Source organism: Sceloporus occidentalis, unplaced genomic scaffold (genome assembly GCF_023333645.1).
Source record: "Sceloporus occidentalis isolate IW3139 unplaced genomic scaffold, rSceOcc1.0.p SCAF_5, whole genome shotgun sequence".
Taxonomy (NCBI): Eukaryota; Metazoa; Chordata; class Lepidosauria; order Squamata; family Phrynosomatidae; genus Sceloporus; species Sceloporus occidentalis.
The window spans coordinates 84,047,310-84,191,488 of NW_028316985.1; the positions used below are offsets into that span (position 1 = coordinate 84,047,310).

Genomic DNA, 144,179 nt, shown 5'->3' on the forward strand with positions numbered 1-144,179 from the left:
GACTTACTGAATGCCTATGAAGCCATACAAACACCCCACACATAGCAAAGTGTCTACCTATGTCCCCAACAGAGTGCCAGCAGTAAGCTGGTATCCTATTAGTCAGAATGTTGTAAGGTAGACTTAGAAACTCTTAACTGTTAAATATTTACATTTATGATCATGGCATCATTGCCATAATTGCAAGTGCCCCTAAAATCTAGTTTAAGAATTAGGCAGCCATACCAAGCAGAGGAGGATATTGAAGGATGGAGAAGCTGAGGTGTGACGAGGAGCTGTGACAGGACCCCACAGGAGTCCCTGCTTCTGCTCATTACACCACAGCTTGTTGGTGGAAGGGGGTTGCATGCAGAGACAGCGTGTAGGTAATTTTTTCTATTTGAAATGATGAGTGTGTATGTGTCTTCAAGTTGCCTGTCGACTTTCGGCGACCCCATGAATTTCACAGTTTTCTTAGGCAAGGAATACTCAAGAGGTGGTTGGTCAGTTCCTGGCATTACTTGGCAGATTTCCATCCTAATACTAACCAGGCCTGACCCTGCTTAGCTTCCAAGATCATATGTGAGCTAGTGCATTCAGGGTATCTAAGCCAAGGGTATTTGAAATGACACTCTGGTTTAAAAAGGTCTTCATACATAGGCAGTGCTCAGTTATTAATTATGCCTCAGTTCTAATGAAGCAAGATACTTGCGTATGTGGCATCTAGGCTTCTTCCCCATTTTGTTTACTGCAAGTTACACACTTGGATCCTAGCTTTTGAAGTACAAGTAAAATTACATCAGTTTAATAGTATGCCAGCACACAGGAGGCTAAAAACATTCCTTGCTGGAGTCCAGCTTTTCTATTGTTACAGATCACAGCTAAGAAAACAAAATGGGGTAGTCTAGTGCTGCATAAACACAGGTGAGAAAAGAAGGCAAGACCTAGTTTGTAAGTAGTAACATATACTCACTTTTACACTTAAATTTACAACTAGAATTAGTAAGCACTTTTAATGTAAAGTGGATTGTAAATTGTGTTGATCTCAATGGAAGGAATTAAGGCAAACTGTTTCCTTCTCCCATCAATTGGATTTAATAGTGTTTTCACAGTCATTCCCACTGGAGGTTACAAGGCAGAATATTGAAATAAATATGACAAAACAGAACATTAGCTCCCTTTTGTAGCAGTTATATATATTTACAAAATACACACAAGAAATCTATTTTAAAGACCTGTCCTTCCAGGTATTATTTAGACTACAACTCCATCAGCCCAAGGCAGCACAGTCTATGGTGAAGGATGTCACAGGAGTCAGAGTCTAACCAAATGGAGAGGTCTACGTACATCCTACCTGTTTTACACAGATTTTAGATCCACTGTAACATTCATTTCCAAAACAATATATTTGTTTCTATCATTTATACAAATATACTTGACTTGTCAACTGCCCATTGTACAATAGCTGCCAGTTTCTTCTTACCCCATTAATGGAATTGTTCTTTTCATCCTTCACTCCATACTTTTGAGTTCATAATGGTAAGAATCAGAATTAAAAAACCAGTTAAAGGAGGCAAACTGATAATGATTTGGTAATGAATAATTTGGAAATTGCTGGTAGCTACCTGAGTATTACTCTTTTGGTGGCCCAAGAAAATCCACAATAGAGCCGATTAAATAATAGTCATTATGTAGAACTATCTTTAAAGAACAAGCAGACATTTTGGTATGTCTTCTGAAAGAGAAACATAGGAATCCTATATGACTATTGGATACTGTATATCACAATACCAGCATTGCTACCTAATGAATTCTGGCATGACTCCCCAAACCCCACTCACTGGTAAGTAGCCACTAATATCAACAGGGGCCCATTCCTGTCGATCAAGAAGCAGCTGCCTGAAGGACCCGTTGCAAATCCTCCTTGCACTGGAGATTGTTCACGCAATGTGGGGTGGGAATGTCACAGCTGCTTCTTGATGGACAAGAGATTTTCAGGGCCCCTATGTACACTAGGGGCCATATTTTGCTATTTTTACATAGAGAGCGTAAATATGTAGCAGTTGTGAATTTGTAACTGTAGCTTATGCATTCACAATTGCACAACAGAATTCCTGCCACAATCTTTACCGTTCCATACCATGGTAGTAAACACATGTATTCTCTTTAATTTTGACATTTACTTTTAGGCTTGTTGGATGGGAAAACTGATGTGGTGCCCATTTTATTTTCAGTAAATATTACTGAAGACCCAACAGCATTGTAGTGTGCTTCAGTGCCAACTCTTCAACAGATCTTGCATTCATGTTCTCTTGTTCCATAGATGCTGTCCATCCTAGGAAAAACCACATAGAACCTAAGGAGCTTTTGATAATGCATTGTATCTAAATTTGTTATGAATAAGTCATACTTGTAAAAAAACAATATGATTGTCTAAGGTGGCAGTAAATAGCTTCTCTGAACTAAGGAACAGTGAAAGGCCACTGCTTTCAAGCTAGCTTTCTAGCTTTTTACATGCATTTCATGCCCTTCCAAGGACAACATAAGAATGTATATTTACCTCCTACAGTGGCCACCCAGTAGTCTACTTAGGTAATTAAGGGCACCACAGCTACTGAACAACAATCTTCTGTAGTGTTGTTCAGCTTCCACCATACATGTTAAGCAGATGATACAGCTCATTCTCACAGCAGGAAACACAATTGAATTCTTATATTAATGAAGGAAACTTCATATGTGACCAATGTTGCATGGAATGAACTTTTAAATGGCTACCACATGTCATCTGTCAGGTTCAAAGTGAAGCAGATAAGGATGTATTTTAAAGCATTTTATAAGCATAAAACAAGTGTCAAAAAAAAAAAAATAACAGTCATTTGGCTATTCTTTCTTCCAGTCAAGCTCTCTATAACCTCAGGATGAGGTATCTTTCTAAACTAACAAAGAATGAAGCTAGAGACTGCAGAAATACCTTGGTGCTCTGCCTCTGCTAACATATTGATCAAATAGTTGAGTGGAAGAAACTCAATTCGAGCTGACAGTCCATCCATCACTAGCATTCTCTGCTGTAAAAGAAAATTACACTTTAGATTCAAGTATTGTTTTTTTTAATTCTGTTATGAACAGCAGAGTACTTGCAGTCTTCTTCTCCTATGCCACAGTAATTCTGAAAACTACTCTCCTATTATTGATACTTGTGATTTTGATGCTGCACTGCCATTCAAATAAAAGGATACTTAAAAGGTACCCACATGGCTAGGAATTACTAGGAAAGCAGCCTGTCCTTTATTGCCAATATGATATTTTACTCTTACCTGTTTGTTTCCACATTTCTCAAGCAAGAGCTTAACATAGTTCCTTGCAACAGCATTAGAGCAAACAGGATGGCTCCATGTGTGACATATTTTGTGACCAATTGCCTGTATGACAAAAAAAACAACAACCCCCAAACATATTAAAGCCTTGAAATATTAATAGAAAATATTGGTATTAGATCTGTTTCAGATATAGAATGCATGTGCAAGGGTAGATAGGGCTCTTTTAGCAAGTGGGCTCCTTTCTCCTGGCACAGCAAAAATCTAGCTTGTATAATGTAACAAATCTAAGGCATTCTTTATATTTGTGAATTTTTCAGTTAGTGTCCAAAATGTCAGATGCAGCACACCAGAGCATCTGGTACTGCTTTCTAAGCCCCGCTGAATTCACATAAACCTTTGCTAAGTTGATGTGCCTTTCTTGTTACTCTTTGCATGGCTTGTTTCCTTGCAATCCACCAATGAAAGCATCAGAACAATCTCTTGCTGGTTACATCAACATAAAAGTGTTTTAAAAATAGTAAAATTACTAAATCAACTAATCTAGCTGGTGGAAAAATAGCAAAATAACTAAAGAAAAAATGGCAAAGAATAAAAGTGAGAAATTTGTTTTCTGAATTAACAGTGAAAAGAGTAAAATAATACTGATTTCAGCTATAAGACCTAAATTAAAATTTAATTGAAGAATCCTAATCTTAAAGATCAGAAGATTTAAGATACAATACTATGGCTGTTGAAGAAAGATTATTTAGTTGACTCCCTCCAATGAAATGTAGCAAGACAGAGCCAGCTTTGTTTTTCAGTGCCACCAAATAAAGAACCCTTCTCTATAAGAAAGTTCAACTGGTCCTTGTTTCTTGAAATAGACACAGTAACCTATAAGGAAGAAGGCAAGATTCAGCACCAGGTTTCACAGGGTCATAATGAACAGTGCGTCTTATGCTCTCTGATGTGGGGGACCAGTAGGTCCCCCACGCCACATGCTAGGAACCAGCACAGTATTTATACCCATTGAATACAATACTTTCTTTCTTTCTTTCTTTCTTTCTTTCTTTCATGGAAACATGTTGTCAAACAGCAGCCCAAAGCATGTGGACTAGCATTGGTTCATGGACCACAACTTTGTATAGTGCTGATGTAGGGTACTCACCATTTCATCTGCCTGCGGTTTATATGAATGAATCATAATGTCCCAGAAAGAGATCTAATTGTTGGGCTGAGCCTTAGCAATAGCAGCATCATGTAGAAAGTCTTAAGAATCCCTCATTCATCTCTTTACCAAGGAGAGAGGAATGTGTAGGACCGTGAGCTCTACAACATCACCTTTTCTCCCTGACAGCACTGGTATAGCATAGCAACTGCTCCTGTCATTGTAGGGATAATTATGTAATAAATTTTTGCAACCCACTTTTGGCAATAAGCCGCTTACTCCAAGAAAGCTAAATTCTGCAACTTGCAGATGCATATTCATATTTACATGTATGCTTTCTCTGCTCTTGGGAAACATTTGCAAAGCACTGTGCAAATACTCCCCCTTTTTGATTACCGTGTATACTCGGCTATAAGTTGACCTCATGCATAAGTTGAGGTCAGCTTTTGGGGCCAAAATTATGGGTATTGGTATGACCTGTGGGTAAGTCGAGGGTCAGACTTCAGGAGGCAGCCCATCTGGGGAGAGGTTGCAGGGCAATCGGCCATTCTTCCCAGCCTGTCCCCAACTGGGCGATCAATTAGGAGAAAGTGAAGTGTTTCATTCTGTCTGTGAAAGTCCAGCTTCCTAGAAAATAAATGCTAAGCAACTTTAAAGAGCAGCTCTCCTTATTGCTAGTTCTCAGGAACCAATGTAATGGATGTTATTGTCTCCCGCACGGCCTCCTCAAAACATAAAACATTTTATGTTAAAAGGGATTCTTTAAAACACCACAACAATTTTTCATATGTTTATATTAATTCATGTTTTTATGATCTGCGTGACGCACAGAAAGGCAGGGTAGAAACGTTCAAACGAAACTGCATAGACCAAGTTGGGCAAAATGTGGCCCTACAGACGTTGCAGAAACTAGAACACCAAGCTTTCCTCACTACTGGCTCTGTTACACAGGGTTGATGTGAATTGCAGCTCTCTCTCTGCAGCTCCCCCTGACCTATGTCCCCAATCTCTAGCTAAATAACAGGCATCCTGAGGGCTTTATATCTGATCCCCAATCAGAACCAGATTGGCACCAAAGATTTTGCTCACTGACACACAGGACTAGACAGCACTCTTTCCTGGCAGAGCAGACCAGCAAATCAGGATGTTAATGTTACTTGGAGCAAAAAGTGTAGATGGAAGAGACTCCCCACTCCACCCTCAGGCAAGACAATATAGCCAGCTCCAGTTTCACTGTTTAAGGGAGTGTTGATTCATGGGCCAAATATCATTCCATTTTGTATCCCCCATAAGCCAATTTCCAGGGTTTGCCTGCATCAGAGGGAGTGAATGGCTTTGACTCACTGTATCTATAGCAGTAAAAATAAATTCCCTGCACAGAGATCCAAGACACATACGCACGCATTGGAGTTACCTCAGGAAGCCTTGTGAGGATACTCAGCTTGAGTTTTTCATTTTTTTCAGTGTTATCTAGCTCTATATAAAAGAAAAGAAAAAGAGATGGCACAAAGTTTGCTTAACATCCTTACTCAGCTTAATTTACTACAATCACCATTCACATTTCACACAATCTGTTTCCCTTATGCACACTCCTACCACTCATCCTGGGTTCCAAATTATTTTTTATTAACTCTTCATGTCAACAGGAAGGCAGTAATAATAGGCAGACACCATATGCATTGCCAGTTAATAATCTGAGGCCAAAATAAAAAGGGTGGTGGAGGAGGCATGAAGCCTTGAAATAAATGCAATTTCCTCTCTTATCCAACCATAACTAGGGCTTCCCTCGTTGTGTGTTAGAATTCCTTTTCATTAACAGCTACATGCTATGCAGGAGTTCAACAAGTAAAACTTTCTCCAGCACCAAAATGCACCATTAGGTGAAGTTGTACCTATTGAATTTCTCTCTCTCTCTCCCTCTCTCTCTCTCATACACACACAAAATCTTCTGTCAACCTTAGTTTCTCCCAACCCTGAACAACACTGTATAATAATATAGAATCACAGAATCATAGACTTGGAAGAGACCTCAATGGCCATCTAGTCCAACTCCCTGCCATGCAGGAACTCACAATCAAAGCACCCCCGACAGATGGCCATCCAGCCTCTGTTTAAAAACCTCCAAAGAAGGAGACTCCACCACACTTTGAGGGAGTGTGTTCCACTATCAAACAGCTCTTACTGTCAGGAAGTTTCTCCTAATGTTGAAGTGGAATCTCTTTTCCTGTATCTTGCATCCATTATTCCTTGTCCTATTCTCTGGAGCAGCAGAAAACAAGCTTTCTCCATCTTCAGTTATGACACCCCTTCAAATACTTAAACATATCACCTCTTAATCTTCTGTCATATCACCTCTTAACTATCTTTTTTCCAGGCTAAACATACCCAGCTCCCTAAGTCTCCCCACATAGGGCATGGTTTCCAGATCTTTCACCATTTTGGTCATCCTCCTTTGGACACGTTCTAGTTTATCAATATCCTTTCTGAATTGTGGTGCCCAGAACTGGATACAGCTGTGGTATTCAAAATTTTTACCCTTGGGATCTCCAGTTTACAGCTATATGCGGATGTTGCACCCCGCCCCCTCCCATGCATTATATGAATAAAAATATTTTGTTTATTTAGTGGGTTTATTTTCATTTGAACACTCATGTATCTTCATATTTTAACATTCTAATGGGAACAGTTTTATTTAAGTAAATTCAATGTTTAATTCAATACATGTGTAAATTTTCCACATTAAAAAGTATGAGAAGAAGAGGAGGAAGAGGGGATCAGAGTGTCCAAGTCTTGCATGCCCCCCCCCGAGCAACTCTCACCCCCTCCCCCTCAGTTTGAGAACCACTGGGATACAGTATTCCAAGTGAGGTCTAAATGAGACAGAATAGTATGATGCTATTGCTTCCCTGGATCTGTACTCCTACAGATGCAGACTAGAATTACATTGGCTTTTTTAGCTGTGACATCACACTGTAGACTCATATTCAGCTTGTGGTCCACTAAGACTCCTATATCCATTTTCCATGTACTACTGTTGTCAAGCCAGAAGTCACCCATCCTATATCTATGCATTTCAGTTTTCCTCCATAAGTGTAGCATTGTGCCTTACATTTTTCCTGGTTGAAATTCATTTTGTTAGTTTTGGCCCAGTTCTCTGATCAGTTAAGGTCATTTTGAATTCTGATCCTGTCCTTTGGGGTATTGGCTACCCCTCCTAATTTGGTGTCATCTTCACATTTAATAAGCATGCCCTCTATTCCATCATCCAAGTCATTTATAAAGATGTTGAATAGCACCGGGCTCAGAAGAAAATCCTATGGCACCCCACTAGTCACATCTCTCCACAATGAAGAGCCATTGGAGAGCACCCTTTGGGTTCAGTCAGTCAACCAATTACAAAACCACCTAACAGTAGCATTGTTTAGCCCACATTTTAGTAGCTTATTTGCAAGAAGATCATATCATGAGGGATCTTGCTGAAGGCCTTACTGAAATCAGGATAATTAGATCCACAGCATTCCCTTCATCTATCAAGCTTGTGACTCTATTTTTTAAAAAAGGTAAGATTAGTCTGGCATGATTTGTTTTTGAGAAACCCATATTGACTTTTAGTGATCTCGGCATTCTATTCCTAGTGCAGTCTGTCTGTTTCATGATCTGACTGGGCAGTAAGTATTTTTGGATCCTCTTCCCCGTCCCCCCTTTTTGAAGATGGGGACAACATTTATCCTCTTCCCATCTGCTGAGATTGCTCCTGTTCTCCAGGAATTCTCAAAGATCACTGCCAATAGTTATAAGATTATTTCTGCCTATTTTCCTTTCTCTCTTAGAAATAAGAGGTAAAACAGGTGTCATAGCAAGTATCGCCAGAAAGAATCTCCTAATTCATTTCATGAAAGTTTATATGCTGTTATTTAAGTTCTCAATAGTTTACAGCAGTGCTTCTCAGGGTCTCTGACATGGAAAACCTCCTCTCCTCCCTTCCGTAATGTGCCAGGAACTGATACCATATTTGTGCCCATTGGCTAAAATAGTTTCTTTCTTTCTTTCTTTCTTTCTTTAAAATTCCCCATGAACCAGTGGCTAATGGTTAGTGGACCACCACTGGGAGTAACACTTGTTTACAGCATAACACCATTAAATGAGATCTGATTATAAAATAAGACAATGATCCATTTTATCAGTTAAATTTTGTTGCAATTATGCCATTCATATACATTCTTCTCTTGTTATGCACATACATGTAACATTAACACATTAATGAATTGAACTTATGGCTAAAAAGACATCTGAAAATTACTTAAATGAACAAGAATTCTAGTAATTAATATACAGGTTCTGTTTATCTGGAATTTTTCCTTTTTGTCTTTCTTCATGAAATTTAACCAGCTGTTACTTTCCAGTCACAGAAACATGTTAAACAAAAATACTACTTTGGCATTTCTTGGTATATTTTGGCATTGCAGAAACATGCACAACTATTATACTGTATGATAATACCTGTGGATAAGTTGGAGGCAAAACTTAGGACCATGGAACAAGGGATGTAAAGGGCAACGGGAAGGAAAATATGATGCCAAAGTACTTATAAAATTCTGGCAGGCATAACTGTTTTTGCTCACCCTAAAGGCTGGATGGATGAGGAAATAGTGGCTGTATGATGTGTGGGAATGGTGACCAGGCTCAGGAAGAGCTAAGAAAGCACACACATCAGAAAGGATATAAAGGCAACTTTTACCAAAAAAGGCAAGACCTTACTTTCTCCCAGGAGAAACTAAAAGAAGCACACTCCACACTCTTGGTGCTCTTTTGAGGGGAAGTGCCAAGCTGCTACTGCCATGACCTTTCCACATCAAGTTTCATTCAGATCCTGACCAGGAATTTTAGTACAATCATGTTCTGTAGTTAGAAAACTGCTTTACACTATTTCCTACAACATTTTAAATTTAGACATGACTGGACAGAATGTGTGGTGTGTGTTTTTTTAATGAAACCTAGCACAACTACATATAAGAACCAAACGTTTTCCCCCCCAGCATATTTCTCAGTTTAGAAGCCTTCATTGCCTAGATCAATTAGAAATTAGTTCAGTGGATGTTTCATAGCGGTAAGAGACTGCCTTAATCCTTAATAAGTTAAGCAAAAACAGCTGAATAAAAGTAAAAGTATAAGAAAGAAGTGCAACATAAACCTATTGCCAAATAGTGTGGTCATGTTAATCACAAATGTGTAACACTGAGTGATGAGTGATGTTTTAGACATGATACAGTGGATCCTTGTTATACGCTGGGGTTTGGTTCCAAGATCCCCTGTGTATAACAAAATCCGTGTATGCTCAAGTCCCATTAAGTATAATGACATAGCAAAATGGTGTCCCTAATAAAAAATGGAACATCAAGGTAAATGTATACTTTTTTGGAACATTTTCAAACTGTGTATGCTTAAATCCGTGTATAAAAAATCCGTGTATAAGAAGGGCCGACTGTATTTCCTTTTGCCCAGATATGAATATCTGCAGTTATGCAGACATAGCAAGCAGAAGCAGAAAATTCAAAATGGTAAATGAAATAAAATGCTCTGAACACAATATGATGCAGGCACAAAGTTCATATTAACTGATTTCAAATCCAGATTTTATCACTGTTTACTGAAATATAGTATCCCCAACTTACCGTAATACAAAGTCTGCTGTGAATTAGATTGTTTGTATTAAAATAAATAAATAAATAAAATCCTTGCTAATTAGAGACCTGATTTAATGCTCTCTCATGTCAGCTCAAACTGCACAATGCCAGCGAATCAGAAGCTGAAATCTCAATAGGCACTCTCTGTCATCAGGAATGATGTTGGCAACCGACACAGGTTATGCATGCTTACTACTTAGCAAACCTGTACCTGGTCTTTCAGGCTCAAATCCATAGGCGTGGAGTCCCTTAGATATTGATTTCCAAAGAACATTTGCCACTTAGGTCCAAAACACACTGCACAAATAAACCGCTTTAACTGCCCTGACTCAATGCTAGGGAATTCTGGAAACTGTAGTTTTGTGAGACATTTAGCCTTCTCCATCAGAGAGCTCTGGTGCCACAATAAAATACAATTCCCAGGATTCCCTAGCACTGAGCCAGGGCAGTTAAAGCAGTCTCAAATTGGTTTATTTCTGTAGTGTGTTTTGGACCTTAGATACTATCTCATTCAGAGCTTCTGCTAGATAATAAGCAGTCTAATGTGCAAAATACATCTTACCTTTCAAAAGCTTTGTAGCACACATCTCAGTTAAATGTAGCACTCCATGGTCAATGTAATGCAAGAGTGTGTGCAGAGGAAGACATCGCACTCCCAGCTCCATAAGTAAAGTGTGAAATCCTGCATTGAGAGAGAGAAGAGATGGAAATCTAATGATGTGAAATGCAATGAAATGCAGCAAAAACTCTTACTAAGGACTAATGATAGCTGTAACTAAGCTGAATCATGAGCTTTTAGGCCAGTGAACAAATTCACAAGGAAATAGGAATCTTCATTAATGGATATTGCTAATAAGATACTCAATAATTATCTTCTTGAAATAGCTTACTGTATATACTCAACAATAAGTCAAGAAATTTTTGCCCCAAAATAGCCTCCAAAATCCTGGATAGACTTATCCATGGGGCAATAGGCCCTTTGACCAAGCCTCTCCCGAGCTGGACTGTCTCCACAAGGGGCAGCCCAGTTAGAGACAGGCTTGCAAGAGCAAGCACTTGCCCTGGAGTCTCTCCCCAGCTGGGCTTCCTCCACGGAGGCAACCCCAGTTGGGGACGGGCTTGAAAGGGCAAGCACTCATCCTGGAGTCTTTCCCTAGCTGGGCTTCCTCCATGAGGGAAAGCACAGTTGGGGACAGGCTAGCAAGGGCAAGCACTCGCCCTGGAGTCTCTCCCCAGCTGAGTTTCCTCCACGGAGGCAAGTCTAGTTGGGGAGAGCCTCGGAATGGTGAGCGATTGCCCTGCAGCCCCTCCCTAGCTGGGCTTCCTCTGCAGGGAAAAGCCCAGCCAGGGACAGGCTTGCAAGGAAGGAAGGGAAGAGGTATGCCCGGGAGGACAGAGGGAGCCATGGCTGGGGCAGAGACAGGCTACCAGGGCAGGTTCAAATCTGCCATGGGTTCCTACTGGGCTGAATCGATTTATTCTCAAATAAATCGATTCAGCCCAAAAAGAAGCAGAAAAACCCAGCTTCTTTTTGATGTGGGTTACATGGGGGGAAATCATGGCCTCTCTTGCCGAATCGGTTCCAAATCGATTCCCAAGTGAGAACCATGGTGGTTGAAACCAGATCGTGAATTGACATGATCCAGTTTAAACCATAGTGGGAATGGGCCCTTAATGTCTCACAAAACAACAGTTCCCAGAATTCCGTAGCATTGACCCATGGCAGTTACAATGATCTCAAACTAGATTATTTCTGCAGTGTGTTTTGGTCCAAGGAGCCAGAAGAACTCTGGATTGAAGCCAAGGACATTTTCAGAGACGAATATAAAAAGATGCTTTTCTGAAGCCCAAAAAGAAAGAGAAACCTCAGTGATGACAGATGAAACTCTTTCAGCAGAAGAAACAAGAAGCAGGAGAAAAAAGAAAAAGGAGACAGACATAGAATCAGAATAAATGTTTAACAGCCTGTGCACAGCAACAGAAAGAACTACTATAATAATGCAGAGAAACAGAAGAGGACAACAACAACAACAACAACAAAGAACAACAGACCTCATCATCAAGATATATGAAGTCAAAGGGAAATTTACACCAAAGGTAAGCATCATATAAGAAAACATACTACATGATCAAGAAGAAATAAAAAGATAATGGAAGCAATAAACTGAAGAACAATATTCAAGAGATAAAAGGATAAAAGATTCCTTCAAAGAAAAACCATTTGAAAACGAAGCCACAGTTTTAGAAAGTGAAGTGGAATGTGCACACACTTGGGAGAAATAAATCCCCAGGAACAGATGGCAGACCAATAGAGTTGTTTCAAGCTCCAAAGAGACAATCCACTCAAATTCCAACTAAAACCTGCCAACAAATATTAGAAAATAAAATAAATAAATCCAATCTACAGATTGGATATGTTCAAGATGCATTCTAATTCCCAAGGAAAAAGGAAACCAGAGATTGCAGTTACCATTGGACTGTTGGATTAATTTTCCATGCAAGCAAAGTGATGCTCAGATGTGCACCTGGTGTTAAATATGTTAGGTATATGCCATTGATTAGCCTTTCAACAAAAGAGTACCAAACAATGAACCATTCTAGTCAGTTAAGAGGTAGCAGTATGACGTTCTCTGTTATTAATGAGACAAAATACTATTCTTTCCATTAAGAGAACTTTTCTAAAAACACGATCACAGAACATATCTTGCACAGAAGGTAACGGCATATCCATCTATCACCAAACATCACCCAAAACAACAATAATTAGGGCCAAAAAGTATGGTTTTTTGGTCATAAAAAAGTGAGCCTAGCTCCCCCACATGTGGTTATGCAACCACTCATCATGGTCTCACAACTTATTAGGTGATTAGCCAAGTTCTTCGGTAAGAACATTCTTAATTGGATTATAAACCAAGCCAAATCCACTGGATCTGATTATAAGCCCCTTGCCGCTTTGGCAGGCAATGCAATAACATGAGATACAAGCTAGCGCTGAGACATTTCTTCAAGGTTTCTGCTTAGAACTGTATAACAACAGAGGTAACATCACAAGGACAATCATTCCTTGCATGGATGGGCCCCTCCAAATCTTCTTTTTGGACCATGTACCACACTTGTTCAGAATACAATTAGTATGTAGTCTAGTAGCTCAGAAAAAACAAAACAAAACAGGCTTTCATGAGTCAAGTATTTCTTCAAAAATGTATTTGGCTCTAAAATGTCAACACTGATTGAAATGATATACCATTCACCATTAGTAAAGATTATGAGAAGTAGTCAAAGATCTACATGTTTTTCATTTGAACAAAAGATGCAGCTAAGGTTTCATTTATACCATGAGTAGTGGAACTTGTGGCTTCAAGTTGCTGTTTGACTCCAATTTCCATCAATCCTGGGATGACAGGAGTTGCAATCCATCATTATCTGGGAAGAAGTCCCCACTGCTAGCACTAAACAAACAACTAATTTACCTTTCTGAGTTACTTATCGAGCATTCTTTCTGTGGAGTCTAGCTTCTTTTATTCTTTTTATTATCACATTTATTATTATTATTTATTATATTTCTGCTCTTCCACCAAATGGATTAGGGCAATGTACACCTCTAATTTTTTTTCACACATAAAATTGATAGTCATAACTCTGTGAGATAAGGTGTGGACTAAAAGAGAAAAAAAACTGGCTTAAGGCCACCCAGCGATCATCACAACTGAGCAGAAAACTGAGACCACATCTCCTTAACCCCAGTCCAACACTATTAACTACTACATAATACTGGCTCTCACTAAATTAATTGAGCCTACCAGGTGGCAAGGGCATACACATTCCATTTGCAGCCTGTAGAATCTGACACATGTTGCGGAACACAGCAATCTCTTCAGAATTTCCTTGTTTTCTGCATGCCAAACAAGAACAGTATATTAAAAAAGAACCTCACTCTTGTTCACAAACCAACATAAGTTCCCATCATGACTTACAGTCCAGTTTCATAAATGATAGCTCCTACAGCTATATACAGCCCCCTTACATTTTGGCTTCAGTGTGGAAAGCTCAATTTGTTTAGCCAGTATTTCCCTTCCCATCTCTAACTAGGATTATCCCAGCTCAATATCATGGTTACTAAACTTCCATTAAACTAGAGTCTTCTGTTTGTTATAAATTGTGGAACTCTGCTAGGACAAATTAGGATCTCCATGTTGGAACCAATCCACATGGAGATGAGGGGTATGGAAAGAATATATGGTCTTAACACTACTTTGTGCATTCATATACCATATCTTATGAAATTGGAAATATTACATCCAAACCAGTCCTTTGACTACTTAAGAATATGCATTACAAATAAAACTTTTGGTGTCCCCAACATATATCACCCTTTTAATAGTATGCCCCAGATCTCAAAAGCTGTATCAAACTGTTAGGTGTAACACAGCAGTACTACTTTAAGTAAGGCAGGGACAGATAAGCTTTCAGCTGGGGAGAGGGAGAGCTACTCAATATAAAGATTGCGTCTCACACAATTGCGTCTCACATGATTAAGAAGTATGGAAGAATCTGGACATGGAGGAAGAGATACAGGCCCAGTTCCTTCGGGCCTAGTCTGAGCTAAGAAGCAGAATCTTCTCTCTAGTCCATCTAGTGCCATCCGGCCACAGAGGGAGAAATGCAGGCCCAGCTCCATTGGGCCTGGTGTAGATTAAGAAGCAGAGCCCTCCCTCCAGTTCATCTGCTTTGGTCTAGGCTTCAGAATGAGATCTGCTGGATCTGATCCTCTTCCCCACCACCATTTCCTTCTCCTTTTATGTCATGTCTTTTTAATTGTAAACCTGAGGGCAAGGAACTGTCAAATTAAAAATAATAACAATTGTACAACCTGCTCTGAGAGCCTTTAGGGCTGAAGGGCGGGATATAAATACCATAAATAAATAAATAAATAAATAAATAAATAAATAAATAAATAAATATATATATATAAAAGAATGGTCTAAAACAGGAGGAAACTAAAAGGATTTTCAGTCCCTTGGAAGATTCACAGTTTAACAACCCTATACGTTTGTCTAATGCATTTTTCTAATGCATTTCATGAATATAGCATATATACCTGACTATTAGTTGACTTCATGTATAAGTCGAGGTCAGCGTTTGGGGCCAAAATTGTGGATTCGCATATGACCATGGATGTCAAGGGTCAGATTTAAGGAAGCAGCCCTGCTGAGAAGAGGCTACAAGGAGGATCCATCACGTTCCCTGCATCTTCCCAGCTGAGCTGCCCCCTGCGGAAGCAGTTCAGCTGGGAAGAGGCTGCATCCATTGCCTTCTCTGTGTTTTCCCACATGCGACTCCACATCTGCATATCCTCAGGAGGCCTGTCCCAAATGTTATTTCTGAATGTTTTGTTAGGCTTTTCAACAGCTACAGCCTGCTCACTCTCTCATCTATACCATGCAAACTATAAAGCAAATGCCTTGTTGCAAATGTTAGATGGCCACAAAGAGTCAACTAAGTGGAATCTGCAACAGTGTTTTGATATATTTTTTTTTTTACCCAGTGCACCTATTCATTAAGGGCAAGGAAAAACTTTAAAATTTATGGGGTATGACAGCTCTGGGCACAGGGCTGCCTTTTCATATCAAGCAGCTGTTATTGGCTTAGTATTAAGCTGCAGGTATTTTAAAGGCAACATTGTGCATTGGGAGCTTCACTGCCCCTCCCCCAAAAAACCCCACTATTTAAATGACTTTCTCATAAGTAGCCACAATGGAAGCCTAGCCTGCAACAGATCTATCTAGGCAGTGGGCATTAAAAATAAAAAATTCAAAAAATAAATTGAATCAGCAAATCCTAAGTAGTGACACCAGGGGGTCATGATACTTACCTTGTTGGAATTTTAAATATTTAGAGGAAAGGTGGGCAATTGTGGAAGGGTAAGGGACCACATTAGCCCACCCAGGAGAACCCAAAAAGCCCTACTACCTTGCAAAACACACACACACCACCACCACCCGCCAAAAAGGTGGGCATTTCACCATGGTTTTAGCCCTTCCAGGGCCATTTTAGTTCATTCCCTGTTTCAAAATAAGGCCCCATTGTGAGTCTAAATTAATTAAATTAAATTAGTCAAATTTTGTAAAACTGTTACAAAACTTGGGGCTCCCAAGGGATCTACAAATGTGGTGTAAATGTCCTCCATAGGGATATTTTGGAGCTAAAGAAGTTTTCAACCCCCTGAGGAGCTGTAAAGAGCCACATGTCCTATCGGCGGCATTTTGCCCACCCCTGATTAAGAGTAAGCATTGAACAGAAGTCACTTTTATTGACTTTTGGGTCTCAAGCAAATAAGATCAAATGTCATTATCTAGATGCCCAATTCATAGTATTACATTGTTTAAACAGCTTTCACGCTTATGCTTCTGTAAAATGAGATGATACAGAGAGATATATAAACATTTAAATAAATAAATAACCACATTGCATTTAGAATTGTATTTGGAAATATGACTCCTTTCAACACTAGCTAGGGAATAAGGAGACCGTAGCATATTTACTATAAAATGTATATATAGTGGGCCCTCGCCTTATGCGGGGATCTGTTCCGGATCCCTCCACGTAAGGTGAATTCCGCCTATGCTCAAGCCCCATTGTAAACAATGGGGGTCGTGCACGGTGGTGCGGCGGTGCGCGTGCGCCCATTCAATTGAATGGGACGCGCCGCCCCTTCCGCCCTGCGGCTTGAGCGCATATGCTCAAGCTGCGTAAGGCGCGCCCGCGTATGACGCGGGCACACTGTACATCATGAGATGAATTCCAGCTCCCTAGTGAATACATTTTTATTGACTATTACTAAAGTCTTTGTTATAATAATGCTTTGCTATGTATTTGGCCAAACCAGTTCTGAATATTCTTTGACTGAAATCCAAGAGGGTCACCAAAAGTCAATAGGCGACTTGAAGGCATAAACATACACAGAAACCCATGTATTCATGTTAGCTGTGTGAATAAACCCCCCCCCCCCAAAATAAAATAATAACATAATTAAACAACAGCATAGTTGAAGACATCTGCTGTTTCCACACTGTAGTGAACATCTTGGACATGGCTGGTGGGAAATGTTTACATTTTGTTGCTTTGACAAATCCTCTCAGTTTGAAAAGTGGGCTGCCATAAGGCATTAAGGAGGAAATGATGTTTAAGAAACGTAAGCTTAGCGCTTCCTTTGATATACAAAACTAGTTCCTCTGGTAATGGTCATTTTGATTTTAGAAATATGAGATAAACTAACATCTATGCAAGCAACAATAGTCCCCTCCCCACTAAAATTAAATTCACTATTAAATGTAACTGACTTTCAATAGCAGAGCGTGAATTGTTGGGGATGCTGAATGCACATAGCAATAGCTATATTGGCTACAATATAGGTGTGTGTTTTTTTAAAAAAAGCATCAAATATATTTATCACCCTTTTGTGCACCCTTTTGTGACTCTATTTTTGTCAGCTAAACTGATAATGACTTGATTTAAAAAATGCTTACAGTGAAAAGGTCCAGGAATGAAGATTATACTTCTGCCAAACATTCTCCATTATCTGACATATTAGTCCCAGCTAGAAATACAAAGAAAAAAGCATATGTGAATTCTTAGGTGGAAGGCTCTCCACTTTACTAACTCTTTCTCACAAGGAGTCACAGAAACACCAGCACTATCATAATAATCAAACAGACTGTAAAATTGTATCCTACAATTCACTTACTGGAGAATAATGCAATGGGGCATAATTCTGACCAAATATGCTCACAAGACAGCATGGTATAGTGGTTTGAGCTGGACTACAACTCTGGAGATCAGAGTTCGAATCACCACCCAACCATGGAAACCCACTGGGTGAACCTGAACAAGTCACACTCTCTCAGCCTCAGAGGAAGGCAAAAGGAAACCTCCTTTAAACAAATCTAGCCAAGAATACCATGATACATTTTCCTTAGGGTTTGCCATTAAGTCAGAAATGACCTGAAGGCACATAACAAAACAAGCTAAAAAATGCTGTGCATAGCAGCAATTCTAGGCATATTTCCACTGAATTCAGTAGAGCTTAGTCCAAAACTACCTGCTCTCAGCTGCTTTCAGGAAGGAGGACCTGAATGGACTGTGTGTCATAGTAAAAAGTCATAAATGAATTCCTGGAATTTTACTAAGGATACATCCTGACTGACAGAAAGCCCCAGATTTTGTTCCTGTTCTGATTTCCTGGAAAGCTGGTATAAAAAATCTGCAGTCATGCCAGGAGTTGATAGAAAATATTTTGGGGCAAACAAAATGAATATAGATCTCCAAATTAAACCAGTCTAGATGAACCCAGCCACTGCTATGTGAAACACCATTATGGGTAGAATTCAAATTCATAGCCATGTTAGTCTTCAAAATCAGTATGGAAAGTGATCCTGGAGCACCTTTGAAACTAACTGAAAGAGAGAAGCTGGTAGCATGAGCTTTTGAAGATTTAAATCTATGAAAATTTATGCTGTGAACTTCTTTCTCTCAAATAATCTCAAAGGTGCTACCAGATGCCATTATGGATAGAGACTCTCGGTCACCTAATTTGATTAAATGGAAAGGTGTCAGTGGAAAAAGCCATAAAAAGTGCCTCCAGTCATGAAAATGTAAGATGTATCAGTAGATGTTTTCACCAGGGAAGGTATTCAACTGTCCAGGGACAGAGAGGTGGGCTGATTATTTAATTTTATAGTTCTATTCTTAATTGAAGTATGAATATTCTCGAGTTTTTTGTGGGGTTTTCGGACTATGTGGCCATGTCCTGGAAGTGTTTATTCCTGACGTTTTGCCAGCAACTGTGGCTGAGATCCTCAGAGAATGGTGGCATGGGAGTGAGTGGGGTATACATATACTGTGTGGCCCCTTGTTGAGAGCAAGTGATTTACATGTTACTCTGTGTATTGTTCTGTTGTTGAATGGCAAGGCCTCAGGATGTCTATTTAATTAATGATCTATTGTCTGCCAGAAAATCCCCCTGACCTTGGGAGGTTTTCATTTGTGTGGGCTGGGTCTTGCTTTTGGTGTTTTTCAGGGATGGTAGCAAAACTTTGTTTACTTTAAGGATTTCTTCTTTCCTGTTGAAATTGCCCAGGTGTTTGTGGATTTCAATCACTCCCCTGTGCATTTTGACCTGATAGTTGTTGGCTACCAGTCCTGAAAAACACCAAAATCAAGACCCAGCCCATGCAAATGAAAATCACTCAGGGTCAGGGATATTTCCCAGCATAGCCCCAAAAGCCCATAAAAAACAATGGATTCTGGCCATGAAAGCCCTTGACTTCATAATATTCCCAAGGGTCAGAGATCCCAATGGATGGGTCCAAAAGGCTGTTTGCACAAGCAGAAGAAAGATACTCCTTCTTGTTTCCTCTAATTTCCTGCCTTCACCTGCATCCCCCTGTACTACATTTCATACATGCACAGTCCTTAGGAACTGCTTTTCAGAGAGCCAAACAGAATAGGGCAGCAGAAAAGATGGGGTACAAATAGTGAACCTGTGTTCCTCCTGATGTTGGACTTCAACTCTTATCATCCTCTGTCAATGTGCCAATTGTCAAAAATAATGTAGTTTGTAGGTGAACAAAGCCCATGTTCCCCACACCTGATCTAGACAGAAAATACACGCCAGACACCAAAAAATCACTGACAATTCTGGATGCTTTCTTATTATCTATTATCCCATTAAAGTAAAAAACATTAATTATGCACCAAAATACGTGTATCTAAAATCAAGTGCACAATCTACCCTTGAATTATCGTATGTAACATCTTGCCCCAGTAGGGATGAGCAAATCTGTCATTTTTTCTTCTGAATCTGATTTCTTTCAAACCCCTCATTCTGTCTCTCAAACATATGAACAAATTGTTGAGATATAGAGTCACAAGGAAAATGTGGATTTTAATGGTAACCAGGCATTAAAGGGTTACTGTGAGCCATAATGATTAGACATTTAAACAGGAAGTGGCATCAAAAAGATAGTCAACAAGTGCAGTAAACTACTGTAGTATGCCACCAGTCTGAAAAGTCACTCAGGAGGGTGGCTGGGTTCTTTGTGAGACCAGAGGGAGAGGCAAGGCTTAGTAGGCCTCACAACACGAAGCCTTTGCTAGAGTAGTGACAAGCATTTTACTCAGAGTGGGTTGCTACTAGTATGGATGGTGGATGGTGTCAATGTATATATTATTGTACACAGTGGAACTTCTTCTAAGAATAAAAGCCTCATCTGAGAGACGTTTACAATGTCTCTTTGCTCATTGAGAAAGGGAGAGGTGTTTCTCCCGCTCAGAAGCTGCTGACTACAGTCACAAAGGTGGAAAATCTGGTGCCAAACGTTGACATGTTGCCTCATGCGCTGTGCAACATCAAAAGCGTTTTAACACAAATTAGCAAATTAGTACATTTTTATATTTTAAAAAACCTGAGAAAAATGTTCATCCATCTGCGCTGGCTAAATTCAGGTATAGCTCTTCCTAGCATGTGAAGGCTTTATGAGCCCTGGTGGCGCAGTGGTTAAATGCCTGTACTGTATACTTTAAACTTGTGAGTTCAATACCAGCCAAGGTTCAGGCTCAACTCAGGCTTGCATCCTTCTGAGATTGCTAAAATGAGTACCCAGCTTGTTGGGGGCAATTGGCTTACATGTTGTAAATCACTTAGGGAGTGCTTACGTGCACTGATAAGTGGTATAGAAAGGTACTTGTTATTGCTATAAAGCTTTGTATCTGCCTGCCTTGTAGCTATTATAGAGAAGTAACATGCCAAAAAATTAAACAGAGGGGAGGGGAGTGGCAGCCTTAATTCACTGCCATAAATGTAGTTGAACACACAAGCATGTAGAGCCAGACATAAGAATAAAATAATCAAAGCTCCCCTGCCTGCAGGAGTAATTCTATCAGTTTCAATTTTTCCATCTTCAGGTATTTTTATTCCCAATTTTCTTTGATTTTATGAAGACATCTAAGAAATGTGGCAAGTTCTCAATCTAAAATAAACAAAACAAAATTCTCACCCATCTGCAATGTGCATTTTATACAAAACTGTCAAGGAATGGAGGGGAACTATGGCCTTTCAGATAGTTTTGGACTACAAATCTCCATAATCCCTCACCATTGGTGGTTCTGACTAGGGCAAATGAGAGCTGCAGTCCAATTACATTTGGAGAGCCACAGCTCCCTTCACCTGCTATACAGAAAACAGATCCCACCAAATGGGAGGTGCTAGTAGTGTGGGAATTCATTTTGTTAGCTTTGGCCCAGCTTTGTAATCTATTAAGGTCATTCTGAAGTTTGAGCTTGTAAGGAGAGGAGTTTGAGATTAGAGATACCCCTTTTTTAGAGTGCATTTTAAGAACTGATCCGCTGCAGGAAACAGAAATTAGTAAAATTTGCCAGAGATATCTTATGCTGTAATTCCTGCTGGATCAGATCATTATAAGAGGGGAAATTCTTGAATTACCATACGTTATAGCTGCTTGAATCTGTTTGAGAAACTCCTATTGACTCAGAACTGCAAGGACCTAAAAAAAGCTCATCTCCTGCCACCTGCTGGTTGAAATCTATATCGCAAAACACACATTTTGCTGCTGCTGCTGTGTGTTCATATGTCTTCAAGACACCTGTCGACTTATGGCGACCCTGTGGATTTCATAAGGTTTTCTTAGGCAAGGAATCCTCAGAGGTTGTTTTCTCAGTTCCTAACTCCAAAGTATTGCATACAGCACCTAGTATTATTTGATGGTCTCCTGTCCAAGTACTAACCAGGGCCAACTCTGCATAGCTTCCAAGATCAGACAATTAGCTATATTGCAAACCACTGAATTGTTCCTTGCTAGGACATGATATGCTTCAATGTTCAAATTTCTGCCTCTCTTGCATCATGCTAGGGAACCATACACTGTGGCTGCTTTATGGAGAATAACCCCAATTCCTGGCTTGAGTGCTGAGCCAGGAATTATAGTTAGACCTCAAATTTAACCACGAAGCCAAAGGATAGATTTCCACTGGCACATCTTTATGGTGGGAAGACATGAGTCATTTTAAAATTAGTAAAAACTACAAAAATATCCCTATTATTTATCTCTTCTTGGCATTCTCTTACTTCTCAATTTAAATAAAAATGCGGTTATAGGATCACATGTATGTGAGGTGCTAGAAAAGACTTATCATCAATTCAAACTGGGGGTGCAGGGTTTTTTAGATGCAGACTCAAGGCAGAACATATAAAAAAGGAGAATAACCCCAAGACATTGAATCGGGATTGAGTGCTGAGCCAAGAATTACATTTAGACCAAGGCCACTGGGTTGTACTGGATGACTTCCTAGAAAGCCAAGCTCATTTTGCTTTGAAAAGCAGAACCTTTTTAAAGTTAAGCACCAATGACAGAAATGGTATGGTCTATGTAAAGCCAAACATACACAGAACACTTGAGGGTTAAACCTTTCTTAAAGAACCACCAATATTTTTTTCTTTTAAAACAAACCTACCATTTTGGAAACATAATCAACTGCTATTTGTTCAATCTTCTTTGTGCCAATATACTGTAGGTGCCTCATGAGATGATCTTTCAATTGTGTAACCATCTGTTTAAAAAAACTCAATAATTATAATATTATAATATTAATAACAAGTGAGGAGGAGCACTTCATTTATATAATAATCTACTGCATATGCCTTTTTCCAAAGAATCTAATCCAGCAATTCCCAAATGGTAGGGCAGGACCCCCAGAGAGGCGTGAGAGTTGCTCAAGGGGAGTGCAAGGTTGGAGGCCTTCATCACTTCACCTCCTCCTCTCCCAAACTTTTTAATATGTACAATTTGTACATGCGTTGAATTAAATATTGTATTTACTTAAATAAAACTGTTGAATTTGAACTATCTTATTTCCTTATAAAATGTTAAAATATGAATATACATGAATGTGCGAGTGAAAATACATCCACAAATAAACAAAATATTTTAATGTATATACTACAAGTGGGAGGGGTGCGACATCTGCATGCAGATGTAAAGCGGGGGGGTCCCAAGGGTAAATGTTTGGGTATTATTGATTCAATCAATATTAAGACTATGGGTTATTATTACCAAATGCAAGCAATCCTGGGTATGTTTACTAAGAAGTAAGTCCACTGTATTCACTTGGTCTTACTCCTGGGCAAACATGCATGGAATTATAGCCTTGGCCTGGTTATCAGAAAACATAAATATAAGAGACAATAATTTGTTCAGCAGATTTATGTACATTATGCTGTTGCTATATTATTACGACTACAGCAGAAGTAGCTTTATATAGCACAGGGGTAGGCAACTGTTTTGAGCCGGGGGCCGGGTTGCTGTCCCTCAGACAACTGGGGGGCCGAAGCCAAAAAAATAAATAATTAAATAATTTTTAAAAAATTTAAATAAATAAATAAACCGGGACAAATGTAGGACAACATTTTCAAATGGTGGACACTTTTTTTAAAAAAAGTGGAGGACACGCAAAAAAAATTGCTGATTTTTTAAAAAATCTTAATATAAATGCATGTTTCTGAGGCGTCTATAGACAATTGCCCCCCTTGCCCCTGCGCACAAGAGGCCAAAGGCCCCGGCGGCAATCGGCGGCAGGACCGGGCTGGGGCCGGTCCCAAGGCCTCGCCGGGCCGCATCCGGCCCACGGGCCGCAGGTTGCCTACCCCTGATATAGCATAACATGGAAAAATAAAAAAATGCAAATTCAGTTAAATGCAACAACAAACATATTACTCTATATAGATACTTTAATAAAAAAAATCCTGAGTTCATTTTCTTCTCAGAAGGAGCACTAGAAATCTGGCAGACATTAACTAAGACAAGAATATATGTGATACATTCAGACTTAACATTTTGAGCTCAGATGACCTACAACAGCAGAACGTTCATGCTTGTGTTCCTTTTTAATACTGACAAAAAGAAAGAAAGGTTTTCCTTCCCAAATATAAACTGGGGCAAAAAGGCTTCCTGCAAGCTGATAACGATAAGTGAAGAAAGGGTTTTTCAGTGGCACTATAGGAGGGAAATTAATCATGCATTACCCACGTCTCAATTCCAGAGAACTTAAAAACAGGCCATACAACCCTCCATACTGTGCATCTCTCACAGATCTCCCAATAGGGAAGACCAGGGATATTTCAGAGCTGTCCTGAGACAGGTATTCAGAGTCATGATCAAATCCAGAAAGTTAGAAAATGATTTAACTGTTGCTAACAAATAATAAGAATGTTTGACTAATACCAAGCTAAGAACATTTCTTCATAGTCATTTTGTTGATGAAAGGAAGCAGAACTTCATGAAAAAGTTATATTTTCTGGTAATACAAGTTTGTGCCACCAGATACAGAAAGCAGCAGTGCCAACACGTACCAGTCCTGTTAGCAACTGTTGATGGTAATCCTCATCTTGGAAGAGAGGAACTAGCCTTTCCTCTGAAATCAAAGGAAACAAGATATTATTCAGGTTCTGGGCTACAGATCAGAATCCTTTTGAAAGCAAGGCTCAAGTCTTCTGGGATTAGAAAAGATTTCAGAAGTCTGACTGTAGTTTGATGATTCAGATCACAGATCAGAAATTAAAAATATATTTCAAATGCTATCTGCCCTGAGATTTATGATAAGTTGGAATAGGAAATGAAGACAACCTAAGGCCCTTTCAATTGTTTCCACAAAATAATAAAATGTACATTATAATACATTACTATATCTAACACAATTACAATGTTTAAATGTAAACTCAGAAAAATCTCAGCCAAGATCCTGAATTAGGATCATGTAGCTATATCTCTGCAGCTACTTCTCCTGATGGTTACACCCAAAACCCATATTGTCAGCAGCACAATTCCTTGTCAACATAGCAATTTCTTGTGTGGTCAGAAAACAGGGGGAACAGTGGGGACACACCCAGCCATTTTCCTGTAGCTGGACTTACTGCAAAAGGCATCCACAGGGATCACTCTGGGTCCTCAGGACATCTTTGCAGTTGATGTCCTTCTGATGTGTCCAGCTACAGAAAAACAACTGAATACCTCCTTGTTCATCCCTCTGTTCTCCCACAATACAGAAATGGCTGTGTTGTAGGGGTTGCACTACTTACAAGGTGAGCTTTTTTAGGAAGAGCTGGTGGTTGGACAGAATTTCAACCTCCACAAAAAAGTATACTATGATGGTGTAAGTCTGACTTACGCCATCATAAATCGCAAAACAGAATGCCAGCCTCTAGTGTTCCTACCATAACTACAAAAAAACAAAAAACAAAAATAAAAACAAAATACTATTTTTGGTTTTTTAGCCAGTTGACACATAGGCTGTTGCTTGGTTGTTCTACGCTGAATGTAGCTCATTGCCCTTGTTCACATGTTGTATTTGATGGAAATGACATTCAGGGACCACCTGATGTGTCCAGAGGGAAACCATACTCCCTTCCTTTCTCTAAGATGACAATGCATATCATGTCACCCACAGTTAATATGGAAGCAAACCGACATCCATTACTGGTTCTGATTCTCTGCAAGCAAATATGGTTAAAACAATAAATTGTGCATGCCTGTGGAAGAGAGGATTAGCAGTGGGCAGAGTAGGTTACACATGAGCAGGCATATAAAACTCTGATCATTACCACAAGCCCTTTAGAGCCAGTGGGTCCAAAAAACTCGTGGAAACAATACAAAGTGTCTTTTGTTCTGGACTTGACATTTATAAACCACAGCATGTAAAGACCCATGAAGAGGACAAGGGATTATGTATACAATAGCATCTGTTGTATCTGAAGTAAAACTTTATTTATGATTTACATTGCATACATAAGCACAAGGATAATATAGTCCATTTTATGCCAATGGGTTTAACTGGGATTAATTTATAGCTTCAAAGAGAGAGAGAGAGAGAGAGAGAGAAATAAACTTCCAATTGATAATTCCAGTTAGTACTACTGTGACTATTCATACTCTGAATAGACTAAACTGCAAGTTCCATCCTGAAATGTGTTTACTAGTTGATTATTCCTGTCATGGGCAAGATTCTTTTATATATTTGCTAATGAAAATAACATGTCTCTCAACAACATAATTCACAGATATTAATTTCTATCATCCCAGTGTCTCACACAAGAAATATGGGTTAGCATTCCTCTATTTTAAGTCACATTCACTATCTCTCTTTCCACAACACACTTTGCTTTTCAGTAATACTGTATTATTCATGCTCTGCCTGAAATGTTAGTCTACAGAGCAATAGCAAAGCATTTTCAATACCAAATTTAAATGTCACTATTTGGGGTTATCTAAGATATGTGGATGACACCATACTACTAGCAGAAAACATCAGAGACTTGGAACAATTACTAAGGAAAGTTAAAAAAGAAAGTACAAAGGCAGACTTGCTGCTGAACATAAAGAAAACAAAAATAATAACCATAGAGGATCTACATAAATTCAGCCTAGACAATGAAGAAATCGAAATAGTTAAAGATTTCCTGTACCTTGGATCAAATATTGATCAGAATGAGAAAAATCAGAAAAAGACTAGGAATGGGAAGGGCAGCTATGACAGAACTAAAGATCCTAAAGAGTAAAGGTATACAACTGAACACTAGCGTTAGAATCATCAAAGTCATTGTATTCCCCATCACCAAGTATGGATGTGAAAGCTGGACAGTGAAGAAAGCCAGTAAGAAGAAAATTAACTCATTAGAAATGAGGTGCTGGAGAAGAGTGCTGAGGAGACTGTGGTCAACTAAAAAGACAAATAAATGTGTCCTTGAACAGATCAGGCCTGAACTCTCCCTGGAAGCCAAGATGTTCAAATTGAGGCTGTTGTACTTTCCCCACATCAGGAGAATATGACCTAAGCAGAAAGGTAAAGGATAGTGGGGTTTTGAGATGTCTCATTCGTAGGATTGCCATGAGTCGAGGTCAACAGAAGGCAGCTAATAACATCTAAAGGAGATCAGTGGAGGACTGGGAGTCTTGGAGATCTCATCCATGGGTTCACTATGAGTCAGGGTCCACTCAAGAGCAGTTAACAACAACAACAACAACAACAACAACAATATTCTGGGCCATTCAGCATCAGTGAATCTTTGCCTTACCTGTGTTCCGTGTATTCAAGCAGGAAAACACCCTAAGAGAAAAAACAAATGTTTATGAAGCTCTTTAAAGAGATAGTTTCTTTTAAAAAAAAATTATGAAGAAAGCCCATCCACTCAACAGACGCCTATGCTACTCCAATTTATTTATATAATGAAAAAGCTGCAGACACTGGAATGCATAAAAATTAATGTAAAATGTACATCTGTGTCATTTTTATTCAACCTGTACCCATCACTGACTGGATTGCTGAAAGTTCACTGAAGCTAAACAGGGAAGGGTTTGGACTATGAGTTAAGAGAGGACCACTGGTGTAAGATCAGGATGTGTATCTAATACTTAAGAAACAGACTTACTGACTTATTCACAAAACATATAGAGGCCATCCACGTTACAGTAATGATCCAGTTTGACACCACTTTAGCAGCCATAGCTCCATGCTATGGAATCCTGGGAATTACGGTATACTTTGTTGTGGCACAAAGCTCTTTGTCAGAGAAGGCTAAATGTCTCAAAAAACTACAATTCCCAGAACTCCATAGCATTGAGCCAGGGCAGTTATAGTGGTATCAAACTGGAACATTTCTGCAGTGTGGATGAAGCCATAGTTGGTGGGAATTATTGTCACAATCTGTATTAATAGTTATTGGTATAGGAAGGGCTTTTAGAAAAAAGGTTTCAGTAGACTCATAGAACTTCCAAACTCAAAGGCGGTATGTTTGAGGTCGGTACAACAACAGGAAAGAGTGTCATCGCTTTCAAGTCCTCCTGTATTTCCCTGAAACTTCTAGTTAGCAACTGTATAGACAGAGGACACAACTAAATACAGTTGGCCTTCATGTTTCGTAGGGTTTAGGGGAAAAAGCATGAATACAGGCTCACTATATTTTCTTTGTTTTTTTACTCAAGAGAACACTTTTCTAGGCACCTGTATGGCCTCCAGCATGACTCTATGGTCAACTTCTACCAGACACTGATTACAGAATCATGCTGGAGGATCTACAGATACCTAGAGAACATATTATTTGAGTGGCAGGGGAAATACTGTTATCTGAAAATAATCAAATCAAATTCTTAATCCACAAATGTGGAGAGACAACTGTAGTCCCCTGATCTGATCCTGAGAACTTGTATATTGACCCTTCTGAAACCTCATCTTGCACTCACAGATAGTCCCTTTTTAAAAAGAACATGCAACTCAAAATCACACACCTCAAAAATAATGCAACTTATTGCTTGCCACGATTCCAATTAGGTTTTTCTCTAGTGTCTGAGAGAATTTAGATAGACCTCAGCCTCTTACACGAGATCAAGAGATAATACGCAATTGTAAAACATGGCACAATAGAAAAGTTTAGCATAGTTTGGCACAGAAAGTTGCAAATAATAAATGTTGTGTACATTAGAAAAATTGGAGTCTTTATGATTTCAAACACAGATGTATTTCTACATCTGTCCAAGAGAAACATAGCATTGCTTATCTCAAGATGGAAAGAGAACAAATAAACAAAGTACAAGTTGAATCAAGGAAAACAACAGACATTAAAATGTATGTTATCCAAAGAACAAACTACATGTCAGTGCAAACTCCATAAAAGTTCAAAAATGGATTTAACTTTGAATCCTTTCCTGCTTGTCAGCAGTGACAGCCTTAAGCTGAAAACACAGGACAAAATACAGTCTCTCTCTCACACACACATTTACTTTGACACTCTGTGGTGTGAAACAATTACTGTAGCAGAACAAGGCAAGGGACAGAGGTTTGCAAAAAGTCAGTCAATGCATTAATGTTGTCATTAATGATTCAGCTTGTTTGCTGAATTACACAAATGGTGCTCAAATTAAACAGATGCTACTTAAGACTAGTTATGAAAGTTCCCAAAATAAAGTTGTGGGCTTTCAAAAAATAAAATGTGTGATACTTACCAAACAAAATCTTAGTTAGTTGTTTAGTATATCAACAGTCAGTATTTGTCCATTGAAGCACTCAATACTACTCATGCAACCTTCAGTCAGAAAGACTCAACTAGCAAGAGTGATAATGCTATTAACAAAACAATGCCCCACTTTCCTTTTGTGGGACAATTCCTTTAAAGCAGCAGTGAGTAACTGCCCAAGCAGTTACTCACTACTCACTGAGATCCACTACAGGATCTCAGAGGCTTCCACTCCCCACTGTACAAACACCCCTGCTATATCTTCTTAGCTTCAATTAAAAAAAAAATTGTATTCACTAAAAGTGTCCCTCATATTCCCACTCAATTTCTGATTTACTTCTTGGTCTAAGAAAGGCCTCTCCTGGACCTAAAACAATACAAAGAAGGACCAGCGGTGTTAGAAAATTGCTCCCTACATCCCCTAGAATGTGTGGGAGGCATTTTAATAAAACTAATTTTTAAAACACTGGGCCTCCTGAGGGCCTGAAACATGGCCTTGAGGGTCAAATTCGTCTCATGTACCTTGCTTCCCCCACCCTCTTTTAAGGAAACTTTAAACATTCTTTCTGCAATATTCCAGTGCTATGAAACATGCTGTTTTACTTTATACATTACCAGAGCATGTTAAAACCACCATCTGATTGTAACTGGAAGCAATCTTCATATGTAAAGTGTTCAAAATACTTCCTCAGTCAGAATATCAGAATATATAGAACTAGCTAGCATGGCTGACAGAAATAAGGAGCAGAGATGTATGACAACTAAAGTTCAAAAACACATCTTTGGCTAAACCCAACTGCTAGTCCCAGCCAGAGCAGGTTTATCGAATCAATAGGATTTATTTAGGGGTGGACTTACTATTCAGCAACTGAATCAATGGGGTTACTATTACTTGTAAGAGCCACTAGATTTAAGTCTAGTGTTGAAACTGAGGAAGAAGTATCATTTGCCCCAAGTAAATGAGCCACTTTTGGGGGTATGTGCTACATGTTCTCTAGTCCTCATTTTGTGACTTATAGAGCTCCTCAGCAAACAAATGCTCATCAAACAATATTGCACTCACATTAGGAATATAAATCCAAAACACACTGCAGAAATAATCCAGTTTGAAACTACTTTAACTGCCCTGGCTCAGTGCTAGAGAAGCCTGGGAATTGTAGTTTTTTGTGGCACTAGAGCTCTGACAGAGAAGGCTAAATGTCTCACAAAACTGCATTTCCCAGAATTCACTAGTATTGAGCCAGGGCAGTTAAAGTGGTATCAAACTGGATTATTTCTGTAGTGTGTTTTGGACCATCATGTAGGAACTGTTTCCTGAGCTATAGATTACCAGGTGCTAGAGTCAAGATTTCTCTACATACTGATTCTACAGACTAACATGGCTATATTTGAATTATACCACTAGGCATTTACAGACATTGAATTTCACAGCCCACAAAGAGACATCAAGACTACAGAATTTCTTTTAATCAAAACCAGGAAGATGAGAATAATTTATTATTAGAAGTCAACCTACCTTTTTGCATTTCCAAATATGCTTTTCATATATGTTGTTCTCTCTTCACTTGTCTAAAAAGATAATAATTATTTGACTTGAAAGTGTTATATTATGCAGTTAGTTTTATATTATGCATAATGAGACATATAGACAGAGGAAAAAATAGGGTGTACATAAACTCATAATGTACTATCTAGACATAAGCTCCAGCTACTCCTGGGGACAGTGTTTTAGTAGACAAAAATACTGAAAATGCCCCAGGGAATGCGGATCCCCCACCCAGCAGAGCCGTTGGGGAATGAGGCGCAGTTTGATGATCTCGAGGGATCACGAGACAAGAGTTTAAATGTAAATAGCATCTCTGAGACGCTGTTGGCAAGTCAGGGGCAGAGCCAAGGTGCTTTACGGAGTTGTGGTCACACAGCAGAAGACCATGGTTTCCCTTACAGCTAAATAGTCCTGACTGGGAAGGCAGATGTCCAAAAGGCACATCCTGTGGTCTACATTAGTACTACCAGGTAAAATGACCTGACATTTCTGAACTGCAAATTAACCAGGAATTCGGAATTTCTAGATAACTTTTTGGAATGACCTGTTGACATGTCAGTCCAGACTACTACCTAGCCATACTACTTTGGTCTTTTACACACTGGGACATACAGATCCAGCACACCAAACAAAATGCTGTGACTATTTTCATGATGTTAAACTCTCCCTTTCAACTAGAGAGAAAGGAACAAGTGGGATACACATGTTATTGCTTTCTATAGAAACAATATATTGAGAGGATATTTCTACAGTTTAATCCTAAAAAAATAGCACTGCACATCATCAATGCATTTTTGATGAAGACTGCTCCTGCAGTTCCCCTGAGAGGGTGCAATGCCCTGACACAGACTCTTTATAATATAATCATATATGTCACATTGCAAACAGATAATAATATAAAATGGAGCTTAATTCCCGAGATTGCCCGCAATGGATTCACTTAATCAGTTATATATGTCCTAATCAATCAGAAAACATTTGATGAACAAATTTGACATACTGAAAAACACACCATTGCAGATTCATTTACCTCATTTGAAAGCAATTTATCCCACTCTCTCCTAAGCACCTTGTAGCTGAAATGCAAGTGGGGTTCAGCATACTTTACACATTCCAGGCTCATGCTTAGCTTTTCCCAAAAGCCTTTGCAATGTTGTACCTCAAATGAGTGAGAAAGAGAAGTAAATCTCCTATGTACTCATTGCTTCCTGTAACAAGGGTTAAGCAAAACAAGGTTATGGCAAATGTAGATAATATGTGAGGTGTTTTAAGCTGGTCTGAATGTGAAGAGAGGGATTTTCCCCACTTAGATATTACAGTAATATTTAATTCTACCTCAAATCTGACACATAGCCATGTTCTATTGCAGAACCCCTAGAACCCCTGAAAAAGGCTTCTTTAAACTTTACCAAAATGTCAGCTGACATAACTGCAGTAATTATTCAGTATGTCTACATGACATCTTAAAAAATTAGCACAAATTGAATTTTCACATTCGAATGTATGACCTCCAACTCCACTGGAAGATTCATTCTGTCTATTCAACCATTCTGTTGAATAAAACATCCACCTGGATTTTGCAATAAAAACCAATCCAAGGCCTAATCCCAGATTCCCACTTCCTTTTGCACAGCAATCACCCACACAAAATCTATGAGGCTGGATTTCTGGTTGAACAGGTATTCCTCTGTGGAAAATAACTGTAAATGGTGGAATCATTTATAAAATACAAATGCTCATGTAATTTCATGCTCGACAGAGAGCATGTATACTGGTTTGACCAGTGGACTACAACTCTGTAGAGCAGGGTCTGAATCCTTGCTGTCTATGAAAATTCACTGTGTGACCTTGGGCACAGAAGAAGGCAAAGGCAAACCCACTCTGAACAAATCTTCCAAGAAAACCCTATGATGAGTTCACCTTAGATTCACCAAATGTCAGAAATAACATGAAGGCACACAGCAAAAAATGCAGTTTCAAAATCTGAAAAGGTCTTAGAGCACATATTCAGAAAGCATATGGAACAGCTATGACCTCTAGTGGCTGCTTTACAGAACCTTATTATAGGTCTTTCCATGATTTTTTCCTTCTTTCTTCTTCTTCTTTTTTTGTAGGCAGGGAGAGCTGTGGTTTCATCACTTAGGGCCAAACTAGGCACTGTGGGGAAGCTCTATAAATGGGCTATCCTGAAATCTATAGTTTTGGGAGGCAACAGTGCTCTTTGGCAGAGAAGACTAAACACCTTGTAAAATTACCAACTATCAGGGGCCCTTCCCACAGCTTGACTGCTGCTAGGTGGTGGGAGGATACACAATTGCATATTCAGATTTCAGCCAATGTGTGGATGGGAGGGGAAGAAGCATTTTACTGTTAAAACAACTGCATATATATCATTTCACCTTCCCACTAGCAATTATTTCTTATCCACTTACTTTTAACACAGGTAATGAGATAATGTGAGTTCCGCATATAATTCCAGGGACATCCTAAAAAATATGAGTATTGAGTGAAAAAAGTTAATACAGAATAGGGATGTTGAATTGTTTTTGCCTCCTTAGACAATGGTTTGTTTTGATATGGATAGTAGGCTAGACAAAGACAGTAAATATTCACCTTTTCTTTTATAACCAGTTTCCAAAATGCAACTTTCAAGGTAAATTTGCTTTGCATTTAAATTATATCAGAAATACCCCCTTTTTCCAAGTCTGAATGCATCTTACCTCATTCCAGTACAGCAGTGGTGTATATGGTAAAAGTTTGTCCAGATTGATGGTCTCTAGGCACATTGTCCAATATAAAGAAGCTGAATGCATGAACAGATAGATGCCTAATTACTGACTAATAAAAGCTTTTGCCTATTATCAAGTCAAATAGTACACAGGTTGGAATAATCCAGAAGGCAAAAGAAATTATCAGAGATAGAGTGTCACAAGCATTAGTTACAGTACTTTTCCTAGGGAGTTACCTGTCTTCAGTTTATTGACTGAGTCATGAGCTTGCAGACGCTTTATAAGAATTTCAGGAACTTAAGGTAAATGAACAAAAATATATAAAAGCCTGAGGGCAGGGAACCATCCAATTAAAAAGATTGTATGTACAGCGCTGTGTAAATTTACAGCGCTTTATAAATAAAGGTTAATAATAATAACAATAAAATAAAAAGGCTTATTTGGTCTGGAACCATGAATATTTTAAAAAGTTGTAAGCTTATATCTGGAGCTTGGTAAAGTCACTTTTTTGGACAATAATTCCCCAAATCCGGTGGGCTTTACAATTGCCACTCCTGGTGGGGAGGGATGCTGTGACCTTAGAAAACAAGATATCAACTCTAACTTATTGCTCTTCATATGAAGAGAAAGTGAACAACTTTCAGTTTTCAACCACTTCATCATGTGAGTACAGCAGCGTATTGACAAAATCTTGAATTTATATACAAGAAACCAAGATATGTGTTGACACAACCACGAATTTACATACAAGAAATCCATGTGTATTACATCCCTTAATCCCCCTGCCTCCTTATTTCCAATCTGATATAGTCCTTAATACTTACCAATAATAAATTCTTGTATGGGATCAAATGTAAAACAAATTGATGTGTTGTCAGAAATCCACTGGATTACCTATTGAGATTAGAAAACAAAACAGTCTTTGAAGCTTTGAAGATGTATAATGAAAGAATCCGCAAAGTTGTGGAAGACTTGAAATCCTTGCGTATTAGTTTTGCAGGGAAAGGCTAAGCAAATGCTAACAGATTACACTACAACATTACTTCTTTGATATTCAGAATAAATCAGGATATGTTATTCTAGCAATAATTTGCTTAACAAAATAATCAGTGTTTTTATTTTACATGCAAGATGAAGCATATTCTGTGCTACATTTTAATTATTTTTTTTAAAAAAAGAGTATCTTCCCTACCTGGGTTTCAATCTCCCTTGTGCTCCCACTATGTAGAAGCAAACAGTGCAGTGCTGCCATTCTGTCACTATCCAATTTGCTGTTCCACAGGAATTGCAACAGGGCTTCCTTGTTTATTGTAATAGTAAACATCCTTCCTGTACTACGATCCAAGACCATTGACTTGAGAGGTGAAATGATGGTGCTAGTATGCAATCCGTTAATTTTAGCATCCCCACCTGAACAACGAATTGGAGAAAATTTGTTTGCATAAGGTGTGCCTAGTAAGCACTGAAATATATTAATTTCTGCTAATAATGTAGACAAGCAGTGAAGATAAGGATAAAAGAAGATAAAAGAAGAGGAAGATAAAAGAAGAAGGTGAGGGACATTTAAATAACTGAAATTGTGAATTTGTAACTGAAAGCTAATCTTTGTAGGTAAAGATATCTATTAAGTCCGTGCATGTTAAGTCAAAGGATTTCATGGCCGGCATGGGTTTTTCGGGCTATGTGGCCATGTTCTGGAAAATTTTCTAGAACATGGCCACATAGCCTGAAAAACCCACAAAAAACCATCCATGCATGTTACCAGTTTATAGTTATGGATTTGCCTATATAAATGAGAACAAATGTATGAATTTAAATAAGTGTATTTTGTACTATATAGATGTATATTGTACTAAATATTCTCCCAGCATATATAGGGCTCCAGGATCTGTGTTGCATAAGTGGCAGGGATGCCCCGATATATATCATGGTTTATACCAGTATATATAGTTGGCCCTTCTTATACAAGGATTTTTTATACAAGGATTCAAGCATCCACAATTTGAAAATGTAAAAAAAAGTATAAATTTCAAATATCAAACCTTGATTTTCCATTTTTTATAAGGAACACCATTTTGCTATGTCATTATACTTCATAGGACTTGAGCATCCACGGATTTTGTTATCCACGGGGGATCTTGGAACCAAACCCCAGCGTATAACAAGGGTCCACTGTACAGTTGTCCCTCAATATTTGTGGGGGTTAGGGCAACAAGATCCCCGCGAATATGGAAAATTGACAAATAGTTCAAGCCCTGCCCACCTCCTCCTCCTCCAATGCCTCGAACAGATGCAGCCAGCTGTCGCAAGCACAAGAAAAGGGGACAGGGTAGCGCATTCGTGGGCTCCAGCCACCTTCTCCCATGCCTGGGAGCGCTCTCAAGCTCTCTCAAGCACAAGAGAAGGGGACTGGGCATGGCATGTACAGTCCTCGCCCACCTTCTCCCACGCCTGGGATAGCTACAGCCAGCTGTCCCAAGCATGAGAGGTGAGACTCATGCTGAGATCGCAAATATTCAAATTTGCAAATCTCAAATCCGTAAATGGGAAGGGACGACTGTACATGTCTATAAATGAGATATCAGCCAGATCCAGCACAAATGCTTTATTCCTTTTATGATTCTAGGATGCACAAGTAAGAGCACTTTTTGTATACAGATGGGAAACTTGGTTCATCCGGGGGGGGAAATAACCAGCAAATTTTGCCAACATAGGGCACAATTATGCTCACCAACATAACTTTTACTATCATCACTTGAGTGCTGGAGCAAGAAAATGTGAAGAAACCCCTAACTGTATACTGGTTGAATGTCTTAATTTTTTAATGCTATAATTTTTAAAATCTCTTTTCCTTTTCCTTTTGCATTACCCAAGTATATTTTATTTCTGTGCAGGCTCTTGAATGACACTGAAATGAATTTCTAGTGAAAAAGCTGTTGCAGAACTTATTCGCTGTACCTGTTAGGAAGAAGCTATAGCACATCAAGTCAGGATGTCGAGTGTTCAGAAGATGCAGAAAATGTCCAGGTAAGTAGACAGCCACATAATAATCTGTTGTTTGGGTTGGGGTGTGTGTGTTAAACAATAAATAAATGAAAAATACAGACTTGTTAGTCTATCCTTAGATTTATCTGAGAGATGAATTATATCTGCTGTTTGAAATATTTATGTGGGGATAATCCCATTAAAACCAGAATACCTCTATCCTGACACCTATTCCAATTGCATGACTACAAATCTCATTACTTTCGCCGGGGAAAAAAAAACACTCCTGTATGTCAGAGGCACAAAACACAAAACAATAATAATGTCACAGGCTGTATTACAGGAAATAAGCAACTTGGCCATTCAAGTTTTCCCAAGCAGCACGCCATGGTCTCATGACTACAGGCAACTAAAGTTATTTGTTTCACCAATGGGGAAAAGGCCAACTTAAGAGAACTTTCCTTATTTAGCAATCCAGCAGACTGAAAAACATGACAAATCCATGTGACATACTGAAAGGAAAATATGTATGTTTTCTTTCCTTATCTAAGAAGGCAGAAAAGGAGAGAGATGAGGTTCAGTTATTAACTTACCAAGATTTAAAAAGGTCAGATTGTTTACTTCCAGGGAATCTACTTCATCTAAAGCTACCGTGTATGTTTTACTGTAACCTAAAAAAGGGTAAAAAAAGGTGATATCTTTAAACAAGTTTTAAACAAGTCTGTTTCAAACAACGATTTCTGAAAGATAACACACAATTTGGGAAATCTGGATCGCTTTCAACTTTTGTTTATTTCTCTAATTTATTGTGGTTCATTTGCTAGTTTAAAAAATAAAAAAGTAATTCAACAAGTTTAGTGTCTTGGCTCCTCATTCTATTTTTTTAAAATATGCAGTCTTAATATCTGAGTGTTTTGCAGTTGTTGCTGTTATCCATGCTTTGCAGAATGAGCAACTTCTGCATGCTTATTTGCCCCCAAAGTATTTTCATTTAGGAAAAAAAAAAAAAAGAATATAGGCTGATATGTTCTACATGCGCTTACAAGAGAAGCAGCAACACAGAACCACAAAAGTCTACCACTGTTCCAGTTTGTTACGGAAGAAATTCAACATCAGGCCCAGAATAAAATTTAAAATAACCAAGAGCGAAACAAATACAAACCAAATGGAAGTCTACAAAATAATTATTCTATTGTTATTATTCTTTTCCTTTATTCTATTGTTACTATTACTTAATATTACTATTACCTATTATTACATACATTATTGCTTAGATGTTTAATTATGGGCTGCATCCTGTACAGTAGTTACAAGATTGCAAGGTGGAGTTACAATCTTGTTACTGCTAGGGATTCATATTTATGTCGGAAATCTAAATATGACTCTCTCAAACCCACTTTTTTCAGCCTAGCCTATCCTCAACTGAAGGACTTCTGAAGTGCTGCCCCAAAATAAAGCGGCTCTCTAAAAATGCCCCAAACCAATTTTTTTAAGGGGCTGTTTTTACTCAGAAAACATCCAGGCTACTAATTAATAGAGTGGCTTGCCTGAACAACATGCACAAAAACTCTCACTTGTCACAAAAACCTTCAAAATCCTTGAATAATGGCCTCAAGCTAGCTGAACCCAGAAGTGACATGATGTCAATTTCACTCAGGAGCCAATGTGTCAAAATGATTTGTGGGAAGTTAGTAAAAACTGATCCCTGCCCACCTACTGTAGGGTAATTTAAGTTTCCTAAGCATTCTGTCTTTGGTAATGAAACAAAAAATATTTAAACAGTAAAAATACCAAAGCTAAGCCTGTTAGGGTCTAGCTTTAAATCGGCAGAGTAGCAGAAATGTGCTCTCGTCTAACTATGCTTCCCTAATACTGAGACTGACTCCAAAAACAAATACAAGTGACTTGAATTTAAAACAAAAATGTACTAATGGCTCTAATCTATATTTACATAGAGGCTATATCCTAATCCAGATAGTAAATAGTTCAAGTAAAGAAATATTTCACCATTTTTCCAAAGAAAGTTGAAAGAAGAAGAAGATGGAGGACCAACTGTTCAGTTTATAATGTTGAGAGAGAATGTCTGTTAGTCCCAAAGGGGGAGCGACCTAAGCCACATGCTTAGTTTGAGAGAGAGAGAGAGAGAGAGAGAGAGAGAGAGAGAGAGAGAGAGATTGCATGCAGGAAATCCCTAGCTATCTAAGGGAAAGTTAATGCCAAAATCTTCCAACACTTATCTGTTCACAAAAGCTCCAATCCTGTACACATTTATCCAGAATTAAGTCCCACTGAAATCCATTGTATTTTTGAGTAGACATTAGTGCTGCATTGTAAATATGATACCTTTATGTAAGAAGGACACAGAGTACGTAACTTCTTCAGGATTAACAGGAATGAGACTGTAACATATGCATAAACTTCCTATGAAGAAAAGAACATCATGTTAAGAAACTGGAGGATTGCCACTTTAATGTTATATTTTAAAACGTAAAGATTAAAGCAGCTATTTCCATTTCCATGAATAAAGCAGTAGCAACATATAATAATCTCTGTAGTGGTTTCATTAACATTATGAAAAGTTGTCTTTTTCAGACAAAAAATATTTGTCTGCAATATATTTTTGTTGTTAATATAGAACACATTTGTAAACATTCCTAAATTGCTCTGGGACCGTCTCATTGCTCTAGGTTTTCTCTACCTGTGAATTATTTTTCCTCCCTTTTGTATTTTTGTATGGAGTTTGTGTGCACCATTTCTTTCTGTGATAGAATCACAGAATCATAGAGTTGGTAGAGACCGCAAGGGCCATCCAGTCCAACCCCCTGCCATGCAGGAAATCCAAATTAAAGCATCCCCGACAGATGGCCATCCAGCCTCTGTTTAAAGACCTCCAAGGAAGGAGACTCCACTACACTCCGAGGGAGTGTGTTCCACTGTCGAACAGCCCTTACTGTCAGGAAGTTCTTCCTAATGTTGAGGTGGAATCTCTTTTCATCAAAAAATGGTATGAGACAAGATCAACTCAAAATGCATAGCACATGATGTTTTTATGGTATACATTCTACTCATCTTATATTCTTATGTTCTTGACATTTTATTGTATGTTTTTGAAATATGAAAACCTCATTGGTCTCACAATCCCATCAAACAGATTTCTCTCTATCTCTGTCTCTCCCCCCGCTATTGTATTACAGGTATAATAGCTAATTTCCAAAGCATACATCTAGTTCCCCCCTTACACATACACATAAATAATTACAGCTTTAAAAACAATGAAGCCAATTTGTTTTAAAAAGTGTCTCCATTTAAAGATGGAAACAATTTCAAAACCCAGCCTAGTAATTTACCTTGGCTCTACAATTTCACAGATGTGTATTACAACTAATAGATGCTCCATTGGTTTGTGCAGCAGTAAAAGTGTGTGTGTGTGTGTGTGTGAGACACAGAGAGAGAGAGAGAGAGAGAGAGGTTTTGAGTATTGGTATTGTGTTTTGGGAATTCTACCAAAATACACCTTCAGTGAGTGAAAAAGCACAAAATAAAAATCCATTCAAGAAAGAGGTGTCAGAATTTTCAGATCTTTGCAAAACGTTTGCTTTACCAGTCTCTGTCAAGGCAGAACATAGCAATCAAAACACCCTTTGTGTTTTGATTCAAAGGCATATCAGTAACAGAGACATATTCTATCACTGTGAAAGACAAGACTTGCCACTTATAATACTTAGGAATTCAGGAATATATAACTGGAATATATAATTCATGCGTCATAAGAATCTCAGCAAGATATATGAAAGGTATAAGAAAGAAGGGATATATCATAAAATATTGAAAGATCTGCAGTAATTGAAACACATTAGTCACAACTGACATGCATTGTATTATGCTGTGCTTTGTATTTGTCTCCAAATACCGAAATACCTACAGAGAACAAGTTCATCATGTGGTGATGAAAGAACAAATAAATTAAGCTGAAGACAAAAGTCAATGGTTCCAGTAAGTTGGATTCGTAAGGTATCATGTATGCACTACCTGTTTCACTGGTAACAACCTGGACATTCAAAGGTTTAGGTATAATCTCTTGGTCTTGATGACAACAATAATCCAAATTCATGGGCCTAGGAACAGAAGTCAGAAATCACTACGTTACTGCCAACAATGTTATATCTGAAGTCATATAAATAACCAATGTGCAGATTAAGAGCCTTATCACATTAAAAGGTAAGACGAGAGGCAGTGAAATGGAAGCGGCTTTCTGTTTACCTGCTTGTTGCATGATGTCGTAGTGCACCCATTCTCCCTCTAGAGGGAGACAGTCACAAAAACAAAGCTTTTGCCAAACAGTTTTTCCAGCACAACAAAAGGCACGTCTTTACAATCATCTCCACCAAAAATAAAATGGATGTACTGCAAAGGCTTGCGGAGAGGTAAATAGAAAGCTGTTTCTATCTCACTGCCTCTCATCTTACTTTTGTAATGCGATGAGACTCATAGTTAGACATAAGGTACAAAAACAAACTACGAGCACAAAGCCTCTGACAAAGAAGCTATTTTTTGCCAAGTCTTTCTACAATGGCATAGCTCCCCTTCTTCCTCATCCTCTGCCTAGCTTGAAAGTTTTTAGCAGCATCAGCATGGGGAAGATGGTGAAGGAAGGCTGGAGAAACAATCTTAGGTTTCAGCAATGTGTCTGCACTAAACAATACAATCCGACTGAGCTAAAAAAAAAAGGAGGACTCTACTCTAGCTGATACTATTATAGCTTTGTTTGCCTGCCTGCAAACGCAAGGTAAGCAGCAGGTAATTTCAGAATCCCTTACTGAACACAACAAAAAAGAGAGAAAGGAAGAGAGCAGATAAGCTCACCTCACAAGCTACTCATGGTATGCTAAAAAAACACCCCAGCAATATTTGGCCACAGAATTGAAATCATAAGAGTATTGAGGCTGGTGAAAGAAAAAGTCATCTCTAGATTTTGGAAGAAGCTTTGAAGTAATAAATTTACTAAATAATAAAATTAACTTTCTAAAGTTAATTTTATTTTATTTACTTCTGCAAGGGTACCTAACCTGATTGTTTCATTTCACATGTTAATAGTATTAGTTTTGAACTAAAAATTTGCTGAAACATATTAACTACTCTTTTTTTGGTACAGAAACCTAACCACATTCTTTCCTTGTATTTTCTGCTTCTGGTACCAAATTCTCTGTTAAACAAGTCTTGCTCAGGCACACATCTGCTTTGTTAGCTGAGGTATAACTGTATGTTTTTTCCCCTTATGATACTGAGCTGCAGGGATTTCTCATTCCCTTATTAATGATTTATTCTTCTAATTTTCAGCACATTTAATGTTAATATATTTTCACAATTCTGTCAAAAACTACAGTTTGTACAACTCATGGTTTATCATTACACTGCAATCCTCCAAAAACATTTTAATTAAAGTTTGGCAATCTAATAATCAAATGGAACAGGTATTTGAGTTACCAATTTGAGTCAATAATACATACTTCCATGCTTCCACTCCCCATAAAAATAATGTTGGCTCATATTCAAGGTACTATGCAAAACAGGATTAAATTAAGCTTTCAGCAAATGAGCAAAAACATTCTACCGATGATCTGGAACTAAGAGAGGTACACATAACAGAATATAAACCCCACACATTGTCCAATCAAATATTAAAACACCTTTAGACAAAAGCAGGTACAAAAACTTAGGTAGCACTCACTTTATTGCTATGTCAGTCAAAGATATATCCAAAGGTGCTTCAAGCTGTTGAAAAACAAAAAGGGACAGCACAGCTAAGAGTTAAAACCTTGTCATACCTTGACAGAGAGTGACTCTGGTTGTAATTCAGCTTTGGGCACATGCAGCTAATTTATGTAAGCGAAGGAAATAGAAGTTGCTTTCTTTATTAACACTTATTAAATAAGTAATTAAAATAGGTATGGACAATGTGTGCCCCCCATATTTTGCTGGACTGTATATTTCTTAACAGTCTAGGAATTTATATTACTTAGCAGCAACAAGCAAGTGCCAAAATTTGGTGTTAACTGATTGGTTAAGAACTGTATCACCTCAGACTCTGTTGTCGTGTACCATCAAGTCTTTTACAATTTAAAGCAACCCCAAGGTAAACCTATCATGAGGATTTCTGGGGTTGAGAGTGTGTGACTCGCCCAAGGTCACATCACATTTTACATATCACGTTTCTGAACACAAATTATTATCTGTCTACAGTTAAAATAACTTAACCTTAGGAAAAATATCACCTAGCCATTATTTAACCACTGATGATGTTAGATGTTTTCATATCCCTATCTTTACTACTAATAAACTTACTTACTTACTCAACTTCTTTGAAATGGTCTATTTTAGACAATTCAATATATAATCAAAGACCACACAAGACCTTGCAGAAATTTTGATCTATACCTTCCATAGTCAATTTCCAGTTATAATGTTGTCTGAGGTTTCTGGGAACTGAAGTCTAAAGCATCCAGGTTTCCCACTCTACTGTAGGTTTGTTGTTGTTGTTGTATGCCTTCAAATTGTTTCTGACTTATGGCAACCCTAAGGTAAACCTATCACAGGGTTTTCTTGGCAAGATAAGTTTGGAAGGAGTTTGCCTTTGCATTTACCCTCACTTTGAGGCTCAGAGACTGTGCCCAAGGTTACCCAGTGGGTTTCAATGGCTGAGGGGGATTCAAATGCTCATCTCCAGAGTCATAGTTCAGCATTCAAACAACTACATCACATTTACTCCTACTATAGGTACTCTTGCTAAAGGCCACACATTCAACTGCAACCCATCAGGTACTGAAGAAATAAAGTAGCACAAATGCTTGTCTGAACTAGACATTTAGAGACACATGGCTCTGTGCACCACTCTGTCTTAAATCTTCAAAAGTTGTATATTTTGATATCTTAAACTGGGGGGAAAAAAGACAAGCACAAAAGCTCTTCAGAAGACCTTACTATCAGTTTGAAGTTTGTATCAGGAAAAAACTGGATGCAATTTAAAGTGTCCTGTGATTCCTAAAAGAAAAATAAACACTAATCAGTATACCTTTATTGAATCTGGGAAAGTAGATTTAAGTCTACAAAAATGCAGCCAAAGTTTTATTTCTCTTAATTAATCTCAAAGGTGTTACAAGTCCCTTTGCAAACAGGAATGCCTGAAGACTTTCAAGGCTGTACCAGACACTACCTTGGCAAGTGGAAAGTTCCATACCCACATGGCTAAGGTAACAGGAATATGAGGCTGAGAAGATGGGAGACAATTTAACTGCTCTTGGGCTCAAAACAGCAAATGTATCCCCTCTCCCAATAGTTTTATCTTCAACCAAGCTAATTTGGAGTAAACAGCTATAAGAAGAGCTTGGGAGGATGGTCTTAAAAACTTTTCAGAAGCATTTACAGGGGAAAATCAGTAAGATGGGAAACAGTGAAGCATCTCCTACCTACTTACAATTTCTCCCTACAAGTGCCTCACCTCAGAACCTTGAGTGAGCATTATGAGAAAAATACAGAATAGGAATCTGTTGTTTCCCCTTGTAATTCACCAAAGACCACTCTTTGAACAGAGAGACCCTAAGACAAGGCAAGCGTAAAAACTCACCACAACATAACTTTATTACATGCTTCCTTCCTCCTCCACATTGTCTACCTTCTGTATATTAATGCTTGCGGTTTTGCTTACTCTAAAACATAGTTCACTGTTTCAGAAGATGAAACCTTTTTGTGGGTGTCAAAGCTGCTTCCCATTGCCTTTTTGCACAGGCATCTCAGATCAGTTGTGAACACTATCTTAGGCCACAAAACTCAGGGTAGATATTTAGTTTTAGCTTTACAACATTCAAGTCTTCTAGGTATTCTGTATTTGAGTGAGTGAAATAGTGATAACAACAAAATCCAAAGATCTGCCTATTTCATAACTTTTATAAGTCAAATGTGTAATGTGTAGTCAGATGTCATTTGACTACAATTCCTATCATCCTTCAGCAGTAGCTATGCTGGATGGAATTGATGGTGATTGGTGATCCAATAACATCTGGGAAGGCCCTGTTCACCATCCCTGTCATTCACCATTCTGAAACATGGCTACAATCAGCAGTAGAGGCTTCACATTTTAAGATAAACGCCAAGAGAATTTGAAACAAAAATACATTTATGGACTATAGCTCCCCAAATCCCCTAGCCATCATGGTCTCTCAGTAAGAAGACAAACAAGGGACACAGGCATGCTGGTTTGGGGAATTCTGGGAACTGCAGTCTACAAAAGAAACTTTTCCAAGCTTTAGAACAGCACTGGGTTACCTTTTCCCCCCATAATGAGAGGTCTTTTTTCTAAGTTTAAGTACACTAATTTTGCAGAAGTAACATTTTAATTTGCAATGGGGTTCAGCACTGGAATCTGTTTACAACACTAGAGTTCTCAATATGCAACTCAGCAATACAGAATTCCTTTCCCCTCATGAGGGAGTAGGCCCATCATTCCTGTACTTACCTAGGATTAAGTACAATGACATCAAAGGCAAAAATCATTAACAGCCTAGCTTTGTGTTTTAAAAACAAAACAAAGTATATTCCTCTGTCCTTTATCACAGAAAACACTGCAAACTATTTTACACTGAGCATTCTCACTATGTGTGTGTGTGTGTGTGTGTGTGTGTGTTGGTATGTAATCAAGGGAACAAAAGATTCACTGAGTTCTACCTTTGGGACAATGTAGAACAGTGTTTGTTCCATCATGTCCCACTGGGCCCAAATGAGATCATCCACAATTCTCTGTCTTGAAAGCTGGCTTGAATTTTCAATTACCTGGAAAGTAAGGACATGAGCACTAATTAGGGAGGGAGGAGTGTTATAAGAAGTGCCCAGCAGTAGCCAGGAATATGTTTGGAAAACACTGCTCCTGGAACTTCTATACATGCCATGCTAAAGATCAGAAGTCACAAGTTCACATGCTTTGTTTTCCAGAACAACATCTTAACTGGATTATTCTACAGCAAAGACACTGTCCTACTCATACCCTAAAACAGTTTTCCAGTAAGTTCTTCACTAGTCTATCTGCATCATGCCCAAACTGTCCCCAAGCTGTTTACTTGTAGCCTGCAGGGGACTTTTAGCACACTTGTTGCTGATCTAATCTACATTCCTCTATGTCTACATAGTTATCACTGTAAAATATCACTAAAAATTGCTTGGAGAAGATCACCACTGAATAAAGCAACATTTAAAAACTGTATCATGATTCCCCAGCCTAACCAGCTGCATTTGAGCAAAAATTTTAAACTTCTTACCACTCCATGTCCGTCTTCAACAACTTGGATGTCAATTTTTTCAATATCTTAAATTCAAAAACAATGTCATATTATGACTTTTTATATAATACATACAGAAGTTGTCAACCAATCCAAAGGTGTTTTTTGTTTATTTGTTTATTTCTAAGTGATTAGCACTTCAAGTTCTAACATTTGTGCGGAAATTGCTGCATGTGGGATTGTTACAAAGTGTATGATGAGGACTTAATATGGGCATTTTGTGAAACTGTACTCGTGCAGTTCAGATACACATTTTAAGTCAACGTGTGTTTAATGCAAAACATTCAGCCTATCCATACAGATCCTAGGCTACATCCGCACTGTTGAAATAATCCAGTTTGACACGACTTTAACTGTAATGGTTCAATGTTATGGAATTCTGGGGTTTGTAGTTTATTGTGGCACCAGAGCTCTCTGACAGAGAAGGCTAAATGTCTCACAAAACTACAATTCCCAGAATTCCATAGCATTGAGCCACAGAAGTTAAAGTGGTGTCAAATGGGTTTTTTCTGCAGTACAGATGAAGCTTCATTTTGAGAATACAGTAGACCCTTGTTATACGCTGGGGTTTGGTTCCAAGATCCCCCATGCATAACAAAATCAGTGTATGCTCAAGCCCCATTAAATATAATGACATCGCAAAATGGTGTCCCTTATAAAAAACGGAAAATCAACGTTTGATATTTGAAATTTATACTTTTTTTGAACATTTTCAAACCGCGGATGCTTGAATCCATGTATAAGAAGGGCCGACTGTAGTTAATAAAAACAAAGGTTTCGGTAAAAATAATGGACAAGATCCTGCAATGGGGGACATGTGTATATCACACAGCCACATGTTTGTAGATAAATCTGCCAATCCTGCTCCCAAAAAACTCATACTGAAAATAGCATAGTTCCCTTCAATACAGTCATTTCTGTGTTGTCGGACAGTGGGAGAAATAGGGGGGACACAATCAGTTACTTTGGCTGTCTCTGCAGATGATATACAGTACTTGCAGCATATCCAGCTACAACAGAATAGCTAGATCTTCTGCTCTCCAACAATTTGGAAAGGCCATGAACAGGAAGCTGTACTGCTTACAAAATAGAGGTATTTTGGTTGTTGCAGTCAGAACAAAATTCTAGGATGGGTGGGGGTGGGGGTAAAAGACTGAAATCAATATGTTGGTGCACAGTTTTGCTAGTTTTGTACCACTGGGGAATGAAAAATCATCCAATAAAAGTCCAAATTTTTAAAATAAATTTTGGGAGTTCAGAGGGTTTTAGGGGACCGGAAGAGCTTTTGGAGAACACAAAAGTGGGGCTCAGGGGACATATGTGACCCACTGGCAGCACTTTCCCAACCATGCTATAAAGAATGTATATTCATGCACATGTTTTACGTTATGTCTCATTACCATACACACAAAAGTCCAACTAGGCCATGATGCCCTAGATTTTAACTTGTCATGAAAAAGTTGCATACTCCTAAATGTAGCCAATTTGTTCCCACTCTGTTCCATTTCACTATAGCAGGGGTCGGCAACCTACGGCCCGCGGGCTGGATCCGGCCCACCGAGGCCTTTCTACCGGCCCCCGTGCAGTCCTGCCGCCGATTGCCACCGATTGCCCCTGTTTCCGCGCCGCTCCGGGCGCCATTTTGTTTTTCAAAATGGTGGCCGAAGTCTCGCGTGACCTTTCCCAGGACGGGAAAGGTTGCGTGAGACTTCGCCACCACTTTGAAAAACAAAATGGCGGTGGAGGAGGAAGAGGAGGGCCCTCCCCGCAGGGCTCCGCGGGGCTCAGCGCGGCCCTCCCCGTCTCCCCGCGGGGCCTTGCACTGCTCTCCCCGCCTCCCCACGGGGCTCCGCGTGGCCCTCCCCGCCTCCCTGCGGGGCTTCACGCCGCCCCGCGCCACCCACCTCCTCCTCTGTCTCCTCCGTCCTGCCCCCAGGCCACGCGGCGCATGGAGGAGGGGGAGGAGAAGAAAGAAGCGGAGGAGGAGGAGGGAGGAAGAGCAGGAGGAGGCAGCAGAAGGAGGAAGAGGAGGAAGAGGAGATGGGGCAGCAGGAGGAGGAAGAGGAGAGAGGAAGAGCAGGAGGAGGAAGAGGAGATGGGGCAGCAGGAGGAGGAAGAGGAGGGAGGAAGAGCAGGAGGAGGCAGCAGAAGGAGGAAGAGGAGGAAGAGGAGATGGGGAGGCAGAAGGAGGAAGAGGAGGGAGGAAGAGCAGGAGGGGGAAGAGGAGGAAGAAGAGATGGGGCAGCAGAAGGAGGGAGGAAGAGCAGGAGGAGGCAGCAGGAGGAAGAGGAGATGGGGGCAGCAGGAGGAGGAAGAGTAGGAGGAGGCAGCAGGAGGAGGAAGAGGAGATGGCAGCAGGAGGAGGAAGAGGAGGGAGGAAGAGCAGGAGGAGGCAGCAGGAGGATGAAGAGGAGATGGGGCAGCAGGAGGAGGAAGAGGATGGAGGAAGAGCAAGAGGAGGCAGCAGGAGGAGGAAGAGGAGATGGGGGCAGCAGGAGGAGGAAGAGGAGGGAAGAAGAGCAAGAGGAGGCAGCAGGAGGAGGAAGAGGAGATGGGGGCAGCAGGAGGAGGAAGAGGAGGGAGGAAGAGCAGGAGGAGGCAGCAGAAGGAGGAAGAGGAGGAAGAGGAGATGGGGGCAGCAGGAGGAGGAAGAGGAGATGGGGGCAGCAGGAGGAAGAAGAGGAGAAGGTGGTGAGTGGCCAGAGGCCAGATGGTTGGGGTTTTTTTTGTTGTTTTATTTTGCATTCTTTTTAATTGCTAACAAGTCTCCCTGCTTTGACAATGATAGTGTGGTGATGATGATGATGATGACGACGACGATGATATATAAGCCAGCTTGAGAAGCATGGAGGCACTGTTTCTGAAGCCAAGAGAGTGTCACCTTCCAAAGTGTGTTTTGTGTGCTTTTAATGTTAACAACTCTCCCTTGCTTTGACAATGATAGTGTGGTGATGGTGATGATGAGTCAGCTTGAGAAGCATGCAACTACTGTTTCAGAAGCTGAGACAGTGTCACCTTGCAAAGTGTGTTTTGTGTGCTTTTAATGCTAACAAGTCTCCCTTGCTTTGACAATGATAGTGTGGTGGTGGTGATGATGATGATGATAATGATATGAGTCAGCTTGAGAGGCATCCACGCACTGTTTCTGAAGCCAAGAGAGTGTGACTTTCCAAAGTGCCTTTTCTGTGTGTTTTGGTTCTTTAATTGTGATACTGATATCAGAAAGCCTCTGAGGCAAGGCCAATGTAAATTGCTGTGATTTTTACAAACCCATGCACACTGAAGAAAAACCAAAGTCCCTTGACCAAGTACACACTTCTGAGAAGTACACTTGGTCCAAGAACGGTGAAACCACCTTGACATGTTCAATATGCATAGCCATGTTAAACCATGCTAAGTGTTAAACCCAAGGGGTTTGGTTATGGAATAAGTCTCTGAAATATGCAAGAGGTCATGTTAAGTAAAGCCATGTGAAATGCACAACTGTGCTGTTGTGTGTGTTTTGGAATGCAGGTTGGAGGTGTTTGTCCAGAAAGGGACTGAGGAGGAGAGGGTGGGCACACGCCTCCTCCTCCTTGCAGGGCTTCAGTGGAGGCTCCGCCCCCGGAGGGTGGCTCCGCCCCAGAGGGTGGCTCCACCCCCGGAGAGTGGCTCCACCCCTGGAGGGTGGAAGCTCCACCCCCAGCATGCAGCCCCGCCCCGGAGGGTGGAAGCTCCACCCCCCGGCTTCGGCCCCGCCGACTTGTCTGAGGGACAGCAACCCGGCCCCCGGCTCCAAAAGGTTGCCTACCCCTGCACTATAGCTTCGTTAAACAAACCATGAGAAATTTACTCAGTGTATCATCTGAATGACAACTCTTGTCATGTCACTGACAAGTCAGAACTGCAAGCCAGGATTTGATGTGAGCTTAGAAATCCTGGCTAGTTTGAAAGCAGCAGTCCACCCTCCCCATATGCGGGGGATCTGTTCCGCCCCCCGCCCCCACGTATGGGGAAAAGAGCGTATGCTCAAGCCCCATAGAAAACAATGGGGTGTGTGCTCGCAGTGGCACATGGGGCATTTGGCACGAGTACACATCCCATTATTTCTGCCGGGGCTTGCCTTCTGTGTAAACTCAAAGTTGCGGAAGGCAATCCTTCATATAAGGAGGGCCAACTGTATCACTGGTGCAAATAATCAGTGGCTTGAAAAGTTACTTTTAGGACTTTTTTTTAGTGACCATATCAGCTAGGGTATTTGGGAAGTTTTAGTCCAAAAGAGTAACTTCTTCAAGCTCCACACATAAGTACCACAAAATATTTAATGTGATATTACCCTTTTTAAAAAACAGATTACACTACAGTCTATTAATTAATCTACAGTTAACATACAAACAGGGCACAACAAAAATATGTAGTACATATTGTTTTAGCTAAGCTGCTTTGGATCCCAAATTGCAAGAAAGATGGAATATTAAACAAATAAATATATATATTTTAAAAATGCTTACATTTATCTTCGGAAATCAGTAAGAGACAGCTTTCTGAAGAAGCATTTGTTTCTGCAACTGGATATAGAAACTGTAAAAGGAAATTATTCAAAGATAACAGACAAACTAAAGCATTGCCATTGAAACTAGATAGTTAGTTAATGGTGCACTATACAACTCTAGCTAATATAATGGTATCATTTTTTAAGTGACAAATTATATTAATGATAGAAAGTAAGCTTCCTGTCACTGTGACACTGACAACACATATCCTAACAGCTATTACTATACACCTAATTTCTTTTCTAGATGAAAAGATCAATGGGATCACTTACTTGTACTCTGATACAGCTGTCCACAGCCTTTAAAACTTTCACGTTATTAACCGGGTGAATTTCGATTAGCAAGGTCAGACATTTAGACACTGAGATAAAAAGCACAATTAAGGCAAATTAGTCTGTTGTTGGTGACTATGTCCCACACTCACAAACAGTTGTATCAGTGTTTCAAGTACCTGGCTGAAGTAACAGAAGATTTACTTTTTCTTCCCTTGTTGACTGAAGAAAGCTGACAGCTAATTGGGAATAATTGGGAAAAAGAAATCCACATCAAAATTATAATACTAAATATTAAGTAACGCTACCATACTTATGAGAGTACACAGAAATGTAAAATGGGCAGTTATTAGTTCTGAATACAGTAGACCTATTCAATCATTGGCATATACCCATGTGCTGACTCACTATTCAACAATTGATTGCATAGGTCTACTCTAGTTCGATTCAACCTACTAAGATGCCATTGGAGTTTTCCACTGAAAATGGTAACATTCAGATCAGGGTTCAGACATGTAATCCTCAACTCAATTCAATGTAATAATAATAATAATAATAATAATAATAATAGATTTATTTCTAGCCCGCCCAATCACGAAGAATCCGGGCGGGTTACAACAATAAAATACAACAAATTACAATAGAGTTAAAAAAAATCAAACCCTAGACCTACCACCACCCCCCATTCCCAGTACTAAAACAGAATTAAACAGTAATAATATTAAAACATTTAAAACATTAAAAACATTAAAAACACTGAACAACCAAAAAATAGGCGGAAACATTGGCGGGGGGAAATAGACAAATGAGGGGACAAATATCTCTATATCTGGGGAGGGTAACTAGGTTGGAAAGGCTTGCCGCAAGAGATCCGTCTTGAGTGCTTTCTTAAAAGCTACCAGAGTGGAAATGTGACGGATCTCCTCCGGCAGGTTGTTCCATAGTTTAGGAGCAGTAGTAGAAAAGGCCCTCTGGGAGACTGATGTTAGCCTAGATTTTTTTGGCTGTAGTAGATTTCTTCCAGAGGACCTTAGTGTGCGGGACGGACAATAGGGAAGAAGGCGTTCCCTCAAGTACTCTGGGCCCAAGCCATGTAGGGCTTTAAATGTGAATCTTAGATTAACTGCAAAAGCCCATTAAAAGTGCATTTCAGATTTCTAGCAGAAGAATCTGTCCCTTTGCCACCAGCATGCTGCACATGGAGGAAATGGAAGGTGGGAGTGAAAGAAGAGACAGAGATTTATGAAACAGAAGGAAAGTAAAAAATAGGTGGTGGCAGGCAGAGTGGGAGGGTATAAGAGAAAGGTCCAAAACACACTGCAGAAATAATCCAGTTTGATACAGCTTTAACTGGCTCAATGCTAGGAAACTCTGGGCACTGTAGTTTTATGAGACATTTAGCCTTCTCTGCCAGAGAGCTCTAGTGCCACAATAAACTAATAATAAATAAATAAAAATTATTTATATCCCGCCTCTTTACAAAAAGCAATCGGGGCGGCTTACAAAGTTAAAATATACAGTCCAAACCCTCAACCCACCCACCCCTTAAAATACAATTAAACAGTGTGGAATTAAAAGCATAAAACATACTTTAAAAACAATACAATAACTGTGGTGAAGTCGGAGGTCAGCAGTTAGATTTTCCTTCCGATGGCCGGAGAACTATTCAGGAAAGGCCTGCCAGAAGAGATCCGTCTTTATAGCTTTTTAAAAGCTGTTTAGAGTGGTAATATGACGGATCTCTTCTGGCAGGCCATTCCACAATCTGGGAGCAACAGCTGAGAAGGTCCTCTGGGAGGTCGTTGACGGCCTTGTTTTACAAGGCTGTAACAAATTTTTCCCCAAGGATCTAAGTGTGCATGGAGGATTATATGGAAGCAGGCGGTCCCGAAGATAGGTTGGACCCAAGTCATTGAGGGCTTTAAAGGTGATCACCAACACCTTGTACTGGGCCCGGAAACTGATGGGCAGCCAGTGGAATGATCTTAATTCCCAGGATTCCCTAGCACCAAGCCAAGGCAATTAAACCTCTCTCAAACTGCATTATTTCTGCAGTGTGTTTTGGACCAAAGTTTCTCTCTTGCTCCACCCACTTTCAACTTTGCCCATCACTGGCCTGCAACCCTGCCAATTTTCAGGAGGAAGTTTGGTAATTTGTCAAGATTCAGTGATTCTTCAAAATTATACAAGAGAACTTTAACATGGTTGGGGAACATACCTAAAAGTGTCTTTTCATTGTTGACTGAGCAACTGATCACATGCAGATCTTTTTCAAAGGTATACAAGTGCTGCAGGAAAAAAATATACTTAGTTAAATTACAAATGATATTGGACAGCAGGTATTACTTCAGCACTGAGAAAAACTATCCTTACACCTTCCAAATTGGCTTTCTTCAAAGCACACACCCTCAGAATCAGCAATTTTTATATTTTTCTGTAGCCCAATATATGCCTCCACAATTATCTACTTGCTATATTGCATTTAGATTATTTATTCTGGGGCTCTCTAGAACATAGAACTGTACATTATTTATGTGCATTTCACCCCATTTTCCAACACCTCTGCTCCTCTTGTCTACTCTCAGCTGTCCCTATCTCGTCTGTCCATCAGTGTATTCACATGCAGCAGTGAATGACCAAATGGAGGTAAGACTTACTGTTCTGATGGTGGTGACTGGGAAAGTGAGCAGACCACTTAAGTATGTGAGATGAAAAGCTTAGTCCTAAGTTAGTGTAGAGCCATTAAAATGAATGGGATTCACTAGTCACAACTAACTTATATATCAGTGATTTGAATGGGTTTGCTCTAGACAGGAATAACATTAGATTTAGCCATAATTTCCCAACATTACACAGATTCACATTCTCCAATGGGACCAGTGTGTGGCCTGGTGGTGGTCCTGGATGCGAAGCTGGCAATAATTTCTAGGATGGCCTTCTTCAATTATATCTGGGCTGTCAAAGAATTTTGTCTTGGAGAATTAGTGTTCCATAACCCAGGCAATCACTGGTCCCTGGTTTATACTATGTGAACCTTGGAAGAAGTAGGTGGTGCAGAATGCAACCATTCATAGTGATGGAAGATGGAGAACATGCAATGTCACTACTTCTGCAAGTTTTCATTTGCTAGTAAATGTGATTCAAATGGCCTGACTCAAGTTGAATATCAGAAGCAGGCCAAATCCCAAGGAAGTTCATGCTATGAGTGCTGAGAGCAAGAGGGTTTTCTTCTATACTTGCAACACATATTTGAAATACTATCTTACTCCAAGGAAAAGAGCCAAGCCTCTTAAATTTTATGATGCTGCTCAATCCTATCCCCTAGAAGGCATTTGAAGCAATCAAAATGCTATTTTATCAGGTTTTGTTGATATTTTTACAAATATACAATTATGAATTATCATTTTCACCATGGATTTCATGATGGTTGGTTTTGTTGAAGAGACTGTGAAGTTTCCACTTTGCCTTGTGTATTTAAGCTGAATGAAAATGTGATGAATAGAAATTTTACCTTATATGAAAAAGTTTTAATTTTTTTTAGAAAAAAAACTTTATTTTAGAGAGGATCAAACCGTTTTCACTCTCTAATTAATCCATGGATTGTGAATTACATCTTACCTGGTTTTTTTCAGTATGGCGATCATATAATCCTATATGTGTGTGTCCCTGATTCCCCTGCAGAGAAAGTGAATTAGCCATGATTATACAAAGTTTTTAAACATTCAGTGCTTGCCATTGATAAGGGAACCCTCTAACATTGTCAACTTTGCACTATGTTTCTGTGTTTTTTACACCTTTCACATAGAAATATAGCAGGTTATTTTCTTTTCCTATTGCTGGTAAAAGGAAAAGATTCATTTACTTCATTTAAAAAAACAAAGAGCTGCTGTTAACCACTAAAAAATAATGGGTCCTACTTCTGGCATGGCTTATTTCAAATATTGTCCTCTCTGACAAGATGTCTCCTTCTTTTCTATATTTATAACAGAAAAGTCCTCAAAGTCCAGATAATCTTCAAGCTATGTTCTAAATTCTAGCATATTGTTAAAAAAAAGCCCTGCGTGGTTTTATTGATTTATCATGGATTTTTTGTTTCTTTCTATCCTCTGACAGTCTTACCAAAAGCAACAAGCAAGCTATGAGAAAAACATGGGAAATCTGCACGAGACATTCACTAGTGAGAACCAGTTCCAAATAGATTTCCTTAACTGGTATTTCTCATGTCAAGATTCAGCAGAGGGCAGTTGTGCTTGTTTCTCTGGACCTCTTGTGGCACATGATACCATATAGACTAGAATGTAATGCTCTCCAGATGTATTTCATTTTGTTGCTTAAACCTGAGTCTTTTGGGGCTTTGGGGCTTTTAGAGTTCTTTGTAGTTCACTGTTTTATGGTACACTAAATCCAGTCCTAATCTATTAAGACTTAAAAAAATACATTTTATACATCTTTAAATAAACAGAACTATATTTTAGGCAGGGCTACAGATAATCCATTATGGATATGTATAGTGGTGCTCTTCTCAAAGCTGTTTGATGCCAAAATAACCAGGGTAGAAACCCAATATAACATTAGCAGTGCAACTTTATTCGCACTAGTAGAATTATACTGTTGGATACTATATCCAACACTGGGTTGTATACATAAATGCAAACAGTACTTATGCGCTTACTTCCACACGCAGAGGAATGGAATAGAAAACATGCTACCTATAAGCGTTTGGTTGATTATGGGAAGTCCAACTAAAGTCCAAAATGCACTGCAGAAATAATCCAGTTTGAGACTGCTTTAATTGCCCTGGCTCAATGTTAGGTGCTGCAAGATTCCTTTGCACACTAGGTTTTTCAAAAAGGCTACAAAGTTGGCTTTAGCTGCACCTGCACTGCCAAAATAATGCAGTTTGACACCCTTTAATTGTCATGGCTCCATGGCAATGGAAAGTTTTCTGAGATATTTAGCCTTCTTTGTCTGACAGCTCTGGTACCTTACCAAACTACAAATCCCTGAATTCCATAGCACTGAGCCATGTCAAACTGCATTAATTCTGCAATGCAGATGCAACCTTTGTGAACTAAACTAAGGGCCCAAACAGACAGGCCAAAATAAAGCTGATTCAGGTCACTTTGGAGGCATGCTGTTTAAATGACACACACATCTTAAGAGGTCAGAAGTTGCTCCAAAGCTGTGCTCCAGTCCTTAGGACTGAAGCTTGGTTTTGGCACAACTTCCAGCCACTTAGGAAACCATGCGTCAGTTGCCAGGTTGTTTTTAATGTTTTATAAACCACTCTGGAAACCTTTAAAGTATATATATGTATATATATCTAAAGTGTGTGTGTGTGTGTATTGCAAACAAAATGATAAACTGTCTTATTTGTAGTTAATGAACTCTCCAATTTCAAGCACAAAAACCTAGGACTGAGAGTTACTTTCGTAAGATTGTGCAGCCACTCTCAGTCTCTCTCCCAAACAAAACAAAACAAAAATTAAAAAATATGGCTTACCTTCCAGGTATAAAGAATGTTTCCATTTCTTTCAACATTTACTATGTGTATTGTTTCCAAATAATTCTCCAAAGCATCTGAAATAAAAAAGTGTTACTATAGTGTGAACTGCCTCTGACCTTGAAATGCACGCATACATTTGAAAAGCATCTGCAAAGAAACCTATTTCATTATACAAATAACAAATAACGTGACAGGAAGGTATTTTGAACTGTAGTCCATAGATTGTATTAGATGTACAATTTTCTCTGCATGAATAGGAAAATTGTTCAGAATTCCAGCCTTATAACATGATAAACCACGACATCACATGGATATTGTTAATTCCAGGGACAAGACAGCACAACATTGAATTTCATCCACCGAAAGGAAATTTTAAATCACATGAAGTTATTTTAGCAGTCCTCGGCATCAATAACCCTGTGTCTCTGCTATTCTTGGAGCAAAAAAAACTTCTGGTTAATCTGGAACCTGGTCACAGTGTCACGAAAGATAAAAACAAAACAAAAAATCTTTAAAACTTTGCATCTCAGAATTCAAAGATATTGGACAGGAAGCACCTTTCATACCTCCAGCAGTTGAAGGAGGTACAGTGGTTTTTTAAATCAATAAATGTCACTATATTGTCACTATATGTTGTTGACTAACTACAACTGAATGTCAAAGGCAATAGCAGCACCAAATCTGTCAGGGATTCTACAAGGGGGAAACAAGGATGAATCTCTTACCAAACCTACAGCAGCATTAGCTGATCATGCATGCCAAGAGATTTCTCCCTAGCCATAGTTCCCTGAGGGGGAGAGCAGCGGCAATTTCCTCTTTGCTCATCATATTTCATTTAATGCCACCACATCTTGTAGGTCTGTAATGCTGGGTCATTTTAGCCAGCTAAAAAGGTGCCCCAATCAGTTTAGCAGATTTTCAAAATGACAGTATACTTATTAAAAAATATCTGGAGGTAACCATCGTTTAACCAGAGGCAACTTCATTGCTTTCATCTGCAGGAATCCTGTCCAAGGAACATTATAAGAGAAAATATTGTTAAACATACAGCAGGGCCATACAGGGAGAGTGAGCACGTTCTTGAAAAATGCCTGCCTCCCTACCTTTTAAAGAGTTATTTGAGAGTGTCAATGAGTACATGGCTAGAAGGTATCTGGCAGACACTATTTACTTGGACTTTCAAAGTCTTTTGACAAAATCCCCCACCAGACTCTTGAGCAGATTTAGCAATCATGGGTTATGAGGAAATGTCCTCTTATGGATCAGTAAGTGGTTAACAAATAGTAAACAGAGATGAGGAATAAGTGAACACCTCTTGCAATAGAGGAATAAAAACAATGGGGTCCCCTAAGGATCTGTATTGGGACTGCTGACTTTTAACTTGTTTAAAGTCCAAAGGAAGACTGGAGACAAAGGCTCCATACAGACAGGACAAAATAAAGCTGCTTTGGGTCACTTTGGAGGTATGCAGTTTAAATGATGCATGCATACTAAGAGTCTGGAAGCTGCACCAAAGCCATGATCCAGCCCTAGGGACTGGAGCGCAGCTTTGGTGCAACTTCCAGACTCATAGGAAGCATGCATCATTGAAACACCATACCTCCAAAGTGACTCAAAGCAGCTTTATTTTGGCCTGTCTATATGGGGCCATTGATAAGAAGAAAGGCAGCCAGGTTTGCTGGTGACATTGAGTTATTGATGTCACTAGCATATGATGAAGTGAACTGCAGTCCACGAAAGCTTATGCTATAAATTTCTTCTTCCCAAATAGTGATAGCTACCAACCAAAAATGGCAATGAAAAATATGAAAGGGTGGAGCAAATTCTCTGTGAGGAAACATTAACTTTAGTCCAAAACATAATGCAGAAATAATACAGTTGGAGACCACTTTAACTGCCCTGGCTCAATGCTAGGGAATCCTGGGAACTGTAGTCTATTGTGGCACCAGAGCTCTCTGACTGAGGCAGCTAAATGTCTCACAAAACTACAGTTCCCAGAATTCCCTGGCATTCAGCCAGGGCAGTTAAAGCAGTGTGTTTTGGACCTTCAAGGGGCTTTTAGCTTAGCAACAAAGAGAAGGGGGAGGAATTGTGAATGATGTGAAGAAAGGTTTTTCTACTTTTATCCTGAAACTCCAGTGTCATTCACTGAAGCACTATGGTGAAAGATCTGAGACAGATAATAAAGAAGTATTTTGTCACACTGTGCATAGTTGTGCATATCTGTGTATACAACCCATAGTTGTGAGTTGGGTTCCACAAACATATAGGAGTAACCACCAACCTGGACATATTTAATGAGGATTAAGGACCAGACAATGCAAGGAGAACAGAGCTATGGCAAAAAAATTCCTCCCCTAGCAGGGCCAGTATTTTATTTATTAATTTTATATATAGCCTTCCTTTTGCCCAAAACTGGGGACTTTAAGTGCCTCACAATGAACAAATGAAATTAAAACAACTTCACAAAAAATTAACAAAACAATTTTAAATATCTCTATATGAGGAAATACCTAACTGGTTAAACTCCCTTTTGTTCCAGCAGTTAAGTTCTATTGACAAAATCCTATATAAATAAAATGTATTAGTCCACCTGGGGAAGGAGAACAAAGGAGAACACCCTTTCATGCTGCACAATTATAGCATTTTGATACCACTTTTACATCCATGGCTGATCCTATGGAATTCTGAGATGTGTTATTTGATAAGGCACTAGGGCACTCTGGCACAGAAAGCTGCTGTTGTTATAGTTGTGTGCCTTCAAGTTGTTTCCCACTTATGGTGACCCTAAGGCTAACCTATCAAGAGGCTTACTTGACAAGATTTGTTCAGCAGGGGTTTGCCTTTCTCTGAGGTTGAAAGAGTATGACTTGTCCAAAGTCACTCAGTGGGTTTCCATGGCTGAGTGGGGATTCACATGCTCATCTCCAGAGTACTAATCCAATGCTTAAATCACTACACCATGCTGGCTCTTGCTATACAAAACTACAAATTCCAGGATTTCATAGGGTGAAGCTATGACAGCTGAAGTGATATGAAAGTGCTACAACTGTTTAGTGTAAAAGCAACTAGAGAGGGTCCACCTAGCCTCCCAGAGCTTGAGAGTGGCCACCACATGGCCACCAGAAAGATGTGATGGGAAAAGGTACCTCCTCTGAAGATCTCAAAAGACAAGCAGGCACATATGAGATGATGTATGGTCTTCCAAATATGCTGGAACCAAGCTGGATAAGGATTTCTAAGCCACAGCCAACACTTTGAACTGTGCCCAGAAACAGATGGGTAGCCAGTGAAACTGTTATAACAAGAAATTCACTTGTGCCCTGTAGCCAACCATGTTCAATAGTTGCCGTGAAACATTCTTGATCATATTTAGTATGTTTTCCAATACCAGCAACAAAAGAACACGAGCAAGACTCAAATAACTGTACTCACGTCCTTCTTCCAGCCTTTCCATAGTTTGTGATTGGCCATCACAGAAACTGTACACCTTTGATCTGATCCAGAATAGATATTGCTACCTTCTTATGACAACCCTGATCTATTGTTTTGTCTAGATATGTTTACAGCAGTGGTCCTCAAACTATCCCCTTTAAGAGATTTTAGACTTCAGCTCCCAGAAGCCTCAGCCTTGTTGGCCAATGGTCTGGGATTCTGGGAGGTGAAGTCCAAAATCCCCCAAAGAGCAGTTTGGGGACCACTGGTTTGAAACATATTTTTAAGATTGTCACTGGACCCTCCTCCCTTCAGATAGACAGAGCTCAAGGTACCATCTTCACCTATGCCTCAAAGAACAGAGAAAAGCAAGGATAAGAGACAAGTTGTGACACATACAATAAAAGCTGGCATGCACTGTAGACTGCTAGTGAGAAGTTGGCACCTAAAGGGGGTTCATCTGCTCCTTCCTATCTCATCTAGCATTCCTGAGCCTTCTGTGTGAACCACTAACATTATTACATTAAAAGTACCTCTACAACATGCTTCCAGGAAACGTATTTAAATTAATTAATATTTTACATACTGCTCAGTATTCAGAGCTTTCAAGCTTTTGCTCGATACTGCATTTTGATCAGATATACGCAAGGAACCTGATATTCCTGGCATTTACACAGATTATGCAACTCTTTGGGCAGGATTAAGTACTTTGAAGTCTTCACCATTTCAGCAGGAGAACTTCAAACATATGTTTAACTTTGCCTGAACTGATCAAACTCAAGGCAAATAATCAGACTTCACAAACTGAGTTGCCTACAAGAAAAATGTTTTACTCTCCAAATATATACATATATATTTTTTTATTTAGGTATTTATATCCCGCCCTTCAGCCCTAATGGCTATCAGGGCGGCTTACATTTATTATTATTTTCAACCAGACAGTTCCCTGCCCGCAGGCTTACAATCTAAAAGACACGACACAAAAGGAGAAGGGAATGGTGAGGGGGGAGGGGATCGGGTCCAGCATTCTTCTCTCCCTCTGAGGCCTGGACCAAGGCAGATGGACCGGAGGGAGGGCTCTGCTTCTTCCAGGCAGGCCTGGTGGAGCTCGCCTGCCTCTCTCTCCCCTTCCAGATGGTGGCTGAAGGGAGGGCTGGTCCTCTTCGAGGAAGGCAGTTGGAGCTCGCCTGCCTCTCTCTCCCAGATGGTGGCTGAAGGGAGGGTTGGTCCTCTTCGAGGAAGGCAGTTGGAGCTCGCCTGCCTCTCTCTCCCAGATGGTGGCTGAAGGGAGGGTTGGTCCTCTTCGAGGAAGGCAGTTGGAGCTCGCCTGCCTCTCTCTCCCAGATGGTGGCTGAAGGGAGGGCTGGTCCTCTTCGAGGAAGGCAGTTGGAGCTCGCCTGCCTCTCTCTCCCCTTCCAGATGGTGGCTGAAGGGAGGGCTGGTCCTCTTCGAGGAAGGCAGTTGGAGCTCACCTGCCTCTCTCTCCCAGATGGTGGCTGAAGGGAGGGTTGGTCCTCTTCGAGGAAGGCAGTTGGAGCTCGCCTGCCTCTCTCTCCCAGATGGTGGCTGAAGGGAGGGTTGGTCCTCTTCGAGGAAGGCAGTTGGAGCTCGCCTGCCTCTCTCTCCCAGATGGTGGCTGAAGGGAGGGCTGGTCCTCTTCGAGGAAGGCAGTTGGAGCTCGCCTGCCTCTCTCTCCCCTTCAAGATGGTGGCTGAAGGGAGGGTTGGTCCTCTTCGAGGAAGGCAGTTGGAGCTCACCTGCCTCTCTCTCCCAGATGGTGGCTGAAGGGAGGGTTGGTCCTCTTCGAGGAAGGCAGTTGGAGCTCGCCTGCCTCTCTCTCCCCTTCCAGATGGTGGCTGAAGGGAGGGCTGGTCCTCTTCGAGGAAGGCAGTTGGAGCTCGCCTGCCTCTCTCTCCCCTTCCAGATGGTGGCTGAAGGGAGGGCTGGTCCTCTTCGAGGAAGGCAGTTGGAGCTCACCTGCCTCTCTCTCCCAGATGGTGGCTGAAGGGAGGGTTGGTCCTCTTCGAGGAAGGCAGTTGGAGCTCACCTGCCTCTCTCTCCCAGATGGTGGCTGAAGGGAGGGTTGGTCCTCTTCGAGGAAGGCAGTTAGAGCTCACCTGCCTCTCTCTCCCAGATGGTGGCTGAAGGGAGGGTTGGTCCTCTTCGAGGAAGGCAGTTGGAGCTCACCTGCCTCTCTCTCCCAGATGGTGGCTGAAAGGAGGGCTGGTCCTCTTTGAGGAAGGCAGTTGGAGCTCACCTGCCTCTCTCTCCCAGATGGTGGCTGAAGGGAGGGTTGGTCCTCTTCCTTTTTTTTGTATTAAACTGCTTGATGTACAGAAACAGCAGTGTTTTTCCCCAACAGCGTTTACAGAATCAAAGGAGACAGAACTATATACTGTTGCTCATAGAAAATGTTGATAGTCATCACTTTCATAACCGGTATGCCATCTGCCTAAAGTAGTTTCAGATGAGAAGAGAAAGCACTGTTAGGTCAGACAGGTGTGTTACTGTGTTGGTGTATGCCTTCAGGTTGTTTCTGACTTATGGCAACCTTATCACGAGGTTTTCTCTGCAAGATTTTCAGAGGAGGGGTTGCCTTTGCCTTCCTTTGAGGCTGTAGGAGCATGAATTGCCAAAGGTCCCCCAGTGGATTTCCATGGCTTAGTGGGGATTTGAACCCTGATCTTCAGAGTGGCAGTCCAACACTCAAACCACTATACCATACTGGTCTTATATTTCCTGATAATTATGAAACCTGACAATGGCTCATATACAATACAACCACCACATGGTCCAAGGCCCAACTTTATAAAACATATTGCTATTCATATTGCTATTAGAAACCACTGGGGTTGTTGCTGGACCTTCTTCCCTAAGATACAGGGCTCTAGTTACCATCTTCCCCTATGCCTCAAAGATCTAAGCATCAGTGAACAAAGACTTATGCTCAGCATTTTCTCTGCCTTACTTTATATATCCCTAGCTAAAACTCTCAGAATATATAGTTACAGTTGAATATAGTTACCGTTGAATATTAATAGGCCAAAAACAATGACTGAGGATTATTTACATAACTTAAAAATGGGTAACATTCAAGTGGGTATGTAAGGGTTTGAAAGACAGACACTGGAAAAAGCAAACAGGAAGAAATTCAACTTATTTGAAATGTGGTGTTGGAAGATTTGAAATGTGGTGCTGGAGGAGAGGTCTGTTGATAGTATGGGAGGGTTAACAGGCAAATGAATGGTTCCAAGAGCAAATCAAGACTGAACTTTTACTAGAAGCCAAGATGACTAGACTGAGGCTATCCTATAGGTATGTCATGAGATTACTCATTGGAAAAGACGATAACGTTTGATAAAAATGGAAGAAGGCAGTGAGAAAAGAGAAAGACCAAGGATTCAGCCAAGGAAGCCACAGTCCTGAGTTTGCAAGACCTGGGCCAGAGAGGTGATGAACAGGGCTCTTGGGGGTCTCTCAATGAGAGGGATGCTGTAAGGACTTTATCACAGGACTTTATCACACAGGGAAAATTGGGGGTTTAAACAGCTATTATCCTGTGAAAATCGTGCAATTGCGATTAAGATTTTCACACTCACTGCAATTTCCCCATGAATGATTTGTTGCTGTTTATTGCCTGGGATAATGACTTCAATCGTGATGTTGTGTGAAAGTGTCAGTTGCGACTGCGCAATTTTCACAAGATAATCACTGTTTAAACCCCTGATTTGCCCCATGTGATAAAGTCCACACAGGGAAAATCGGGGGTTTAAACGGGCATTATCCAGCAATATTTGTGCAATCGCGGTAAAGATTTTCACACATGATCACGATGAAAGATGTCTTGTTCTGGAAAAAACAGGAAATAACCAGCAACAATTCATTCATGAATGATTTGTTGCTGGCTATTCCCGAGATGAGTCCTCTTTAATCATGATCATGTGTGACAATCTTTACCGCAATCGCACAAATATCGCTGGATAATGCCTGTTTAAACCCATGAGTTTCCCCACGTGTGATAAACATCTAAGACAAAACTGACCTGAGGGCGACCCACAGCAATGTGCCCCCCAATTTTTACCACTGCCAGTCAGATGAAGGAGGGCTTCTCTTTCCGCAGGTGCTTCGCTCTAAGCAGCCACTTGCCTCCACTGAGGCCCTTCGCCAGTGCTCTGACTGCTGAGCGCACTATAAGAGGTCCAGACGTCCTACATTTCAACCTCCTGTCCGGGGTTCAACACCTCCTCTATTTCAAGCCATCAAACCTGTCAGGAAAGCAAAAGGTAGCTTAACAGATTTATTATTGCCCCTCAAAAGGTGTGTTAGTTTTTCTCAAGCAATGAACACAACAAGAATACTCCCAAACGGATACAGAAAAACTGCTGCCTGCATCGGAGAGGCAAAAGAAATGCCGTGTTTCCCCGAAAATAAGACACTGTCTTATATTTATTTTTCCTCAAGAAGACATACTATGGCTTATTTTCAGGGGATGTCTTATTTTTATTAAATATGATACAACTATCTACATTTATTCCAATATAGTTAAGTCGTCTTCTTCTCGAACATCATCATAACTCTCCAAACCCTGTCACTATGTCTTGATTTGGGGCTATGGCTTATGTTGTGCAAATGCTTAGAAATCCTCCTACGGCTTATTTTACAGGTATGTCCTATTTTCGGGGAAGCAGGGTAGGGAGGAAACCGTGTGCTTTTTCTAACTGAGGTCTGGAAAGGAAAGGAGGATCTGGGTTGTTGAAGCCGATCGGCAGCAACGCAAGGGGACAGGTGTGTGTGAGTTGGATTGAGGAAGAAAAGCAGGAGGGATGAGAGAGCAAATGGGAAGACTGCAAAATGAAAGTGGTAACTTAAATGGATCCCAGCCTAAGATCTGTTGCGAAGGAAGCACAATAGTAAGCATTTCTACAAGTACATTGCAAGCCAACAAGGCATTTTAATGAAGGTCATGAGAAAAAAAATACAATATCTGTGTGTCTGTATATATATACATACATAATAATATGTAAAAATACAAATTAAACACAGTATATGTGACACAGCCGTAAATACCGGGCAGCATGGCGCAGCGGTTCCGATGGTTGTCCTATCACTCTGGAGACCTGGGTTCGAATCCCGACTCAGCCAAGTAAACCCAATGGGTGAATTTGGGCAAATCACACTCTCTCAGCCTCAGAGGATGGCAGTGGCAAAAAACAAACAAACCTTTGAAGAAACTTACTTATAAGTCAGAAACGACTTGAAGGCACACAACAACAACAACAACAACAAAGCATATGACACCAATTGATATTGATAAGAGTCTTGTCTTGAAAAGGTGAGTCCATATGGTCCTGGACTTTTAACTTGGAGGTCATCTGCACTGGAGGGATAACCCAGTTTGATAGCGCTTTAAGTGCCTTGGCTCCAGGCTCTGGAATTCTGAGGCTCTGGAATTCCATTCCCAGAATTCCAGAGCCTGGAGCCAAGGCACTTAAAGCGCTATCAAACCAGATTATTCCTCCAGTGCAGATGCAGAAAGAAAAAAGCAACCCAGCCCAAAAAGAAACCAAGCCCTTACCACCAGAGGAGCCTCCTGTGACAGTTTGCTCCTCAATCCAAGGCTTCACGTCCCTCTGAGGCTCAAAATGGGCGCTCAACTCCAGCAACATCCTCCTTCCCTGGCTGAAGCCAAGCTCCACTCTGAGACATAGACTGCCTTAGATAGAACAAGATCTGTTTTCTTCCCTCCTCCTCCTCATGCCCAGCCCTCTCCAAAGCGCAGCTCTCGTTCCCTATTGGGCCAGTGGCGCGACACTCATCTCAACGGCGGCGTTGATTGGCCGCGGCGCAGCTATGGGCGGGGCTAGAGCTGTTAGGAAAGTGACTGTGTGAAACAGCTTCTTGCTGGGGCCCCTTCAAAGTCCAATCTACTCTGCAGAAATAATCCACTTTGAGACCGCTTTAACTGCCTTGGCTCAATTCCAGGGAGTTCTGAGAACTGTGGTTTTGGGAGATATTGCGCCTTCTCTGTCAGAGAGAGAGTAAACTACAATTCCCAGGATTCCCTAGCACTGAGGCCAGGGCTGTTAAAGCAGCCTCAAACTGGGTTGTTTCTGCAGTGTGTTTTGGACCTTAATGGCGACCCTGTCATGGGAAGATATGTTCTCAGGGTTTTGTAGGGTGCCTCCCTCTGAGGCTGAGAGAGTGTGCACCCCAAGCAGAAGTCTTTCTTAACCGCAAAGGAGGAGGGCCAAGGCAGAATTGTAGGACGTTCAAAATAAAAGCTAAAAACACTCGCATAAATTCATTTTGTGTGGTTTATTTACAGCTATATTGTGTGTGTTGTGTGCCTTCGAGTTGTTTCTGGCGTATGGTGACCCTAAAGCGAACCTACCATAGGGCTTTCTTGGTAAGATTTGCTCAGAGGTTTGCCTTTGACTTCCACTGAGGCTAGGGTTGCCATAATAATTCTCTACTATAAACCGGGACAAAATGTAGGACAAAATTTAGACCAAAATGTAGGACAATTGTAGGATAAAATTTAGGCCAAAATGTAAGAAAAAATGGAGGACCTTAAATGTTCTACATTTTGGGCTAAATTTTATACTACAATTGTCCTACATTTTGGGCTAAATTTTGTCCTACATTTTGTCCCAGTTTATAGTAGAGAATTATGGCAACCCTATCTGAGGCTGAGAGAGTGTGACTCATCCAAGGCTGCCCAGTGAGTTTCATGACTGAGCTGGGATTCAAACCCTGGTCTCTATAGAGTTGTACAAATCATACCCTCAAACCACTGAGCCACACTGGCTCATATTCCATTTACACTTGCCCCTCCATATTTGCTAGGGTCAGGGGAATGAGACCCCCGTGAATATGGAAAAAACGCAAATAACAAAAACACCATGTTTTCCCCTGAGAGGACACCTCTCTAGGAATCTCTAGGTCCTCCAGTGCAACTCTGTGGTCAACGTCCGACAGACACCAGGGATGTAGCCAAGGGGGGGGATCTTGGGGTCCGGACCCCCCTTCCATTAGAAAAATGAATGGTGTGTGCTGCTGTGCCGCTGCACCCAAGCCCCATTATAATGGTGGCACTTAGTCTGGACCCCCCCTTCCTAAAATCCTGGCTACGTCCCTGCAGACACTGACCACAGAACTACGCTGGAGGAGCTACAAAGGCCTAGTAGATCATTCTCTCTAGGAATCTCTAGGTCTTTCAGTGCAACCTTTAGTTAAAATTGAACATAGAGTTGCACTGGAGGACCTAGATATTCCTAGAGAGAACATATTAATCAAATCCAGGAATAAGCAAATCCGCAAATATCAAAGCCACAAATATGGAGGATGAGTGTACCAATTCAATTCATATAGTTTATTTACATCTGTATTTTTTCTACTATTTCTGATACAAAAAGAAAAAATGACAACACATATACATACGTACTTACATCTTATCCCCACTGCTTAAAATCCACCCCTACTAACAACATCTAACTACATAGAAGTATCGTATAAGTACATATAAGTCCCTTGAAAGGCATAGTTAAGGAAGGAACGAGTGGTTTATTTACATCTGTATTACAGTAACATATATCATATTTTATTGTGTACTCCACCATATTACTTATCTTCTGTAAAACGCCTCATCTGCTTGCAACATACTTCTTAGGAACTGTGAGGAAGACAAATGCTTAAAATTGTATTTTAACTAGCCACAAACCCTTGACTGAATTAACGTAATATGATTCCTTTCGTGTGTCCATTGTGCTGAAATTGAGGAAAACCCCTTTCAACATTTGCTTTGTGTCCTCAAGCAGCCCATTGCCTAACATTTTATTTATCTACTGTATTTATAGCTCTGCTGTTCAGCCAGAAAGCCTTACAGAAAGTTAATTAGACATTTCCTTACCTTCAGGCCTACAATTTAAGAAGACATGACACAAAAGGAGAAGGGAATGGCAGTGGGGAAGAGAAACCAATGCACTTTGAGCTCTGGGTGCAAGTCTTGTCTGCTGCTGTTCCTAGGAAAAAGTAACTTTATTATAAAGATCCGTCCTATCCGATTTGCACAGAGGACAGGGTGCCAAGTAGGCAAACTTCTCAAAAGGGAACAGCAAACACGTGCTCCTCATGTGCTTCTTAGTCATGCTCCAAATGGAGCATGTTCTGGAATTTCTCCTGGACGGAATACTGAAATGTAGGACATGCCCTGGAAAAAAAGGGGACACTTGGTCATCCTGAGAGGATGACTTGTCTCAGGTCACCCAATGGGTTTTCATGGCTGAGCAGAGATTCAAATCCTGCCAACCCTCAAACCACTACACCAGACTAGTTCTTGTATGTATGTATGTCACTTCAAGTTGCCTATCAACTTAATGCAACCCTATTGATTTTATGGGGTTTTCTTATGTAAGGAATACTCAGCAGCGGTTTTGCTCGTTCCACTGAAATATAGATTACAGTTGATTTTCATTGATGGTCTCCCATCCAAGTACTAACCAGGGCTGAGCCCTGGTGGCACAGTGGTTAAATCACAGTACTGCAGCCAGAAAATTGTGAGTTCAATCCCAGGCAGGGCTGCAGAGTCGGTCCACTCAGCCTTCCATCCTTTTGTAGGTCATAAAATGAGGACCCAGCTTGTTGGGGGCAATTATTGCTATCGCTATTGACCCTTCCATGATCAGACTGGATCTGGTGCCTTTAGGTCAGTAGTCCCCAAACTGTGCTCTTTAAGGGATTTTGGACTTCAGCTCCCAGAATCCTATTGGCCAACATGGCTGAGGCTTCGGGGAGCTGAAGTCCAGAATCTTTTAAAGGGCACAATTTGTGGACCACTGCTTTAGGGTATGTAGTAAGCAAAGAGAAATCTTCATATTGCCCAATGGAGGCTCTCTGCATGCAAGCAGCTCTTGGTTTCTGCTTGCACAGGAAAGGGAGGGTGATGCTGATTATTTTTGGGCTTGGATTCATGCTAGATGATGGTCGTGTGGGTTGGTGCTTAATGGGCATCATTTGCCAGGTGGGCTGGAAATCCAGATGGTGAAGGAAGGTGTCTCAAATGTTTTGCATGTCTATCCGTTTTGCGGGTCATTGTTGTTTTCCTATTCATGGCTGCATCTGCACCACAGAAATACTGCAGTTTGATACCTCTTTAACTGCCATAACTCAATGTTATGGAATTCTGGATTTTGTAGTTTGGTGAGATATTTTGCCCTCTCTGTCAGGGAACTCTGGTGCCTCACCAAACTACAGATCCCAGGATTGCACAAGATGGAGCCATGACAGTTAAAGCAGTGTCAAAATGAATTATTTCTGCAGTGCAGATTCAGTCTACGTCTGCAGTGTATTGATAAGGCAATATGCTTGGTGTGTGTGTGTGTGTATGTATGTATGTATGTATGTATGAGCCTTCCAGTTGCCTGTCTACCTGTGATGACCCCATGAATTTAATACGATTTTCCTAGGCAAGGAATACTCAGAGGTAGCTTTTGGAGAGAGAGGCTTCTCAAGCTAGTAATTATCTACTTGCTGTACTGCTATGTCGTCTTTCTCTTCTTAACATTTACCAGACCAACAGAATATGTTAGTCCAACAGTGTTACATCTTGGTGCAGAATTCACACAAAGATAGACCTGAAAGGTAGGCGTTTCATCTGTAAATAACATTCCTAAAAAGTTTAGGTTGTTTGGGTGCCTTCATGTCACCTGTTGATTTATGGTGGCCACATTAATTTCTTAGGGTTTTCTTAGTATAGGAATACTCAGACATTGTTTCCCATTCCCTTCCTATAAACCTTTAGATTACAGCACCCTCTATTGCTTTGGTGGTCAGCCATCAAGAGGTTGCCTAATTGTGTGCAAATTCACAATTGTATTTCTTATTAAAAATATACTGTTGAGTAGATCCCCTGAAACCTGACATCTATGGGGCTCAACAGATGCGCAGCTCCGTGCCACCCATCTTTGCCCCGAGTCAGTGCTGCAGCGGCCGCACACTGCAGTAACGATGCACCTCCAAAAAGAAGCTGCCTACAGCGGCTTCTTTTTTGCAGCTCCGCAAACAGGAAAGGGCCCTGCCATGAAGCCACTTCCTGTCTGCGACGTGCGGACGATGTGCCATCATGGTGGCTTGCATGTAGACTGGAGGCTGCCATGATGGCGCTGCCGCCGCACACTAGGATTCAGGAGGTGCGGCTGCTGCGTGCTCCCGAACTCTAGTTTTGGCCTGGTTACGCCGCTTTGTGCCTGTCTGTACCAGGCCCATCATCTACTTATATAGTTATACAAGCATGTCAAATTTCCAAGCAAGTTAATAAACATTGCCAGAGGCTAATCCAAGATATTTTGGTGCTTGGGGCAAAGTAGAAAATGCCATCACACACACTCACATTTTGCAATCTGACTAGACACTGAACAGTCACCAGGTGCTTTTTCTGAGTCTCTTAGAAAAGATGGGTATGTGACTGGTTCCTAAGGAAAGCAAATGAACAATGTGCAAATGAACCCCACTTCCTGGAAGATTAATTGAAGCACCTAGACTGGACTCTACAGGCTAATGGATACTCCAGCTCAGACATAAGAAGGGCTGTCAGAGCCAGAAAAACCCATAGGAATGAAGACAAACAACCATCCAAAGGGAAGATATTCTTACCATACATTAAACAGACAGAATAGGGAAACTGGCGAGGAAACACAACCTCCAAATGGTCTACAAAGCGACCAAGAAAATCCAGCAAATGCTCTGCTCAGCAAGGGTCAGGAGAGACCCTCTCATGGCCCCAAGAGTTTACCATGTACCATGCAGCTGTGGGCAAGTCTATATAGGGACCATCAATACAGTGTTCAAACACAAATCAAGGGACACAAGAGACACTGCAGCTTGGGACAGCCAGAAAAATTAGCAGTAACAGAACATGTTATAAATCATCCTGGGCATACAATGCTATTTGAAAGCACTGGACCATGCCAGCAACTATAAGGTCAGAATGCACAGGGAAGTCATTGGCGGGATACAAACCGCCGCTTTGCGGCGCTTCCCTGCCGCCGCCGCCGCTTGCTCCGTGCAGGAGCTGCAGCAGCCAAACCGCGCGGCTGCCGCGCGGAGCAAAAAAGAAGCTCCATTTCGGAGCTTCTTCTTGCGGCGCACTGATGACGTCATGAAGCGCCGCTGGCGCATTCGCAACGTCATAGGCGCCACGACACATCTGGACGCTATGCGTCCAGTACGTAAAGATGGTGGCGCCCATGTGGAAGGGGCGCCGCCATCTTGTACGTATAGGATACGTACTAGGGTTAGGGGGGTGCAGAAGCACCGCCCCTTCCTAACCCTAGTACGTATCCTATACGTACTATATGGCGGTTTGTATCCCGCCACTGAATTCCAGAAACACTTGGACAACTTCAACAGAAAAGAAGGAACCCTTAAATTAAACAAAGTTTGGCTACCAGTCCTGAAAAACACCAAAATCAAGATCCAGCAAATGCATATGAAAACCACCCAGGTTTAGGGGGTTTTCCCAGCAGACAATGGATCGCTAATTAAATAGACACCCAGAGGCTTTGCCATTCAACAATAAAATAATACACAGATTAACATGTAAATCATTTCCTCTCAACCAGCAGCATATATACTCCACTCTCTTTCATGCTAGCATTCTCTGAAGATGCTAGCCACAGCTGCTGGTGAAATGTCAGGAAAAAACTTTCTAGAACATGGCCTCATAGCCTGAAAAAACCATACTGTGGTCCCCAAACTGTGCTTTTTAAGGGATTTTGGACTTCAGGTCCCAGAATCCCAGACTATTAGCCAAGGTGGCTGAGGCTTCTGGGAGCTGAAGTCCAAAATCTCTTAAAGGGCACAGTTTGGAGACCACTGGTCTAAATAATGGACACTAGAACAAAACAAAACAAAAAATGAAAGAGGAAGCACACATGCAACAAGAGAAGAGAGATTATGGTTATGACATTCGTGGCAAAGGAAGCCACACCTTCTCTAATGCTACTCATTCACAGCTACAAATTATATACTCATTTGATGAAAAGTGTTAGGAGCAGCCCTGGTCTTTAAATCCTTCCACTAAGTCAGAAGCAGCAAAAATTCTAAACAATTAGCCACAGAATCTAGAAGTGAAGAAAACATGCACATAATAGAGAAGAGGGGTTAAAACTACTGTTGTTTTGCCAATGGGGCCACTCTTTCTGGGGTGTCCCTGGGCCCAAACAGACAAGCCAAAATAAAGCTGCTTCAGGTCACTTTGGAGGTATGCTGATAAAATGACATGCACATCTTAAGAGGCCAGAAGCTGCACCAAAGCTGCACTCCAGTCCTTAGGACTGGAGCATGGCTTTAGTGTGGCTTCCAGCCTCTTAGGATGCATGCATCATTTAAACAGCATACCTCCAAAGTGACCCAAAGCAGCTTTATTTTGTCCTGTCTGTTTGAGCCTCCACTTACACAACTACAAACTGCACACTCACTATGTAAGCAGTAATAAGAAGCCTGATCCTCAAAGTCTTCAACTATTTCAGTAATGTCCAAACAGTTATGGCCTTCAAGTCATTTCCGACTTATGGTAATGTTTTTATTCCGGCAAGCTTTTTAAAATCATGCAGGGCTGGTTTTATCGGGGGATGTGAAGTTGGTATAGATTATTTTAACAGTGTATATTTTAAATTTTGTATTGGTAATTTTATATTGTTATGATTTTAATTGTACAATTTTAATTGTTGTGTTTGATATATGTTAGTCACTTTGGGTCCCACTTTGGATATAAATAAATAAACGCTAAGGCAAACCTATCACAGGGTTTTCTTGGCAAGATTTGTTCAGAGGGATTTGCCACTGCTTTCTCTGAGGCTGGGAAAATGTGACTTCCCCAGGATCACCTAGTGGGTTCCCATGGCCGAGCAAAGAATCATAGAATCATAGAGTCAGAAGAAACCACAAGGGCCATCCAGTCCAAACCCCTGCTATGCAGGAATACACAATCCTTGTTCTCCAGAGTCATACTCCAGTGCTCAAACCACTACACAATGCTGGCTCTCCATCCAATAGTAAACCAAGCTTTTCTTGTCTGCACAGACAACAGGTTTGCATGAATTTTCCTTTTGATCAATTATTAAAATGGTACTTCCCATGCCTGCCGTAGATACCATACACACTTTTCTGATAGATATCATAATTAAGGGGTTTCATCATTATATAGCATATATAGCATGGAGCATGTATGGAGGTCTCCATGACTTAATACATGTGTTGAGGCAGAATGACCCAAGGAAACTAGAATTGCACAAGTGCTGAAGTCACACTGACCAAAGACATGTGACACCAAGATAAAACAAAAGACAAGTACTGGTGGCTTTGGCATTCCCCTGACCTGCCCCTTTAGCATCTTTTCTTGTAGTGGAAACAAAGAAAGGCAATTGTTAAAATATTCAGAGATTATAGCTAGTATCTTTCCTCTTGATATCCTACCATTTCCCTTTCTGCCCAGTCATAAAAGGGATTATCTTAGATCCCATTAATGCATTGACACTTTGGTGCCAAAACCATCAAGCTTGTCAGAGGTGTTTTGACCAGTCCTTGGGAAAGCCATCAGCTTTTGCTTTCGGTAATCCAGCACATACCTTCCTGAGACACTCTGCATCTTTCATGAACCTCTCTCTTCAGGATGGGTAATTCTCACCCTTTTCCAACCTCAGAATGTATTCAACCTTTCAAACCTATCTTTCCTGTAGCCTTGTATGATTCTTAAGGCTGGATCAGTTTTTGTATGTTTGAGTGAACCCTTGCAAATTTCTAAAGTTTACTGGAAACTAGTGTCTCTTTTTTCAGTTAGTACTGGTATACACAGGTGGAAAGGCCCCTGTAGTTACCTCTCTCTTGCAAGCTGTCTTTCATCTATAACTTCCCCCACATTTTAAAAGAGATGCTGGCATTGCTGGTGACCACCACCACCATCCTTTAGGATAACACTGCTTGGCAGCAAAAACAACAAACTATTTCTTTTAAGATCCACCTTTGGAGGCTAGCTCATGCTTCGTTGATAATGTTTGCCAGGCCCAGAAGCCATTGCTGTGTCATTGTAGAGCATAAATATATTTTTGATCAGGTTCATTATTGAGCAAATGAACTCTCTACTTAAAACTGTTAGCAAGATAATGGATGTGTAGTGTAGCCAGGTTTTCAAAATAGCTATAAAGGACAGTCAAAAAACAATCAGGAAGTAGCTATTAACACATTTGTGTTGTACCTAAATACCTAGTGAAAATATTGGTTGCCGTTAGCCTAGCCATGTATTTTGCTGAAAAATTAACACATTGTCCACTTGAAAAATTGCAGGATGCACACATTTCTGCCTTTATAAAGGGCCCATATCCCAAAATACAGGATTTTTTTGGCAATTCATTCTGTATGTATAAAAGAAAGAGCACAAATAGACTAGATTTCTGTACCTAGAGAGGCTGAAGTTTGGCCCCCTGGCACCAGTAACATCCGGTGCCAGAACACATTTAGGTTTGGGCACTCAGTCTCTAAAAGGTTCGCCATGACTGTCCTAAGGTGAAGCAGCAGGGTAGAGCATCCCAAATATATTGCTCTGTTTGACCTCCCCCCCCCCTTTTTCCTCACTCCCAAATTTATTAATAATCGATCACAACTGAGCACCAATCCAACACCCCTTCCCTAATTCTGACTCACTGCAAATAACATATGTTTCATCTGTTGTTGGCCTGAGCAGTTGCAAAAAAGCAGAAAATGAAAGGTCAGCTTACTCCTGCGGCCTCCTCAAGACACTTAAGCAGCTGGAAAATAAGGATGGAAATGCTGCAGGAACTGTCAAAGAAGTGGCATTTAAAAAGTCAGGGCCTCACTCTGGCTGCTTCTCGGCTAAAGGAATCGATTTCACAAGGCTCTTTTCCCCCTTGCCACAGAGAGAGAGTCTTTCAGGAATGTCCCCAAACCCCAGTTGGAATGTCTCTCTCTTGGCTAGCACTAGATTCAAAGACACAAAATGTAGATGTCAGAGGCATAGCTGTGTCAGTCTAGAACAGCGGATCCCAAGCTTTGGTCATCCATATGTTTTGTTTTCTAGAATTTCTAACTATTGACCAGGCTGGTTGGGACTTCTGGCAGCTGATGTCTTTGGGGCATGTCCAGAAAAGTCCTCAAAATCCAGAGGGATCCATTCTATCTAATCAAATTCCTATCCTTGGTCCCCCTTAGAATATTGGAATGAAGAACATGAGAGAATAATGTCGGAAGAAAAACGAAGGATTTTGGGAATAAGGAGTGGGGAGGCAAGTGTTCCCTCCTTTTTTTCATTTTCTTTTGGTGAGGCATCATGAACCAAAAGAAAAGTCCCATAGATAGAAGTCTTTCAAGCCTACATTGGGATTCTTTCTTTCTTTCTTTCTTTCTTTCTTTCTTTCTTTCTTTCTTTTTTAATAATCTTTATTATTTTCAATACCATAAAACAACATAAAGGACAGCTACACTGGGACATAACATATACTTATCATACTAATATCATTGACGCTCAAGTATAATAAACGCATTTGACATAAACATATACAATAAATATAACATAACATATAGCTATCACAGAATCTAACAACTTAACAACTAAAAAACGACTTCCTTGTCTTGTGGATCTTTTCCATTGATATTTGATGTAAAACCAAAATGCTTTCTAATTAGTTATCATATCAAATCTCATGCATATATGCACAACGTCCAAACCTTACTAAATGAACACTGGGATTTTTCAAGTCTCTTTCTCTCTCTCTCCAGAAGCACCCAAAGCGATCCTGCTTTCTGCTCCATCCGTGTCCTCAGCATTTGTCCCTCCAAGTTACATGAAATGTATGAGGGAGTCATTGTTCCGGAACCGGGCAAAGAAGCCAGGCAGAGAAGCCAATGTCCAGTGTTGAAACAATGTGGGATTATGGAATTGGGTCTGAGACTTGGGACTGAGGAGGTGGGAGCATCTGCTTGTCAATAGTGGCTTTCTCTGGGTGGAAAAAGTGGTAATGGCCTGAAGGCCCCTGGCTGTGGTAGCTCACTGGAGGCCTGGGGTCAGACATTGGTCTGAAATCCTGCTGCTGATAATTCTGAGATCTGCATTTATCTGATTGTCACCGCTTGCAGTCCTGGTCGTACCTAGACAGAACAAGAGACAAACAGAGGGTTGTTACCTCAGAAGAAGACAAGACATCCAGGAAAACCTCCTGCTCTTGGGAGTCTTAGGAATTATGTTGAACTTGTTCCCCTAAATGAGGTTCCAGGTGCTGTTGGACCGAACTCCCAGAGACCCTAGTCAACACAGGAGATGGCAAGGAACACTGGGCATTGCAGTCCAGGACCATCTGGAGAACTGCACCATTTCCACTCCTGCCATAAATAAGGAATTGGAAGGAGGCTGGTGCTCTCTTGTCATGATGATGCATTCTCTCTCTCAGCATAGGGTAAATACATGATAGTGGTGTCATGTTGTGTCAGTCCTATACTGGATACCTCTGTTCTCCAATATAAGAAAAATGGTGAATGCACCTAACAATCAGCTAATCGCACAATAGGCAAAACACAGTTGCAGTATGGGATGCACAATATCCACATTGCCGAGGTCCAACTCCTATGAAAAGTTTAATGCTTTGAGCCCTCAGCTCCTCCTAGTTTACAACCTGTGTTGAAAGGAATGCACAAAAACATACAACACACGAGATAAATAGGGTTGCTAGACAACACAAACTGGAGGTCCCAAAGGAGAAAGTGAGGGCTCACTTGTTATAATAGTCCCTGTGGTCCCAGTGGTCTCGGTCAGTGTTGTACTGCTCCTATGGCCGCTTGCGGGATGGGTTGCTTGGCTCAGAGTTGGCCCAGCTGTAGTGAGAGCCCCATGTGGCTGGCGGTCTCCATAGTGATGCTCCTTGTACCAGGGTTGGTTATATTGATGGTGCTGTTCTCCACCCCAGACTTGTTGCGGGTTGTCGTCGTAGTTGAACTTCTTCTTCTGTTCATGTCGAGAGCAAAAGAAGATGGAAAGGAAGAAGTTAGTGGGAAACCTAAGAGCAAGCTGGCCAAAAAGTGGAAAAACCACAAATAACAAAAACATTCTATTTTTACCTGAGAATACACCTCCCTATGAATCTCTAGGTCCTCCAATGCAACTCTGTGGTCAACATCTTCCAGACAGTGACCATAGAATTGCACTGGAGGAGCTACAAATGCCAAGTAGATTATTCTCTCTAGGAATCTCTAGGTTCCTTAGTGCAGATTTTAGTTAAAGTTGAACATGGAGGAAAACCCACATCCAAATCTTCCTCCTCCTCTTCATCCTCCTACTTCACATCTGAGATAATGGTGGGCTCACTCCCAGCAGTAACATGGACAGGGCAATGCAATGGGTTTCCTTTCTCTGCAGCTTGGGCCTCACTGTCTGTGGGCTGTGAAAGAAGAAAATTGGGAGTCCTAGTCCTAAAGTAAAATCAGAGCTGTGACAAAATCAGAGATCTGACCATAGAAAGATAGGAGGGGAAGTGGGCATAGCCTTTCCTTGGTTGTTGTTATTTTGTGTCTCTAAGTCATGTTTGACCTATGGAGAGCCTACGGCAAACCTTTCAGAGGGTTTTCATGGCAAATTTCTTGAGACAAAGTTTGCCAATGTCATCCATTGAGGCTGAGAGTGTGTGGCTTGCCCAAGGTCACCCTGTGGGCTTTTATGCTCAATGAGGCAAATGAACCCTGACCTCAAGTGTCCTAGTTCAATGCATAAACAATCATGCAATGCTGGCTCTACCTTCTTTTTTGGCCTCTGTTTTTATTCTTTCCTTCTCTTCTTCCTTTTTCTTCTTGATTGCAGCCTGCTTGTCTGGATCTTCTTTGTTCTCTTTCTTCTGCTTCTATTTTGCAGGGTTCTGATCCCATCCATCCAATTAGAAAAAAGGAATCAGGAAAGAAGAAAAAGAGAATCCTTTTTAACCTTCTTTCTGCTAAAAGATGCCAAGGAACCTCTTTTAAATCAAATCAAGCAATGAAGTAGCAATAATAAATACCCCTTGGCAGATAACTGGCCGGCCCATTTAGGAGATTGGGTGGAAGGCCTATGCAACACTCCTTCTGGCTGCCTCAAATGGACTTGCTCACAAGGTCAACCTGCCCCTCACAACTTTCTCTGTATGAGGTTGCACCCCAGAAGCCACCCAAGATGTCATCCACCAGCTGTTTTTCCAATGGCCCGCCTTCCTCCAGAATCCTAGTTACTGGGGCCTTTTACTGAACTGGGACAGGAGAGACAGAGATGATGGGATCTATGGCGTTTGCTTTACTTTGACCTCTCCTTCTTCTGACAGTTAGTCTGAATGCTGAGGAGAGACTTCATTCCCATGCTCATTGTGGCCTTTGATGGTTCGGTTCTCTTTCTTTGCATAGCGCTACCTCTTTTCCCCCTTAATCTAAGATAATAAAAAAGCCCATTTAGGGAGGGAAATGCCACCATCCCATTTAAGTGAGCACTAGATCCCACCCTATTTCTAGCTGAGGAATCTCGCTCAGCCCCCTCTCCAGCTTCACAAGATTTCCTAAAGTGCCTCCCACAAGTTTGCAAAGCTACATTTGCCACTATGGGAAACAGGAACATTAGTTTGCACCAAACCTCTGCCCCAGAAGCTGAATCCACCAGCCGGTTGAGGGAGCACAGGTCCTTTGGTTACCCATTGGGGGGATGTCTTTCAGTTGCTTCTCATATTTCTCCACGGTTGAGGCACAATTGTTGTGACGAAGCTCCTCCAGATGTTTCAGATCAGCCACCGACTTGTCCACCAGCTCAGCATCTTGAGCGAGCGACTCGGGACTGGTGTCGGGAACGAAAACAACAAGGATGCTTTGCACCCTGGGATGAGGCACTGCATTGTCCTACCATCCACAGCCTTTCCTTGTAGGCTTATCTGGCTCTACAAAATTCCTAAGTAAACATCATTCATTGCGAGAGAGCCCAGGGTCCTGCTTTTGGAGAAAAGGTGGAATAGAAATAAGGTGACAATCACTACAGTAGGTTCAATAGCATCAGTAACAGTTCCTAATGAAACCAGATTCCTAGCATCTCCCAAAAACCCAAAGGCACTTACCACTCCATGGGAGCTGCCAACTTCATATAGGACTTAATAAAAGTGTGGGATTGAAACAAAAAGATGGCAAGAGCTATCAGAGATTTCCACCAAATCTATGCCTATTTGTTCAATTCGTCCAAGGGACTTTTTAAAATATTAAACAGTTACAATAACATGGAAATGTACCATAGCAATTTCCCATGGAACCCTGTGCCTGGCAGTTTAAGAAATCATGTTTTGAATCCTCAGCCATAAAAAAAGCCTCTCTAAACTGCAGCTCCCAGGATTCTATAGGAGGTTAGCATCTCAAATCATGCTATTTCCCCATTTCTACCCTTAAATACTTCCCAGCTGTAGTTGCTGTTGCTGTTGTTGTGTGCCTTCAAGATGTGTCCAACTTATGATGACTCTAAGGAGAAGCTATCATGAGGTTTACTTGGCAAGCTTCTTCAGAGGGGCTTTGCCATTGCCATCATATGGGGCTGAGACAGGACAAAAAAAAGGGATAAGAAGGGATAGGGCAAACCGTGGCCCTGAAAAAGTTGTTCAACTGCAACTCCCAGCTGATATTACAATGCCTGTGTTACATCTGTATCTGACTCTGATCTCTATGCTATTGGAGCACTGAGTTTTAGTCTATGGTGCTTAGTATAGTTCCAGGATAGATTCAGCACCATGGATACTTCAAACTAAAAGACCAAGCAAATTCACCAACCCACTAACATGGGAAGCATGTTAGTCAACTACTGTGACTATGGCCAAGTCATTATCCTCCAATCCCCTCTTTGCCTCCCAGTTAACATTTGTAGATTATCCTTAGCTGATCTTTGAGAACTAATGTCCAAATGAAGGAACAGAACCATCCTTTTCTTTTACTGGCATGTTTACTTTTTTTTTTTAAATGTTTATTGTATATTTTGTTTTCTAAACTACCTTGATACCCACTCATGAGAGAAAGCTGAGATGAAATGTTAGAAATAACACAACCATACAGTTCAATGAATGATGTAACTAATGAATGAATGAATAAGATGGATGCTATCAGGTGAGCTCAAGCAGTCCACTATGTTTAAAGCGATGCCTTCACTAAGCAGTAGTAGGTTCCATTTAAATTAAGACAGGATTGAAAGCACTTACAATGAGTAGGAAATAGGTAGAGAAACCAACAGAACTGCGTAAATGATGTGTAAGTCTGAAACCAAATTAATGGTGTGGCTCCACTCTGTTGAGGTGTCTCCACCTCTCCACCTCCTCTCAGCCTCAACTGACTCACCTGACAAAACTCCTACTTTGGTCAGGATACTCAATTAATTCCACGGAAACCCAACCAGGAAACACGTTCCATTCTGCTTCCTGCCATCTGATCACTTCCCCATCAGGTCCAAAGAGATGGGTTACATTTCTTTTAATGGGATGATTTCAATTGTGATTTTAAATTTCATGGTTTTTATCTGATTCTTTTGGTGAGCACCTTGAGTCCCACTTGGAATAGAAATGAAATGAAATAATTATTTGCATCGGAAACTGGAAAAGCTGGCTCCCACTCCATCAAAAAAGCAGCATATAAAATTAGTCTCCTTTGTCCAAAATGATTGGAACTAGAAGTGTATTGTATTTCGGAATATTTTAGATTTTTAAAAAATCTTCCTCCTCCTCTTCTTCCTCCTCCTCCTCCTCATGTGAGATAAGGATGGGCTCGCTCCCAGCTGGAACATGGACAGGGCAATGTCATGGGTTTCCATTCTCTCATTGTCTTTGGGCTGTGAAAGAAGAAAATTGGGAATCTTAGTCCTAAAGCAAAATCAGGATGTGACAAAAACAGCGACGTGACTATTGAAAGAAAGGGGGGAAGTGGGCATGGCCTTGCCTTATTGTGTTTGTTCTTGTTGTGTGTCCCCGAGTCATTTCTGACTTACGGGGACCCTACGGCAAACCTGTCACAGGCTGTTCTTGGCAAATTTCTTCAGATGAGGTTTGCCATTGTCATCTACTGAGGGTGAGAGTGTGTGACTTTCCCAAGGTCACCCAGTGGGTTTTTATGCTCAATCAGGTATTTGTCCCTAACATTTACGGGGGAGGGGCTATGTCAGTTAATGGCCAGAATCATAGTCCAACACTCAAACACTACACCACATTTGCTCTAGGGCTGGGATGGGATGAATCCATGGCTTGCCAGGCTGCAGCTGGTGTTGGAATCGCCTAGGCTGTTAGTCCTGGATGATTTCAATATCCCCCTCAAGGCTGATTTGACTAATTTTACTGGTGCGGCTCGGGAGTTCATGGGTTTCATGACAAACATGGGCTTCTCCCAGATAGTCTCTTAGCCCACACATTGTGCAGGTCATACTCTTGATGTGGTCTTCTGCATGGAACAGGCATATCCGTGGGCAGAAATAACTAGTATCTCCACATTATCATGGATGGATCATTTCCTGGTTAAGGTTGGACTGAAAGCTATTATTCCTCCCTCGGGGGGTGGAGGACCAATTAGAATGGTCCGCCCTTGAAGGCTGATGGAACCCATTAGGTTCCAAGAAGTCCTAGGGGTTCTATGGTTGGCAGTGTCAGCGACTCTGTCGAAGTTCTGGTTAATTTGTGGAATAACAACATCACCAGAGCTATACACATGATCACTCCCAAGCGTCCTTTCCAACCCGCTAAAAACCGTAATCCTTGGTACACTGAAGAGATTAAACAAATGAAGCTGGTTGGACAACGGCTAGAGAAGCGTTGGCTGAAATCTCAACTCAAATCTGATAAGACACTTCATTGGTCTTTTCTTAGGTCCTAACAAGTGGCGATAGATGCAGCCAAGAAATCTTTCTAGTCTGCATCTATTGTGTCTGTGAAATCTCACCCAGCTAAGCTGTTCAGGGTGGTAAGGAGTTTAACTGCCTCCCACCCAGAACCCTCTATTAGATTCAACCATAGCTTGCTGTGACACTTTTAATGATTATTTCACAGATAAAATCTCTTGGATAGGAGCTGATTTGGATGCCAACTTTAAGTCAGAAGCAATGAGAGAGGCATCCAACGCCTCCTCCATTACTGTTAGACTGGATCAATTTGAGTCGGTAAGTACTGAGGATGTGGACAAGCTCCTTAGTAGTCTGAAAAACATGACTTGCCCTCTCGACCTTTGCCCATCCTGGCAGGCTGGCCAGGGGGGTGATATAGTCAAGCTGATGTTGAAAAATATAATCAATGCATCCTTCAGGAAGGGTACCCTGCTTTCTTGTCTTAACGGGGTGGTGGTCAGACCAATCTTTAAAAAGCCTTCCCTGGACCCCCTGGATAGAAATAACTATAGGCCAGTCTCATTGTTGCCATTCTTGAGCAAGGTGATTGAGAGGGCGGTCGCCAGTAAACTACAAGCAGTCTTGGATGAAGCTGATTACCTGGACCTATCTCAAACCAGATTCAGGGTGGGATACGGAGTTGAGACAGCCATGGTCACCATAGTCGATGATCTCCTTCTGGGCATCAACAGGGGAAATGTGACCCCGCTGGTGCTCTTAGACCTCTCAGTGGCCTTTGATACCATTGACCATGGTATCCTTCTGGAATGCCTGAGAGAGTTAGGTATCAGAGGCACTGTTCTAGAGTGGTTCCGGTCCTACCTCTAAGGCAGATTCCAGATGGTGGCGCTAGGAGACAGTTGCTTTTCTAAAAGAGAGCAAAAATTTGGCATCCCCTCAGGGTGCCATATTGTCTCCCATGCTGTTTAACATTTACATGAAGCCGCTGGGCAAAATCATCCGGAGACATGGGGCAGGGTGTTATCAGTATGCTGATGACACCCAAATATATGTTTCTATGTCTCAGACTGATGCAGTGACTAAGGATGGCATCTCTCCTCTGAATGGGGCAGTAATGAACTGGATGAGGGAAAACCGACTCAAGCTGAATCCAGGTAAGGCAGAGGTACTCGTTATAGGAAACCCGAGCCCAGCGACTCGGGACTGGTGTTGGGAACGGAAACAACAAGGATGCTTTGCACCCTGGGATGAGGCACTGCATTGTCCTACCATCCGCAGCCTTTCCTTGTAGGCTTATCTGGCTCAACAAAATTCCTAAGCAAACATCATTCATTGCGAGAGAGCCCAGAGTCCTGCTTTTGGAGAAAAGGTGGAATAGAAATAAGGTGACAGTCACTACAGTAGGTTCAATAGCATCAGCAACAGTTCCTAATGAAACCAGATTCCCAGCATCTTCCCAAAAACCCAAAGGCACTTACCGCTTCATGGGAGCTGCCAACTTCGTATAGGACTTAATAAAAGTGTGGGATTGAAACAAAAAGATGGCAAGAGCTTTCAGAGATTTCAACCAAATCCATGCCTATTTGGTTCAATAGCTCCAAAGGACGTTTTTTATATTAAACAGTTACAATACCATGGAGATGTACCATAGCAATTTCCCATGGAACACTGGGGCTGGCAGTTTAAGAAATCATGTTTTGAATCCTCAGCCATAAAATTCTAAAGCCTCTCTCAACTGCTGTTCCCAGGATTCCATATGAGTTTAGCATCTCAAGTCATGCTATTATCCCATTTCTATCCTTAAATGTTCCCCAGCTGTAGTTGTTGTTGCTGTTGATGTGTGCCTTCAAGATATTTCCAATTTATGATGACTCTAAGGAGAAGCTATCATGAGGCTTTCGTGGCAAGCTTCTTCAGAGGGGCTTTGCCATTGCCATCAACTGGGGCTGAGACAGTGTGACTTGTTCAAGGTCACCCAGTGAGCTTCATGGCTTAATTGGTAATTGAACCCTGTTCCCCAGAATCATAGTCCAACACTCAAACACTACACTACATTTTCTGTAGGGCAAGAACAGAATGAATCTATGGCCTGTTACAGACTGCCAAAATAAAGCTGCTTCGGGTCTCTTTGGAGGTATGCTATTTAAATGATGCATGCATCCTAAGAATCCGGAAGCTGCACCAAAAGCTGCACTCTGGTGCTTATGAATGGAGTGTGGCTTTGGTGCGACCTCCGGACTCTTAGAACCCATGCATCATTTAAATAGCATACCTCCAAAGAGACCCGAAGCAGCTTTATTTTGGCAGTCTGTAACAGGCCTATAGCTAGTCAGGCTAGATGGACCCATCAGTTGACTCATGATCCATCTTCTTCTCTTCTAAGACAGGATGGGGCAAACTGTGGCCCTGAAGAAATTGTTTGACTTCAACTCCCAGCTGATATTACAATGCCTGTGTTACATGTCTCAGGAATACACTGTAGCTGACTCTGATCTCCATGTTATTGGAGCATTGAGTTTTAGTCCATGGTGCTGGAGTCTAGTTCCAGGATGGATCCAAAACCATGGATGGCTCAAACTAAAAGACCAAGCAAACTCACCAACCCACTAACATGGGAAGCACCAACTACTGTGACTACCTGCAAGTCATTATCCTCCAATCCCCTCTTTCCCCCCAGTTAACATTTGCAGATTATCCTTTGGAGATATTTGATAACCGATGTTCAACTGAAGGAACAGCACCATTTTCTACTTTTACTGGCATATTTTCTTTTTAAAAATGCATATGTTCATTCTATATTTTGTTTTCTAAATCACCTTGAGACCCACTCAGGGGAGAAAGGTGAGACAAAATTTAAGAAATAACAACCATTAAGGTCAAGGAATACAACTAATGAATAAATGAATTAGAAGTATGCTAACAGATTAGCTGAAGTAGTCCAACCTGTTTGAATTGAGGCCTTCACAAAGCAGTAGTAGGTTCAGTTTATAGAAAGACAGGATTGAAAGCACTTAACAATGAACAGGAAATTGGCAGAGAAGCCCACAGAACTGGATAAATGATGTAAAAGTCTGAAACCCAATTAATGGTGTGGCTGCAGTCTGTTGAGGTCTCTCCAGCTCTTAAGCTCCTCTCAACCTCAACTGACTCAACTGACTCAACTCCCACTTTGGCCAGGATTCCATTCTGCTTCCTGCCATCTGACCACTTCCCCACCAGGTCCAAAGAGATGGGTTACATTTCTTTTAATGGGATAGTTTCAATTGCGATTTTAAATTTCATTGTTTTTATCTGATTATTTTGTTGAGTCATCTTGAGTCTCACTTGGAATAGAAATGAAATGAAATAATTATTTGCATTGGAAACTGGAAAAGGTGGTTCCCACTCCATCATAAAGGCAGCATATAAATGAAATTATGACTATGATTATTATAAATTGAGTCTCCTTTGTCCAAAATGCTTGGGACTAGAAGTGTTTTGGAATTCAGAATTGTTCAGATTTTGAAATGTTTGCTTAGACATAATGAGAAATTTTGGAAATGGGGCTCGAGTCTAAACATTCATTTATGTTTCATATACACTTCTACACATAGCCAGAAGGTAATTTTATACACAGTACACACACACACATACATACATACATATATATATATATATGCCTTTCTCCCAGACCAGGATCCAAGGAGGCTAATAATTTTGTGCATGAAATAAAGTTTGTTTTCATTGAAGTATCAGAAAGCAAAGATGTCGTTTTCTCAGCCACCCATGTGGACAAACTAAACAAAAACCCAGTTACATTTGCCACATGCCCACTCTTTGAGAGAAATTTGTGAAATATATTTATTTAGTCAATAAAATACAATTGGCCTTTGATATCCACAGATTCTGCATCCATGGATTTGGCCATCGAAAGCAGTCTCTCTCTCTCTTTCACACACACACACACACACACACACACACACACACACACACCCCAACCTTGATTTTATCATTTTATGTAGGGGACACCATATTACAATAACATTATTTGTAATGGATGTTGGTTAAAATAGTCAGTCCTCTACATCCACAGATTTTGTAACCATGGATTTTGCCATTCATCTCTCTCTCTCTTATTCTCTCATATATATATATATATATATATATATATATATATATCTCCAAAAAGACAACGATTTTATCATTTTATGTAGGGGACACCATATTACAACCCCATTATTTGTAATAGATGTTGGTTACCACATGGGGTCCTAGAACCAAACCTCAGCAGATACTGAGGTCCAATTGTAAATAATAAACAGATCCAGAGTTCAGTTACTACACAGAAACAAAACTGTCCATTCTACAATGCCATAATTTAATAATAATAATTAATAATTTGTTTTATTTATATACCGCTATTCCAAAGATCATAGCGGTGAACAGCAAGTAAGCTAATTAGCAAGTAAGCTAATTTGCCCCCAACAGTCTGGGTACTCATTTTAGTGACCTCGGAAGGATGCAAGCCTGAGTCGAGCTTGGGCCCTTTTGCTGGTCTTGAACTCGCAACCTTGTGGTTTCGAGTGAATGGCTGCAGTACAGTATTTAACCACTGCGCCACCATTCAACAGTGATAACTCCACTCACTTTTGTATCTTAAAGGATACATAACTAGTTGGAGAAAGCAAGTGAGTGAGAGAACAAATTGTGGGAGGTCCCTTTTGTAAATGTCTTTAAAATAATGATGACAGAAGACTTTCAGGGTTTTGCTAAGCAGAGTGGTCAGAGGGAGAAGCCCATGTAACATCACTCTGGGAAATAACTGATTCTGGAAATGCTTGAGGTGTGAATGATCAGACAGTCACAGGATGAGATTAAAATGTCAGAGTTTAGAATGCTCCTCAGACTGGAACTTATTCACATGACAGATGATATTAAACCCATTTTAAAAGATACTGACATCAAGAGACTTGCTCTTCATTATTCCCTGTGTTTCTCACTCTAACAACATACATAATACATAGCCTAGTTGTGTCCTGTGTTCGAAAGTGGGGAGGAATTTTTAAATATTGGACAGTCTACAGAGAACTGCCATCTTGTATGGAAAATTCATAGGGACTGCCCTGTTAGTCTGGAAAATCTGTGTGCAAAGGGATCTTGAAGCACCTTTGAGAGAAGAAGCTTGTAGCATGAACTTTCCTAATCTTGACTTAACATCGGCATCTGAAGAAACAGAGTCAAGTCTACAAAAGCTTTTATCATTCAGATAGTCTCAAAGGTACTACAAGATCCCTTTGCACACTGTATGGAAAATGGTATCCGTATGTTTATTTATCTATTTATTGATACATTTTACAACTCACCTCTAAGTCAAGGGAGGTGGTCTGTGTTAGAAGTATTTTGCAATCTTTTTGCCGTTAAGAGTTTGAAAACCACCAGATGTAAAAGTCACATACGCAAAACTTTAATTCTGTCCATCAAACAGATGTCATTGAATACTACGAGGAGCACAATGAAAAGAAAACTGTGCTAGTATTTATTGATGTGATAAAGATTTTGATAACATGAATTGGGTGTTTATGATAGAACTGTTGAAAGAGATGCATATTGGAGTGAATTTTGTGAGGCTGAGGCAGTGTGACTTGCCCAAGGTCACCCAGTGGGCTTCATGGCTTAATTGGTAATTGAACTCTGTTCTCCAGCATCATAGTCCAAGACTCAAACACTACACTACATTTGCTGTAGGGCTAAGACAGAATGAATCCATGTCTAGTCAGGCTAGATGGAACCATCAGTTGACTCATGATCCATCTTCAGGATGGGGCAAACCGTAGCCCTGAAGAAGTTGTTGTACTGCAACTCCCAGCTGATATTACAATGCCTGTGTTACATGTCCCAGGAATACGCTGTAGCTGACTCTGATCTCCATGTTATTCGAGCATTGAGTTTTAGTCCATGGTGCTGGAGTCTAGTTCCAGGATCGATTCAGCACCATGGGCAGTTCAGACTAAAACACAGAGCAGATCACAAACCCACTAACATGGGAGGCATAAACTACTGTGACTATGGGCAAGTCATTGTCCTCCAATCCCCTCTTTCCCTCCCAGTTAACATTTGTAGATTATCCTTAAAGGATCTTTCAGAACTAATGTCCAACTGAAGCAACAGCACCATCCTTTTCTTTTTTCAGCATGTTTACTTTTTAAAAATGCTTATGTTCACTCTATATTTTGTTTTCTAAACCACCTTGAGACCCACTCAGGAGAATAAGGCTGAGATGAAATTTTAGAAATAACACAACCATACAGTTCAATGAATGATGTAACTAATGAATGAATGAATAGGAAGGATGCTATCAGGTGAGCTCAAGCAGTTCACCTTGTTTAAAGTGATGCCTTCACAAAGCAGCCATAGGTTCCATTTATAGAAAGACAGGATTGAAAGCACTTACAATGAACAAGAAATAGGCAGAGAAGCCAACAGAACTGCGTAAATGATGTATAAGACTGAAACCCAAATAATGGTGTGGCTGCAGTCTGTTGAGGTCTCTCCACCTCTCCACCTCCTCTCAGCCTCAACTGACTCAACTGACTCAACTCCCACTTTGGCCAGGATTCTCAGTTATCTCCATGGAAACCCAACCAGGAAACAATTCCATTCTGCTTCCTGCCATCTGACCACTTCCCCACCAGGTCCAAAGAGATGGATTACATTTCTTTTAATGGGATGGTTTCAATTGCGATTTTAAATTTCAATGCTTTTATCCGATTCTTTTGATGAGCACCTTGAGTCCTACTTGGAATAGAAATTAAATAAAACAATTATTTGCATCGGAAATCGGAAAATATGGTTCCCACTCCACAAGAAAGGCAACATATAAATGAAATTATATATATTATGATTGTGATAAATAGAGTCTCCCTTATACAAAATGTGTGGGACTAGAAGTGTTTTGGATTTCAGACTTGTTCAGATTTTTAAATGTTTGATTAGAAATTGGAAATGGGATTCAGTCTAATCATGATATTCATGTATGTTCTTATACACCTTCTACATATAGCCTGAAGGTAATTTTATACACTATCTATCTATCTATCTATCTATCTATCTCTATCTATCTATCTATCTATCTATCTATCTATCTATCTATCTATATCTTTTTATTTATATGCTGCCTTTCTCCAGGCTGGGAGCCAAGGGGCTATTAATTTTGTGCAAATAAAGTTTGTTTACATTGAACTATCAGAAAGCAAAGGTGTCATTTTCTCAGCCACCAATGCAGACAATTTTGGAATTTGGATCTTGGATTTTGGAATAGTTTGGAATTTGGAATTCCAGATAAAAGTTGCAAAATTTGTATTACACTAACAGTAGAATTACAACAATTTAAAACTTACTTTGAATCAGTACATCACTTTTCTAACCCCTTCTCTTGTTAGCCACCTGTTCCCAAAGGTTTGCTGGAATAGAAAGGTCTATCTCTCCAATATTCTTTGCAAGCTGCAGTGAGTCAAATTATACAGAATAATCCCAATGGGGTAACAGCATGGATTTGTAAAATACAAGGGATGACAACCTGGTTCTACCTGGGAGTCAAATTTACACGAGGACCTGACATCGAGCACCTGTTGAAATGCACAAAAATCACAAAATTAAACAAAAGCCCAATCACATTTGCCACATGTCCAGTTACTGATATGACTTTTGTGACTTCTCCATTCCATCTGCAATCCTGCAAAGCTGCTGTGATCATCTTTTTCACTGAGCTGCAGATTCTGGAAAACATGAATATCTCCTCGAGCTCCTTCTGCTGGTACATTCCACTGACTTCAATGGGCCAACATTAGCTCAGATGAAAATAGAATTTCTACCATTCATGGTATGCCCATTGAAACAAATGAGATGCACATGCTCACCAGCCATTGAGCCATCCAACTAATCCAGTGACCTGGGACCAGTCACTCTCTCTTGTTCTGACCCACTCCAAAGATTATTGGTAGAACAAATGGGTGAGGAGGAAGAGGAAATAAAAATCAAGGCATACCACCTTGTATTCTTTTGAAGAAACATGTGAAATATTACTTAGTCAATGAAATAGTCGGCCCTCCACATCCACAGATTTTGCAAACATGGATTTTGCCATTCCTCTCTCTCTCTCTCTCTCTCTCTCTCTCTCTCAATCAGTCAATCAATCTATCACAAAACCTAACCTTGATTTTATCATTTCATGTAGGGAACACCATATTACAACTCCATTATTTGTAATAGGATTTGAGCATCCATGGATGTTGGTTACCACATGGGGTCCTAGAATCAAACCTCAGCAGATACTGAGGTCCAACTGTAAATAATAAACAGATCCAGAGATCAGTTACTACACAGAAAATAAACTGTCCATTCTACAAAATCATCTCCTTCTATCTCTTTTGAAGGCTGACTGTTGCATTTCTTCATCATTACATTCAACAGTGATGACTCCACTCACTTTTGTATCTTGTAGGATACATAAGTAGTTGGAGAAAGCAAGCGAGTGAGAGAACAATTTGCGGGAGGTCCCTTTTGTAAATAATGATCCCTGAAGACTTTCAAAGTTGTGCTAAGCATTGTGGTCAGAGGGAGAAGCCCATGTAAGATCACTCAGGCAAATAACTGACCACGGAAATGCTTGAAGTACAGATGATCAGACAGTCACAGGATCAGTTTAGAATATTCCACAGACTGGAACTTAGTCTCATGACAGACGATATTAAACACATTTAAAAGATCCTGACATCAAGAGACTTGCTCCTCATTATCTCCTGTGTTTCTCACTCTAACAAACAGACATAATACAGTGTGCCCTCCTTATACGCAGATTTGCCATGCGTGGATTTAAGCATACGCGCATGGCAAATCTGGGGAAATTCTCCCCAATGGCGGCGCACGTGCACGCACGTCACCATTGGGGACAATTTCCCTCCCCCCTCCCTCCCTCTCTAACTAACTAAGTACCCTCCCTCCCTCCCCCTTCCCCTCCCTACTTACCTGTTCCGACGCTGTGCCGCCCCCTCCACCGCAGAAGAAGGGTCTGGTGCTGCTCGTGCTGCCTCCGGCCCTTCTTCCGCGGTTGCGGGGGCGAGGAGGATGAGGGCAAGCCTCGTCCACCTTGTCCCTCCTGCCCTTAAAGGGCCAGGGGCAGCTTGAGAGCCAAGAGGCCTCTCAGGCTGCCCCGGCCCTTTAGCGCGACGGCGGGGAGGAGGAGGATGAGGCCTGGCTTCATCCTCCTCCTCCTCCTTGTCCTTAAAGGGCTAGGGACAGCTTGGGGCCAAGAGGCCTCTCAGGCTGCCTCTGGCCCTTTAAGAGCAGCGAGGGCGAGGAGGACGAGGCTTGCCCTCATCCTCCTTGCCCCCGCCACCACGGAAGAAGGGCCAGGGGTAGCACGAGCAGCACCTGGCCCTTCTTCCGCGGCCGTGGAGGAGGCGACGGAGCAGGTAAGTAGGGAGGGGAAGAGGGAGGGATGGAAAGGAGAGTAGGGGAGGAGGGGGATTTTGTCCCCAATGGTGGCACGCATTCACGCACGCCGCCATTGGGGAGTATAGGGAATTGAGCATACACGGAATTTGGCATACGCGGGGGGGGGGTCCGGAACGGATCCCCCGCGTAAACCAAGGGCCCACTATACATAGTTTTGTTGTGTCCTATGTTTAAAAGTGGGGAACAATTTTTATACATTTGACAGTCCCCAGAGAACTGCCATCCTGTGTAGAAAATTCAGAGGGACTGCCCTGTTAGTATGGAAAATCTGTGCGCAAAGTGATCTTGAAGCACCTTTGAGAGAAGAAGCTGGTAAGAGAAAGAAGCTAGTAGCATGAACTTTCCTAGACTTGAGTTAACATTGGCATCTGAAGAAACAGAGTCAAGTCTACAAAAGGTCATGCTAACAGCTTCTATCTTTCAGCTAGTCTCAAATATACTACAAGATCACTTTGTACACTGTATGGAAAATGGCATCCACATGTTTATTTATTGATTGATTGATGCATTTTACAACTCACCTCTAAGACAAGGGAGGTGGTCTGTGTTTGAAACATTTTGCAATCTTTTTGCCATAAGAGCTAGAAAACCACCAGATGTAAAACTCACATATGTAAAAGTTTAATTCTGTCCATCAAACAGATGTCTTTGAATACTATGAGGAGCACAATTAAAAGAAAACTGTGTTAGTATTTATTGATGCTGAAAAAGCTTTTGATAACATGAATTGGGTGTTTATGATAGAACTGTTGAAAGAGATGCATATTGGACTGAATTTTGTGAACGGGATAGAGCAGCTATATAGGGATCAATCTAAACCAACCTCCGGTGGATAACAAGGGAGGACTGTATAAAGGGTTCGGACCACTGTTTCCTATTGGTCATGGGGCTGGGCAGGTTCAGAGACCAGTCCATATTGGATGTCCCTAACATTTACGGGGGAGGGGCTAAGTCAGGTTGACAGCTGTCAATCATTTTGACACTTCATTCTTTGCATCTTAGGAAGCCAACCAAGTCTATGAAAGCTTAGGCTACAATATTTTTCACAAAAGATCCCTTTGCATACTGATGATTAAGAACTGCATCTCTTCCAATTGCAATGAGGGTCACGTACATACATCCTAAACCTTTCCAAAACCTGAGGACAATATGACAGGATTTTGTACCCCTTCACTATGCAGATCCATGTGACATTTAACATTTTTGGAAGTGACCAGGCATCTGCCGTCCTGTGAAAGAGTCCCTATTGTGCCCACCTGGCCTACAACATGGAAGGCAGGGGCTCTTGGGTTTGAGGTAAAGAGGATCCCCCCCCCCCCGTTGTGTTGGAAAAATGCATGTGAATGCCTGCAAAATGGGGTGTGACCACAGCAAACTTAGGGGTACTCCTCCTGGGAATCAGGGGGAGGGGGACAACTGTTCCCACCTTTCTTTCTTTTTCTTTTGGGGTGGCATCATGAACCAAAAGAAAAGTTCTATAGATAGAAGTCTTTGAAGCCTACATTGAGATTTTTCTTTCTTTCATTCTTTTAAAAATAATCTTTATTATTTTCAATACCATAAAACAACATAAAAGACACATATGTTGGGACATAACATGAACTTATCATACTAACACCATCGACGCACACGTATAATAAACATAATAAACACCATTGACATAAACATCTACAATAAATATAACATATAGCTATCATGGAATCTATTAATATAACAAGTAAAAACGACTTCCTTGTCTTGTGGATCTTTTCCATTGATAATCCTTTGATGTAAAACCAAAATGCTTTCTAATTAGTTATCATATCAAATCTCATGTATATATACACAACGTCCAAACCTTACTAAATGAACACTGGGATTTTTCAAGTCTCTTTCTCTCTCTCTCCAGAAGCACCCAAAGCAATCCCGCTTTCTGCTCCATCCATGTCCTCAATAGTTGTCCCTCCATGTTACATGAAATATATGAGGGAGTCCTTGTCCCAGAACTGGGCAGAGAAGCCAATGCTCAGTGTTGAAACAGTGTGGGATTATGGGATTGGGCCTGAGACTTGGGACTGAGGAGGTGGGAGCATCTGCTTGTCATCGGTGGCTTTCTCTGGGTGGAAAGAGCGGTAATGGCCTGAAGGCCCCTGGCTGTGGCAGCTCATTGGAGGCCTGGGGTCAGACATTGGTCTGAAATCCTGCTGGTTGATAATTCTGAGACCTGCATTCATCCAATCGTCACTGCTTGGAGTCCTGTCTGTACCTGGACAGAGCAAGCGACAATCACAGAGGGTTGTCACCTCAGAAGAAGACATCCAGGAAAACCTCCTGCTCTTGGGAGTCTTAGGAATTATGTTGAACTTGTTCCCCCAAATCAGGTTCCAGGTGCTGTTGGACCGAACTCCCAAAGACCCTAGTCAACACAGGAGATGACAAGGAACACTGGGAATTGCAGTCCAGGGCCATCTGGAGAACTGCACCATTTCCACTCCTGCCATAAATAAGGAATTGGAAGGAGGCTGGTGCTCTCTGGTCAAGATGATGCATTCTCTCTCTCAGCATAGTGTAAATATCTGATAGTGGTGTCATGCTGTGTCAGTCCTATACTGGATCCCTCTGTTCAGCAACATAAGAAAAATGGTGAGTGCACCTAACATGAGTGCACCTAAAATTGGTGAGTGCCACCGTAGTTGAATTTCTTCTTCTGTTCCTGTTGAGAGCAAAAGAGGGTGGAAAGGAAGAAGTTAGTGAGAAACTTAAGAGCAAGCTGGCCAAAACGTGGAAAAACCACAAATAACATTGTGACCCCAGTGATCTCGGTAAGTGTTGTACTGCTCCTATGGCCGCTTGCAGGATGGGTTGCTTGGCTCAGAGTCGGCCCAGCTGCAGTGAGAACCCCGTGTGCCTGGCATTCTCCATAGTGATGCTCCTTGTACCAGGGTTGGTTATACTGATGGTACTGTTCTCCAACCCAGACTTGGTTGGGGTTGCCACTGTAGTTGAACTTCTTCTTCTGTTCCTGTCAAGAGGAAAAGAAGGTGGAAAGGAAGAAGTTAGTGGGAAACCTAAGAGCAAGCTGGTCAAAAAGTGGAAAAACCACAAATAACAAAAACATGCCATTTTGAACTTAGAATACACCTCCCTACAAATCTCTGCATCCTCCAATGCAACTCTATGGTCAACATCTTCCAGACAGTGACCATAGAATTGCACTGGAGGAGCTACAAATGCCTAGTAGATTGTTATCTGTAAGAATCTCTAGGTTCCTTAGTGCAGATTTTAAAGTTGAATATGGAGGAAAACCTACGATATTGAATGTCTCCACATCCAAATCTTCCTCCTCCTTCTAGATAAGGATGGGCTTGCTCCCAGCTGTAACATGGACAGGGCAATGAGATGGGTTCCTTTTCTCTCCAGCTTTGGCCTCACTGCCTTTGGGTTCTGAAAGAAGAAAATTGGGCAGCTGAGTCCTAAAGCAAAACCAGGGTTTTGACAAAATCAGGGATCTGACCCCTGAAAGAAAGGAGGGGAAGTGGGCACAGGCTTGCGTTGTTGTTGTTGTTGTTGTTGTTGTTGTTATTGTTACATGTCATCAAGTCATTTTTTACTTATGAAGTCCCTACGGTAAACCTGTCATACTTTTTTTTTGGTCAAATTTCTTCAGATGATGTTTACCTTTGTAATCCACTGAGGCTGAGAGTGGGTTTTTATGCTCAATCACGCAAATGAACCCTGATCTCCAGTGTCCTAGTTTCATGCTTAAACAGCCATGCAGTGGTGGCTCTACCGTCTCCACATCCAAATCTTCCTCCTCCTCTTCTTCCTGCTCCTCCTCATCTGAGATAAGAAAAGGTTCGCTCAGAGCTGTAACATGGACACAGCCATGCAATGGGTTTCCTTTTTCTCCAGCTTTAGCCTCACTCTCTTTGGGCTATGAAAGAAGAAAATTGGGAATAGTAGTCCTAAAGTAAAATCAGAGCTGTGACAAATCACAGCTGACCATTGAAAGAAAGGAGGGGAAGTCAGCATGGCCTTCCCTTGGTTGTTGATATTGTGTGTCTCTAAGTCATGTTTGACTTATGGAGATCCTATGGCAAGCTTCTCATAGGTTTTTCATGGCAAATTTCTTCAGAAGAAGTTTGCCTTTGTCATCCACTGAGGCTGAGAGTGTATGGCTTGCCCAAGGTCACCCAGTGGGCTTTTTTGCTCAATCAGGCAATCAAACCCTGACCTCAAGTGTCCTAGTTTAATGCGTAAAAAGTCATGCAATGCTGGCTCTACCTTCTTTTTTTTTTTTGTCCTCTGTTTTTGTTCTTTCCTTCTCTTCTTCCTTTTTCTTCTTGATTGCAGCCTGCTTCTCTGGATCTTCTTTGTACTCTTTCTTTTGTTTCTTCTTCGCAGGGCTCTTATCCCATCCATCCTCCTAGAAAAAAAGAAGTAGGAAAGGGGGGAAAAAGAGAATCCTTTTTATCCTTCTTTCTGCTAAAAGATGCCAAGGAACATCTTTTAAATCAAATCAAGCAATGAAGTAGCAATAACAATACTCCTTAGCAAACAGCTGGATGGCCCATGTAGGAGATTGGAAGGGAGGCCTATGCAACACTCTTTCTGGCTGGCTCAAATGGACTTGCTCACAAGGTCAACCTGCCCCTCTCACCGTTCTCAGTATGAGGTTGCACCTCAGAACTCACCCAGGATGTCATCCACCAGCTGTTTTTCCAATGGCCAGCCTTCCTCCAGAATCTTAGCTTCTGGGGTCCTTTCCTGAACTGGGACAGGTGAGACAGAGATGATGGGATCCATGGGGTTTGCTTTACTTTGACCTCTCCTTCTTCTGTTTGTCTGAATACGGAGGAGAGACTTCATTCCCATGCTCATTGTTGCCTTTGATGGTTCTGTTCTCTTTCTTTGCACAGCACTTCCTCTTTCCCCCCTTAATCTAAGATAGGAAAAAAGGCCACTTAGGGAGGGAAATACTACCATCCTATTTAGGTGAGCACTAGATCCCACCCTATTTCTAGCTAAGGAATCCCTGTCAGCCCTGTCTCGAACTTCACAGGATTTCGTAAAGGGCCTTCCACAAGTTTGCAAAGCTACATTTGCCACTATGGGAACCAGGAACTTCAATTTGCTCCAAAACTCTGCCCCAGAGACTTCCAAAGCTGAATCCACCAGGCGGTTGAGTTCCCTTGCATACCTTTTGGAGGGTTGTCTTTCAGCTGCTCTTCATAGTCCTCTATGGCTGAGGCACAACTCTCGTGAAGAAGCTCCCCCAGATGTTTCAGATCAGCCACTGACTTGTCCACCAGCTCAGCATCTTGAGCGAGCGACTCGGGACTGGTGTTGGGAACGGAAACAACAAGGATGCTTTGCACCCTGGGATGAGGCACTGCATTGTCCTACCATCCGCAGCCTTTCCTTGTAGGCTTATCTGGCTCTACAAAATTCCTAAGTAAACATCATTCATTGCGAGAGAGCCCAGAGTCCTGCTTTTGGAGAAAAGGTGGAATAGAAATAAGGTGACAATCATTACAGTAGGTTCAATAGCATCAGCAACAGTTCCTAATGAAACCAGATTCCTAGCATCTCCCAAAAACCCAAAGGCACTTACCACTCCATGGGAGCTGCCAACTTTGTATAGGACTTAATAAACCTGTGGGATTGAAACAAAAAGATAGCAAGAGCTATCAGAGCTTTCAAGCAAATCCATGCCAAATCAATTGGTCCAAGGAACTTTTTAAAATATTAAACGGTTTCAATGGGATGGAAGGATACCATAGCAACGTCCCATGGAACCCTGAGGCTGGCAGTTTGAGAAGGCATGTTTTGAATCCTGAGCCATAAAATTCTAAAGCCTCTCTAAACTGCAGCTCCCAGGATTCCATATGAGTTTAGCATCTCAAATCTTGCTATTTTCCCATTTCTACCCTTAAATACTTCCCAGCTGTAGTTGATGTTGCTGTTGTTGTGTGCCTTCAAGAAATTTCCAATTTATGATGACCCTAAGGAGAAGCTATCTTGAGGTTTACTTGGCAAGCTTCTTCAGAGGGGCTTTGCCACTGCCATCATGTGGGGCTGAGACAGTATGACTTGCCCAAGGTCACCCAGTGAGCTCCATGGCTTAATTGGGAATTGAACCCTGTTCTCCAGATTCATAGTCCAACACTCAAACACTACACAACATTTTCTGTAGGGCAAGAACAGAATGAATCCATGGCTAGTCAGGCTAGATGGACCCATCAGTTGACTCATGATCCATTTTCTTCTCTTCTAAGACAGGATGGGGCAAACTGTGGCCATGAAGATGTTGTTGGACTGCAACTCCCAGCTGATATTACAATGCCTGTGTTACATCTCCCAGGAATACACTGTAGCTTGCTCTGATCTCCATGTTATTGGAGCATTGGGTTTTAGTCCATGGTGCTGGAGTCTAGTTCCAGGATAGATTCAGCACCATAGATAACACTAAAATACAGAGCAAATTCACCAACCCGTTAACATGGGAGGCACCAACTACTCGAAGAAGACTAGGCCTCCCTTCATCCACCATTTTGAAGGGGAGAGAGGCAGGCTAGGTCCAAGAGGCCTGCCTGAAAGAAGCAGAGTTCTCCCTCCGGTCCATCTGCCTTGGTCCAGGCCTCAGGGAGAGAAGAATGCTGGACCTGATGCCCCCTCACCTTTTCCTTCTCCTTTTGTGTCGTGTCTTTTAGATTGTAAGCCTGCGGGCAGGGAACTGTCTGGTTAAAAATAATAATAAATGTAAGCCGCCCTGAGAGCCATTAGGGCTGAAGGGCGGGATATAAATACCCAAATAAATAAATAAATAAATAAATAAATACTGTGACTATCTGAAAGTCATTGTCCTCCAATCCCCTCTTTCCCTCCCAGTTAACATTTGTAGATTATCCTTTGGAGATTTTTGAGAACTAATATCCAACTGAAGGAACAGCACCATTATATTCTTTTACTGGTCTGTTTACTGTTTAAAAATGCTTATGTTCATTCTATGTTTTGTTTTCTAAACCACCTGGAAACCCACTCATCAGATAAAGCTGAGATAAAATTTAAGAAATAACACAACCATACAGTTCAATGAATGAAGTAACTAATGACTGAATGAATAAGAAGGATGCTATCAGGTGAGCTCAAGCAGTCCACCTTGTTTAAAGCAATGCCTTCGCAAAGCAGTAGTAAGTTCCATTTATAGAAAGACTGGATTGAAAGCACTTACAATGAATAAGAAATAGGCAGAGAAGCCAACAGAACTGCGTAAATGATGTGTAAGTCTGAAACCAAATTAATGGTGTGGCTCCACTCTGTTGAGGTGTCTCCACCTCTCCACCTCCTCTCAGCCTCAACTGACTCACCTGACAAAACTCCTACTTTGGTCAGGATACTCAATTAACTCCACGGAAACCCAACCAGGAAACACGTTCCATTCTGCTTCCTGCCATCTGACCACTTCCCCATCAGGTCCAAAGAGATGGGTTACATTTCTTTTAATGGGATGATTTCAATTGTGATTTTAAATTTCATGGTTTTTATCTGATTCTTTTGGTGAGCACCTTGAGTCCCACTTGGAATAGAAATGAAATGAAATAATTATTTGCATCGGAAACTGGAAAAGCTGGCTCCCACTCCATCAAAAAAAACAGCATATAAAATAAGTCTCCTTTGTCCAAAATGATTGGAACTAGAAGTGTATTGTTTTTCGGAATATTTTAGATTTTTAAAAAATCTTCCTCCTCCTCTTCTTCCTCCTCCTCCTCCTCATGTGAGATAAGGATGGGCTCGCTCCCAGCTGGAACATGGACAGGGCAATGTCATGGGTTTCCATTCTCTCATTGTCTTTGGGCTGTGAAAGAAGAAAATTGGGAATCTTAGTCCTAAAGCAAAATCAGGATGTGACAAAAACAGCGACGTGACTATTGAAAGAAAGGGGGGAAGTGGGCATGGCCTTGCCTTATTGTGTTTGTTCTTGTTGTGTGTCCCCGAGTCATTTCTGACTTACGGGGACCCTACGGCAAACCTGTCACAGGCTGTTCTTGGCAAATTTCTTCAGATGAGGTTTGCCATTGTCATCTACTGAGGGTGAGAGTGTGTGACTTTCCCAAGGTCACCCAGTGGGTTTTTATGCTCAATCAGGTATTTGTCCCTAACATTTACGGGGGAGGGGCTATGTCAGTTAATGGCCAGAATCATAGTCCAACACTCAAACACTACACCACATTTGCTCTAGGGCTGGGATGGGATGAATCCATGGCTTGCCAGGCTGCAGCTGGTGTTGGAATCGCCTAGGCTGTTAGTCCTGGATGATCTCAACATCCCCCTCAAGGCTGATTTGACTAATCTTACTGGTGCGGCTCGGGAGTTCATGGGTTTCATGACAAACATGGGCTTCTCCCAGATAGTCTCTTAGCCCACACATTGTGCAGGTCATACTCTTGATGTGGTCTTCTGCATGGAACAGGCATATCCGTGGGCAGAAATAACTAGTATCTCCACATTATCATGGATGGATCATTTCCTGGTTAAGGTTGGACTGAAAGCTATTATTCCTCCCTCGGGGGGTGGAGGACCAATTAGAATGGTCCGCCCTTGAAGGCTGATGGAACCCATTAGGTTCCAAGAAGTCCTAGGGGTTCTATGGTTGGCAGTGCCAGCGACTCTGTCGAAGTTCTGGTTAATTTGTGGAATAACAACATCACCAGAGCTATACACATGATCACTCCCAAGCGTCCTTTCCAACCCGCTAAAAACCGTAATCCTTGGTACACTGAAGAGATTAAACAAATGAAGCGGGTTGGACAACGGCTAGAGAAGCGTTGGCTGAAATCTCGACTCATATCTGATAAGACACTTCATTGGTCTTTTCTTAGGTCCTAACAAGTGGCGATAGATGCAGCCAAGAAATCTTTCTAGTCTGCATCTATTGCGTCTGTGAAATCTCACCCAGCTAAGCTGTTCAGGGTGGTAAGGAGTTTAACACAACTGCCTCCCACCCAGAACCCTCTATTAGATTCAACCATAGCTTGCTGTGACACTTTTAATGATTATTTCACAGATAAAATCTCTCGGATAAGAGCTGATTTGGATGCCAACTTTAAGTCAGAAGCAATGAGAGAGGCATCCAACACCTCCTCCATTACTGTTAGACTGGATCAATTTGAGTCGGTAAGTACTGAGGACGTGGACAAGCTCCTTAGTAGTCTGAAAAACATGACTTGCCCTCTCGACCCTTGCCCATCCAGGCAGGCTGGCCAGGGGGGTGATATAGTCAAGCTGATGTTGAAAAATATAATCAATGCATCCTTCAGGAAGGGTAGCCTGCCTTCTTGTCTTAAGGGGGTGGTGGTCAGACCAATCTTTAAAAAGCCTTCCCTGGACCCCCTGGATAGAAATAACTATAGGCCAGTCTCATTGTTGCCATTCTTGAGCAAGGTGATTGAGAGGGCGGTCGCCAGTCAACTACAAGCAGTCTTGGATGACGCTGATTACCTGGACCTATCTCAAACCAGATTCAGGGTGGGATACGGAGTTGAGACAGCCATGGTCACCATAGTCGATGATCTCCTTCTGGGCATGAACAGGGGAAATGTGACCCCGCTGGTGCTCTTAGACCTCTCAGTGGCCTTTGATACCATTGACCATGGTATCCTTCTGGAATGCCTGAGAGAGTTAGGTATCAGAGGCACTGTTCTAGAGTGGTTCCGGTCCTACCTCTAAGGCAGATTCCAGATGGTGGCGCTAGGAGACAGTTGCTTTTCTAAAAGAGAGCAAAAATTTGGCATCCCCTCAGGGTGCCATATTGTCTCCCATGCTGTTTAACATTTACATGAAGCCGCTGGGCAAAATCATCCGGAGACATGGGGCAGGGTGTTATCAGTATGCTGATGACACCCAAATATATTTCTCTATGTCTCAGACTGATGCAGTGACTAAGGATGGCATCTCTCCTCTGAATGCCTGTCTTGGGGCAGTAATGGACTGGATGAAGGAAAACTGACTCAAGCTGAATCCAGGTAAGGCAGAGGTACTCGTTATAGGAAACTTGAGCCCAGGTATGGAATTATGTCAGCCAGTTCTGGATGGGGTCACACTTCCCCTGAAAGACTCTGTCCGCAGCTTGGGTTTTGGTTTTGAAATCCCTTCACTGGCTGCCAATTAGTTTCCAGGCAAGGTACAAGGTGTTGGTGATTACCTTTAAAGCACAACATGGCTTGGGTCCAAAATACCTAAGGGAATGCCTTCTTCCATACTGTCCATCCCACACTCTAAGGTCCTCGGGGAAGAATCTACTTCAGCCAATAAATTCTAGGCTAACTTCAGTCACCCAGAGGGCCTTTTCCATTGCTGCTCTGAAGCTATGGAATGACCTGCCAAAGGAGATCCACGACATTTCTAATCTTACAGCCTTTAAGAAGGCTCTTAAGACAGATCTCTCTGGCAGGCCTTCCCTACCTAGTTCCTCTCTCCATTTACTGTGACTTACGTCACTCTGTCCACCAATTCCTCTCTTAAATTAATGAGAAGCAATAATTAAAATTAATAAAAATTATATTCTTGCCTCAAGATGAAGAGCCCGCCCTCCGCTTCAACTGTCATAATCAGACCTGGGAGGGAGTGAAAAAGACAGGCCCCATTTCCATCAGGCCTAACTGTGAATTACTGTAACTCATGTCACTCTCTTTTATTTTACTGTATTTTATTTATTTTTTGTATTTTATTTTATTGCATTCTCTATATTTTTATTGTTGTAACCCGCCTGATTGGGCGGCCTATAAATAAATAATAATAATAATTATAATTATTATTATTATTATTATTACTATTATTAGATGAACCCATCAGTTGACTCATGATCCATCTTCAGGATGGGGCAAATTGTGGCCCTGAAGAAGTTGTTGGACTGCAACTCCCAGCTGATATTACAATGCCTGTGTTACATCTCTCAGGAATACACTGTAGCTGACTCTGATCTCCATGTTATTGGAGCATTGAATTTTAGTCCATGGTGCTGGAGTCTGATTCCAGGATGGATCCAACACCATGGATAGCTCAAAGTAAAAGACCAAGCAAATTCACCAATCCACTAACATGGGAAGCACCAACTACTGTGACTATGTGCAAGTCATTTCCTCCAATCCCCTCTTTCCCTCCAAGTTAACATTTGTAGATTATCCTTTGGGGATCTTTGAGAACTAATGTCCAAGTGAAGGAACAGCACCATTCTTTTCTTTTACTGGCATGTTTACTTTTTGAAAATGCTTATGTTCATTCTATATTTTGTTTTCTAAAACACCTTGAGACCCAATCATGAGAGAAAGGTAAAACGAAATTTAAGAAATAAGACAACTATACAGTTCAATGAATGTAAGTAAGTAATGAATGAATAAGAAGGATGATATCATGTGAGCTAAAGTAGTTTAAAGTGGTTTAAGGTTATGCCTTCACAAAGCAGTCATAGGTTCCATTTATACAAAGACAGGATTGAAAACACTTACAATGAATAGGAAATAGGCAGAGAAGCCAACAGAACTGCGTAAATGATGTATAAATCTGCAACCAAATTAATGGTGTGGCTCCAGTCTGTTGAGGTCTCTCCACCTCTCAACCTCCTCTCAGCCTCAACTGACTCAACTGACTCAACTCCCACTTTGGCCAGGATTCTCAATTATCTCCATGGAAACCAGGAAACAATTCCATTCTGCTTCCTGCCATCTGACCACTTCCCCACCAGGTCCAAAGAGATGGGTTACATTTCTTTTAATGGGATGGTTTCAATTGCGATTTTAAATTTCAATGCTTTTATCCGATTCTTTTGATGAGCACCTTGAGTCCCACTTGGAATAGAAATTAAATAAAATAATTATTTGCATCGGAAATTGGAAAATATGGTTCCCACTCCACAAGAAAGGCAACATATAAATGAAATTATATATATTATTATGCTTGTGATAAATAGTGTCTCCCTTATACAAAATGTGTGGGACTAGAAGTGTTTTGGATTTCGGACTTGTTCAAATTTTTAAATGTTTGATTAGAAATTGGAAATGGGATTCAATCTAATCATGATATTCATGTATGTTCTTATACACCTTCTACATATAGCCTGAAGGTAATTTTATACTCTATCTATCTATCTATCTATCTATCTATCTTTTTATTTATATGCTGCCTTTCTCCAGGCTGGGAGCCAAGGGGCTATTAATTTTGTGCAAATAAAGTTTGTATACATTGAACTATCAGAAAGCAAAGGTGTCATTTTCTCAGCCACCAATGCAGACAATTTTGGAATTTGGATCTTGGATTTTGGAATAGTTTGGAATTTGGAATTCCAGATAAAAGTTGCAAAATTTGTATTACACTAACAGTAGAATTACAACAATTTAAAACTTACTTTGAATCAGTACATCACTTTTCTAACCCCTTCTCTTGTTAGCCACCTGTTCCCAAAGGTTTGCTGGAATAGAAAGGTCTATCTCTCCAATATCCTTTGCAAGCTGCAGTGAGTCAAATTATACAGAATCATCCCAATGGGGTAACAGCATGGATTTGTAAAATACAAGGGATGACAACCTGGGTGAACCTGGGAGTAAAATTTATACCAGGACCTGACATGGAGCACCCCTGGAAATGCACAAAACCCACAAAACTAAACAAAAAACCCAATCACATTTGCCACATGACCAGTTCCTGATATAATAAATAATACATATAATAAAGATTTATTTATAGCCTGCCCAATCATGAAGAATCTGGGTGGGTTACAACAATAAAATACATCAATTACAATAGAGTTAAAAATCAAACCCTAGACCTACCGCCCCCCCATACCCAATACTAAAACAGAATTAAACAATAATAGTATAAAAACATTAAAAACATTAAAAGCAGAAACATAGGAGGGGAAGAATAGACAAATGAGAGGACAATATCTCTCTATCTGGGGAGGGTAACTAAGTTGGAAAGACCTGCTGGAAGAGATCCGTCTTGAGTGCTTTCTTAAAAGCTGTCAGAGTGGAAATGTGACAGATCTCCTCCAGCAGGTCGTTCCATAGTTTAGCAGTAGCAGAGAAGGCCCTCTGGGAAACTGATGTTAACCTAGATTTTTTGGCTGTAGTAGATTTCTTCCAGAGGACCTTAATGTGTGGGACGGACAATAGGGAAGAAGGCCTGTTCAATTACTCTGGGCCCAAGCCATGTAGGGCTTTAAAGGTAATCACCAACACCTTGTACTTTGCCCGGAAACTAATAGGCAGCCAGTGCAGGGACTTCAAGACCGGTGTTATATGGTCATTCCTAGAAGTTCCCGTAATCAATCTGGCTGCCATTTTTTGTACCAACTGAAGTTTCTGAACTTGGCACAAGGGTAGCCCCAAGTAGAGCGCATTACAGAAGTCCAATCGAGAGGTTACCAGTGCATGTACTACTGTTTCCAGGTCCCTCGGCTCCAGGAAGGGGCGCAGTTGGCATATCAGACAAAGCTGATAGCAGGCGCTCTTGACTGTCGCATCCACCTGAGCTGTCAGTTAGAGCGATGAGTCAAGGAGCACTCCCAAGCTGCGAACAGGGGAAGTGTGACCGCATCCAGAACTGGCTGACACAACTCCATTCCTGGATTCGGGGTTCCTATAGCGAGTACCTCCGTCTTACCTGGATTCAGCTTGAGTCAGTTTTCCCTCATGCAGTCCATTACCACCCCAAGACAGGTATTCAGAGGAGAGATGCCATCCTTAGTCACTGCATCAGTCTGAGACATAGAGAAATATATTTGGGTGTCATCAGCGTACTGATAACACCCCGCCCCATGTCTCCGGATGATCTCACCCAGCGGCTTCATGTAAATGTTAAACAGCATTGGGGACAGAATCACGCCTTGAGGGACGCCCGATTTGAGCCCCCCCTTGGCCGAACAACTGTCCCCAAGCTGCACTATCTGGAACCTGCCCGAGAGGTAGGACCGGAACCACTGCAATGCAGTGCCTCCAATACCCAACTCTCTCAGGCGTTCCAGAAGAATACCGTGGTCAATGATATTGAAGGCTGCTGAGAGGTCCAAGAGCACCAGCAGGGTCAAACTTCCCCTGTTGATGCCCAGACGGAGATCATCGACTAAGGCAACCATGGCAGTCTCAACTCTGTATCCCGTCCTCAATCCGGTTTGAAATGGATCCAGAAAATCCGTTTCCTCCAAGACTGCTTGTAGTTGATTGGTGACTGTTCTCTTGATCACGTTGCTCAAAAATGGTAGTAGTGAGACTGGTCTGTAGTTATTTCTATCCAGGGGGTCCAGGGAGGGCTTTTTAAAGAGTGGTCTAACTACTGCCTCCTTGAGACAGGGAGACAGGGAGCCTTCCCTGAGGGATGCATTAATTATGTTTTTCAGCATCACCATGATTTTTTCTCCCCCCTGGATAGCCAGCCAGGTTGGACAAGTGTCGAGAGGGCAAGTCATCTTTTTCAAACTACTAAGAAGCTTGTCCACATCCTCAGTACTTACCAACTCAAATTGATCCAGTCTAACAGTAATGGCGGAGGCACTGGATGCCTCTCTAGTTGTCTCTGTCCTCAAATTGGCATCCAAATCAGCTCTTATCCGAGAAATTTTATCTGCAAAATGATCATTACAGCGCGCCCGCGCCATACGTGGGCGCGCCATACATGGCCTTGAGCATATGTGCTCAAGCCACGGGGCACGCGCAGGGCGGAAGGGGCGGCGCATCCCATTCAATTGAATGGGCACGTGCGCCTGTTGCGCCCTGCGCGCGCCCTCGCCGCCGCGCACAAGCCCCATTGTTTCCAATGGGGCTCAAGCATAGGCGGAATTCGCCTTACGCGGAGGGATCCAAAACAAATGAGATGCACATGTTCACCAGCCATTGAGCCATCAAATTAATCCAGGGACCTGGCACCAGTCACTCTCTCTTGATCTGACCCGCTCCAAAGATTATTGGTAGAACCAACGGGTGAGGAGGAAGATGAAATCAAAATCAAGTCATACCACTTTGTATTCTTTTGAAGAAACTTGTGAAATATTATTTAGTCAATAAAATAGTTGGCCCTCCATATCCACAGATTTTGCAACCATGGATTTTGCCATTCATATCTCTCCCTATCTATCTATCTATCTATCTATCTATCTATCTATCTATCTATCTATCTATCACAAAACCTAACCTGGATTTTATCATTTCATGTAGGGGACACCATATTACAACCCCATTACTTGTAATAGGACTTGAGCATCCATGGATGTTGGTTACCACATGGGGTCCTAGAATCAAACCTCAGCAGATACTGAGGCCCAACTGTAAATATTAAACAGATCCAGAGTTCAGTTACTGCACAGAAAAGAATCTGTCCTTTCTACAATATCATCACCTTTCAATCTCTTTTGAAGGCCGACTGTTGCATTTCATCATCATTATATCCAACAGTGATGACTCCACTCACTTTTGTATCTTGTAGGATACATAACTAGTTGGAGAAAGCAAGTGAGTGAGAGAACAATTTGCGGGAGGCCCTTTTGTAAATGTCTTTAAAATAATTATCCCTGAAGACTTTCAGAGTTGTGCTAAGCATTGTGGTCAGAGGGAGAAGCCCATGTAAGATCACTCAGGCAAATAACTGACCACGGAAATGCTTGAGGTGTGGATGATCAGACAGTCACAGGATTAGATTAAAACGTCAGAGTTTAGAATGTTCCACAAATTGGAACTTAGTCACATGACAGATGATATTAAACACTTTTTAAAGATGCTGACATCAAAAGACTTGCTCTTCATTATTCCCTGTGTTTCTCACTCTAACAAACATACATAATACATAGTTTTGTTGTGTCCTGTGTTCAAAAGTGGGGAACAATTTTTATACATTGGACAGTCCCCCAGAGCTCTGCCTTCCTGTATAGAAAATTCAAAGGGATTGCCCTGTTAGTTTGGAAAATCTGTGTGCAAAGAGATCTTGAAGCACCTTTGAGAGAAGAAGCTGGTAGGAGAAAGAAGCTGGTAGCATGAACTTTCCTAGACTTTAGTTAATATCGGCATCTGAAGAAACAGAGTCAAGTCTACAAAAGGTCATGCTAACAGCTTCTTTCTTTCAGCTAGTCTAGAAGGCGCTACAAGATCCCTTTGTACAATGTATGGAAAATGGCATCCATGTTTTTACATATTTATTTATTTATGCATTTTACAACTCACCTCTAAGGCAAGGGAGGTGGTCTGTATTTGATGTGTTTTGCAAACTTTTTGCCTTTAAGAGCTAGAAAACTGCCAGATGTAAAACCTTTTCTCCCCTTATGTTCTAAATTTACATGCAAGAGGAAATGTATTTCAAGCTCTGGATACTGGATACTAGAGGAAATGCACAAGACAGGACAGGACTGCATTATGAAGGATACCTATGGGTCACAAAATCCCCCCCTCCTCACTCCCAAATGTGATTGAGGAAATAATCGATCTCAACTGAGCACCAATCCAATACCCCTTCCCTACTTCTGACTCGCTGCAAATAGCATATGTTTAACCTGCTCTTGGCTTGAGCAGTTGCATGAGCAGAAAATGAAAGGTCAGCTTACTCCTGCGGCCTCCTCGAGACCCTTTAGTAGCTGGAAATAAGGGTGAAAATGTTGCAAGAACTGTCAAAGAAGTGGCTTTTAAAATGTCAGGGCCTCACTCTGGCTCCATCTCAGCGAAAGGGATGGATTTCACAAGGTATATGTCAGAGGCATGGCTGTGCCAGTCTAGATCAGTGGTTCCCAACCTTTGGTCATCCATATGTTTTGTTTTCTCAAATTCCTAACTATTGGCTGAGCTGGTTGGGAGTTCTGGCAGCTGATGTCCAGCACATTTGGAGGACCAAAGGTTGGGAACCAATGGTCTAGAACATCAGTATGCAAAGGGATCTTCTGCTACCTATGACACTAAGAGCCTGATCACATAAGGAAAGGAATTTGTAGCATAAGCGTTCATAGACATGATCTATTTCCAGTGAAGTGTTGCCTAGAAAGGGGTGTAGCTCATTTCAAAATGATTGATAGCTGTTGAAATGACTTGATCCCTCCCAATGGTTTGAACCATCCAACTGTGTACATTTCCAGTGAGTGGTCCAATTGGCCTCAGCGGGGTTACGTGACTTCTGCTGTGTCTTGTCCTGCAACCCTTGACCAGGAGAAACTGGTTTCAGACCTGTAGATCCATCCAACGGGGGTAGACCTGCATGAGGCAGTCCAACTGGCTAGAACAGGGTCATACGATCCTTCCTCAAACTCACACTGTCAGATCTGACCAAAAAGAACTGGTTTGGGATCTCTCAGAATCACAGAGGAGATTATTGCACCGGCAAATGGACCAGCCTGAGTGCAAGGTCACCCAGTGGGTGTTTATGCTCAATCAGGCAATCGAACCCTGAGCTCAAGTGTCCTAGTTTAATGCATGAAAAGTATTGTAATACTGGCTCTACCTTCTCCACATCCAAATCTTCCTCCTCCTCTTCCTCCTCCTCCTCATCTGAGATAAGGATAGGCTCGCTCCCGGTTGTAATGTGGACAGGGTCCTACAATGGGATTCCTTTTTCTCCAGCTTTAGCCTCACTCTCTTTGGGCTATGAAAGAAGAAAATTGGGAATCTTATTCTTAAACACTAAAATCAGAGCTGTGACAAAATCAGAGATATGACCAATGAAAAAAGGAGGAGAAGTGGGCATGGCCTTCCCTTGGTTGTTGTTATTGTGTGTCTCTAAGCCATGTTTGACTTAGAATCATAGAATCATAGATTTTGAAGGGACCAAAAGGGCTATCCCGTGCAACCCCCCTGCCATGCAGGAAATCACAGTCAAAGCATCCCCGACAGATGGCCATCCAGCCTCTGTTTGAAGACCTCTAAGGAAGGAGACTCCACTACACTTCGAGGGAGTTTGTTCCACTGTTGAACAGCCCTTACTGTCAGGAAGTTCCTCCTAATGTTGAGATGGAATCTCTTTTCCTGCAGCTTGCATCCATTGCTCCGGGTCCTAGTCTCTGGAGCAGCAGAAAACAAGCTTGCTCCCTCCTCAATATGACATCCCTTCAAATATTTAAACAGGGCTATCATATCACCTCTTCGCCTTCTCTTCTCCAGGCTAAACATCCCCAGCTCCCTAAGTCGTTCCTCATAGGGCATGGTTTCCAGACCTTTCACCATTTTAGTCGCTCTCCTTTGGACACGCTCCAGTTTCTCAATGTCCTTTTTTAATTGTGGTGCCCAGAACTGGACACAGTATTCAAGGTGGGGCCTGACCAAAGCAGAATAGAGTGGCACTATTACTTCCCTGGATCTAGACACTATAGTTCTATTGATGCAGCCTAAAATCGCAATGGCCTTGTTAGCTGCCACATCACACTGTTGACTCATGTTCAACTTGTGGTCTACTTGGACTCCTAGATCCCTTTCACACGTAGTTTCATTCAGCCAGGTGTCCCCCATCCTATATCTGTGCTTTTCATTTTTCCACCCTAAGTGCAGTACCTTACGTTTCTCCGTGTTGAATTTCATTTTGTTAGCTTTGGCCCAGTTTTCTAGTCTGTTCAGGTCATTTTGAATCTTGATCCTGTCCTCTGGAATATTAGCTACTCCTCCTATTTTGGTGTCATCTGCAAATTTGATAAGTATTCCCCCAATTTTGTCCTCCAAGTCATTGATAAAGATGTTGAATAGAACTGGCCTGAGGACAGAGCCCTGTGGGACCCCACTGGTTACTTCTCTCCAGGATGAAAAGGAGCCATTGTTGAGCACCCTTTGCGTTCGGTCGGTCAACCAATTACAAATCCATGTAACAGTTGCCTTGTCTAGCCCACATTTTACAAACTTGTTTGCAAGAATATCGTGGGGAACTTTGTCAAAGGCCTTACTGAAATCAAGATATACGATATCCACAGCATTCCCTTCATCTAACAAGCTGGTAATTTTATCAAAAAAAGAGATAAGGTTTGTCTGGCATGACTTCTTTCTCTGAAACCCGTGTTGACTTTTTGTGATTATGGCATTGCTTTCTAGATGTTCACAGACTCTCTGTTTAATGATCTGCTCCAGAATCTTTCCTGGTATTGATGTCAGACTAACTGGATGATAATTGTTGGGATCCTCTTTTTTCCCCTTTTTGAAGATGGGGACGTTTGCCCTCCTCCAGTCTGCTGGGATTTCTCCTGTTTTCCAGGAGTTCTCAAAGACTATTGCTAATGGCTCCGATATTACATTTGCCAGTTCTTTTAATACCCTTGGATGTAGTTCATCTGGTCCTGGAGACTTAAATTCATTTAGATTAACAAGGTATTCCTCTACTATCTCTTTACTTATTCTATGCTGAAATTCCCCTAACCTGTCCTCTGCTCCATTATCCTCAGGTTGAGCACCCTTTTCCTTTTCTGAGAAGACTGAGGCAAAGAAGGTGTTGAGTAATTCTGCCTTTTCTCTGTCTTCTGTTAGCATTTTACCATCTTCTCCACAGAGTGGTCCTACCGTTTCCTTCTTCTTCCTTTTGCTGCGGACATATCCAAAAAAGCCCTTTTGGTTGTTCTTAACCTCTCTAGCAAGTCTGAGCTCATGCTGCGCTTTAGCTTTTCTGACTTTATCCCTACACAGGCTCGCTATTTGTTTGAATTCCTCTTTGGTGATTTCCCCATTTTTCCATTTCTTATACATGTCCCTTTTTAATTTTAGCTCAGTTGAAAGTTCTTTAGTCATCCATCCTGGTTTCTTGAGACATCTCCCATTTTTCTTCCTCACTGGAACTGTTTGAAATTGTGCCTTCAGTATCTCCCTTTTTAGAAACTCCCATCCATCTTGAACTCCCTTCTCTTTTAGTATTGTTGACCATGGGATCACACTCAGTATTTCTTTAAGTTTACTAAAATTGGCTTTCCTAAAGTCTAGAATGCGTGTCTGACTATGCCTGGCTTCTCCTTTCCATTGTATAACAAACTCCAGGAGAACATGGTCACTTCCACCTAAGGATCCCACCACTTGCACTCCATTAACTAGGTCATCCCTATTGGTTAGGATCAGATCCAAAATAGCTGACCCCCTTGTTGCCTCTTTCACCTTTTGGACAATGATGTTATCTCCAAGGCAAGTGAGGAATTTGCTAGAACTTGAGGATTTGGCTGAGTTTGCCTTCCAGCAAATATCAGGATAGTTGAAGTCGCCCATCACTACTACATTTCTCCTTTCTGAATGTGTGGTCATCTGTTCTTGAAAGACATCATCCAATTCCCCAGTCTGATTTGGGGGTCTGTAGTAGACTCCCACAATAACATCCTTGTTGTTTCCCTGCCCTTTAATTTTTATCCAGATGCTCTCCACCTGGCTTCCATGATTGATGTCCTGGATCTCTTCACTGGTGTAAATATCTCTGACATATAGTGCTATTCCTCCTCCTTTCCTGTTTGGCCTATTTCTCTTAAAAAGGTTATATCCCTCTATTTCTACATTCCAATCATGAGACTCATCCCACCAGGTTTCAGTGAGGCCTAGTATATCATATTTGCTTTGTTGTGCTAGGAGTTGAAGTTCATCTTGCTTATTTATCATGCTCTGTGCATTAGTGTAGAGACATCTAAGCCCATGTGTTCCCTTTACTTGCTGCCTGTGCAAGTTCTTTTGCCTCCCATTTTTGGGTCCTTGCATTGTTTGCCTTGTTCCCTCTGTGTCAGTTTGACTATCTTCTCCAGCCCTTTTGCCTACCAGAATACTGTGTCCCTCCCCTACATAACTCAGTTTAAAGCCCTCCTGATCAAATTCTTGAGACTGTTGGCAAAAATGTTTTTGCCAACTGGTGTGAGATGCAACCCATCCCTTGCCAGAAGTCCCTCCTCATGGAACTGCAGCCCATGGTCCAAGAATCCAAACCGTTCTTGGCAGCACTTATGGAGATCCTACGGCAAACCTGTCATAGGGTTTACATGGCAAATGTCTTCAGACGAAGTTTGCCATTGTCACCCATTGAGGCTGACAATATGTGGCTTGCCCAAGGTCACCCTGTGGGCTTTTATGCTCAATCAGGCAATCAAACCCTGACCTCAAGTGTCCTAGTTTAATGCGTAAAAAGCCATACAGTGTTGGCTCTACCTTCTTTTTTTTGTCCTCTGTTTTTGTTCTTTCCTTCTCTTCTTCCTTTTTTTCTCGATTGCAGTCTCCTTCTCTTGATCTTTTTTGTTCTCTTTCTTCTGCTTCTTTTTTGCAGGGTTCTGATCCCATCCATCCAATTGGAAAACAGGAATCAGGAAAGAAGAAAAAGAGAATCCTTTTTATCCTTCTTTCTGCCCAAAGATGCCAATGAACATCTTTTAAATCAAATCAAGCAATGAACCAGTAAAAACAATACCCCTTTGCAAACAGTTGGCTGGCCCATGTAGGAGATTGGGTGGGAGGCCTATGCAACACTCCTTCTGGCTGCCTCAAATGGACTTGCTCACAAGGTCAACCTGCCCCTCACAACTTTCTCAGTATGAGGTTGCACCCCAGAAGCCACCCAAGATGTCATCTACCAGCTGTTTTTCCAATGGTTTTTCCAACTTTTTAAAATATTAAACGGTTTCAATGGGATGGAAGGATACCATAGCAACGTCCCATGGAACCCTGAGGCTGGCAGTTTAAGAAGGCATGTTTTGAATCCTGAGCCATAAAATTCTAAAGCCTCTCTAAACTGCAGCTCCCAGGATTCTATAGGAGGTTAGCATCTCAAATCATGCTATTTCCCCATTTCTACCCTTAAATACTTCCCAGCTGTAGTTGCTGTTGCTGTTGTTGTGTGCCTTCAAGATGTGTCCAACTTATGATGACCCTAAGGAGAAGCTATCATGAGGTTTACTTGGCAAGTTTCTTCAGAGGGGCTTTGCCATTGCCATCATGTGGGGCTGAGACAGTGTGACTTGCCCAAGGTCACCCAGTGAGCTCCATGGCTTAATTGGGAATTGAACCTTGTTCTCCAGAATCATAGTCCAACACTCAAACACTACACAACATTTTCTGTAGGGCAAGAACAGAATGAATCTATAGCTAGTCAGGCTAGATGGACCCGTCTGAGAGTCAGTTGACTCATGATCCATCTTCTTCTCTTCTAAGACAGGATGGGTAAACTGTGGCCCTGAAGAAGTTGTTGGACTGCAACTCCCAGCTGATATTAAAATGCCTGTGTTACATCTCTCAGGAATACACTGTAGCTTACTCTGATCTCCATGTTATTGGAGCATTGAGTTTTAGTCTATTGTGCTGGAGTCTAGTTCCAGGATAGATTCAGCATCATGGACAGTTCAAACTAAAAGACCAAGCAAATTCACCAGTTCATTAACATGGGAGGCATCACCAACTGTGACTATGGGCAAGCCCTTGTCCTCCAATCCCCTCTTTACCTCCAGGTTAACATTTGTAGATTATCCTTTGGAGATCATTCAGAACTAATGTCTAACTGACGGAACAGCACCATCCTTTTCTTTTACTAGCATGTTTACTGTTTAAAAATGCTTATGTTCATTCTATATTTTGTTTTCCAAACCACCTTGAGACCCACTCAGGAGAATAAAGCTGAGATGAAATTTTAGAAATAACACGACCATACAGTTCAATGAATGATGTAACTAACAAATGAATGAATAAGAAGGATGCTATCAGGTGAGCTCAAGCAGTTCACCTTGTTTAAAGTGATGCCTTCACAAAGTTCCATTTATAGAAAGACAAGATTGAAAACACTTACAATGAATAGGAAATCGGCAGAGAAGCCAACAGAACTGGATAAATGATGTAAAAGTCTGAAACCCAATTAATGGTGTGGCTGCAGTCTGTTGAGGTCTCTCCAGCTCTTAAGCTCCTCTCAACCTCAACTGACTCAACTGACTCAACTCCCACTTTGGCCAGGATTCCATTCTGCTTCCTGCCATCTGACCACTTCCCCACCAGGTCCAAAGAGATGGGTTACATTTCTTTTAATGGGATAGTTTCAATTGCGATTTTAAATTTCATTGTTTTTATCTGATTATTTTGTTGAGTCATCTTGAGTCTCACTTGGAATACAAATGAAATCAAAAATTGAAAAAGCTCCCACTTCATTACAAAGGCAGCATATAAATGAAATCATGACTATGATTGTGACAAGCTGAGTCTCCTTTGTCCAAAATGATTGGGACTAGAAGTGTATTGGATTTCGGAATTGTTCAGATTTTGTAATGTTTGCTTAGACATAATGAGAAACATTGGAAATGGGGCACAACTCTAGACATGATATTCATCTATGTTTCATATACACCTCCTACACATAACCAGAAGATAATTTTATACACAGCACCTTTATTTATATATTTATTTATTGCTTTATTTGCTTTATTTATATGGTGCCTTTCTCCCAGACCAGGAGCCAAGCTGGCTGATCATTTTGTGCATGAAATAAAGTTTGTTTTCATTGAAGTATCAGAAAGCAAAGATGTCGTTTTCTCAGCCACCCATGTGGACAAACTAAACAAAAACCCAGTTACATTTGCCACATGCCCACTCTTTGAGAGAAATTTGTGAAATATATTTATTTAGTCAATAAAATACAATTGGCCTTCGATATCCACAGATTCTGCATCCATGGATTTGGCCATTGAAAGCATTCTCTCTCTCTCTCTCTCTCTCATATATATATATATATATATATATATATATATATGCGCCAACCTTGATTTTATCATTTTATGTAGGGAACACTATATTGTAACCCCATTATTTCTAATAGGACTTGAGCATCCATGGATGTTGGTTATCACATGGGGTCCTAGAATCAAACCCCAGCAGATACTGAGGTCCAACTGTAAATAATAAACAGATCCAGAGATCAGTTACTACACAGAAAATAAACTGTACATTCTACAATGTCATCACCTTCTATCTCTTTTGACAGCTGACTTTTGCATTTCATCATCATTATATTCAACAGTGATGACTCCACTCACTTTTGTATCTTGAAGGATACATAACTAGTTGGAGAAAGCAAGTGAGTGGGAGAACAATTTGCGGGAGGTCAATTTTGTAAATGCCTTTAAAATAATTATCCCTGAAGACTTTCAGAGTTGTGCTAAGCACTGTGGTCAGAGGGAGAAGCCCATGTAACATCACTCAGGGAAATAACTGACCACGGAAATGCTTGAGGTGTGGATGATCAGACAGTCACAGGATTAGATTAAAATGTCAGAGTTTAGAATGCTCCACAGACTGGAACTTAGTCACATGACAGATGATATTAAACACTTTTTAAAGATGCTGACATCAAGAGACTTGCTCTTCATTATCCCCTGTGTTTCTCACTCAGACAAACAGACATAATGCATAGTTTTGTTGTATCCTGTGTTCAAAAGTGGGGAAATATTTTTACACATTGAACAGTCCCCCAGAGAACTGTCATCCTGTATAAAAAATTCAAATGGACTGCCCTGTTAGTCTGGAAAATCTGTGCGCAAAGGGATCTTGAAGCACCTTTGAAAGAAGAAGCTGGTAAGAGAAAGAAGCTAGTAGCATGAACTTTCCTAGACTTGAGTTAACATTGGCATCTGAAGAAACAGAGTCAATCTACAAAAGGTCATGCTAACAGCTTATTTCTTTCTATCTTTCAGCTATTCTCAACGGTGCTACAAGATCCCTTTGAACACTGTATGGAAAATGGCATCCATATGTTTATTGATTGATTGATTGATTGATTGATGCATTTTACAACTCACCTCTAAGGCAAGGGAGGTGGTCTGTGTTTAAAACATTTTGCAATCTTTTTGCCTCTAAGAGCTAGAAAGCTGCCAGATGTAAAACTTAGATATGCAAAACTTTAATTCTGTTCATCAAAGAACTAAAACAGAACTCCTAATAACCATTGTTTGCATTTCCCTTTCACTGATCAAGATATAAATACATATAAAAATAAATAGCCAAAACACAACAATTAACCAGACATCACAAGGCGGCAACTAGATTTGTGAAAATGTCCATCTCACATTTTAATATAGAAGAATCCAAAATACAGCTGTTTTACAGTGTAGGAACATTGAATACATATCTTATAAATGACATATTTACATCAGAAACCACTAGGAGACTGGCAGCGTATTGTCACAAATATAAATTATTGTTATATACTGTTTGTTTGTTTGTTGCTTTAGGCGACAGGACTAGTTGGTCTCCCCCCCCCCCCCCTTATGTTCCAGAATTACATAATCCCATACTAGTTCAACAGTGGGCATTGGCTTCTCTGCCTGGCTCTGTGGGCCTGTTGAGAAAAGACCAACCCTGTGCTGGTTTTTGTTTCTGAACACTGAAAGGCTTACTAAGACTCCCTCAAACATTTCATGTAATGTGGAGGGACAACTATGAGGACATGGATGGAGCAGAAAGCAGGATGGCTTTGTGTCCTGCTGGAGAGAGAGAGGCCATCGCAGATGCTTTGGCCGACAAGCAATGGACTTGAATAATCCATAGACTTCAAAGACTTCTGTCTTTAGGACTTTTCTTTTGGTTCATGATGCCACCCCAAAAGAAAATGAAAGAAAGGTGGGAACAGTTGTCCCTCTCCTCCTGATTCCCAGGAGGAGCACCCTTAAATTTGCTGTGATCACACCCCAGTTTGCAGGCATTTACATGCAGTTTTCCTACACAATGGGAGGGGGAAAGTCCTCTTTACTCCAAATCCAACAGCCTCTGCCCTCCATGTTGTAGGCCAGGTGGGCACGATATGAACTCTTTCATAGGGCGGCAGATGCCTGGTCACTTCCAAAATGTTAAATGTTGGATGGATCTGCAAAGTGAAGGGGTACAAAATCCAGTCGTATTGTAATCCAGTGTTTTTTTCCTTGGGTTTTGGAAAGGTTTAGGTTGTATGTGTGTGAACCTCATTGCAAATGGAAGAGATGCACTTCTTATTCATCAGTATGCAAAGGGATCTTTTGTGAAAGAATTTGTAGCCTAAGCTCTCATAGACTTGGTTGGCTTCCTAAGATGCAAAGAATGAAGTGTCAAAATGATTGACAACTGTCAAACTGACTTAGCCTCTCCCCCGTAAATGTTAAGGACATCTCATATGGACCAGTCCCTGAACTTGCCCCAGCCCCATCACCAATAGGAAACAGTGGTCCGAACCATCCAACTTTATACAGTCCTCCCTTGTTATCCACTGGGAGTTGGTTTAGATTGATCCCTATATATCTGCTCTATCCAGTTCACAAACTTCACTCCAATATGCCTCTACTTCAATAATTCTATCATAAACACCCAGTTCATGTTATCAAATGAATTTTCAGCATCAATAGATACTCGTGCAGTTTTCATTGTGCTCCTCATAGTATTCAATGACATCTAATACTGATCTTGGGGGGAAAAGGAATTACAATATGTTGAGCTTGTTCCCCTAAATCAGATTCCAGGGGCTGTTGGACCAAACTCCCAGAAACCCTAGTCAACACAGGAGAAGGCAAGGAACACTGGGCATTGCAGTCCAGGACCATCTGGAGGGCTGCAGCATTTCCAGCCCTGCCATAAATAAGGAATTGGAAGGAGGCTGGTGCTCTCTGGCCAAGGTCATGCATTCTCTCTCTCAGCATAGTGTAAATATCTGATAGTGGTGTCATGCTGTGCCAGTCCTATACTGGATCCCTCTATTCTGGAACATAAGAAAAATGGTGAGTGCACCTAACAGAAGTACACCTAAAAATTGTGAGTGCCCCTGTAGTTGAATTTCTTCTTCTGTTCCTGTCAAGAGCAAAAGAGGGTGGAAAGGAAGAAGTTAGTGAGAAACTTAAGAGCAAGCTGGCCAAAATGTGGAAAAAACCACAAAAGTGGAAAAACCACAAATAAGAAAAACATTCCATTTATAAGTGAGAATATACCTCCCTATGAATCTCTAGGTCCTCCAATACAACTCTATGTCAACATCTTCCAGACATTGACCACAGAATTGTGCTGGAGGAGCTACAAATGCCTAGTAGATTGTTCTTGCTAGGAATCTCTAGGTTCCTTTAGTGCAATGTTTAGTTAAAGTTTAATATAGAGGAAAATCTATGATGTTAAATGTCTCCACATCCAAATCTTCCTCATCTTCTTCTTCCTCCTCCTCCTCCTCCTCATTTGAGATAAGGATGGGCTCACTCCCAGCTGTAACATGGACAGGGCAATGCAATGGGTTTCCTTTCTCTCAGACGAGGTTTGCCATTGTTATCCACTGAGGCTGAGAGTGTGTGACTTGCCCAAGGTCACCCAGTGGATTTTTATGCTCAATCAGGTAATCGAACCCTGATCCCCTCCTCTGTGTCCCATCTGGGAAAGCTGTCCATGGTGGGAAGATGTCAGAGATAACATTTTTTTAATTGGATGCCAAGTAAAAACGTGGATTTTGCTTTGAGCGTTTAGGGGTGCATTGGATTTAATTCACATTTGTGCATGTGTTTGGCTTCAAATTGTTTTATCAGGCTGCAGGGTCTTCTGTTTTAATTTGCCATATTTTAATATGGTTTTAAGCCTACTCTAATTACTCTTGTTTTAATTTGCAAAGAGATGTTGTGGCACCTTTGAGCAAAATTAGTTGTAGCATAAACTTTTGTAGACTTGGTCTCCTTCCTCAGATGCATGGAGTGACTTGAGGTCCTTCCTGGGCACCCCTTCACTCCATACATCTGCAAAAGAAGATGAATTCTACAAAAGCTGATGCTACAATTTCTTTTGAAGGAACAAGAGCTGGTCCAAGACCTCTTGGCTTCTCCATTTTTGGCACAACTGACCTCTTTTTCCTCTTCCACACTCTCCTTTTGTCCTTCTCTTGCTTGACCAAATACAGCAGGTAGTCCACCCAGTCTTGGAGATCCTTCTCTTGTGGCTTTTTGTCTGTCTCAATTGGCAAGATCTTTGGATGGGAAAATTAACAAAAAATGAATAAAATCCCATATCTTTTTTTAAAAAAACTTCCCTACCAGAGCAATGCAAGGATCTGTCAAAAGGTGAGATTCTGAAACTGATGTGAACATTGGTTTCTGGGAGCAGGTTGTAGTGAACATGTTTATTTCAGGTGGTCATTTTGATATTACTGGTTGTTTTTGTTTAGTAAAATCTGTGGTTGCTCATTTTTTTTCTCCCTCTCATTTTATGCTAATAAATATAAGTGATAAAAATCAACAATGAGAAGTAAAAGTCACATAATCATTTTGGCATTCACCTTGACGCCACAGATCTTAATGATGGGACCTTTTGTCTTTCCCGGTACTTTGACGGGAGAACATTTTTTAAAAGTCTAGGAACAGCCTAACAAATGAATACATTTATCTCAGCAAAAGTGAAACTCTTGATATAAAATATATCAGATATATATTATTTATGCATGTTAACATTTAAGAGGTCCCCTAGAAATCAGGTTGATGGCAAGTTTGTTTGTTTGTTTTGTTTTTTGCAATCCCACTCTTCCGGGAATTTGCTGTCATTTGCTGCTTTGGGGCAAATCATGGCCCCATGCAGCCTTCCTGAGCTCAGTGCAGCCCTGAATCCACATAAAAATGGAAGCTACCCTTCCTAAGATGCTTCTGGATGGCAAAATTTGACATTTTTGCTACCTTCCCAAAATTTTAGGGTGGCCAGAGGAGTGTTTGAGGTCTGCATCTCTCCATGGTCTACAGAAGAGCATCCTCAGGTATTGTGCATCCCTGGTTTAACAAAGATGGTGTAAATTGTGAAAACACAGGTACGTATTTTGCCTACTTTCTGCCAGTTGAATAATTCCAACTTAGCTGGCATAGAAACATCATTGCAGAACCTCAAAGCTCAGCCAAGGAAGCAATCTGGAATTTAAAAAGTTATTGGAGAGGTTGCTCTAAAGCTCTGCCCCAGAGACCTCCAAAGCTGAATCCACCAGCCGGTTGAGGGAGCACAATTCCTTTGCTTACCTTTTGGAGGGTTGTCTTTCAGCTGCTCTTCATATTCATCCATGGCTGAGGCACAACTGTTGTGAAGAAGTTCCCCAACTGTTTCAGATCAGTGACAGACTCCAGAATGGAGATCGGAATGGAAAAACAAGGATGCTTTGCACCCTGGGATGAGGCACTGCGTTTTCCTACCACCTGCAGCCGTCCTTGTAGGCTTATCTGGCTCTATAAAATTCCTAAGTAAACATCATTCATTGCAAGAGAACCCAGAGTCCTGCTTTTGGAGAAAAGGTGGAATAGAAATAAAGGTGACAATCACTACAGTAGTTCTATAGCATCAGCAACAGTTCCTATGAAACCACATTCCCAGCATCTCCCAAAAAATGCAAAGGCACTTACCGCTCCATGGGAGCTGCCAACTTTGTATAGGACTTAATAAACCTGTGGGATTGAAACAAAAAGATAGCGAGAGCTATCAGAGCTTTCCACCAAATCCATGCCTATTTGGTTTAATGGGTCCAAGGGACTTTTTAAATATTAAGCTGTTACAATGCCAACCTCCTGACTTTGGCATCTGTGAATCCTTCTACTGTGAACGTCTGGATGCTCTGGGACTTCCTTTGGAGCTTTGGCCTCTTGGCATCATTCATATCCCTGTCTTTCTCTGTGAGCCAGATGATTTCTGCAGCTTCCTCTTCATTTCTATGTCTGACTCTTTATTATTGGCCTGAGCCTACAAGACGGATCAGCAAAATGGCTTACAGAAGGGGCTACTCGACTGCTTCATGGCATAAGAAAAATACCAGAGCTCAGGGAATTGGAATATTCTTATAATGTTGTTGTGGTGTGCCTTCAAGTCTTTTCTACTCATGGTGCCAAAGGCAAACCTATCCTAGGTGGGTTTTTGTTTGTTTGTTTTTTGCAAGATTTGTTCAGTGGAGGTTTGTCACTGCCTTCCTCTGAGGCTGAGAGAGTGTGATTTGCTCCAGATCATCCACAGAGTTTCCATGGCAAATGGGAATTTAAATCTTCGTCTCCCATCATCCTAGTCCAGCACTCAATCCACTATACCAAAAAGCAAAAGTAAGCGAAACTTGATATAAGATATATCAGGTATATATTGTTTACTTATGTTAACATTTAACAGGTTCCCTAGAGATCAAGTTGATGGCAGGTTTGGTAGTTTTGTTTTGTTTTGTTTGTTTGTTTATTTTTTGCAGTCCCACTCTTCTGGGAATTTGCTGTCATTTGCTGCTTTGGGGCAAATCATGGCCCCATACAGCCCTCCTGAGCTCAATGCAGCCCTGCATCCACATAAAAATGGAAGCCGCCCTTCCCAAGAGGCTTCTGGAGAGCACAATTAGCCATTTTTGCTTCCATCCAAAAATTTAGGGTGGCCAGAGGAGCGTTTGGGGTCTGCAACCCTCCATGGTCTACAGAAGAGTGTCCTCAGGTATTGTGCATCCCTGGTTTACCAAATATAGTGTGAATTGTGAAAACACGGGTACATATTTTGTCTAATTTCTGCCAGTTGAAGAATTCCAATTTAGCTGGCACAGAAACATCATTGCAGAACCTCAAAGCCCAGCCAAGGAACCAACCTAGAAACTAAAAAATGGTATTGGAGAGGTTGCTCCAAACCTCTGCCCCAGAGACCTCCAAAGCTGAATCCACCAGCCGGTTGAGGGAACACAATTCCTTTGCTTAACTTCTGGTAGGTTGTCTTTCAGCTACTTCTCATATTCCTCCATGGCTGAGGCACAACTGTTGTGAGGAAGCTCCCCCAAATGTTTCAGATCAGCCACCAACTTCTCCACCAGCTCAGCATCTCGAGCGACGGACTCAAGACTGGAGGTGAGAAAGAAAACAACAAAGATGCTTAAATAAAAATAAATAAAATTTTTATTACTATCCCGCTTTTTGCCAGGCAATCAAAGCGGCGTACAACAGGTTAAAATACATCCATATATACATAATGCCCCCCTTAAAACAAGGTTAAACAATGTAAGATTAAAAACTACATATTAAAACCAACTAAGCTAAAGAAAAATCATCATGGGCAGAATTCACTGGATGGGAAGTCTTATTTGTGGCTGAGCATTTTATTCCGGGAAGGCTTGCCAGAAGAGAACCCTGAAATGGGGCATGGTGTTGTCCTACCACATACAGCCTTTCCATCTAGGCTTATCTGGTTGTAAAATATTCCTAAGTGAACATCAATCATTGCAAGAGAGCCCAGAGTCCTGCTTTTGGAGAAAAGGTGGAATAGAAATAAAGGTGGCAATTAGTAGGTTCAATAGCATCAGCAACAGTTCCTAAGGAAACCAGATTCCCAGCATCTCCCCAAAAACCTAAAGGTAGATACTGCACTAAGGGAACTGCAAACTTTGTATAGGACTTAATAAACCTGTAGGACTGAAACAAAAAGATGACAAGCGATATAAGAGATTTCCACCAAATCCATGCCTATTTGGTTTAATGGGTCCAAGGGACTTTTTTACATTAAACAGTTACAGTGCCATGGAAATATACCATTGCAACTTCCCATGGAACTCTGAGGCTGGCAGTTTAAGAAGGCATGCTTTGAATCTTCAGCCATAAAATTCTAAAGCCTCTCTAAACTGTAATTCCCAGGATTTCATAGGAGGTTAGCATCTCAAATCTTGCTTATTTCCCATTTGTACCCATTACTACTCCCCAGCTGTTGTTGTGGGCCTTCACAATGTTTCCGACTTACGACTACCCTAAAGAAAAACTATCCTGAGGTTTTCTTGGTAAGCTTCTTAAGAGGGACTTTGCCATTGCCATGATATGGGGCTGAGACAGTGTGACTTGCCCAAGGTCACCCAGTGGGCTTCATGGCTTAATTGGGAGTTGAACCCTGTTCTCTGGAATCATAGTCCAACACTCAAACACTATGCCACATTTGCTGTAGGGCAAGAACAGAATGAATCCATGGTTCGCCAGGCTAGATGGACCCATCAGTTGACTCATGATCCATCTTCTTCTCTTCCAAGACAGGATGGGGAAAACTGTGGCCCTGAAGAAGCTGTTCGATCACAACTCCCGGCTGATATTACAATGCCTGTGTTACATCTCCCAGGAATACACTATGGGGCAACCTGCAACTCCCATTGAATTGTATCACAGCATATCCCGAACAGGTGCTTTGAGACTTTTTGTTAGTATTATTATTTTTTTAATTAAGAGAATGAGTTAAGGGTACTTCAGATCCTGACAGAGATGCTGGAATGGTGGGGAATTAAAGAAAGAAACCAGCAGCTCTGCCATGGACCTTTGGATTTAGTACCAACTTTCTTTTTTCTTTCTTTTCTTTTCTTTTCTTTTTTCTTTTTTTGCTGGTAGGAATCATTTTATGAGAGTAATAAATAAAATGCACTGAAAAGAGACACTTGCCATTTCGGAGCTGGATATCAATTAGAAAAGAGTAAGGAATACTGTTTTGTGGTAGAAGCGGAGACTTGCTAGGTATAAGCTAGAAAATATTCAGTTCATCCTTGGAGAACTAGTTTCTAGGGCTACTCGGGGAAAGGGAATGTCTAAGTATTGTATGTTTGTGGGATTTGGGCTATCCCAGCTCTAATATTTCAACTTTTGTTATATCTCCAGTTTGCTCATATTTGATCTTTTGGTTCTTCAATTCTTCTCCATTCCAGACTTCTTGGGGAACTATATCTATTTTGAAGAGGACCAAACATTGCTTTCAGAATTCAATCCATGCTCACGAATGATATAATCATTCAATACCTCCAGGATGTGTTGCTTTTCGTTTTTTACAAGCTCTAATTCTTCCTGGCACTGTCTTAGCTTCAGACAACATGAGCGTTCATGGTCCCCCTCGTGAATTGTACCACCTGAGACAGAAGGCTCTCGAAGTATTTCCATTAGAGGGGTGAAGCCACCTGGGAGAGCAGAAGCCCCACTTCTTTCTGAGTTTGGCACCTGTCAACCCTTCTACTGTGAACATCTGGATGCTGTGGGACTTCCCTTGGAGCTTTGGCCTCTTGGCATCATTCATATCCTCTGTCTTGCTCTGTGAGCCAGATGATTTGTGCAGCTTCCTCTTCATTTCTATGTCTGACTCTTTATTATTGGCCTGAGCCTACAAGAAGGATCAACAAAATGGCTTACAGAAGGTGCTACTTGACTGCTTACCCTCCCAAGTATTATTTTCTCCATGGCATAAAAAAAATACCTGAGCTCATGGAATTGGAATATTCTTTTAATGTTGTTGTAGTGTGCCTTCAAGACTTTTCTACTCATGGTGCCAAAGGCAAACCTATCCTAGTTTTTTCTTGGCAAGATTTGTTCAGTGGAGGTACGTCACTGCCTTCCTCTGAGGCTGAGAGAGTGTGATTTGCTCCTGATCACCCAGAGAGTTTCCATGGCAAAGTAGGGATTTGAATCCTTGTCTCCCATCATCCTAGTCCAACACTCAAACCACTTTACCACATTGGCTCTCTATTCTTGCAATGCACTCTTGAGATTTTGAAAAGAGGACACCTGCAAGCGTGATGGATATTGGATTCTGGCCCTGGAAAAGGCCAACAAATAACCTCCACAAGGGTGGTATAGGCCACCAGCCCCTTATAACTGTGCACCATCCTATGTGCCTTGGAAAACAAATTGAAGGCACCCTCCTGGTAGGATTTTTCTTGAACTTACTCCCAAATAATATGTCTTCTGTGAAAGGGTAAAACCATTGGGGTTTTAAGGAGCAAAACTCTGAATATGGATGACCGTGAAAGAGGTGCATAACTTTCTGCATGAAATGGTTAAAGTGAAAGGAGATACAGTTTTCTCCTTCTCTACTACCACTTGAACTTGGGGTTATTCAGTGGAGCTGGAACATTCAGGACAGACGAAAAAGAAACAAAAATTGACATTGCATACAGTTAACGTACACTGTGGCAGACTCTGACTTCCATATTATCGGGGCATTGAATTTCAATGTTATTGGGGCATTGAGTTTTAGTCCAAAGTGCTGGAGTCTAGTTCCAAGACAGATTCAGCACCATGGATAGTTCAGACACAACCATACAGTTCAATGAATGCAACTAATGAATGAATGAATAAGAAGGATGCTATCAGGTGACCTCTTGTACGCCACCTTGTTTAAAGTGATCACTTTAGTAGGTTCCATTTATACAAAGCCAAGTTTGAAAGCACTTACAATGAATAAGAAATAGGCAGAGAAGCCAACAGAATGGTGTAAATGATGTATAAGTCTGAACTAAATTAATGTTGTGGCTCCAGTCTGTTGAGGTCTCTCCACCTCTCCACCTCCTCTCAACCTCAGCTGACTCAACTGACAGAACTCCCACTTTGGACAGGATTCTCAATTACCTCCACAGAAGCCAAACAAACAAACACTGTCCATTCTGCTTTGCCCCATCTCACCACTTCCCCATCAGGTCCAAAACACCACAAGTAACTAAAAAAGCACAAGGTAGCAAGCAGATTTGTGGAAAATGTCTGTCTCATGTTTTAATACAGAGGAATCCAAAGTACCGCTGTTTTGCAGAGTAGGAAAATTTAATACATATTCTATAAACAACGTATTTACATCAGAAACCACTAGGACACTGCGTTGTCGCAAATATAAATTAATGTTAACTATAGTTTGTTTCTTTAGACGGAAGGACTAGTTGTTCTTCCCCTCTTACGTCCAAGATTTTCATGAGCTCTGGATATTGGAGGAAATGCACAGGACAGAACAGGACTACACTGTGGAGGAAAGCTATGGGTCATAAAATCCTTCACTCCCCCCTGTACCTCACTTCTAAATCTACAAATAATCTGTCGCAACTGAGCACCAACTGAACACCCCTTCCCTACTTCTGACTCACTGTTTAGTCTGCTCTTGGCCTGAGCAGTTGCAAAAAGCAGAAAATAAAAGGCCAGCTTACTCCTGCGGCCTCCTCGAGACATTTAAGCAACTGGAAGAATAAAAGTGGAAATATTGCAGGAAGTGTCAAACAAGTGGCTTTTAAAAAGTCAGGGCCTCTCTTTGGCTCCTTCTCAGCCAAAGGGATGGATTTCACAAAGCAGATATCAGAAGCATAGCTGTGTCAGTCTAGAACTGTTGACTGTTGGGGGCAAATTAGCTTGCTTGCTAATTAGCTTACTTGCTGTTCACCGCTATGATCTTTGGAATAGCGGTATATAAATAAAGCAAATTATTATTATTATTAGAACAGAGGTTTCCAATCTTTGGTCATCCATATGTTTTGTTGTTTAGAATTCTTAACTATTGGCCCAGCTGGTTGGGTTTTCTGGCAGCTGATGTCTTTGGGGCATGTCCAGAAAAGTCCTCAAAAGCCAGAGGGATTCTATCTAATCCCATTCCTATTCTTGATCCCCCTTAAAAAGTGGAATAAAGAGCATGAGACACAAAGGATAGTGGCAGAAAAGCTGGGGCAGAACATGCAAGCTATAAACAGGGAATTAGGATGGAATCTCTGACAATGGGACCCAGGCCAGAGAATTATAAATAAATACATAAAATTGTTATTTCTATCCCACTTTTTGCCAAGCAATCAAAGCGGCGTACAACAAGTTAAAATACAACCATATATACATAATACCCCCCCTTAAAGCAAGATTAAACAGTATAAGATTAAAAACTACATATTAAAAACTACATATTAAAAAACCAACTAATCCAAAAAATAATCATGGGCAGAACTTCTTTAAGCAGAGGCATAACCTTACTTAAAAATGCCTGGGACCTGTAGAAAGTGAGTGTAACCCGCTGTCTACTAGGTGCACATCCCTAGCTGCCAGGGAACCAGACTAAGGCGGGTTACAAACCGCCATATAGTAAGTGACGAGCGCGTACTAGGGTTAGGAAGGGGCGGTGCTTCCACACGGCCGCCGCCATCTTGACGTAGCGGACGCGCTGCGTCCACACGTCGCAACCCAGAAATGACGCTGCGAGCGTGCGACTAGCGCCTCACGGTGTCTCTTCTGGGGCCTGAGGAGAAGCGTGATTTCCGCGCTCCTTCTCTGCAGCATCCGGGAGTTGCGCGGTTTAAAGGCTGCTTCTCGGCGGTCTGTAACCCACCTAAAATACTTTCACTCCTCACAACTGAAGGAGTGGAAAGGCGGACCAACACCAATAAAGCCGGTTAGTCCCAAGCCAACACTCTTTTGCTCTTGACAGGAACAGGAGGAGGAGGAGGAGGAGGAGAAGCCCACAGAAGTTAAGCAGCCAGTTTGGTCAGAGCCTTCTGGGACCAGCCAGGTTTCCATAGTCTCTCAGATACCTCATGGTCCTCCTCAGAGGTCCAGCAGCCTCTGCCTCCTCCTCCCCAGATGTAGGGACTCCAACGCGACAACTACAACCACTCAAATGAAAGCCACTTCAGTGATGCAGGTTAGAGACCAGGCAGAAACTGACACACAGCCCCTTCCAGTATTTCTCAGCAATGAAGCCAGGCTTCTGAGGAGAGGCAATTTCAAATTGAGGGAGCCACAGCAAGAACTCCCTTTCCTAAGTTCTTGCTCTGTAGAGTTGCTGGAGTGAAAACTGGAGAGGGCTCCTCTTCCTTTAATGCTTATGTAGAAGAGGGAATTTTGACTGCTCCTCCCAGTGTATATGAAGAGAAGGACTCCTTCAGTTACTGCGGTTTCACACTCTTTGGTGCCTTGCCTGCTGCCACACTGCTGAAATTAACTGATTTGACACCACTTTTAATTTCCATGGCTCAATGCTATAGAATTCTGGAATTTGTAGTTTGGTAGAGCACCAGAGCTCTCTGAAAGGGAAGGTTAAATATCTCACAAAACTACCAATCCAGGATCCCTTAGCATTGTGTCACGGCTGTTAAAGTGGTGTCAAGCTGCTTCATTTCTGCAGTGCGGATACACGCTTTGAAAGTCATTACCAGTAACACATAATTGAATTGTGTGTAGCCATCCACTGATGTATAATCTTATAACTAATGCTTCAAAGATTTTTAAAAAAAGCAAATGATAAAAATAAAACACACACAACTTTTGCTCTGAAATGCTGATCAGGTTCTGTGATGGGAACATACTATGATTCATAATCAAACTTTCTTTTATTCTGGTGTAACCTAAAAATTTGTACAGGTGGTAAGGCCAGATCAGTAATGATTTCCTCTGACAACTTCTCAGCACTTAACAAAATGTTTTCAGTTCCCTCATTGAGCAATCATAAATCCTTTGAGAAATTATTTTGTTTTGTCTATTTGTGTTGTAGTTCCAGAAATATCAAAATAAATATCCTGGAGTTCCCTGCTTTTGAGACTATTTCAAATAGTACATTGTGCCACATGGGAATGTGAAGTTGTGTTTGTGGTTATTCTTTTGGCTTCGAAAGCGTGTGGGACTGGTAGGAGGGTTGTCCAGTTTTTGGAGCTGCAGAGAGCTTGGGGAATCAACAGGATGCATTTTGTGTGATCAGTGAAACCCCAAAAGCCAAGCACTTTTCACCCCAGTATAGATGACTTAAATTAAATCAAAATAAATCAGCAATTTCTTTTACAAGCAGATACAGCTTGGCAGATTATAGAGTTCAATTAATGGGCTAATAAAAGGCTCATGAATTTAACATCCATGTTCATGTCCTCCTCTCATATTGGCTGACTATCTGACTCATATTGGCTGATTATCATAGCCCAGTCCTCTCATGTATACAATGCCAATTCCCATTTCTTCAAGTATCTGTGAAAACACTTTTGTCATCCCTGCTCCTGTGATGTCATCTATGGCAATGAATTCCCAATAAATGCTCTCTGACCTTCACAGTTGCATTTGCACTTCCAGCTGGCACTGCAGTTGTACAAAATTGGCCATTAAAATCATTTTTTCACAGTTTCTCTCATACCAAATATACAGACCAAAATGACTCAGTGATATTTTGCAAACTACAGGTGAGTCACAATCTCTAGTTTGATTTCCATTGCCAGTAAGTAGATGTTCTGGTTTTGAATAGTTTTTCCAAAGTAGTGAGTGCGGATTTCTGGGCAGTGGCTCTCCATAGTCACTCCCATGGTACTTAACCATATCTCCCATCAATGCTACGATTTTAAGATTTGGCATATACATTCAGCATCTAAAGTGCTAGATTTTGAGGTAACAAGTATTCACACAATGACAACAAGCCTTTTTCAAAGCATTTTTGCCTGTGATGGGTTTCAGGTGCAATTTCATATTGCTTTTTGCTGTCTGCAGTGGCCTTGAATGTTAATCTAATCTCAAATTCTGTCAGGTTCCAGAATGCCATCTGCTGGCATGGTGTCTTCTTATGTTTCTTCCATTTTAAATCAAGGCTTTTCAATTACAACATAATGGAGAGAATGTATTGTTAGGTTGGAAGGCATTCCAGAAAAAATAGAAAAATAGAATTCAGGCTATTTATGTGATACTCAAACTTTTTACCTTTGGGGATCCCCCACCCCTTTACATCTACATGTGGAGATTGTGTCCCCCTCTCAACATAGTATATTAATAAAAAAATATCTAGTGTGCATATTTTCATTTGCACATTAATGTATATTAATATTTTAACATTTTATAAGAAAATAACATTGTTCAAATTACAGTGTGAACAGACTCGATTAGACCTGGGATAAAACTGTGCATGCCTTGAATGTGCATGTCAGTAAACACTGTTTGAATGTCTTTTACTAGGAAAACCCTATAGTGTGACAATCCAAACAGTGGCGTCCCCACTCCTGGTATCACCTGGTGATTGGGGAGCTGCTGGGGGTGGCAGTGGCCAAAAGGATGTGCTTTTGTTTTACTGCTGTGGCAGCCTCCTCCTCATGAGGAAGCTGATGCCATGACAAAGCCAGGAGGGGTGCACTCACCCCTTCCCAAGTGGCAATGGGAGGAGGGCTCGTCTTCTGAGTTGTCACACAGTGCAGGCTGCACACACCCCCTTGTGACGCCACTGAATTTAAAATGAAAAAAGAGATAGTGCAAGAAGATAACATTCTTAGGCCAGAAAACACATAACAAACTACTGAGAAAGAGCAGAAGGGAAGTATGAGTAGCACTGTGGCTAATGACTACATTCAAGCAGAAAAAATGTTAGCTTTTCACATGCTCAGGAGTAAAAAAAAAAAGGCCAAAGCTGTAGAATACATATTATAGGAACATGGAATATGGGAAGAATGAATCAGGGGAAGCTAGACATTGTAAAACAAGAAACGGAATCTATAAACATTGCAGTATTTTGGGTGAGTAGGTTTAAGGATTAGGACATTTTCACTCAGATAACTACACACTCATTTTACACAGAAAAAGAAAATCAAGAAGAAATGGGGTGTCATTATTAGTGAGGAAAGATGTAACAAAGGTGGTGGCTAGACAGGCCCTATGGGGTGCCATCGTCACGTGCGAGGGGCGGCGCTTTCAGATGCCCCTCGCCCCTCGCACATGACGAGGGCATCAAAATGGCGGCACCCTGTACATACGGGCACCACCATTTTGACGTGATGGACGCGTGTCTCGGAGCCTTTATGACACTACAAGTGTGCCATTGGCGTCTTGCGGCGTCACAATGGCACCACAGAAAGAACCCACTTTTTGTGGGTTCTTTTTGCTGCACTAGGGAGCTGTGTGGTTTGTCCGCTGAGGCTCCCTCGCGCAGCAAACTAGGGCGGCGGCAGACTGCCCTTTTGGGTAGTCTGTATCTCGCCAATGGTAGTCAATGGATATAATGCCAAGTCTGACTGACTCATATCAATAAGAGTTCAGTGAAAACTCATCAGTACAACCGTAGTCCAAGTTTATGCTCCAACTACAGTGGCAGAAGAAGAAGAAATTGAAAGATTCTGTGTAGGAGTTCAGGAGGAAATTTATTACAAATCAAGTACACATTGATAATCACAGGTAATTGGAATGCAAAAGCAGGGAACAAAACAGAACCAAAGACTATAGGAGCGTTTGGCCTAGGATCAAGAAATTAAGCAGGAGAGTGACTGACTAAATTTTGTGATACCAACAGTTTGTTAATCACAAATACATTCTTCAGGCAACCCACATCATCTGATGTGTACATTATGTGCCTTCAAGTTGTCAATTTATGGCAACCCCGTTAATTTCGTAGGGTTTTCTTAGTCAACAATTACTCAGAAGCAGTTTTGCAGGTCCTTTCTCTGAAATACAGCCTACAGCACCTGGTATTAATTGCTGTTCACCGACCCAAGTACTAACAAAGACTGACCCTGGTTAACATCCAAAATCAGACAGGATTTAGTGTCTTAAAGGCATTTAGGACCTTTAATCAGTAATTAATCAGCATGGACATTGCAGTCAAGAAATCAGAAGAAGACTAGGATTTGGAAGGCAATTAGGAAGGATCTAGACAAGATCCTGAAGTATAAAGATATATTATTGAATACTGAAGTTTGGATTGTCCATGCCATCATATTTCTGGTTTCCATGTATGGTTGTGAAAGTGGGACAGTGAAAAATGCTGTAGAAAGAAAACCAACTAATTTGGAGAAGAGTTGTATGGCTTTTGTGGACTGCTAAAAAGACAAACAAATTGGTATTAGCACAAATAAAGCCTGAACATTCCCTAGAGGCCAAGGTGACTAAACTGAGGTGCGTTACAGACCGACTGAAAGTGGCCATCTGCCGCTGCCTCCATTTCCACCACCAGGAAGCTGCAGCCTCCAAACGGGGAGGCTTCCCAGCGGCGGAAAAAGAAGCCGCAAAAAACAGCTTCTTTTCATGCCGCACTTGCACCGCATGAGTATGCAAATGGCGCACTCGTGACGTTGCAAGGCAAGGGGTACGTGCGGACGCTAAGCATCCGGCATGTAAAAATGGCCGCGTCCATGTGTATAGGGCGCCACCATTTTTACGCCCCAGTCACATGCTAGGGGTAAGGCCAGTATGGATGCTAGGTCCTCGGCCAACCCCTAGTATGTGACGGGGGCGGCACAAAGGCCCGTGTGGAACGGACCTGAGACTGTTATACTTTGGGCATATAAAGACATGATTCACTAGAAAAGACAATGCTTGATAAAGCAGAAGACAGGAAAAGAGGAAAACCGCACTACAGATGGATAGAGTAAATCAAGAAAGCCATGGTCCTGAGTCTGTAAAACCTGAGCAGGGCTGTTGGTGACAGGACGACTTGGAGGTCTCTCATTCAGAGAGTTGCCGTAAGTCAAAGTCGACTTGATGGCCATTAACATAACAACAAAGTTTGTCATGGTGCCTAATCAGAACCCATCTTTTTAAAAAAATTAAAGGAATGTGTATTTAGCAGAATTTGATTAAATCTGCAGAAATAACTCCCCTCTTCAAGGACAGCAAGCCTAAGTTTCTGATTAACAGGTGCAGGGAACATGCATAAGAGCAGGCTTTATAATTTGGGGGGCCAGGGTGTCCCCAAAAGACACATGCTAATTATGATAATTAAAGAAAACAAAGAGAATGGACATGGAGGATTTACATAAATTGAATCCAGATAACAAGGAAATCAAAATAGTTTAAAAATATGTCCATACCTTGGATCAAATACTGATCAGAACAGAGACTGCACTCAAAAAATCAGATGAAGATTAGGAATGGGAAGTGCAGCTATGAAAGAACTAGACAAGGTCCTAAGAGTACACAGCTGAACACTAAAGGCAGCTAACAACAATGCTGATAATTAACAAAATATTCATAATGCCACATATCATATAGATTGACTTGTTAGAAAGCATGTTAAAATACGCTGGGAGCAGCACTATGATGATCAGTTTAATTATCTTGGCCTCAGACTGCAACCTTGCCAAATACCTCATAACCATTTTTCTCTTTTACTTTCTTGACCATGATTTTTCCAAAAGGGTCTATGATCCCTTTTGACTCACATATACTCACTGTCTCCTTCAAAGTATTTCATCCCTTTTTGTCATTACAAAGAATAGAGAAGAAGGAAGAGTCTTCTTCGATTTTCAATAAGAATAACTGGTTTATTTTAGGATGAGCATTTGTAGACTGCAACACACTTTTCTCAAGTATGTTGATAGCATACAACAAGGTATGGCCATCCAGATCTTGTTGGACCATAACTCACCCACTTTGAAGTACTAAACAGCATAGCTAAAAGTGACAAATTATGGAAGCTGCCATGCAAAGAAATCTGGAGGGCAACAAGATTCCCACCCTAGTGTGCAATACTGACAGAATATGATATTGACAACAATCCTTGACATTAAGTAATTTATACTGATGTGTGTACATGTTTGTTTCAATTGACTTCTGGTTAGGCATAATACAATTGTTAATACTTAGATGCCTATGGCCTTAACAGGAATAACATTTTGTAATTATGCTCAGTAACTATTTATTCAGCAGCATGTACACTGAGCATTTATTTATACATTTTATCTGTTGCAACTAGCCTTGAGGGGAAACATTTGTATCCTGGATTATATTTACACCTGACCTACTTCCACTCGGTTATTCAGTGTTTATCCAGTGTCCTACCTCGACAGTTTCTGAAGGAAAAGGGGATCACTGGGTACATTTTACATTCATTCACTTTTGTATCTGTGATACAAACAATTAGAAACTCAGTATTATTATTTATTGTATTTCTATCCCACCTTTCTGTTAAAAAGTGCACTTAAGGTGGCTAATAGCATAATTAAAAACAACTTCAAACAGTAGGACATTATAATGTTTTTAAAAGGTTAAAAAGTCAAGACTGGAAAGATGCATCTATATGTCCTTTCCGAAGGCAGGAAGAGTAGAAATAGATTGCATATTAAAAAAAAGAATGTGTTCTACAATGTGGAAGCAACAGTGGGGAATGTATGCCTATCAAATAAACCTCTGCAGGTTCTAGGGACATTCTCAAGAGGGCCTCTCCTGATAATCATAAAAACCAGGCAAGTTCATAATGAGAGAGGTGATTTCTTAGTAGTCCTGGTCAGTGCAGTGTAATGGTTTGAGTGATGGCTACAGCTCTTGAGATCCAGGTTTGAATTTCCACTCAGCTGTGGAAGCCCACTCGCTGATGGCAGACAAGTCACATTCTCTCAGTCTCAGATGAAGGCAATGGCAAACTTGCTCTGAACAAATCTTGCCAAGAAAACCCATAGGTCTGATACAGACAGGCCAAAATAAAGCTGCTTTGAGTCACTTTGCTAGTATGCTGTTTAAATGATACATACGTCCTAAGAGTCCAGAAACCGCACCAAAGACATGCTCCAGTCCTAAGGACTGGAGTGCAGCTTTGGTGCAGCTTCCAGACTCTTAGGACTCATGCATCATTGAAACACCATACCTCCAAAGTGACCTGAAGCAGCTTTATTTCGGCCTGTCTGTATAAGGCCTAAGATAGGTTTAACTTAGGGTCTCCATGAGTCAGGAGCAACTTGAAGGCATACAACAAAAAAAAACCATAGAGAACGGTGAGGAAGGCTGGGAACTGCAGTCCAGCAACATTCATTGGGTTAAACAATTATCATTCTTGTTTTAAGAGCAACGCCATATTCCTGAGGTTAATGTGTGCCTATGTATTGTAGGTAACCAGCTGTATTTCAGTTATGGCCTCTGTGCTCAGAACATACTAAATATCACATAGGCTGCAACATCTTGGTCTACAATCTAACTCTCTAGACCTAAAATCCTTAAGTAGTAGTACTAGCAATACAAGCAGGGACTGCATATGAAGGGCCCCAGGTTCAAACCTTTGAATCTCCAAGTAAGTACAAAGTCTTTGCCTCTCCTGGAGACCTTAGGAAACCACTGCCACTCATCATAAACAATACTAGGCTAAGTGGACCAGTCTTCTAACATAGCACAAGGTAGTCCTATTATGTTCAACAAAGGTGCCCTTAAAAAAATTATGCATGGCTCAGGATCAGATCAACTGGAAGAGTTATATCTAAGCATTGCAACAAAATCTACATATTATCAAGCCCCCCCCCCCACCACTTCCAAATTTAAATGAGATACATGTGTCAGAATATTAACTCACGGTGACTAGTCATTTAAAATAACGGTCTGGTTTGCAGGCCCTGGAGAGGAGGAAGAAACACAATTATGCCCATATTTGGTCCTGAATCTTTTGCAGTGGTAACAAGAAACTGGAAAGGAAAGAAAACATGAATGATGAATGAACTTCCCTGAAATACATAAAGGAGGAGTATCATATGCCTTCAGATAGGATTCCTCCTGATTTAACTAAGCACTAAGAAACCAACAGATCTGTTTCTCCCGGTTTTTGCTGAATTTAATTTGGGTATAATGTTAAAAGGAAGTGGTAAACAATACCACTTGCAGGAAGCCAGCTCCTGAAACAGCTATGAGCAAAGAGGCTTTTTCTCATATTGTGCATACAGTGTGTCACTGCCTGCATGCATTGTTCTAATAAAATTCTTAGGACGTGAGTACTGTCTTTAAAAATTTAGTCTTGAGGGTTTATAAAGGTATGGAGTTGCAATGTTACTTTGACAGAGAATCAAGGCCCAAAATGCTACTTTTATAAGAACAGGAGTCTCTGGCTGACCACATCCAGCTCTTTTAAAATCACAAGTGGAATGGGAAAGAAAAGGGGGAAGAATGATGAAAAGATTTTGGGGGAAATAATCTAGCAGTCTCTTCTTTGAGTAGGGTTTATTTTAGCATGAGCTTTCATGCAATCCACTTCTTCAGAAACACTGATGGAGAGCTATTAAAGCCAGAGATATTTAAGCACAGTGACAGAGTTTTAGGGATGGGATGAGATATAATAAAGTACAGTACAGAAAGATATAATAAAGTACAAAAATGTGACCCTGGCCAAAAATCTTCAAAGAGTAGTTTGAGATGATACAAGTCTTTCAGAGAGATAGTCTATTAATACATATGAAAACAATAATTATTTTTTTTAAAAAAATAGTTTTCTCAGAGTCACAATTTTCACTGAGGTTTTTTTTTTTTTTAATTGCGTGTTCATTCGTTAACAAGGAGCTCTTTCACACTACAGAAATTATAGTGTGATGATTTCACTTTAACTGCTATTTCCCTATGGAATCCTGGGATTTGCAGTTTAAGGAGGGGCATATAGAATTCTCAGCCATGGAGCTCTAGTTCCTCACCAAACTACAAACTGGTTAATTCCCTTTCAAGTACAGCAGAACGGGCAGCTCTGGGCATATATACCACACCAGCTTTTGTTTCACCTGCCTTGTCTGAAACCATCATTTTGGAGGCAGCAGCCCCAGTGCACGTTCCACTCCTTTTAGTCCTTGGAAGCAAGAGAGATCTGCATATCCCTCTCCATAGGATATTTCTCTCTAAACAGCATCAAGAAGCTTGTATGTATGAACGCATGCGTAAGTGCCTACAGCAACATAGGCACCCTGGCTGCTGATGACCTTGGAGCACTTGCTCAAACTGCATATTGGATCATCCAGCTTGGTTAGCAGTAGTTTAGTTATTGCAAGAGAGAAAAGAAATAGCTATCTGTGAAGATGGATGTTTACCTGCTTACTCAAAAATAATCCTACTGAGTTCAAAAGGGCTTACTCCCATATAAGCGGAAGTACGTTCATGGCATTAGCTAGCTAAATTTACGAAAGTTTGCCTCTCACTTGTGTGCTAAAGAGACTTTGGCCTGTTACAGACTGCCAAAATAAAGCTGCTTCAAGTCTCTTTGGAGGTATGCTATTTAAATGATGCATGTGTCCTAAGAGTCCGGAGGTCACGCCAAAGCCACACTCCATTCCTAAGCACTGGAGTGCAGCTTTGGTGCAGCTTCCAGATTCTTAGGACCAATGCATCATTTAAATAGCATACCTCCAAAGAGACTCGAAGCAGCTTTATTTTGGCAGTCTGTAACAGGCCTTTATTATTCACAAAGTGATAGAGCAGTTACTTTATTTATTTACTAAGATGTGTGTGCTACTCTTCATCCACAGACTCCCTTGGAGGTTTTTCTCAGTAGTGTAACAGTAGTGTTTTTTATGAGACACAGATGTCACATTAGTAGTACTGTATACTGGTTAGCATACTGGGGAGAGAAAAAGAAGCTCCCAGCAAACCTTTAGGATTGCTAGAGAAATTCCTGCAAACGCTCAGAATCAACTAATTGTGAACATCAAGTTACTCGTAATTAATTCCTTTTAATTAATTCCATTACTTTTTCTAGTGAAGCAGTTACTTTTGCAGTTAAAATAGAAAGGCCTTACTAAATGGTGAAAGTGAAATATCACATGGTTCCAGTTCTGAACTGTACTATGCCTTTGAAACATTTTACTACAATAAGGACTAACTACTGCGGGGAGGCTTAGAACTATAATACAGCTAATTACTTTTACAATTAACTTCCCAAGCTCTGCAAAGACGAATTTTCCTATTTCTACTGCAGGTTTTTACAAACATCTTTAAGTCTACAAGTTCACAGCCAACAAAGGCCTGTTGCTAGATTCTGCAGACAGCACAACTACAAGGCTTTGTAGAAAACTATAAAGTCCCAAGTGGTCTTTCACATTTGAATAAAATGGCACAACTAACAAGCAGAGTACAAAAATTTACAAAGAAACAGCAAGGATAGCATAGGAGACAGCGGTGGCAGGGAAGATAAATAGAAAATATTTTTGTAGTCTTGCATTGTCAAGAAGGAATTGGCTTGACCTAGGGTGCAGTTGCCAACTAGCCAGACTAGCCACCGCCAGAAAATGATTTTTAGATAATGCATTATACTCTTGGCAGTCTGGCAATTATGTTAGTTCATTTGGAGGGCACCATTCACACAAGGGAACATTTTTTCTAGCTTCCTCAATGAGAGAGGATTTATTTGTGCTATTAGGATGGAGCAATTTGTTGAGTAAGTTGTCAAACAGCATACTATCTTAAATAAATCATTCAGGCATAAGAAAAAGGCAAGGCTTTCATATAACCTTTCATATTATGGTGTCTTTCATTGTGTGTGTGGGAGGAGGCTTTAAGTTGCCTATTGACTTATGCATACCTCATTATGGAGATCACATTAATTCCATAGGGGGTTCTTAAGTAAGGAATCCTCAGCGCTGGTTTTGACAGTTCCTTCCTCTGAAATATAGCCTACAGCACCTGGTATTTGTTGGCAGTCTCCCATCTAAATACTTACCAGGGCTGACCCTGCTTAACTTCCAAGATCAGATGGGATCTGGTGCCATTAGGGTATTTAGGTCTTTCTCATTGCCCATACCAAAAGATCACCCTCCTTCCTTTAAACACAGGCATATTGTGGTAAGGCATATTGTGGTAACGCATCACAATGCTATTCTCATCCTCACACAGCAAGTTTTGTGAGGTTCAACAAGCTCAGCTGCTGAGACAGCTGGATGCATGCATTGTGGTTATTCTTGTTATGTGCCTTCACATTGTTTCCAACATTATTTCTAATGTTGATTCTGGGGGAAAAGATTTGTTCAGAGGGGGTTTGCCATTGTCTTCCATTAAGGCCAAGAGAATATGACTTGCCCAAAGTCACAGAGGCCCTGTCTTCACTTGCCAGGTGCACTTGGGTATATTTTAGAGCAGGGGTTTCCAATCTTTTTGACTCGTGGAGTCCTTTTTAGAATCATTTTCTATGGTGGAGCCCCTAAGAGGCCTATCCTATATCTTACCAGTTAATGGTGTTTATGAGTAGTGTTACTTTTTATTTCTTATTCTTTAATTTCATTCAATTTTAATTTCTTTCATTTTTCTGGAGCAGCCGTGAAGCACCTGGGAAATGCGCATTGAGCCCTAAGGGCTCCTCGAAGCACAGGTTGGGAACTGCTGCCCTAGAATATTTTGGCCCCCCATCTGCTATATTTGGTTCTCTTTAATTGACATTATGCTATGCTATGGAATGCTGGGATTTATAGTTTTGTGAACTATTTAGCCTTCCCTGTCAGAGAGCGCTGGTGCTCCACCAAACTATAAATCCCAGAATTCCATATTATTGAATCATGGAAGTTAACATGGTGTCAAACTGCTTTATTTTTGCAGTGTGGCAGCAACATTAGAAAATGAAGTGGAAGCTACACTAAGAGTACCTGGAAGAAATAAATCAGCAGGAACAGATGTCATACCAATAGAGCTGCTTCAAGCTACAGAGACAGAATCTACTCTAGGTCTAACTGAGATCTGTCAACACATATGGAAAACAAAACAAGGTCTGCAGATTGGAAACACTCAGTATACATTCCAATCTCCAATAAACTGTAGGTTTGTCTTCAAATTATTCTTCCTTGAATTTTCTGCCATCCTTTCATCTCTTTTATATAGTTCTTCAGTGTATTGTTTCCACCAGCATTTTATTTGTATATCATATAAAGCTTTCTCCTGCTGGTCATTCTTACTCTTGGTTTAAATTTCCCTCTGATTTCTCTGATCTTGCGGAAGAGGTCTCTTGTTCTTTCTTTTTTGTTGTCATCTTCTATTTATCTTCATTGCTTATTACAGGACTTCTCTTTGTCCCAAAGCACAACTGTACAGTTGCATTCAGAGTTCTGAAACAACTTGAAGGCACACAGCAACAACAGGTGCCATGTGGCCACTACCCTGTATGGTTCAGCTGTCTGTGTGAAATTGTTTGCAAGAGGATTCAAAAGTGGCCTTCAGATATGCAGGCACATAATGAGCCACTTCCCTTGAAGACTGAATGGGTCCCAGCAGGAAGAATAGGAGGAGTTGAAGGCTCCAGCTGTCACCCCTCCTCTAAATCCAGCAGAAGCTGAGGCAGTGTCCACACCCTCCAACAGGGATCTATCCTTCTTACTGAATTAAAGAGAGGACTTGGATGTTGAGCCTCCCCACTCTGGAGAATAATACCAGCAAAAACTTGAGAGAAACCAGGCTGTGGGGGAATGTTCTGAAAGATCTGAAAGATTCAGTAGAAGGGACCCTTATTAGCTTTATTCCTCCTAGCAGCTAGATGTACATAAAGCACCTATACAGGAGACTTACAATTGTTGGATTAATTGCTTGCTTTAACTGCTTGTACTTCCTACTTCCAACTCCTTACTTTTCCAGACTTTTGAACTTCCTTGCCTTCCTGACCTTGATATACTCTTCAGCTTCTTCTCTGGCTTGCTCCAGAAATTGGTAGCCTGTTCTTTGTATCTGCCCTTGGTCTGCTTCTCCAGCAATCTCTCTCCATGATCACTTTAAATGTCAGAGCCTTGTGATTATCTGCATTTGACCCTAGATTAACTTTGACTCATCCCCTAGCTGTATTCTGCATCAAGTATGTGCTCAGACCTGAGACTTACTACCCAAGAACAGGACAACACAGTCTGTAAACAAGTAATCATGGAGGCTAATGCCTACTTTTGTGTTCTTGGGGGTAGCCATACTGCCTGAATGTTTTAAACCTTTTTTGCATTTTAGCAAAAAGCTATTGTGAGTACATGATAAGGAATTCTGAAATCTGAAATACTCCAAAATCCAAAATTGTCTACTCCAACATTCAAAACTGAGATAGTGACACCTTTGCTTTCTGATGGTTCACTGTACACAAACTTGTTTCATACACAAAACTATCAAAAATATTATGTATCAAATTATCTTTAGGCTATGTGTATAAGGCAAATACAAAACATCAATGAATTTCATGTTTATATATCTCAAATATGCAATTATCCAAAATCTGAAAAAATCCAAACACCTCTGGTCCCAAGCATTTCAGATAAGGGAGACTCAGCCTGCATTATATAGGAAACGGTATAAAGCAAGGATGGAGATAGTGGATCCTTTTGATGTTGGAGTCTATCAGCATTCCTCAACCATTGCCTGTGGCTATAGCAGATGGAACATCTGGAGGGCCAGATGAGTCCCACCCTTAGTCTAAAACAGGGGTAGGCAACCTGCGGTCTGGTGAGGCCTTGGGACCGGCCCCAGCCCAGTCCTGCCGCCGATTGCCGCCAGGGCCTTTGGCCTTTCGCGCGAGGGAGCATGGTGGGGCAATTGTCTATAGAAGCCTCAGAAACATGCATTTATCTTAACATTTTTTTAAAAATCAACAAATTTTTTCGCGTGTCCTCCATTTTTTAAAAGAAAGTGTCCTCCATTTGAAAATTTTGTCCTACATCTGTCCTGGTTTATTTATTTATTTAATTTTTTTAAAATTATTTAATTATTTATTTTTTGGCTTCGGCCCCCCAGTTGTCTGAGGGACAGCAACCCGGCCCCCGGCTCAAAAAGGTTGCCTACCCTTGGTCTAAAATGAGGTGGACATTTGTCAGCACTGAGGAATGATCGAAGCAGTGAATATTCTTTCACCATGTCTTCTTCAAGAAATGCCTGGGGAAAGAGTGATCAGAAATGAATGTATGCAAAGGGATTTTGTAGCACCTTTGAGACTAAGTGTGCAAAAGAAGTTGTGCCATAAACTTTTGTAGTCTTCATTTACTTCCTCAGATGCAGAGATAAATGTGTAAGAGTGCATTTGCTCTGAACAGTTACAGCAGTCTCATACCATTTTAAGCATCACAGTTCCATCCAACAAAATTTTGTAGCTTGCAGTTTAGTGAGGTGTGGAATTCTCTGTAGCTGAGGGGAGTGAGCTCACCAAGCTACAAATTGAAAGATCACACATTTAATCGAGATTCCAGAGATGTTTCTCCTAGTGGCCAGTCTCAGGCTCTGAGAGGCTGGGCCCCTTTCTAGTTGCTTTCACAATAAACAATTATACAGGGTGTCTAGATGTCCTAACTGCAGAAGAGGGTAAGGCATCCAAAGTGTAGGACATTACCAAAGAAAAGTAAAAGAACACACATATAAATATAAATTCATGCTTCTTAGTCATGCTCAAAATGGAGAACATTTTGGAATTCCTTCCAGGCATGTCCTGGAAAAGGGGGATATCTGGTTAGCCTGCACTTATAGCACTTTAAATAATAATAAAGATAGAACTTCAGCTGCTATGGCTCACCATATGGTATCCTGGGATACGTAGTTTTGCATAGTGAGAGCCAGCAGGATGTAATAGTTTGAGTGCTGGACTATGACTGACGACTGGGGTTTGAATCCCCACTGAGTCATGGAAACTCACTGGGCTACCACTCTCTGTGTGATTCTTGATAGAAGCAGGTGAAACAGCTTTCAAACTAGATTCCCTAGATTCAAATTGTACAGATCCTGCCACACGCTGTGCAACTTACAAGTTGGTAAGGCAAGCAATGAGAAGTGCTTCTCTGAGTCCCTTCTCAAGTGAGAACTTCTACAGGCCAGATTATGCCTGTACATTGCTGATTCTGTTCCCCAGTCTAGACAAAGATTTCCTAATAGCACCAAAGAAAATGTTTTGTGTACTTATTCCACCTTTTTCCTCCTTAACAACCTGGTAGTTTTTTTTCCTACTGTTTTTTTTAAAGATGGAAGTTAAATTGGGTGGGTAGGCATTATAAATGAAAGCTGAATTTGTTTTCCTCTTCCCCAATTCTGCATTTGATGTAACTCAAGCAGGATGATCACATGATAAAAGCCTGGTTGGGAAGTACCCAACATCCAAATGTATCAGAGTTTGTATATATCTTCCATGTGCTAGTAAATTGTAACTGCTCCAAGCTGTATCCAGGGACGTAGCCAAGGGGGGGGGGGTTTCTTGGGGTCCGGACCCCCCCTTCCATTAGAAAAATGAATGGTGTGTGCTGCTGCGCCGCCGCACCCAAGCCCCATTATAATGGTGGCACTTAGTCTGGACCCCCCCTTCCTAAAATCCTGGCTACGTCCCTGCTGTATCCTACTTAAGAGTAGAGCTTTTCCTGACTGACATCTCCCTCCATTCCAGCTCACGTACCCAGAGGAACGTACAGCTATAGAAAATGCTTAGAGAGCAATTTGGAATGGTAAAATAAATTGAGAAAAGGGAATTGAGTTATCCTAGGCTGTATCCCCCACTGCAGAAATAATCCAGGTTGAAACCACTTTAATTGCTATGACTTAATGCAATGGAATTCTGAAAACCGTAGTTTGTTGTGGCACTAGACCCCTCTAACAGGGAAGGCTAAATGTCTCACAAAATTGGATTGTTTCTTCAGTGCAGATGCAACCCAGTGGACTAGAATTATGTGCACCTGTACTTATCATGTCTCATCAGGTTAGATAAGACAAGGAGGATGTGTGCAAAGTTCTGTAATATTTTTAGATTTTTACAGATTAATTTAGGATAATGCTTTAGATACAAATGAACTGTCACTGTTTGTTAATAGGTTGGGGAATAAATAACATTACAGGGTCCTGGCTGAATGAACGTGCCTCCATACCATCTAAACTGAGAACAGACAAATGTAATAGAACTTGTTTTCTCATCCAGGTCTTATCCAGGTCAGCCCTGTTACATATCATAATCTAGACATCAGTTATTTTAAGATATAGTTGTGCAGACCTGGAGATTCTCATAAATAAGAAACTGGCTACTGGATTCCACCTTAAATAAAGCAGACAGAAGTAAAAAAAAAAAGACCCTCAAAGAGGTAGAAGATTTTATTCTTTCAGTTCTATTTGCATCTCTTAGGTCCCTTTGTTCTTCTCAGAGGCTAGCTCCCTCTGGAATTGATCAAAGGACTTTGAATACATACTGAGTGACTGGCTGCTTAAGAAGATACCTACTTGGAGTGTGCTTTTCCAGAGATTGCCTCATTAGCCTCAGTGAGTATGCTTTGGGACTTTGAAGTTTCAATTGTTAGTTCACCCAGCTTTCCTTGCAAATTTTGAGATTTTTTAAATTACTTGACAGCTGCTTTGTCCATTAACTGGCAATATGCTTTCAAAGACTCGATGGAGGTTGGTGACCAGAGCTGTAGTAGAGCCAGGATTTGCATGGTAGGAGTGCCAGGACTTTATTTTTTGATGAGCAGGGACTCTCTCAGGCTTCCTTGTTACCTTTCAGTTTAGGTGTAAGATGTTAGGTGCAATGACAGTTACAACCCATGTCTATCCTGGCACTGATTTGGCGATAATCTCCATAGCCAACAGTACCTAGGATTCATTGGTGGTCTCCAAGTACTACAGGGAAAAAATAGAAGAAAGAAACTGGCAATGCACTAAACTGTGATATGTCAAAGGAATAAATGTGCCCAAAGAATAAAACCACCACTCTAAACTACAAATAATAATAAAAAATAGTTTTTTGTGGGTTTTTCGGGCTATGTGGCCATGTTCTAGCAGAGTTTCTTCCTGCTAGAACATGGCCACATAGTCAAAAAACCCACAAAAAACTATGGATGCCAGCCATGAAAGCCTTCGACTTCACAATAATAATAAATCGTTTATATACAGTAACCACCTTGTAGTAATTTTGCAAAGCAATAAAAACACATCCAAAGTGCTACAGAGAGGAGTGTATCCCAAACTAAGTCCACATATTTCCTCATGTCCTAACAACCTCTGCTGCAGTAAAAAAGGTTCCACAAATGGTAGATTAGTGCTCTCTCTGATCTTCATGGCTCCAG

The 144,179-nt window shown here is 41.1% G+C and overlaps 1 protein-coding gene and 3 long non-coding RNA genes across 5 annotated transcripts; all 4 read right to left on the minus strand.

Annotated features, from left to right (window-relative positions):
- Positions 1-978: 978 nt before the first annotated feature.
- GSAP (gamma-secretase activating protein) lies at positions 979-65,457 on the minus strand. Of its 2 annotated transcripts, XM_089524603.1 has the most exons (31): positions 65,109-65,454; positions 56,096-56,172; positions 54,211-54,267; positions 52,811-52,880; positions 50,772-50,831; positions 50,593-50,681; positions 50,279-50,348; positions 45,768-45,814; positions 45,181-45,285; positions 43,441-43,500; positions 42,191-42,234; positions 40,492-40,577; positions 38,806-38,883; positions 37,056-37,133; positions 36,436-36,528; positions 34,670-34,887; positions 34,302-34,371; positions 33,469-33,551; positions 33,181-33,234; positions 31,779-31,907; positions 30,719-30,771; positions 27,268-27,299; positions 24,550-24,611; positions 22,656-22,751; positions 17,654-17,724; positions 13,928-14,019; positions 10,690-10,809; positions 5,858-5,919; positions 3,294-3,398; positions 2,951-3,044; positions 979-2,314 (listed from the first exon to the last, which is right to left on the minus strand). In XM_089524603.1, the coding sequence occupies exons 1-31, from the start codon at positions 65,197-65,199 to the stop codon at positions 2,220-2,222; spliced, it is 2,541 nt and encodes an 846-aa protein (XP_089380729.1). In that variant the 5' UTR covers positions 65,200-65,454; the 3' UTR covers positions 979-2,219. The 2 variants fall into 2 exon arrangements, with proteins under 2 accessions (XP_089380729.1, XP_089380730.1); XM_089524604.1 differs by lacking the exons at positions 979-2,314; positions 2,951-3,044; positions 3,294-3,398 and adding an exon at positions 3,416-4,169 and having other exon boundaries at positions 65,109-65,457.
- Positions 65,458-76,868: 11,411 nt separating this feature from the next.
- On the minus strand, positions 76,869-79,092 carry LOC149312421 (uncharacterized). The gene is made up of 3 exons (XR_016281254.1): positions 78,183-79,092; positions 77,328-77,445; positions 76,869-76,974 (listed from the first exon to the last, which is right to left on the minus strand). It is a non-coding gene; the product is annotated as an uncharacterized LOC149312421 (long non-coding RNA).
- Positions 79,093-98,617: 19,525 nt separating this feature from the next.
- On the minus strand, positions 98,618-113,706 carry LOC149312422 (uncharacterized). The gene is made up of 4 exons (XR_016281253.1): positions 113,598-113,706; positions 111,974-112,092; positions 108,333-108,473; positions 98,618-98,724 (listed from the first exon to the last, which is right to left on the minus strand). It is a non-coding gene; the product is annotated as an uncharacterized LOC149312422 (long non-coding RNA).
- A 3,688-nt stretch (positions 113,707-117,394) lies between these two features.
- On the minus strand, positions 117,395-120,160 carry LOC149312423 (uncharacterized). The gene is made up of 3 exons (XR_016281406.1): positions 119,785-120,160; positions 118,633-118,754; positions 117,395-117,607 (listed from the first exon to the last, which is right to left on the minus strand). It is a non-coding gene; the product is annotated as an uncharacterized LOC149312423 (long non-coding RNA).
- Between the last annotated feature and the right edge of the window lie 24,019 nt (positions 120,161-144,179).

What these genes read in the sequence shown, in the direction of transcription:
- GSAP (XM_089524603.1), bottom strand. Translation starts at nt 65,199, where the DNA reads ATGTTGCTGGAGTTGAGCGCCCATTTTGAGCCTCAGAGGGACGTGAAG. An exon ending in ACTGATTTCCGAAGATAAAT is followed by an intron (nt 45,815 to 50,278) that starts GTAAGCATTTTT and finishes TTTGAATTTAAG; the next exon opens with ATATTGAAAAAATTGACATC. An exon ending in AACAGTTGCTAACAGGACTG is followed by an intron (nt 22,752 to 24,549) that starts GTACGTGTTGGC and finishes TTTTTTAAACAG; the next exon opens with ATGGTTACACAATTGAAAGA.